At 46.1% G+C, this 143596-nt stretch overlaps 2 protein-coding genes across 3 annotated transcripts; both read left to right on the forward strand.

Annotated features, from left to right (window-relative positions):
- Positions 1-28449: 28449 nt before the first annotated feature.
- Positions 28450-54813, forward strand: KCNJ16 (potassium inwardly rectifying channel subfamily J member 16). 2 transcript variants are annotated; one of them, XR_008508720.1, is made up of 4 exons: positions 28450-28541; positions 48600-49070; positions 51041-54165; positions 54243-54813. XR_008508720.1 is itself a non-coding variant. In XM_036394674.1 (3 exons), exons 2-3 carry the CDS (start codon positions 48655-48657, stop codon positions 51903-51905), a joined length of 1281 nt encoding a protein of 426 aa, XP_036250567.1. In that variant the 5' UTR covers positions 28450-28541; positions 48600-48654; the 3' UTR covers positions 51906-54813. The 2 variants fall into 2 exon arrangements, 1 of the variants encoding a protein (XP_036250567.1); XM_036394674.1 differs by having other exon boundaries at positions 51041-54813.
- An 18237-nt stretch (positions 54814-73050) lies between these two features.
- KCNJ2 (potassium inwardly rectifying channel subfamily J member 2) lies at positions 73051-83266 on the forward strand. Its single transcript, XM_036394673.2, has 2 exons — positions 73051-73156; positions 77874-83266. The coding sequence occupies exon 2, from the start codon at positions 78090-78092 to the stop codon at positions 79371-79373; it is 1284 nt and encodes a 427-aa protein (XP_036250566.1). The 5' UTR covers positions 73051-73156; positions 77874-78089; the 3' UTR covers positions 79374-83266.
- Positions 83267-143596: the final 60330 nt, after the last annotated feature.

Raw genomic sequence — 143596 nt, forward strand, 5'->3', positions numbered from 1 at the left:
GGCCCCAGTGTAGCTGCAGGCTACAGCACTGAGTCTGATCTGAATTTATCCACTGCAAAGTAAAGCCTGTGACCCTCACAGGCTTTTGGGAGCTGGAAACTTTTCTGTTTTCCAGAAAGGATTGCCTAGAAGAATAAAAGTACTCTTCTTTGCCCCAGGGAAGGCCCAGCAGGTAACACGACACACTGTAATCCATTTTCCTATTTGCAGCATGAATGAAGACACTGTCAAATGTCTGGCACCAAATTCCTAAAATATATGGGACAATGCAAGCCAGTGTTTGGATGAGTGGAAAAGTTCCCTGTGCAGAGGGACAGAAAGTGCAGAGCTGCTCGTGGTGAGCAGGGCAGGTGAGGCAGACTGAATTTGGCATTTCTTGGATCCTTTTTGTCCAATTGCTGCTCCCTGAGCTCCTGGTGGCATCATCCTGGAAACTGCTGCCCAGTGGAGCAGCAGGGATGGGCAGGGAAGGGACAGGAATGGAGGTGGGCACCCATGGCCAGTTGGAAAATTCACCTTCCATGGATCGAAGGAGGTGGATATTGCTCCTCACCTCCTCAGAAACGAGAGCACAGACCCTCCTCAGCCACGGCCTGACCCTGCTCCACCCCGAGGCTGGGATAACAGGGGGAATGTGCTGTCCATCTCCTGAGCCAGGGGAAATAAAACCCAGCCCCAGGGAGATTTATCCTCCACATTCTTCTTTCCTGCAAAGGCGTGGGGACAAAAATTAAATCTGTCAGCATTTGCACTTACTCAACAAATCTAAGCCTTTGAAGGTGGTTAGAAGTAATAAATCAAAATTGGTAAAAGTTAAAAGGAGAAAAATCCAAGGCACGGCTCTTAACTGAAAGAAGTTTTATCTTTAAATAGGTGTGAGGTAACAAATGAAGTAACCAGTCAGTGCAGGAAAGGAGAAAGGTAGAACAAAGGTTAAAACAACTCAGATTTCCTGGTTGTTTACTTGGGCCCAATCAAAGTGTATTGAAGGAAAGAGAAAGCCTCAGTGGGCTTTGGAATGGGCTGCTAAGACATTTGCACATCCTAAATGATCTCTGGATGTAAGCAGTGCCTGCAGTGGGGAAGGGAGAGTTCAAAATGAGCGGCAGCGGGAGCAGAACAGAGAGCTCACCAAGCCATTTTCCATGCACAGCCCTCAGCTCCCAAAAACAGCAACAGAAAAAAGGCCAGCCCCAAACAAAGCCCAGCCCTCACCAGCGATCCTCAAAACAATGCTTGGCGAGGAAGGAGAGCTCTGCTCCAAGCGCCACAGCTGCAGACACCAATCCAGAAATGTTCCCTGAGTGGGGGGACCAGGGGGAAACGGATTCCCTGGGGAACAGGGGGACCTTGGCAAAGGTGTGGCACAGGAACGTTCCCCTCTGGGGAGCAGTGAGGGCTGCTGGGGGTGCATTCCACACCAGGAGCTGTCCTCTGTTGGGGCAGTGTTGGATTTGCAGGGAGGAATGATGAGTCTGACTCCATGTTCAGAAGGCGAATTTATTATTTTATTATATTCTATTTTATTAAAGAACGCTATGCTAAACTAACTAAAGAATGCATAAAGGATACTCACAGAATGCTAAAAAGATAATAATGAAAATTCCTGACTCTCTCCAGAGTCCCAACACAGCTTGGCCCTGATTGGCCAAAGAGTCAAAACAACTCCCAGCAGAATGCAATGGAACAATCACCTGTGGGTAAACAATCTCCAAACACATTCCAAAGGAGCAAAACACAGGAGAAGCAAATGAAATAAGAATTGTTTTCCTTTTCTCTGAGGCTTCTCAGCTTCCCAGGAGAAAAATCCTGGGTGAGGGAATTTTTTCAGAGAATGTGAAAGCCACAGGGCAGTGTTGGTGCAACACTGAAGGTGGCCCAGGAAAAATGGCACTGAGATGAAAGGGCTCACTGGATCATGCTGAAAAGAATCCTTTCCTTGGGCTCCACTAACAAAAACCCCAAAGCTGAGGTTCTTGCTCCCACCACTCTGCTCAGTGTCTCAGTAAACCACAGCACACACTTTGCTGAACTTGTGCAATCAAGGAATGGTTTGGGAGGGAAGGGGCCTTAAAGCCCATCCCATCCCACCCCTGCCATGGCAGGGACACTTCCCCTGTCCCAAGGCTGCTCCCAGCCCTGTCCAGCCTGGCCTTGGGCACTGCCAGGGATCCAGGGCAGCCACAGCTGCTCCGGGCACCTGTGTCAGGGCCTGCCCACCCTCACAGCCAGGAATTCTTTCCCAAAATCCCGTCTAACCTGCTCTCCATCAGTTTGAAGCCATTCCCTGTGTCCTGTCCCTCCATCCCTTGTACAGAGCCTCTCTCCACTTTTCCCGTGGCTCCTTCAGGCCCTGCAAGGCCACAGTGAGGTCACCCCAAAGCTTCTCCTCTCCAGGCTGAGCAATCTCAATTCTTTCAGCCTTCCTCCACCCCTCTGATCATCCTGGTGCCTCCTCTGGAGTTTCTCCAACATCTCCATGTCCTTCCCATGCTGGGCACACCCAGGGGAGCCACTCAGAGCTCCCTCCTCTGCACCAGCCTGTCCAGAATTCCTCCCTTTCACCCAACCCCAGCACTGGGGACCCCCCACTCCACCTGACACCACGACCTGAGCTGGTTGTGGAGAGCCCAGCCCACCCCTGTGTGTGAATTTCCTGTGGTTGGAGTCCCTCAGGCCCAGGAAACCTCTCAGAGCAGCAAATCCCATCTGCCCAGTGGTGGTTTCACAGAATGGTCCTGCAGTGCCTCACTTACAAGGCTAATTTGTTTCTAAATATGTTCTTTTTATTTTTTTTAAATTTTATTTTATTAGAATCAGCTCAAGGGTTTGCCTGGTCTCAGTGCTGTTTAATGGGGATTAGTTTGAAGTGAAAAATGTGTTTTCCATTTGTCTGAGAAAGACACAACAGGGAGCAGAGCCCTGGAGATTATTGAGAGCTTTGGGTGGTTCTGGGAGGCCAAAGGCCAAGTGACTGCAGCTTTCAGTGCAATAATCCCCTGGAAAAGCAGGCCTGGGGTGTCTCCTTGTGCAATTATGGGATGGGAATGGCAGCACGTGGCTGAGCTGGGGATTATTGGCTGGCTGTCCCTAATGCAGCCGGGAATGCCCTGCGCTCTCCTGCTGCCCTGGGCTGCAGAGCCCCTCACTGCCCTCACCGTGGATCTGGTGATTCCCTCACTCCTGGTAATGAGCCCCTCGTCTCACCCAGCCCAGGGCATTTGAACAGCTCATCAGTGGCACACAGAACTCCCCTTTCCTCTCAGGGAGGTCACCCTGCACAGTGTTTGTCTGCTCAGCCCTGTCTGTGATGTGTGGGAGATTGAAATCATTGCATTAATTAAATGATTTGCCAAGAGAGGAACTCCCTGCCTATTTATCTGTATTTATTCACTTCTCTGTGGTTGCTAAACCTTTTCCCTGCTCTCTGCCTGGCTGAGGCACAGGAAGGATGCTGAGCAGCCCAGGGGTTCTGCCTGCAAACATTTCTAAAATCACACACACACACCATACAAGACAAATATGAATTTTTCTGGAGAACCTTCCCACCTCAGCATCCTGCAAGAAAGGGTTGGGATCTGCTGGGTCTGCAGCATCCCTGTGATCCTCAATCATCCCTTGGATGTTTGCAGTTGGAGACCCAGCCTGCTTTATCCACAGAATGAGAGACACAATACAATTATTCCTGCTGCTTCTTTCCTTGATCCCAGCTCTCTGTTGGCTGCGTTTCTTGGGACAGGTTTGAATGCTGTTGGTGACCTTGTGAAAACACTTCTTCATTATGAAAAGCAGGTCAGAAATCCCCCTGGGCACAGTGAAATGCCTCACCTGCAATTCCTCAAATAGTTTCCACTGCTGTTAATCCCTTTGGGTGTACGAGGTCCTGCACATGGCTGCTCACTAAATAGATATCATCTGGAGGCAGCTGGATACAACATTTTGGCACCAAACAGCCTGGATACAGAACACCTAGAAGAATTATTTGTGGGCTTATCAACACCCTGAGTGATTTCCTGGGATGGCTCCTCTGGAGGAGCAAACCCAGCTTTGAGCAGGACACGGAACTTTCACAGAATTCACAGAATCACAGAATCCACTGAACCACAGAGTCACAGAATTCACTGAATCACAGACTTACAGAAGCCACAGAGTCACAGAAACATAGAATTCACAGAATTCACAGAATCACAGAATTCACGGAATCACAGGACTCAGAGAATCACAGAATTCACAGAATAACAGAATCCACTCAATCACAGAGTCACAGAAACATAGAATTCACAGAATTCACAGAATTCACAGAATTCACAGAAACACAGAAACACAGAAACACAGAAACACAGAATTCACAGAATCACAGAATTCACAGAATCACAGAACTCAGAGAATCACAGAATTCATAGTATCACAGAATTCAGAGAAACACAGAATCCCAGAATACCAAAATGACAGAATTCACTGAATGACACAATCACAGAATTCACAGAATTCACAGAATCAGCAGAATCAATCACAGAATTCACAGAATCACAGATTCACACAATCATGGAATTCACAAAACTCACAGAATTCACAGAATCGCAGAATCCCAGAATTCACAGAATCCCCAGGTTGTCAGAGACCTCCAAGGCCATCGAGTCCAGCCCAGCCCCAGCCCCTCACCCAAACCCTGGCCCCCAGTGCCACATCCAGGCTTTGTTAAACACACCCAGGCATGGGGACTCCCCCACCTCCCCGGGCAGAACATTCCAGAACTTTATCACCCTTTGTGTCAAACACTTTTCCCTGCTCTCCAACCTGGATTTCCCTTGGTGCAGCTCGGGGCTGTGTGCTCTGGTTGTGTCAGAGCCCAGCCCCAGCTGAGCACAGGCGCCTTTCAGGGAGTTATGAGATCAACTTTCCCAAATTTCACCACTGGTGTGGAGGTCAGGCTTTGGCTCAGTGGAGACAGATGCTGAATTCCCATCAAGAACTGAATTTTGGGGAAGTTACAGAGGTTTTGGGATCTGTGGTTTTGGCCTAGCTCAGTCTCTAATCCACAAGAACAGCCCTGGGCAGAAACCCTCAGAGCTCAGGGTGGATGTGCAGGAGCTGCTCCGGGCCCCAGGGAAGCTCAGGTCACATTTATTCCCAGAATCCACGTGAATGATCCCCTCCAGTTCACAAGGAAACCGTTTTCCCCACCCCATGTCGGTTTTCACAGCCCTGTAGGTGTGTTTTGTTTTGATAAGGAGAACTGTTGGGTTGGGGTTGTTGAGACAAGCGTGGAGTTCCCAAGAAAAATTAAAATCGGGGCTTTGCCAGTTTGTCAGTCATGACCTCCACTAAAGCAGCAGCTACTGTAAATTAAATATTGCAAATCTGCTCTTCTGACAATATTTACTGTAGCTTTTCATTACTTCTATTAGAAATGCAATGATTAAATTAAAATTTAAAAAACAGCTTCAAGAAATCCTTGCACATTCATTCAGTGACACCAGTTTGGGGTTTTGTCTCCTTCTCTCAAAGGTCTAAAAAATTCCCAATGTGCCCAATGTGGGTATCAAGCCTAGCCTGGGGATAACTGTGTCAGATGAAAAATGTGAATTTATGTGTTATCCACTCCTAAAAAATTTGGATTTATGTGGTTTCACCCACTGGTCTTTTCTCCTGGGAAAGGTGTCTGAACTCCTTGCACAGAGCCAGGAATTCCCTATGGAGAAAGGCACCACAAAAGGAGATTGTTTAAAGAAAAACAACAAAAAAAAGCTTGTGAAGAGGTGGCAGCCTGGCCACAGGCACAGGAAAGTTGCTGCTCTGTGCTATTTTCTTGTTTAATAAAAACAAACCCTTTAGATAACAGCCAATTTACAAGATCCCATTACAGGCCCAAGTAAAAAAAATCAGATTACGGTGATGTGTTATGCAAACAGCATTTATGAATACTTATAAAAAGGAATTTGGCTACTCAGTGTTGCCTCTTCATGGCAGGTAAATATAATTTGCATTTTTATACGTGGGTGAGCACCAGGGCTGGCCACAGTGGTGTGAAACCTGGAGCTGACCCCAGGCTCCTTTTTCAGCTCCATACAGAAAAGGAATTTACTAATTTATAACATTTTCCACCCACCAGATATGCCAAAGAATTAGAAAAATTAAAAACAGGCAGGTGAAAGGGAAAGGAAACATCTCAGCAACTCTTTGTGAAGGAGTGAGGGGATGAAAAGAGAGGGTGAAAACTTTTTAAACGATTTCTTGGGCTGCAAGAGTCTGCAGAGAGAAACGAGAGGGGTGACAGGTGTCAGGATATCTGAAATTGTGACCAAAGCATCAGAGGCTGCAGCCCAGAGCCCAGGGCAGCAGGAGGGAGCTCCCCTGGCTGCCAAGGGTTTGGAATCCCACAAGTGATGGATGAACGATTTTTTCTTTCATTTTGCAGCTGTCGATGAAGGAGAAGAAAGAGTTTCCTGCAGAGTGAAATCTTCCTCGCAAGGTGAGGAATCCACTGGAGACGGTGCCAGTGTCACATTCCAGAGCTTCCCTGCTTGTTGTGCTTGGCCTGGGGCTTCCTCCATCCAGAGCTGCCCCTGGGCCAGCCCAGCACAGAACCAGCCTGCTCGGGCCAACAGAATTTATTCTGCTGCTTTCCAAAATAACAGTTCCTGCCCTGGCGCTTTGAGAGCCAGGAAGGCACACAGGCAGGAAAACACAGCCGACAACTATTTTATTTTTATTTTTATTTTTATTTTAATTTTTAGTTTTATTTTCATTTTTATTATTTTTTTCATTTTTATTTTTATTTTTATTTTTATTTTTATTTTTATTTTTATTTTTAGTTTTAGTTTTAGTTTTAGTTTTATTTTAGTTAATTTTTATTTTTATTTTTAGTTTTAGTTTTTATTTTTATTTTTACTTTTATTTTTTAGTTCTACTTTTTCTTTATTTTTAGTTTTATTTTTCTTTATTTTTACTTTTATTTTTACTTTTATTTTTTTTTACTTTTTTTTTAGTTCTACTTTTTTCTTTATTTTTAGTTTTATTTTTCTTTAATTTTACTTTTATTTTTATTTTTATTTTTACTTTTATTTTTTAGTTCTACTTTTTTCTTTATTTTTAGTTTTATTTTTCTTTAATTTTACTTTTATTTTTATTTTTATTTTTATTTTTTATTTTTATTTTTACTTTTATTTTTTAGTTCTACTTTTTTCTTTATTTTTACTTTTACTTTTATTTTTATTTTTATTTTTATTTTATTTACTTTTTATTTTTATTTTTATTTATTTTTATTTTTATTTTTATTTCTCTTTTATTTTATTTTTATTTTAATTTTAGGTGGTTATAATTATTATTATTATTATTAGTAGTAGTAGTAGTATTAAATTAGGGCTACTGGAAGAGCTGCATAAAAGGCTCTGACAATGCAGCACAGTTTGGCATTCCAGTTTAATTACATTAATTGTTCTTGGTTTTTTCATTATTATTTAATGAAGAACTCTCACCCCAAAATAAACTGTATCCATAAGAAAGCACAAAGATTAAACTGAAAATAAAAAATCATTGACTATTTCATGGAGATCTGTGGGACGAGTGAAAATATAACAGCAAAAGTGTAGATGAAGAGTATAAAAAGTATAAATAAAAGTACAAATATTCTCACTTCCCCAGAAAAATTGCATTATTTTAGAAGTGTGTTTTTCAGGCAGAGGGGCTGTTGTGTTATTTGCTCTGGGATGATCTTGGTGACATTTTTATGATTTTTATGTCCCCTCCTGCTTTGGAGTGCTCCAGACTTGCCACGAGCAGGAGGCTGCTCTGTGGTAATTAAGCTGTGTCAGAATAATCAATATTTTAATTATTTTATTATTTTATTTTATTTTATTTTATTTTATTTTATTTTATTTTATTTTATTTTATTTTATTTTATTTCATTGTATTGTATTGTATTTATTTAATTTAACTTATTTTATTTTATTTTATTTTATTTCATTGTATTTTATTTTATTTGAAATAAATTTTAAAACACATTTTATTTAATTATATTTTATTCAATTGTTTTATTGCCTGAGGCAGAGACGCAGCCTTGCATTCCATGTGGGACTTGACACATTCCTCCAGAACCCCGAATATTAATCAGACATTAATTTGGTTGGAGCTGTGCAAATTTCAGATGGACAAAAATCGAGATAGAAAATGATGAAAAAAAAAAAATTCCCTCAGTTTGTCAGGAAGTGGAACTGAGTGACAGAAAGTGCTGGCTGCAGGAGAAAATGCTTAAAGGGTTTATTTGGGGTTTCTGTGATGCTTGAATGCCCCTTGCCTGTGCTAAAACAGAGCCTTGATTGGTTTTCCACCAAAAAATTGTGAATTTCAGTCGGGTTCCCTGCTGGATTCTGGAGTTCTCAGGTTCCAGCTTACACAACAGCAAAGCCTCGATGCAGGGCAGATTTTCATGCCTGAAATGGAAGTTAAATAAGGCTTGCCTGGAGTAGACAAAACAAGAAGATCTGTAGACTAACTGGAAACGTTGAGATTTGAAAATTACCTGATAGGAAAAGGGAGGGGAGTGGGATCAAAGACGTCCCAGGGAATGAAAAATTCCTTCAGAGCGCTTCCTGTGCTCTCTGTTTTGTTAACCAAGGTAGGATTAGGTTTCAGCTGCCAAAAGAAATAACATTTGGAGATTTTTTTTGGTCTGGGGAAGTGGGATAGAAAGATTTAAGACAGCTTTTTCCGTACTATTTGCTTTTTGTCAAGCAGTCAAGTCGAGTTATTGTTATTAATTTGTATTGCAGAACCACCAAAGTGGGGCTGGGTTTCCAGTGTACCTGGGGCTGTGGAATGCCCAGGCAGGGACTGGTGCCACCTCACAGAACCCAGAGTGGCACCAGGGCAGGCAGAAAAGGGAATTTTGCCCTGAGCTGAGCTCCTCTCTCCTGGCTCAGGGCAGAGCTGGAGAGCTGAGCTGGCATCAAAGAGTCAAACCTGCCTTTTTTCAGCTAAATACAAACCCACCTTGGATTTAGACACATTTCACCTCAGACCAACTCATTCCTGTTCAATCCTTTAGATTTGGGTTTCTCTTCTTTCTTCCCCAAGCTTCAGACGTGGTCCCTATGCAGGGACTGCAGGAGCCATACCCAGAAATCCAAATGGTTTTAATTCATCTTCAGGTGCCTGAATTAATCCTCCATAAACAGCCTGAACATTATGGGAAAAGGGAGAATCAGGAGCTGGAACCATTCTGAATGGTTCAGAAACCATTCTCCAGTGCTGCAGAGCTCCTGGGTAGGGATGAAGGCTGTGCTCCACCCTCACCTTCCTCCAGGAATCTTTTCCTCCCCGTGGAGAGGAAGGACTCTGGGAGGTTGTGTATTTCCATCAGTCCTTTCACTGAACTCACCCAGTCCAGCCCTACCATTTACATTCATCCTGCACCTTGGATTTTTTCTCTCTGCTCTTGGGTAAAGTGAATTCTAGAGGAAAACTTCTTGCTCAGGCAAATTCCACCAGCACAGAAAAGGGCACGGCCTGTGACTTCAACAGAAAATGAGATTGCAATTCTTGTGAAGGCTGGAACTCCTTGCCTTAATCTCATGCTAATCTAGAAACAAAACATTTCTTACAGGAAAAAAAAAATAGACTACTATAAATCTGAACCTGTTTGTTCTAAAGTTGTCTATCAGTGGCTAATTCCAAATCCAATCTCATGGGTAAATATTTGCAGAACCATTTGAATGATGAAGGGTTTTTATTACCTGGGAGAATTTCCTGCTTCATGCCTTTGAAAGCCTCACCTGGATGTGCAGGGTGGCCCCAGCTGCCTGCCCTGTGTGTCCCAGCTGGGAGGAGGCTGCTGAGGACCAGGCTGGGTGTTCCTGATGCCTTCAGGTTTTGGCTTTTCTATGTTTCAGGTTCTGTGCTGCTTTAGTGTGTGGCTCTGGGCTCACATCAGGGGATGCTGAGCTCTGTGCACAGAGCAGGGACACAAAACAATTCCTGCTCCAGCTGGGCACCAAGGACAAATGATCCAAATCTCAGCCCAGGAGCACAAACCCCGTGGGCTGCAGAGAGAAAAACAAGCAGGGTGGGACTGCAGGGGCTAAAGCTGGAATGGGACAATGAACTGCAAGATGCAAATGGAGCAGAACTGATCCCAGGGAGAGACCCCGTGCCCGGCCGTGCATTTTGGGGCCATTTTGGTTCATCTTGGGTTCAATTTGGGACCATTTTGGTTCATCTTGGGTGCAGCCCTGGCTGGGCTCTGGTGCTGCCCAAGGTGGATCCATGGAGGAGATGCTTTGAATAAATCCCTGCTTTATTCTGGAACTCTGCCCAGCCTCTGCTCCAGCTCTGCCTTCTCAAGGCATCAGAACAACCCCAATTCTCTCGGCCTTTCCTCACAGGAGCAGAGTTCCACACCCCAAATCAACTCAGTGACCCTTCTCTGGACTCTCTCCAACAGATCAAAGCTGATCTTTAATATTCTCCACCAAAACACCAAACCTGAAGCTTAAATCAGCACTCACAGAATGACAGAATGACAGAATTGGGTTGGGAGGGACCTTAAAACTCATCTCATTCCAACCCCTGCCATGGGCAGGGACACCTTCCATCAGTTGTTGATATCAAATCCATATCAAACCATTTTTCATTTTGAGCTCACCCCAGGCCCCAGAAGTGCCTGCAGATGAAGTTCAAAGCCTTGCAGCCACTCTCAGGCTCCTGTCAGTAGATTTTGTGGTGGCACTCCAGGGCACTGCTTTATTCTGTAACCCTGTCCCCCTCTGCTCCAGCCCAGCCTTCCCAAGGCGCCTCAGCCCTCGCTCCCAAGGACCTGGGTCAATGTTTAACCTGAGTCTTTGGAGTTCACAGCTCCTGCCTTCCTTTATTATTAACCCAGCCCCTGTTTTTCTGCACAGCTGCTGGCAGGAGACACAGAGGAGGCTCCAGAGAACTCCCTGGTGGCAGCCTGAGCAAAGGTAAAGCTCCTTTCGTGTCCTTTCCATTCCGGCACGGGGCAAAGCGGCTGCACATTCCTGGGTCTGCTCTTCTCTTGGGGCAGAACAACCTGGCAGCAGCCAGCCGGGCTTCACTGAGTCTTTTAAATTAAATCACTGCATAAATCCAGCTGATTTCATCCTAATTTGGCCCAGCTTGAAGTGTCAGTATCCACAGCTAAAGAGTTTGCACTGTGAATTTATTTATTTATTCCCTGGTACGCTCTTTTCCATTTGTTGCCTTGTTCTTTTAAGTTCTTCTAAGCTTTCTGATGTTTATATTTTTGTAATGAAGTTTCTTACGCTCTTTTATGTAAATAATTATTGTTTTTACATTCCTCTCTAGAGAAGGAGAAGTTTAATAGACTGTAGTTTGTCCAGTGTCATTGGAGAGGTGGCACTGCCATCCTCCAATCCACTGTCACTTTTGAAAGTCTATAAATGTTCAAGTCAGAAAATAAGCTTCCCTTCTTCTTGCCTTAGAATTCCAGTGCCTGCATCATTTTATTTCATGTCCTTTTGCAACATCCATCGCTTTTTTCTCCACATCAACAGCCTTGTCTCTGTTACTGGTTCTTTCTCTCCTAAGAATTTTTATCTTTTCATGTTTTCTACTCAAATTTGTGTCTTTTTCTCCCTGTGGAGATGCAGGCCTGCACTAGGAAAAATCTCCATTTCCATCAGTCCTGTCACTGAGCTCACCCATCCAGCTGTACCACTTACATCCCGCCAGCACCTTTGATTTTTTCTCTCTGCTCTTGAGTAAAGTGAATTCTAGCAGGAAACTTCTTGCTGAGGCAAATTCCCTCAGCACAGCACAGAAAAGGAGAGAGACACTCATCTCACATTTGTTCTGGTTGCTGTGTCAATGTGCCGGGAATACTTGGTTTTAAATCACGAGGATTTGTTTTTAAATAATGAATATTTGTTTTTTAAATAATATTTCATGTGTGTGCTATGTGGGGGCTCAAAACTGGTCTGCAGAGGGAAGGATTCACTTGCTTAAATATATTTTTTTTTATTTGTTGTGACATAAATTGACATGGAAAATAACAGAATGGAACTTTAGCTGAAGTAGAGCAAGGAAGGAAATTGGAATGAGGATGGAAAGTTTAAACAGATACTTGCAGAAAGTTCATCCAGAAAGTAACTGATCATTGTGTTGTGCAACAGACAAATATTATGCATTTTTGAAACTATAATATTTTATATAGAATAAAACGACAAGATTTTATATAGAATATAATTTATATAGAATATGTAATATTATAAAATATTTTATATAGAATATATAGATATACATATTATATATACTATGTGTACTATTTTATCTACTATATTTATTACTATATCATATTTTATATTATATTCTATATTCTATATTATATATTCTATATCCTATATTCTATATTCTATATGTACAATATATATATATATATTATATATGTACTATATATATTATATAATATATATAACACCAACAAAAACAGGGTTTGAAAATTTAATAAAAGAACCAAATCCTTTGTGTCTCCAGCTGCTCTGAATTCCATTTTTCTCTGTGATCAAATCCTGTAGGATGTGTGTGATCCCCAGGAAGGCAGAGAAATCTCTGCCCCAATTCACCCTTTGGGGAGTCCTGGGTGCCTTCTCCTCTCTGTCCTCTGCCTGCTGAGGAAAACTCTGATTTTTTGAGTCCAGCCCCAGCTGTTTATTTAAGGATTCCCTTTTCAAGGGATGGTAATGTGGCCAATGGATATTTCCAAACCTCCCACCACATCTGCAGAGGTTCAGTCCCTGAAGAGCCCTGGAATGAATGGGAGCATTGGTGGTATTAATTAGTATTTATTGGTATATTGTCACTACAGGTCCAAGTGACCCTGAAAATCTAAATCATAACTCAGAAAAAATAAATGAAGAGTTGCCTGATTTGAGGAAATGGAAACCTTGGCTATGAATTAAGTGAGAAGCTTTGAACCCCTTTCTACAATGGCCAGATTCAGATGCTGCAATTTACCCAAAGATTAGGAGATAAACAAGAAAAAAAAAAAAAGAGAATAAAACACAAACCTGGCCTCTAAAAGAATGGGGGAATTGGCAAAGCGGTAAAGAACTTTGTGTCTGTTCAAAGGTGACCTGGGCCAGCAGAGAATGAATTTGTCATGGTTTTTTTTATCAGTAGTTTAATGTTTGTTAAGAGCCCAGAGATTTCTCCATTTCCTGAGCGTTTTTTTTTTTCCCCCTCCAATCTGGCAATTCTACAAAGCATAAATTGGACTTTAAAGGAATTTGCTTGCTCTGGGTGCCACGAAATGCAAATCCAGATGATGGCATCAAAAGGGCAAGGAGAGCTTTGATGATCCAGACCTTGTCAGGGAGCCAGGGAGCCGCCGGGCCGGGGAGAGCTGGGATCCTCAGGAGAGGACACTGCCTGCAGGGACAAGCCCAGGCCTTTCTCCTGGATCATCCCTCAGGCCAGCCCAGCTGCCTCAGCTCAGCTCCAGAGCTGAAGGGCTTCAGCAAAAAAAGTGAAAGAAGAGCTTCCCAGAGGGATCTCTGGAGAAAAATGAGGGAAGACAGAAGTGGTTTAATTCTATTTTGCTCATATTAAAAGCAGACAAACTCCTTGTGCCTGAGTTAACTTCTGGCCCTGCTGGTGTGAGTGCCAGCAGCGAAATTCCCCATCCAGCAGGACCTGGAGCTGTGGAGGGGTTTGGGTTCATTGCTTGGTTGGGGTTAGTTGGGTTTTGGGGATTTTTTGGGTTGGGTGTGAGATCCAGCAGCAAAATTCCCCATCCAGCAGGAGCTGGAGCTGTGGAGAGATTTGGGTTCATTGGTTGGTTGGGGTTTAGTTGGATTTTTTTGGATTTTTTGGGTTGTGTATGAGATCCAGCAGTAAAATTCCCCATCCAGCAGGACCTGGAGCTGTGGAGGGGTTTGGGTTCATTGCTTGGTTGAGGTTTGGTTGGGTTTTTTGGGAGTTTTTGGGTCAGGTGTGAGATCCAGCAGCAAAAATCCCCATCCAGCAGGACCTGGAGATGGGGAGGGATTTGGTTCATTGGTTGGTTGGGGTTTATTTGTTTTTTATTTTCATTTTTGGGTTGGGTGTGAGATCCAGCAGCAAAATTCCCACCCCAACAGGAGCTGGAGCTGTGGAGGGGTTTTGGTTATTTGCTTGGTAGTGATTTAGTTGGATTTTTTTGGATTTTTGGGTCAGGTGTGAGATCTAGCAGCAAAATTCCCCATCCAGCAGGAGCTGGAGCTGTGGAGGGGTTTTGGTTCATTGCTTGGTTGGGGTTTGGTTGGGTTTTTTGGGGACTTTTTGGGTTGGTTTTTGGGGAAGCCAGTCCCCAAACCATGCTGCTGATACTGAATGACAGGATATATCAGATTTGACTTTATTTTCCTTCATGGACACAGGAACAGAGAGCAGAAAAACCTCATTTTCCAGCAGCAATGCCCCATCCAAGCTCGGTGCCCTTATCCTGACAATAATTAACTTAGACTTTCTTGGGGAAAAAAATGCAAAGTAGGAACTGGTTTTTATTTTTTTTTTCCTCACTCCAGCTGATTTCCCACATAATTCCACGGCACAAAACTCCTTTTTGTCCCAGCAACCAAGCCTTAAAACACACAGATAACAACAGAAACACACCCCATGATATGATCAGGGTTTATTTTTCAGCATCTAATGATGTTAAAACAAATGGAATTATGTTGCTTTTCCTTTTTTTTTTTTTTTAAAGTCAGTAAATTCCCAAAGAGGATTTGCCCCATTTCTACAATGTGCTTAAGGACTTAGAACTCACGATCAAATGCAGATTTATTATGGGCATGAGGGCTGGCATGAGGCAGCCTCTGCTCGGAGCTGCTCAGGGCCCTTTTTGTTCTGCTCCAGGAGGGCTTTTTCCCACCCTCATTGTGATTCCTCAGGCCACATGTGGCCTTTTGCAGGTTTGGTTGTTTTTGGTTTTTTTTAATTGTTCAGAAAAAGTGATAAATGCTTTACAACAGAGAGCAAGGAGAGGTGGGGTTGTGGAGCTGGAAAACATCACTGGGAAGGTTTTCCTCCTTTTTTTTTTGAGGATATTCCCACTGAGTTGGGTGGGTGCTGGATGAAATCTCAGCTCTGTGTCTCTGGCTCTCCCCCTCTGATGGCAGAGCTGCACAGGAGCTCCAAAAAATTCCCGCAGGAATCCCAAAGCCAGGAACACTCCCTGCTCCATCCGAGGGTGAAGCACCCGAGGCACCTCTGGGGTGGTGGAAAAGCAGGAGAATTAAAATATTTAGGGAGGGATTGAGCAGCCTGAGCCGTGTCTGTGTCTGTTTGATTTTGTGGCTGTGGAACCAAGGACAGGCCGCCCTTGGTCCCAGAACACCTGGCCCAGGTGTTCTCAGAACGCCGGGGTGAGCAGAGAGTGATTGTTGGAGTGCTCAGGAAGGGCACCTGAGGCTTTCACAGCACTTCATCTGATAGCCCAAATCAGATCCCATCACCAAACCAACAAAGCATTAAATTATTCTTATGTTTTGAGACACAGAATAAATAAAATGCAGATTATTGATGCAGATAAGATTGTCTCACACCCTTTTGGAAGCCGCTGCAATGCACAGAATACACAACACTGAAATATCATTTAGAGATCTTAAAAATTAGGATTTTTAAAGTGCACCAAGATGGGATTGGAGCACATGAAATGTTGAGGTTTTGTGCTCATGATGTGAGGGTGCTTTGTGTGGCAAGAACATTTCCCTGCTCCTGTTTCTCAGCCCTTCTTGGTGGAGATTTTTTTTTTTTAAATTCTTAATCTACTCTGCACAATTCTTTGCTTTGTTCAGCACAAAGAAAGTTGCCAAAAGTAAATGACAAACTAGCAGAGGAAGAGAAATCCAGGTCTTTAAGCAAACATTTCTAACAGTGTTTAGAAATTCCCTCTCTCTTGGGATGAACTTTAAGGTCCCTTCCAACCCAAACCATTCCATGATTTTAAGAAATAGTCTCAGCCCAAAATTAATTATTAATGTTCAAGAGATATGTCTTGAACAAATTAATTCCAACCTTCATTAAACCAAATGAAGGTTTTATTGAAATACCAGATCAGATCCACAGATAAGTGGCTTCTAAGTTTTCTTCTGATATAATTCTATGAAAAGAAGCATTTTTTTAAGGAGAAAGCACAACCAATATTTTACTGAAAAGAATTTCCAGGTAATCTTTTCTGCAGCAAAAAAAGCACCTTTTCTACCTTTTCTCCGTATTCTTTTAGTGCTGATGAAAGGGCTTAGCGAGAGCATTCAGAGAAAGGATTTGCCAGTCGGGGCCTTGGGCACATTTTCAGAACTCAGACACTTCCACCTTGTCTTTTGTTGCCGGCTCGAATTCCCCAAATCCTCTTAGGTTAATTTGTTTTCCAGCACAAACCCACACGAAACCCGAACCGCGAGAAGGTTTTTTTTTTTTTCAATTATTTCGCTTGAGCTGCTCCCGCAGGGGCCGGGGGATGTCGGGGGTTTCCCTGCGGCGCTGCCGGAGCCGCTCCCGCTCGGGGCTGCGGAGCCGCCGTGGTGCTGAAGGGATAGCGCCGGAGCGCCCGTGCCCGTCCCGCGTCTGTCCGTGTCCGTCCGTGTCCGTCCGTGTCCATCTGGGTCCATCTCTGTCCATCCGTGTCCATCTCTGTCCATCCGTGTCCATCCCGTGTCCATCTGGGTCCATCTCTGTCCATCCGTGTCCATCTCTGTCCATCCTGTCCATCCCGTGTCCATCTGGGTCCATCTCTGTCCATCCGTGTCCATCTCTGTCCATCCGTGTCCATCCCGTGTCCATCTGGGTCCATCCAAGTCCGCCCCGAGTCCATCCCGCACCTTTCCCGTGTCCATCTGTGTCCATCCCATATCCATCCATGTCCATCTGTGTCCATCCCATATCCATCCATGTCCATCTGTGCCCATCCCGTGTCCATCTGTGTCCATCCCGTGTCCATCTGTGTCCATCCTGTATCCATCCATGTCCATCTGTGTCCATCCCGTGTCCATCTGTGCCCATCCCGTGTCCATCTGTGTCCATCCTGTATCCATCCATGTCCATCTGTGTCCATCCGTGTCCATCTGTGTCCATCCTGTATCCATCCATGTCCATCTGTGCCCATCCCGTGTCCATCTGTGTCCATCCCATATCCATCCATGTCCATCTGTGTCCATCCTGTGTCCATCCTGTATCCATCCCATATCCATCCCATGTCCATCCCATGTCCATCCTGTGTCCATCCCATGTCCATCCCATGTCCATCCCATGTCCATCTATGTCCATTCGTGTCCATCCCGTGTCCATCCATGTCAATCCCGTGTCCATCTATGCCCATCAATGTCCATTGAAATGATGTCACTGTGAATAATTCCAAAACCAAAAAAGGACCCAGGAACAAAAAGTTAAAAAAGGAACAAAAAAAGCAAAAAAGTTTAAAGAAACAAAAAGTGAAGTCAATGAGAACGAAGGTTTGTAAAGAAAATTATTGAGAAAATAAGAAGAGGAGGGATTGAAAGGAATGAGAAGGAGATGTCCTTACAAACAAGCTGTGATGGTAGATAAGGCCAGATACTGAGAGGTGAAAGGAGCAATGGGGGGAAAAATAAATTCCACAGGAATTCCACTGACTGGAATTCATAGGAATTGTCACAGACTGTTACTCACTCAAGACTGTGCCACATCTCTGGATTTAGGGAAAAAGAACAGAGACACAAAGAAAACAAGGGGGGTACACATTAGATGAGGGTATTGGGTGTTTTGGAAAGTCTGAACCTCTCAAGTACCTCAGAAATGGGGAAAGAGAGACGGAAGTGTGGCTGGGAAATCGGGATAAACAGGAGGCTGCATCCTCTAAAAATTTTGAGAGACCCCAGGGGAATGCCCCATGGCCTCTCCCTTTATTTGCATGAAGTTCCAGGACTCCTCTGTCCCCTTTTTGGACAGAACCCTCTGGTGTTTGTGGATTAATGCTGCTGACACTAAGATAAACCCCGTGTTTCCAAGGGGATCTGTGTTCCCTGGCTCCCTCCCTCAATGCCTGCACACATCCCTGGTCTGCACAGGTTCCTTGGGCTGCTCCAGCTGGGCAGGCACTGGAGCCATCTGTGTACTGCAAAGGGACAAAGGGGAGAAAACCACAATTCATTCCCCACATTTTATCCTTTAGAGCATGGATCCCTCAACCCACCCTGCAGTGGCCACTGATCCCCAGCCATCACCTCGAACCCCAGCAAACACCTGCAGAACCCTTTTTGTGACCTGGCTGAGGCTGCTGCTCTGAATTTCCACCCATTCCAAGCTCAAACTCCCTTTTAATCCCATAAAATCTGCAGGTGCTGAATGTTGGACTGGGCAGGGAGAGCTCCCTGCAGAGAACAGCAGCTCATGGGACATTCAGGGCTCACAGAGTGGTGGTCCCACAAAAATCAGCACAAAATCCCCTGATTAGGGGCGACAGAAAAGCCCTGGGGGTGTCACAGAGCCTCTGGCACATCTGAGAGGGGTTGGGAATGACAGGAGGGCTCCAGTCCTGTTCCATATGCACAGGGACTGAATAATTCACCAAGAAATCAGCTGGCCAGCATGGAAATAATGTGAAATTACCTGAACCCTTAGGTATTACATTAAGAGGATCTCTAGGGAAGGATGTGGATTACTGCAGCTGAATAGAGCCCTTATTTATCAGCTGGAAAAGGTTAATGCCATTTCCTTTCCTTTCCTCCACGCTTTTCCTCCCCACATCCCGGTTTCTGGCGAGCAGGAGGTGCAGACAGTGTAAGAACATGTGCTTGATTGTTTAAATCACCAGAGCTGTTACTTGGGGCAGGGAGGGGGGAGAAGAAATTAAGATTTCTGCTGGTTTCCTGGGGAGAATTACAGGGCTAGGAAACATAAAACACTGAGGAAAGGAAATGGGTTGTGGAGCACCTGGGCTTTGATTTGACATCCCAGAGTCCCAGCTCAGGGAGGGAATTTGTGCATTCTCATCTACTGTGGTGCCTAATAGGAACCAGGATCAAACTAATCTAATATTCTTATTCCATACTTTATAAAGCAAGACTGCATTAAGAAGGGTCATTTTTTTTTTTTTACTCCTAAATGAAGTTTGAATACTGTTAAATTAAGTTCTACTAATAAAGAGCCTTTGCTTTTTTTCTAATTTGCCTCTGGAGTCTCAAGGGCTGTTGACCTAAAGATAAATATCAGAGCAGTTCAGCTATCTGTTATGTGCTCTGCTAATGATGTCAACAAGTTAATTCTAATGGCAGCTGAGGAGAAAATTTCCATGTCAGGACTTAGCTTGGGCTAGGACGGGAGAAAAAAAAAGCTCTTTTTGTGGTAAAAAGCTCAAGACACCCAGGTGATTTTCCCTGTCTCTGGAAAAACCATGTAGGGATATTCCCCCTCTGCAGGAACTAAATGGACCTAAACCACACTGAATTCAGACCTGAAGAGAAGGAGAAATGTTCCTGACCATTTGGGAATGTCAGGGTAGATGGTTATATTTGGGAATGTCAGGATAAACGCTCCTGACCATTTGGGATGTCAGGATAAATGGTTATATTTGGGAATGTCAGGGTAAATTTTCCTGACCATTTGGGAACATCAGAATAAATGTTCCTGACCATTTGGGATGTCAGGATAAATGGTTATATTTGGGAATGTCAGGATAAATGTTCCTGACCATTTGGGAATGTCAGGATAAACGTTCCTGACCATTTGGGATGTCAGGGTAAATGGTTATATTTGGGAATGTCAGGATAAACGTTCCTGACCATTTGGGATGTCAGGATTCCCGGTGTCTGTCCCTGAGGAAGGGTGAGGGTGGCATTGGGCTTTGGGCTGCTGACCCCAGCTTTTCTCCCCCCAGGCTCTGCAGGTGCTCTCTGGGCACCTCCTGCACATTTCTGCCTGCCTTGCCAGAGGCCAGGGATGCTCTGAGCTCCTCACCACCCTCCCATTTCCAAAGCCTTTTAATTCCATTCCTTAATTCCAGCTAGGCCCCATCAAAAGGCACCTGAATGCGGCTGTTGTTCTCTGTGACTACACAAGATGTGAAATCACCTCCCAGTTTCCAGCTCCAGCTGCTTCCCTGCACCCAGCTCCAAGCTGGACCAACCCCAGGCAGGGTCCTTCCCCCTCTCCACATCCCACTACCCATGGAGACAAATCCAGACCGCAGGGACAGCAAGGACCAGGAGTTCTGGGTGATTCTGAGGTCACCTCCCCGCCTTTCCACCCCTGACCTGAGTCTGTGCCTTTACCTTGCCTTGCAGAGGTGCCTTGAGGACAAAAAAAATCCATATTTCAGAGCAGAGCAGTGGGGCTGGCTAATTCCAGCTCTGCAGGGAACAGGGACAGAGCTGCCCATTGACTCATGTGGGATTTACAATGAGCCCTTATCCATTTTAGGGATTTACAATGAGCCCTAATTCATTTTACATTGGCCCTGAGCAGCCATCTGAGGATAGCAGGGCCTGACTATTAATTCCTCAGTGGGTAAACAATCAGCATCCCTGTTAGAATGGGGTAAATTAATGGAGGTAGCCAAGGCAACCCCAGCGTGGCTCCTGGGGTGCCTTCATGGGCTATTTGCAGGCTATGAAAAGAGCTGAGTAGCTGAGTGCATTTGCTCTCATTTTTCTTTTTTTTTTTTTTTTTTTTTTTGCTCCTTCATAAAGGAAAAGCTTTCCTGGACAACCAGGCAGCGAGGATAAAGCAAACAGCCTTTCCCAGAAAGCCAACCTTGACTTTGTTATAATTGCTGTGTAAATATAATCCCACTCATCAATTAAATGCTGCTCTCCAGGGCTGGAACATTATCCATGTTCATGGGGATGGAATCCCTGTCAACTCTGGCTCCCTATTCATGGGCATTAGCCTTGGCAAGGAGAATGTGATTGCTTGAATAAATTCAGCTGCCACCTCCAGCACCCCTGGATCAGCTGACAAGCCTCAGCCTGGCTGGAAGAGGGGCTCAGAAATACGTTAGCACGCAAATCCTAAATATTCAGCCCTCAGTGGGGAGTTCAGATGGGTTCTTGATAAATAGAAATAGCCCAGCCCTTGCTGACCCCTTGGTCCTACAGGTTCTATGAAGAACAGAAAGTTGGGGTTTTTTTGAAAAGTGTTTGAGCAAGAAAAATTCTGAATTTTTGCCAACGAATATGTTACCACAGAAATCCTAAATGTTCAGCCCTCAACAGGTGGTTCAGATGGGTTATTTAATAAATAGAAACAGCCCAGCCCTTGCCAGTCCCACAGCTGAGCCCTTGGTCCTACAGGGGTTACTGAGGAATAGAAAGTTGAGGGTTTTTTGAAAAGTGTTTGAGCAAGAAAAATTCTGAATTTTTACCAACAAATATGTTGCCACAGAAATCCTAAATATTCAACAGGGGGTTGAGATGGGATATTGATAAATAGAAATAGCCCAGCCCTTGCCATCATCAGAGCTGAGCCCTTGGTCCTACACGTGTTAGAATCAGAAAGTTAGGTTTTTTCCAAAAGTATTTGAGTAAGAAAAATTCTGAATTTTCACCAACAAATATGTTGCCACGGAAATCCTAAATATTCAACAGGGGGTTGAGATGGGATATTGATAAATAGAAATAGCCCAGCTCTTGCCAACATCAGAGCTGACCCCTTGGTCCTACTGAACCCCTGGTCCCCATTCTCAGCTGTCACTGAGGAACAGAATGTTGGGTTTTTTTTCCAGAAGTATTTGAGTAAGAAAAATTCTGAATTTTCCCCAACATCCATAATTCCAGGTCCTGTATTCCTTGCAGATCTCTCCCAGAACCTCCCACTGCCTGTGCCCAGCCTCTGCAGGGGGTTACACGATTTTTGAGCTGTCTGGATGCAGGTGGCTGCACATGCCAGAGGGCAGTTGCTAATTAATAAAATGCTAATGAAGGTCCCAGCAGCAGCCCTTGCCCTGGGGGTGCCCTGTGCCCCTGTCCCTGCCCAGCCAGCACCTGACCCCTGCCTTTATGTCCTTGTTCTGTGTGACTGAACACTGTGAATAATTCAGAGCAGCTCCGCGGCTCTGCTGTTCCCCCAGCACCGTTGGGAACTTTACAACCCCAAACACAACCCGGGGGTGGATTTCCCTCTGGGGCAGCATCCAGCAGCTGTTCAACAACATCAAACACCCCCTGCAGCAGCTCAGCACCAGGGCTAACGTGTGCCCACCTCATTAACTGAGGCAGTTCAGGCTGGGGATGAATTCCCGGCCCTGTGCTGGCAAAGCAGCTCGAGAGCCCAGTGCTGGGGGCATGAGGAACCCCTGGTGTTTAAAATCTGTGTTTTTCACAAGGGAGGAGAAGCTGAGCTCCATGGAGTGTAGTGGATATTATCCATGGACATTGGGGTGCTGGGGTGACCCCAAAGAACTTTACAACCCCAAACACAACCTGGGGATGGATTTCCCTCTGGGGCAGCATCCAGCAGCTGTTCAACAACAGCCAACACCCCCCTGCAGCAGCTCAGCACCAGGGCTAACGTGTGCCCACCTCATTAACTGAGGCAGTTCAGGCTGGGGATGAATTCCCGGCCCTGTGCTGGCAAAGCAGCTCGAGAGCCCAGTGCTGGGGGCATGAGGAACCCCTGGTGTTTAAAATCTGTGTTTTTCACAAGGGAGGAGAAGCTGAGCTCCATGGAGCGTAGTGGATATTATCCATGGACACTGGGGTGCTGGGGTGACCCCAAAAAAGAATAATTGAGGTGGAGAAGGGTCTGGAGCCCCAGGAGAGGCTGAGGGAGCTGGGAAAGGGGCTCAGCCTGGAGGAAAGGTGTCACTGTCATATTTTATGAAAAATTCTTTTGTTAGGATCTTTCTCTTGAGAAGCTGAGAGGCTTCAGAAACAAAATGTAAACAATAATTTTTTATCTGCTGCTGTGGAATGCAACAGGTGCATCTTTGATTGGTCTCATGTGGTTGTTTTTAATTAATGGCCAATCGCAGTCCGGCTGTCTCAGACTCTCTGGTCAGCCACAAGATTTTATTATCATTCCATTCTTTTTCCTTGCTAGCCTTCTGATGAAACCCTTTCTTCTATTCTTTTGGTATAGATTTGGTGTGTCATTTTCTTTTAATATGATATATATCATAAAATAATAAATCAGCCTCCTGAAACATGGAGTCAAGATTCTGATCTCTCCCCTCATCCTGAGACCCCTGTGAACACCAGCACACATTGGGGTGCTGGAGTGACCCCAAAGAAGAACAACTGAGGTGGGGAAGGGTGATTCTGTAGCCATTTCTGGGTCTGCAGGCATGGCTACCACCTGCTCCCCTCGATCACATCTTGAATAAATTGCACTAAGCAAGGGATCATGCATGGTAAAAAGATGAGAATTGCTACAGCAAATATGAGAAAAAAACCTCATTTAACCCAGGTAACCACAAAAAAGTGCCCCATTCTCATCTCTTCCACATTCAGACTGGTACATGAGCTAACTTTTTATTCCCTGCGTTGAGGCTGTGGGCTCTGTAATGCAGTGATTATTTATTGGTATTTTCTGTATGTTTTTGTGTATTGTATTTATTGGTTATTACATCATCAACTACTCTGTGTGTAGGAAGAAGTTTTGTGGTTGTTGTGTTTTTAAGTGTAGAAGTGTTATGTAATCTTAGATTCACAGAGTCTCTGAGAAAGGGATTGAAAAGAGTCCTTGATATATATATATATATATATATATATATATATAAAATAGACTCACAGAATCTCAGAAAAGAGACTGAAAAGAGTCCTTGGCTCTGTATTTGGAAATTATTTATATATATATACACATATATATAAATAGATATAGACATATATATATCTGATATATATAATATATATCGATATGTATATATATATATACACATATATATGTTAAAAAAAATATATATATATATAAATCTTAGATTGAAAAGAATCCTTGGCTCTGTATTTGGAAATTCTTTATATATATGTGTATATATATATATATATATATATATATATATATATATATACACACATAGATATGTATAGATATATACATATATACATATATACATATATATATATGCATATATATAAAAATAAATAAATAAATAAAAATATATAAAAATAAATATACATAATATATAATAAATATATAATATATTTATAATATTGGGTTATATTATATATTATAAATATATATTATATATTATATATATTTATTTATATAAATATATTTATAAATAGATATAAATAAAAATATATATAAAATAATCTTAGATTCACAGAGGCTCAGAGAAAGGGATTGAAAAGAGTCTTTGGCTCTGTATTTGGGAATTGTTTGTGTACTTAGTGTAAAAGATTTTTTAGTTGGTCTTTTGGGACAGTCATGGGATATTCTTGATCACTGAGATCTAAGGTGTCTGTGGTCTGGATATTACATTTCTTATAACTATATTTGATTAACTCTGAAGTGTATTTGACTTTTGGTGTTGGTTTCTCTTCTTCAGTCCCTCTGTGACTGACTTGTAGTCACCAGTTTTGGTTTTAGTTTTACTAGTCTCTAAGGATTTTTGAGGGTTTTCTTTCTTTTCTTTTTCTTGTTTTTTTTCCCCACTCTGGGGATGTTTATAGTTTGTTTATCTCTGTTTCTTCAGGGAGGTCTCGACTCTGCCAGGTGCCTTCCTCACAAAGGAAGATTTGTTTCACCTCTTTTCCCCTGTCATCTATTTGCAGACAGCAGTCTGAGTCATTTAATTTCCCACACTTTAATATTGATCCACAGCCCTCTGAAACCATGGGAATCCTGTCACTGGCACCAAGGCATTTGGGATGAAATTCCTACATTTTGAGACATGTTCCTTCCTCTCTGATTTTTTTTTCCCTTTTGGGGAGTGTAGCTACCAGAACATTGTCACCATGATATTTTCTGAAAAATCCCTTCCACCAGGATTTTTCTCCTGAGAAGCCTCAGAAAAGAAATGTAAACAAGAATTATCTGATGGCTTGGAATGTGGTCTGGAGGTTGCTGACCAACAGGTGCATCTTTAACTAGTTCTATGTGAATTATTTTTAATTAATGACCAATCCCAGTCCAGCTGTGTCAGACTCTCTGAGTCTGTCATGGGTTTTTATTTTCTTCTTTTCTAGCCTTCAGATGTATCCTTTCTCTATAGTTTAGTATAGTTTTAGAATATAATATAATGTAATGTAATGTAATATAATATAATACAACACAATCTAACACAATATGATATGATATGATATGATATGATATGATATGATATGATATGATATGATATAATATAATATAATATAATATAATATAATATAATATAATATAATATAATATAATATAATATAATATAATATAATATAATATAATATAATATAATATAATATAATATAATATAATATAATATAATATAATATAATATAATATAATATAATATAATATAATATATCAGCCTTCTGAAAACTTGGAGTCAGATTCTCATCTCTGACCTCATCCTGGGAACCCAACAACACCAGGGAACATAACAACCCAAAGTTGGCTGCAATTTTGCAACTTTTCTGATGCTGTAACGAGCTGTGCTCCCAGGGTTCATTATGGGGCTGTCTCGAAACTTGCTGGTGAAACAGGAAAAACAAGAAATCCGACCTCAGTGCAGCACTTAATTGAAGTGCATTTATTGACTGCTTTGAAGCTCTTCTAGCAACTGTGTTTGCTGAGAAATGAGGGCCCTTGGCTTTAATTCACCCTTAGCAGAAAAAAACCTGTCACACTCGAGGGCTGGGCTGGGATTGGGATGGAAGCTGCAGCTGGAGATTGGAGATTTCCCTCTCCTTGTGGTGCTGTTCAGCTTCTCTCCCTCTCCAGGAGTCCCATGAGGGATGGAAATGCCAGAGGTAAAGCGAGAGCATCGTGCTGGGCGTGTTTTTGGTGATTTCTTGGTGCCAGGGCAATCAATAAAGAGAATAAACCCCTTTGCTAAAGATTCTTCGAGCTGCAAATCTTTTGAGGAGTCTGGAGCCCCAACCTCATAATGCTGAGGACGGAGGACTGAGAAAAACCTAAATCAGTGCCCAAGGGAGCTGCAGTTGGATCTCTGCTGGGAAATCTCCCTTTGATACAGCTCTGGCCTGTGCTGAATGCTGCTAAATCCTTATCCCCATCCATCTGCACTGGGAATTCAGGCTGGAGATGCAGAAAGCTGCAGCGTGTGACCGTGCTGTGACCTGAGGAGCAGCTCCTCACCTCCCTGCGCAGGCAGCGCTGCCTCCAGCCACCACCCATGAGCTCTGAACTTTGCCCGGTTTTGGTTTTGTCTGGGTTCCAGGAACTGGTTCCACTGGCAGGAGGGATTTCTGAGCTGTTTGTGTTATCTCTGTGTCCATCTGAAGAGGGGAGCTGAGAACAGTTTCCTGATTAAAGAGGCAGGGGGTGAATGCAGGAGGGATGGAAAGCAGGCCTGGAAGAGAAGGAATTGATGGAGTCCAGGGATGTGGCTCTCCCCTGGTGCAGGAGATGGAGCTGAGCTTACAGGAAGTGCAAGGAGACATTTTTGGATGTGATGTCACCCTGACTCCATGTAAATGATGCTTCAGGTTTGAGCTTTTCTATTTTTCAGGTTCTGTGCTGCTTTAGTGTGTGGGGCTGGGCTCACATCAGGGGATGCTGAGCTCTGTGCACAGAGCAGGGACACAAAACAATTCCTGCTCCAGCTGGGCACCAAGGACAAATGATCCAAATCTCAGCCCAGGAGCACAAACCCCGTGGGCTGGAGAGAGAAAAACAAGCAGGGTGGGACTGCAGGGGCTAAAGCTGGAATGGGACAATGAACTGCAAGATGCAAATGGAGCAGAACTGATCCCAGGGAGAGACCCCGTGCCCGGCCGTGCATTTTGGGGCCATTTTGGTTCACCTTGGGGTCATTTTGGGACCATTTTGGTTCACCTTGGGTGCAGCCCTGGCTGGGCTCTGGTGCTGCCCAAGGTGGATCCATGGAGGAGATGCTTTGAATAAATCCCTGCTTTATTCTGGAACTCTGCCCAGCCTCTGCCCCAGCTCAGCCTCCTCAAGGCATCATGAGATCTGCTGGTTTCACCTCTAATCTAGCTTGTTATAATGTTAAATTAAACTGACAGGGGATTTTTTCCAAGTTTTGGAACCCTTTGGCTCTGCCGAGCCGTGACACCAGCGAGGCAGGTAAAGGAAGCCTCTGAATCCTCATTGTTCCAACTCAGGTGCAAATCTGACCCAGAGGAGATGGGGCTCTATTCAAGGGGTCTGTGATGCAAATTTATGCAGATGACAGTCATTAGTCTACGTCCATTTGTTTTTCTGCTTGCTGGGGAAGGAAGAGCCAGCGACTCTGCAGAGAACAGGCCTGGAAATTGCAGATTTGTGCCCAAACTACCAACTTAAAAAAGATTTAGAGACTGAAGGAGACTGACTGTCAGCTCTTTTGGAGATTGCAGGGGAGTGGGAGTGTGGAAATTGTTTCACCAACCCCTTGGCTGCTCTGTGCTGGCATTTATTTATTTATTAGCAGAAAATCGTGCCATGGGTTGCCAGGAGCAAAGCTCCATGGCCAGGAGGACACAGGCACCAAGCCCTGAATTAGTTTGACACAGCCCTAATTAAGAATTTAATGATAAACCTGGGGGAAAATCAGTGTCTGCATCTTGTTTTTAAAAGAATCGTGGTAGAGCATTCCCAGGGATGAGTTTTGCCCACCTGAGGCAGGAACACCTGGAAAGGCCTGTGCCAGTGGAAGCTTTTCACACTGACCCCATCTCTGTGCTCACTGGGACCTGGTGAAATGCTCCCCCAGCTCTCTGGGACCCTCTCACCTCTCAGGGGACTGGGACGGAAGCTGAGCTGCTCTTTGTGCAACCAATACAGAGCAAAGCGGGAATTTAAAATAACCTGCAGTGAGGGCAGCTCAGCAGCACTGGCTTCTGAGGGAAAAAATCAGATTTTCAGGCACTTCTGGGTGACATTTATTCCCCAGAAATAATGGGGATCCCTTGCTGGGATGCAAGGATAAAATCCAAGGCCCGAGGATATCTGTGCTGCCTGCAAAAAGCCCTTTGCACTGCTCAACACCCTCTTGTCAGGGCTGCAACCACCTCTGGATCAGCTCTCAGGGAAATGGGGAAGGTTTGGGGTCAGGTCGGCTCCTGGTGTAAATCCTTTGGTTGCTTCACACTTCTTGCAAGGCAAACCTCGAGCCTTTTTGAGAAAAACACTTGGAAAACTGCTGGGCTCCCCAAAGCAGCGTTTTTCTCACCAGTTTGAATGTGCTGAAAGGACGGGATTTTCTGTGAACTTTTCCCAAGCAGTCTCGCCTTCTTTTTTTTTTTTTTTTTTTCTTCTTCTCCTTTTTTTTTTTTTTTTTTAGCTTTTCTTTGAGAGGGGGAGGAGTTGTGTCTAAAAAAACAAACCCAACCTGTCGTTCTCAGCTCTGCCAACCTGTCAGTCCAGCCATGCAAGGAGCCAGGGAGAGAGACACAGCAAGGGAAAGGAAGGAGTGAAGCAGAGATTCTTTGAAACCTCAGCAGGACGTTCAGGTAAAGCCCATTTCTCGCTTCCTTAATTACTCTTTTCCCTGTGTTTGTTCACATAAACAGAAATTCTGTTGCCTTAGAGAGCTCTGAACTAACTAAACACCCCGGGTGGGAATAACCAGCTTATGGTTCAGTTTTGAGCGTAACCTGGCAGCTCGATGGTTGCTGTTTGGAAACACGGTTTGAGTGGCTGGAATTCGCGTTAATTTGAATATTAAAGAGAGGCAGAGCTTGTTCGAGCCCATGTTTAGGGAGGGTGCTAAGCTGTGTAATTGCAGGGCTGAGCCAGGCTCTAAACACCGCGGGTCAGGGTGAGAACTTGTCAGGGAATGTGGGAAATGGAACTGTAGGGAGAATGTGGGAAATGGAATTGTAGGGAGAATGTGGGAAATGGAACTGTAGGGAGAATGTGGGAAATGGAACTGTAGGGAGAATGTGGGAAATGGAATTGTAAGGAGAATGTGGGAAATGGAACTGTAAGGGAGAATGTGGGAAATGGAATTGTAGGGAGAATGTGGGAAATGGAATTGTAAGGAGAATGTGGGAAATGGAACTGTAAGGGAGAATGTGGGAAATGGAACTGTAGGGAGAATGTGGGAAATGGAATTGTAGGGAGAATGTGGGAAATGGAATTGTAAGGAGAATGTGGGAAATGGAATTGTAGGGAGAATGTGGGAAATGGAATTGTAGGGAGAATGTGGGAAATGGAACTGTAAGGAGAATGTGGGAAATGGAACTGTAGGGAGAATGTGGGAAATGGAACTGTAAGGAGAATGTGGGAAATGGAATTGTAGGGAGAATGTGGGAAATAGAATTGTAGGGAGAATGTGGGAAATGGAACTGTAGGAAATTTATAAAGCTTGACAGAAGGTTCACACCGTGTGCGTCTGTACGTAAACTTTGAGATAAGAAATGCTGACTCAGAAATGCCATGGAATAGGACAAACGTTGGTGGGAGAGAAATGAAACCAGAAACAAGTTTCAGAGGATGGCCTTACAAAAAAGACTTGGATACTTTAGGGAAATAGAACTGTGAAAGATGCATTGTAGTAGGACCTGCATCAATCATTTTAGATTATTAGCTTTAAAGCATTTACAGCACGGGGTGGCTAAAGCTGATAGGCCAAGAAACACTTATAGTGTATTGTAATTAAGAAATAATTGGCTTCTGATTGTGATGTTGTGAATGATAACAGCTGTGTTGTCTCACCCTTCTCATGAGACTGAAAATGGAATAAAAGTTTTGAAAATTCTGCTCAGGGTTTGTGGGGGTGATTGGGTGAGTGTGGGCTGAGGAATAAACAGGAATATTCACAATTTGTTGGGTCTGAGTGTGCATGAGCACCTGTGTGACCCCTACCTGTGCAAGGAGCCTGCTGAGAGATTTCCCCCCCTCTTACACCATGAAAATCCACAAAAAAAGGTGAGAAAGCAAGAATCCTGCTCATCCCCCTTAGAAATCCCTCTATTCCTCTATTTCTAAACCCTGAACAAACATTTTAAGCTGGCCTGAAAACTCTGAGATCCCTTTCTGAGCAGGCTGAGGATCTGGAAATGTCACACCAGAGGCAGAGTGGGGGCAGGATTTCCTCTCCTTGCCGTCTCTGGGCTTTCACTGCTGCAGCAAGGTGCAGGTACCTGTGCAGAGCAGCTCACCTGGCAGGCAGGGCAAGCTGAGAGGTGGCAGGGACAATGCAGTGTCCCTGCAAGGCTTGGGATGCCTCTGCCAGGCTTTGCTTACACACTCCTGGCCTCTGCACCTTCCTTGCTGCCAAACTTCCCCAAATCCTTGTGCTGTGGTGGGATCGAAGCTCTTCTCCAGGCAGGGGCCACCACAAGGCTGGAAACCCAGAGGGGATCCAGGATGGAGGGCTGGAAATGCTGAGGGGATCCAGGATGGAGGGCTGGAAATGCTGAGGGGATCCAGGCAGGGAGGGCTGGAAATGCAGAGAGGATCCAGGATGGGAGAGGCTGAAATACAGAGAGGATCCAGGGTGGGAGAGCTGGAATCCAGAGGGGATCCAGGATGGGAGAGCTGGAAATTCAGAGAGGATCCAGGATGGGAGAGCTGGAAATTCAGAGAGGATCCAGACTGGGAGGGTTGAAATGCAAAGGAGATCCAGGTTGGGAGGGTTGAAGTCCAGAGGGGACCCAGGATGGGAGGGCTGGAAATGCAAAGGGGATCCAGGCTGGGAGAGCCTGAAATCCAGAGAGGATCCAGGCTGGGAAGGCTGGAAACCCAGAGAGGATCCAGGTTGTGAGAGCTGCTCTGTCTGGATAAAAACCTTTGGTGGGAGGGCTGAAATCCAGAGGGGATCCAGGCTGTGAAAGCCTGAAACCAAGGGAGGATCCAGGCTGGGAGAGCTGAAATGCAGAGAGGATCCAAGATGGGAGAGCCTGGAATCCAGAGGGGATCCAAGATGGGAGAGCTGAAATGCAGAGTGGATCCAGGCGGCTGGAAGGGCTGAAACCCAGAGGGGATCCAGGCTGTGAGAGCTGCTCTGTCTGGGTAAAAACTTTTGCAAAGTCCTGGTGTTACATCATTTTCCTTCCTTCTGGGATCGTGTTCTCCTGGGGGCCCTGACTCATTCTCTGGGGATGGTGATGCAGAGTGTGGTTATAAACATTTAATTGACAGAAAAACCTTTTTTTAGAGTGTTTTCTGTAATATCGTTGTGAGCTTTCTCGCCGGAGCTGGAATGGAGAGGGAAGTGCTTTATCAAGTGAACACAGTGGGTGGAGAAGAGGAAGTGAATATTTAAGTTTTGGTGGAGATCAACTTTTTTACTCCTTGTTACAGTAACAGAAATTAGTCACTGAAAGAAGGAAAGGAGGAAAATGAACTTTCCTGATCTGCAAAGACTAATGAACTTCACAGCAGTTTTGCATCTTTTTGGCTCTTCTCTCTTCTCTTCTCTTCTCTTCTCTTCTCTTCTCTTCTCTTCTCTTCTCTTCTCTTCTCTTCTCTTCTCTTCTCTTCTCTTCTCTTCTCTTCTCTTCTCTTCTCTTCTCTTCTCTTCTCTTCTCTTCTCTTCTCTTCTCTTCTCTTCTCTTCTCTTCTCTTCTCTTCTCTTCTCTTCTCTTCTCTTCTCTTCTCTTCTCTTCTCTTCTCTTCTCTTCTCTTCCCTTCCCTTCCCTTCCCTTCCCTTCCCTTCCCTTCCCTTCCCTTCCCTTCCCTTCCCTTCCCTTCCCTTCCCTTCCCTTCCCTTCCCTTCCCTTCCCTTCCCTTCCCTTCCCTTCCCTTCCCTTCCCTTCCCTTCCCTTCCCTTCCCTTCCCTTCCCTTCCCTTCCCTTCCCTTCCCTTCCCTTCCCTTCCCTTCCCTTCCCTTCCCTTCCCTTCCCTTCCCTTCCCTTCCCTTCCCTTCCCTTCCCTTCCCTTCCCTTCCCTTCCCTTCCCTTCCCTTCCCTTCCCTTCCCTTCCCTTCCCTTCCCTTCCCTTCCCTTCCCTTCCCTTCCCTTCCCTTCCCTTCCCTTCCCTTCCCTTCCCTTCCCTTCCCTTCCCTTCCCTCCCACCTCCATGCCAAACTCCAGGATGTTTTTCTGGACTCACATTCTGCTGCTCTCTCCCAATTCCTGCTCTGATAAGGTGTGAATGCAGTGAGATAAGGGGATGGGTGCTGCTAAATCAGCCAAGCCCCGCAGAGCTGGGGCACTTGAGCCACTTCTGACAAAACCAGAATTATTCAGCTCTTGCTGATGGATGGTTTGGCAGCACCGAGCAAATGTCAGCTGATCAGAGTTAACCAGCTGCAAATTCTCTAAATTCAGGTGATACCCAGGCGATCTATATTTTAGATGGGCTCCAAAAGTACAGCAACAGCTCTGCTGGAAGTGTTGGAATGAGCAGCCAAGTCCTCGCCAGGATTTCTGTACCTGTCACTCAGGGACTGATGGATGGGTCATTAGCTCAGGGAAATTCTCCCAAAAAAACCGAAAACTTCAGCGAAGGATGGGTTCTCAGACAAAAAGGTTGAAATCTGAGCAGCCCCTCTGCCAGCAGAGGCTCTGAGCAGCTCCTGGAAAGGTCAGGTGGGAAACACTCCACACGGAGGAAGTTTCTGCTGCTCCCTCACCTCAGTTTGAAAATTAACATCTGGCCACAGTGAAGGGATAAAGGGCTTTTATTTCAGTGTTTGATAAGGAATTTTATGGTTCAACAATTGGTTGCAGTTTCAAAATTAACATCTAGACACAGTTAAGGGATAAAGAGGTTTCATTTCAGTTCTTGATAAGGATTTTTATGGTGCAACAATTTGTTACGGTGGAATACGCTGAAATGCACATGTAGGTAGATTGCATATATGATTTTGTAGACCTTGCAAATTAGCATATTTAACAAAGGTGCTCTAATGAGAGGCTTGAATAATGGTGTGACACCTTTTTATCTTAAAGTATTTTCCCTTAGATGGGTTTATGGGATGTGTTTTAGAGGTGGTTTTGGTTTTTTGAGATAGCACAAGCCTTTCACCAGGATGCTGCTCCTTCACCCCAGTGTTCCCTGGCCTGACTGAAATTCTGGAGACTGATTCTCTGCCCCTTTTTCTGCTATTAGTCACCTTTCTTGCCCAATATTCTCACCCTGAGCTTCTGGTGAGAAAGTTTGGTAAGAGAACACCACTTCCCAGTAATTCATTGTGCAATTAAACCACTGCGCGATAAATGCAAACGAGCCCAACGTGCAAACACCACCTCCCATTTCTGTTTGCTTTCAAACCAGGGGATGAGGCCTTGATTTGATTCTTCATTTTTCATCTTCAGTTGTAAAAGAGAGCTTGTCTGTCCTGCCTGGCAGGAGGCAAAGCTGGAACTCAAGAAGTGGCCGGGCTGCATTTCACAAGGAACTGTTTCAATTCTTGGGTTTTCCAGTCAGGATCCCGTCGTTGGTTCCTCTTTTTAAAGCAGACAGATTCATGTTCTGAGGGTGCATCCAGGAGAGGATAATCTCCAACTTCTCAGCTTTGTGGTGACATGATGGGCTGGAGAATTGGGAGAATTGGGAGAATTGGAACCCGTGGAAAGACTCAGCAGTAGAACCATTGAAATCTGGGGTTCTCCTTGCTAGGAGAGTGGGTCAGCACGTCCCACAGAAGATCTGAGGGCTGACATTTCAGTTTGTCTGGCAAACAAACTGAAAAAGAAAGGTAATTTTGGTGAAAAACCATCTTTTCAGACTAGTTTTCTTCAAGAGAACACCAAGATGGGCTCACAGAGCTGTGCGAAAGGACTCACCTGGATCAAAGAGTAAAATTTTACCGGAAAACAGCTGGAAAATTCCCATGTTTAATAAAGGCATCTCCATCCACTTCTTTTTAAAATATTCTCTCCCAAACTGGTCTGAAATTGGCACCAAATGTTGTGCAGCAGGGCAGAACCTGCAGCACCTGGCCCTGCTCACTCCTGACCCCCCAGACCCCATTTTGGATGGCCGGGTTGCCCCTTTTGCTCTCCAGGAAATGCTGATCCCCAGCAGCCCTGGGGGAAAGAGCAATTTCCCACCTGGCTTCGTCCCTCTCAAGTATAGATTAGGACGAATCTGAGCCACAGGGATGATATTCACTTCATGAAAGCAGAGGCCATAAAGCACAGGTCGCTTTCCACCAGAAATCTCAACGGGGAAATTCGAATATTTTTTATTTTCCACTCACAAGCCTTCAGCAGCTGTTTGACTATTCATGAAAATCCTTTCAGTTTTCCACAGCTGAGTGAGGACTCTTTGCAGGAGCGGCCTGTGGTGAGATTTCCAGTGCACTCCTGCTCTGGATAGACTTAGAATATTAATCTTTTCATGGTGTTTTGTCACCACAACCAGTTATTCCACAAAGAAATGAGGCAAAAAAAAAAAACCAAAAAAAAAAAAAACCAACAACCCAAGTGACCCTCCAAGAGCTCTTTTGAGTTTCTGGTATTCAGGCCTCAAAAAAAAAAAAGGTTTGATTTGGACTTTTTCAGCGGGAATAAGTAATTACAGAAAGGCTTGATTTGGATTCTTTTTTCAATGGGAATAAGCAATTAGTGCTTTGCTTTATCTCCAGCCCGTTCAAACGGAGTTCAGTGATTGGTGAGGCAGTTTTGGATGGAGGTGCAGTTGCCCTGGCAACAATCGGGAGTGAAATCAGAACCTTTGGAGCAGGCAGTGGAATGTGGTTCCACTTGGATGACAATAGGTCACAGCGTTTTAATGGGCAGAGTGCAATCCAGCACAATAGGATTTATTGCCGCTGTGACATCAGATTAACACTATTCCTGCAAATTCTTCACCTTGTCACAGACCTCGCTGAAATCAGTGGAAAAACTCGGGAAACGCCGTTAAATCGTTTTGTTTTCCAAATCAGGCCGAGCCTGTGTGTGCCAGGGGTCGGGAGGAATAGAGGGAAACCCAAGCTCCCTGCACGGAGCCCTAAGGAGAGGCTGAGCTGGGCACCAGGAATGGTTCCGAGAACCAAAGGCTCCAGTTAGGAAAATTAATCCACAAACAGCAGAGGTTTCTGTCCAAAAATGAGACAGAGCAGTCCTGGAACTTTGTTCCAATCAAGGGAGAGGCCATGGGGCATTTCCCTGGGGTCTCTCCAGTTTTTGGAGGATGCAGCCTCCTTTTTATCCCAATTTCCAGCCACATTTCCCTTCTCTCTTTCCCCATTTCTGAGGTACTTGAGAGGTTCAGACTTCCCAGAACACCTGATACCAGAGATTCCCCTCTAATGTACAACCCTCCCTTTTCATTTTTAATTCTTACAGAACTTATGGGCTTTTCTTCCTCATTGTTTCTTTCATCTTTCAATACCTGATTTCATTTATCAGGAAACCTAGTTTATTATAAACCAAAGTTTATTTGTAAAAGCAAATATCTTCTTTTCCATTCATCAGTCAGTGGAATCCTTCCCATTGTTTATCTCTCAGTGCTGGTTTTATCCACCAGCAGACCCACAGCTGGTTTGGAAACACAAATCTGCCATTCCTCTCAAATGCAAGCGGGTCTGCTGATGAGGATGGTGATGATGATGATGATGATGATGATCACCTCCTTTTTATCTCAGTTTTCCTCTCTCTTTCCCCATTTCTGAGGTACTTGAGCGGTACAGACTTCCCAAAACACCTGATACCAGAGACTCCCCTCTAATGTACAACCCTCCCTTTAAATTTTTCTTATGGAATTTATGAGTTTTCCCCATTGTATCTTTTGTCTTTCAATATCCAATTTCATTTATCAGCCAACCTACAGTTTGTTTGTAAAGGCAAATCTCTTTTCCCATCCATCAATCAGTGGAATCCTTCCCATTGTTTATTTATCTCCCGGTGCTGGTTTTATCTCCCAGCAGACCCACAGCAGGTTTGGAAACACAAATCTGCCGTTCCCTCACTCCTTTCTGCAGGGTGCTGGCCCAAATCTGCCGGAGAACTTCCGCCCTGGCTGGGTTTTGTGTCACCAAAACAATTCCCAGTGATTTCCAGGATGGCAATTCAGGCTCTTAGAGCTGATTGCAGCTGCTGACAGATGAGACCTTGCAGGAGCAAGTCCTGGAGCAGCACAGGAAGAAAAGTTTCCCTGTTCAGTGTGGAGGGGCAGTATTTCATCCCTCCTCCTGGATATTTTTCCAGCTCCTGCGATAAGGATCCTTTTATTCTGGAAGATGCCAGAGTTCTGTCTAAACAGATAAAATGCCCAAGACTGGGACAGGAGGATGTGCTGCCTGCAGCTCTAAGGAAATGCAGATTAGGGTGCCAAAATCTGCCCAGAACCTAAAGCACAGGTTTTAAATAATTCAATTTTCAATTATTAAATGGAGATTATTTGAAAATTTCAATTTTAAATAATTCAGTCTTCAAAAATAAACATACTGAAAGGTTGGCATCCCTTGGGATGTCCCTACTGACCTCTGTCACACACAGAAATCCAGAGCCACCTGTTTTGGTGGCATCAGAAATGGCCTTTAGAACTGGAATATTCATGGACAAGGGACACAGGAATATTGGAATATCCCTGGATAAGGGGCACAGGAATGCTGGAATATCCCTGAATAGGAGGCACAGAATATTGGAATATTTCTGGATAAGGGGCACAGGAATGCTGGAATATCCCTGGATAGGAGGCACAGGAATATTGGAATATCCATGGATAAGGGGCACAGAAATATTGGAATATTTATGGATAAGGGGCACAGGAATTTTGGAATATCCCTGGATAAGGGGCACAGGAATGTTGGAATATTTATGGATAAGAGGCACAGGAATATTGGAATATCCCTGGATAAGGGGCACAGGAATGCTGGAATATCCCTGGATAGGAGGCACAGAATATTGGAATATTTATGGATAAGGGACACAGGAATTTTGGAATATCCATGGATAAAGGACACAGGAATATTGGAATATTCATGTATAAGGAACACAGGAATATTGGAATATCCCTGGATAAGGGACACAGGAATATTGGAATATTCATGTATAAGGAACACAGGAATATTGGAATATCCCTGGATAAGGGACACAGGAATATTGGAATATTTATGGATAAGGGACACAGGAATTTTGGAATGATAATGGATAAAGGGGTACAGGAATATTGGAATATTCCTGGATAAAGAGCTCAGGAATTATGGAATACTCATGGATATGAGGCACACTCATTTTAAGCAGGTGACCCTGAACCTTTAGCCAGTTTTCCTTTTGAATCAATGGAGGTGGTTCCCATTCATGCTTTAACACAAAAAGCAGATTTTTTTCCTCAGCCCCACGCCTGGTACCCTGCACGTCCTTTCATCGTTGATAGGAGGCTTTCAGCCCGATAAAGCCCCGGGCTGGCGAGCTGCTCCTCTCCTTGGAATTGGAGAACAACTGGGGCAGACAATGGCACGACCTGTTTGGTGTCCTCCCCAGCGGGAAACGGGCCCGGAGCTCTGTCCATAAACAGCCAAAAGGGTGTGGAGGGTGAGCAGTGACCTCAGAGCCGGGTTTCACACGGCAGAACAAAGAGATCTCCGAGCCTGATAGGAAAAACACCCCCAGAGCAAACCCATGGCACAAGATCATCATTATCAACACACGTCATGGTGGGGCTGAGCCCCTGGCTGACCCAGGAACAGAGTCCTGGGTGAGTGCAGGACAGCAGCGGGGACATCCCTGCATCCCTGCAGCTCGGGGATGGGCTGGAGGCTCTGATGCCTCAGGATTTTGGCTTTTATATATTTAATATATTTTATGTATTTTATATATTTTATATATTTATATATAAAATATATTTTATACATTTCATGTATTGTATAGATAAAATATATAAAATATATTTTTATATAAAATATATTTTATATATTTCATGTATTTTATATATAAATTTTATATATTTTATCTATTTTATATATAAAATATATTTTATATATTTGTAACACTGCAGTTCTTCAGTGTGTAACTCTAAACTCCATGGACAGTGGGAGCTGCTGCTTTCCCATTTTGGGGCAGACACAACAATTCCTGTCCAGGCCTGGCAATCAAGGACACCTCACTGCCTCAGGCCCTGAGATGGAAACAAAAGGGACTTGGGGGCAGCAGACTTGGGGTGAATGACTTCATTAGCTGGAGCTGTAATTGGAAGATGAGCCCCCAATATGCAAATGGAACAAACTGATAAAAGTGTCAAAACCCGTGACCCCCTGTCCATTTTGGGTGGGCTTTGTTTGCCCTAAATGTACCTGAAGGCCCTTCAACAAATATAACCACTTTTTATTCCCTTAATTTTGTCTGGCCTCTGTTTTAGGTAGTCCCAAACAGGCATCAGCCCATCCTCAGGGCTTTTTTGGGGCCATTGTTGAGTTCAGATCACTTTCCCTTTGTTCCAGAACTCCTGGTATTGTTCCAGCGCCTCCGTGATCACTTTTTCATTCTTCTTATTCCAAACTTTCTTTCCCTCCTGTGATCAGCCTTGAGGTTGCTCCCAAATTAAGACACCCGAGTGATGTTTTGGGCTTTTTCCTTTTTTTTCCCTTTTTTTTTTCTTTTTTCTTTTTTTTTTTCCCTGTGGGAAACACCACTTTGTGTTCTTCAAAGACTTCACTTCTCAAAGTTCCTCTCATCCCGAGGTGATGGAGCTTAGCAGCACAGGGAATTTTCCAGAAGAGGAATGCCACCAGCCTGAGCTCACGATTTGGGGCTGGGCAGGCCTTGGGAGTGATTTGGGGTTTGGTTAATCACCTTTGGATTTGTGTTTGAATTTGCAAGGACTCTGGCTCCGAGCAAGTGATGCTGTAATTCCATTTTATTCAGTGAGAACAGGAGTAAAAACGACCCATGAAAAATACAGGATACAAAACAGGATAAGATAAATCTCCCACTGAGGCCGTGTACATCACTCTTGAATTTAATTTAATTTTGATGGTTTGGATCATTTATCCAACTCCCAGCTAATCTGGAGTGAATCGGGGCAGTAAATTTCAAGCCAGAGGGTGAAATTCTGTTTGGCCACGCTCTTCCCTCTGGTGACAGCACCCCTGTGGAATAAATAAGAGAGAGATTTATTTCACAGGCCCGCAGCACCTGTGAGGCCAAACAGAGAAGTTGTCTCTCAAAACAATCTTTGGGAATTGCTTTGGCAATAAAATCAACCCGAGTGCAGTTTAGATATCATTTTTGTGTGTGTGTGTGTGTGTGTGTGTGTGGAGTGTTGACACTTGCAGTGTAGCAGGTTTGTATTTGATGTATTTTTGTTAACATGGGCTCTGATAAGATCTGCTCCCTCTTTCACACTGTTTGCCTGGAGAGGTAGAACAGGAAAAACACGGCTGGGCTGGCTGAGCAGCCTGTGGCAAACAGCTCGGAATTCCCATCCAGGAGCTCCTTCCCTCAGCAGGGCTGGGGAAATCTTCCACACCAAGAATTCCAGTAAGAGTTCCACACTCAGAGCTCTGTCCTGGGCCCTGAGGGGCACAAATCAGCCTCTGTGTGAGTCTCAGGGAGGGAAAATCCTGTTTAAAACAATCCCTACGTTTAATTTTTTTATTAGAGGCAACTTCTAGACATATACATTGCTCACATCTATAGACCTGAATAAGGGACACAGGAGTGTTGGAATATCCCTGGACAAAGGGCACAGGAATATTGGAATATCCCTGGATAAGGGGCACAGGAATATCCCTGGATAAGGGGCAGAGCAATATTGGAATTTCCCTGGATAAGGGGCACAGAAATATTGGAAAACTCCTGGATGAGGGGCACAGGGATGCTGGAATATTCCTGGATAAAAGGCACATGAATGTTGGAATATTCCTGGATAAGGGGCCCAGGAATGTTGGAATATGCATGAATAAGGGGCACAGGAATTTTGCAATATCCCTGAATAAAGGGCACAGGAATATTGGAATATCCCTGAATAAGTGGCACAGGAATATTGGAATATTCAAGGAAGGAATGCTGGAATATCCCTGGATAAGGGGCACAGGATTATTGGAATATTCATGTATAAGGAACACGGGAATAATGGAATATCCATGGATAAGTGGCCCAAGAATGTTGGAATATCCCTGGATAAAATGCATGGATAAAGTTTTCTAATATTCCCATGCACTTGGATAAAGCGCATGGGAATATTAGAATATTCATGGATAAGGGCACAGGGATGTCAGAATATCCCTGGATAAGGGACACAGGAATATTGGAATATTCATGGATAAAGGGCCCAGGAATATTGGAATATTGCTGGATAAGGGGCACAGGAATGTTGGAATATCCCTGGATAAAATGCATGGAAATATTAGAATATTCATGGTTAAAGGCACAGGGATGTCAGAATATCCCTGGATAAAGGGCACAGGAATGTTGGAATATTCCTGGAAGGAATGCTGGAGTATCCCTGGATAAGGGGCACAGGAATGTTGGAATATCCCTGGATAAAATGCGTGGAAATATTAGAATATTCATGGTTAAAGGCACAGGGATGTCAGAATATCCCTGGATAAGGGACACAGGAATATTGGAATACCCTGGGATAAGGGGCACAGGGATGCTGGAATACCCCTTGATAAGGGGCACAGGAATATCTCAGTATAAGGGACACAGGAATATTGGAATATTCATGGATAAAGGACACGGGAATATTGGAATATTGGAATATTCATGGATAAGGGTCACGGGAATATTGGAATACCCCTGGATAAGGGACAATGGAATATTGGAATATTGGAATATTCATGGATAAGGGGCACAGGAATTTTGGAATACCACTGGATAAGGGACACAGGAATATTGGAATATTCATGGACAAGGGGCACAGGAATTGAACACCCCTGGATAAGGGGCCCGGAGATGCTGAAATATACCTGGATATGGGACACGGGAATATTGGAATATCCCAGGATAAGGGGCACAGGAATATCCCTAGATAAAGAGCATGGGAATATTGGAACATTGCTGGACAAGGTGCCCAGGGATGCCGGAACTCCCCTGACAGAGGGCCCAGCTGGCAATGCCATGGCTCCAGGCCGTGCTGTCCCCTGTGTGTCCCCCGTGCCCGGTGTGCAGCAAACAGGACGGGGAGGAGCTGGCTGTGGGAGCTCAGGAAGCAGAGCTGCTCGCTGACGCCAGGGAAGCTGTCCCTGGAAGATCCCTCCTGGAATATCAGCTCCTGCCCGCCCCCACGTTCCTGGATAATTCATAAATAACCTGCGGTGCCTTGGGAAGGGACACAACAGCAACAGCAGAGCTGGGGCCCTGTGAAATGAGTGCTCAGCACTCTCTGATCTCACCCTCTCATTGTTCCTGGCCTGCCACTCACCCACTGCTGATTACATTAATTCATTAATTACATCATGGCTATTCACAGCTGCAACAAACTGTTCTCCTGCTCCTGGGCCAGCCAGGGCAGGGCCGGGGGGAAAGTTCCTCGAGGAATTTTCTGGGGCTGAAGGGAAATCCCTGAGGGGCAGTGTGGGGTGGAACCTGCAGAAGGATGGGCATGGAGCTTCCCTGGGCATCAGGACGGACACCCTGAGCCAGGAGAGGAGGAATTGCTAATTAGGCTGGCACCGGTGTTTGATTGCCTCACAGCTCATTTGCATTAAAGCCCAGGGGCCTGCTGAGTTAAGGGATAGGTTGGTTACTGATTTCTGAAGGGAGAAGTGGGATGTTAAATGTATTTCTTCAGCTGTCCCATCTCTGGCAGTGAGGTTGGATGGGGCTGGAGCTCCCTGGTCCATGGGAAATGTCCCTGCCCATGGCAGGGCTGGAAGAAAATGATCTTGAAGGTCCTTTCCAACCCAACCCATTCCATGATCTTCAGCTTCAGGATGTGGCCCAGCTGAGCGGCTTTAGGAATTGAAACTGCAGAAGGGGAGACTCTTCTGTCCTGCTGAACATCAAAATGCAAAGGGCTCTGAGCTGGTGGGGACAGAACCTGCACCAGGAATTTCCAGGCAGGAGGAGGGGATGGCAGTGGCCCAGCTGCCCCATTCCAGTGTGGGATGATGCTACTTCTGTCTTATTTAATAGTTTATTAACCAATGTAAAAAATATAAAACATACAACTCTACAAAAATAACAAAACTCGAATAAAAAAAGCATATATAAATAATATATAACATATAAATAATATATAATATAATATAATATAATATAATATAATATAATATAATATAATATAATATAATATAATATAATATAATATAATATATAAATATAATATATAAATATAATATAAATAATATATAACATATAAAAATATAATATAACATATTTAAAACCACATATAAATAATAACTCTACAAAAAACAACAATAAATTTTCTTTTACTAATACATAAACATAAATTTTTAATAAAATATATTATGTAAATTATCGAATAATTCAAAATCCATTGAAACAAATTAAAACATAAATTTAAAACATAAATTAAAACAAATAAAAATAATTCAAACAAATAAGAATAATTAAAATTATTTTAAAATAATTTTTATTTAAAAATAAATTCCTGGATAAGGGACACAGGAATATTGGAATATCCCTGAATAAAGTGCACAGGAATTTTGGAATATCCTCAATAAGTGGGACAGGAATTTTGGAGTATCCCTGGATAAAGTGCACAGGAATTTTGGAATATCCTGGTATAACAGGCACAGGAATATTGGAATATCCCTGGATAAGAGACACAGGATTATTGGAATATCCCTTGATATGGGGCACAGGAATGTTGGAATATCCCTGGATAAGTGGCACAAGATTATTGGATTATTCCTGGATAAGGGGTACAGGAATTTTGGAATATCCCTGGATAAGTGGCACAGGAATATTGAAGTATCCTTGGATAAAGTGCACGGGAATATTGGAATATTCCTGGATAAATGACACAGGAATGTTGGACTATCCCTGGGTAAGGGGCACAGGAATGTTGGAATATCCCTGGGTAAGGGACATAGGAATATTGGAATATTCCTGGATAAGGGACACAGGAATTTTGGAATATCCTTGGATAAGGGGCACAGGAATGTTGGAATATCCTGGGATAATCAGTTGGCTCAAAGTGACCAAGAGCAGGGTTGGATGGGATATGGGGAAGGAATTCCTGGCTGTGGGGTGGGCAGGCCCTGGCACAGGTGCCCAGAGCAGCCCCTGGATCCCTGGAGTGCCCAAGGCCAGCACTTGGAGCAGCCTGGGACAGTGGGAGGACAGATCAGAAGCAGAAGGATTGGCTGTGAGCAGCAGGAAAAGTCCCTTTGCAACCAAAAGAGTGAGAGGAAGGAAGGAAGGAAAGAAGGAAGAGCCTTAATGCTGTCCTACAATGGATTTATTTATGTTTTGTGGGTGGTGGATTTTTTTTTAAGGAACAAGCCTTGGAGCCAATCCCAAAGCAGCCCTGAAGGTTCTGACTTGTCACATTTGTGGTCTCGGAGCTGAAACCCTTCCAGGGTTACACAACAATGACTAAAACTGGAAACCTTTCAGATCATTTCCAAAATGAAGCAGAAAACTGAGGTGATTGCTAAAGCAACACTGCAGAGAGAGAGAGAGAGAGAGAGGGACACCACTTTGAGTGTGGGGGCGAGAGGGATTATTACCAATTTAAGAGAAACCCAATTTAATTTGGAGGTTTGGGGTTGTTTTCTTTTTGATTTGATCTCAGAACAGAATTAGCCTGGAAGCCAGATCTTCACATTGTTTTGCTTAATGTTTTACAAACAGGCTGTTGAGTGAAGTTGTCACCGAACAAAAATTCACCCCTATTGTTTACACAATGGGAAAAGGGAGTCATAAAAGGGGTGTAGCAGCAATTTGTTAGGTATTAGGTTATGGTGCAAGAGGGATTATGCTCACAAAACACTGAGCCCTGAACTCCAAATATCGGGATTAAATTGACAATTACATCCAGTGAAAGTCTTTGAAAGGCTCAGCTTGATGCTCGAGGCCTTGGATTGACTGTTCTGACAATCAGGAGCTGGAGTTGTTCTGGCACAGCTCAAGAGGAACTACATGAAAACAGAAATGTGATAAGAAAATCTGCTCCTGCTGGTGTTTGCTTTGTGGCAGCTCTTCAATGGGTAAAAGTCGGTGCTGGGTTTGTTCCTGGTCATGCCACTGCACTTCTTTATGACCTTTGAAATACAGGAGTTTCCTCCTGTATCTGATTAGGGTGAAATTTTTAAAGAATACCAGTTTGGGGGTTCAGTGTGGAGGCCCCTGAACACAGATCTCTGGAGCACTTCTCTATCTCCCTGGGCATTTCAGGATCCAGCACAGAAAAATCCTGGCCTTGGCTTAGATAATTAACAATTATTCTGGTTTCAAAACTCTGGTACATTTATTCTTTAGAACAACTCTCTGCCATTTAAATAAATCTTCTGAGATTTCTCTGTTTCTGCCTTCCTACCACCCTGCCTGGCTTGGCTGCTTTATTTTTATCTCTGACAAACCTTCATTTGAAGGGGGGAAATAAATTTATAAGAGCAGAGAGCAAAAAAAAAACTTCAGCTGTGCTGCAATGCAAGGGGAGGCTCATGATGTGCACAAACATGCCCAGAAATCCAGGAAAAACCCACAGAAAGTAAAAGCAAGACAGAAAAGGGGGAGGGTTTATGTGTCAGTGTTAGAGGAAGGTGAAAACGCTTCCTGGCAACATCTGAGAGTCATTTGCAACAACAGATCCTTGAGCTTTAGTGAGTGGAGAATGCTTTTAAATCCTCCCCCACCCCCTTTGTTAACCTTTACCAGGTAACAGGGCCTCTCATGGAATCGTGGGGCTTTCTTAGGGATGTGTCAAATATTTCCAGTTTGGAAAATCAGGCTTTTGAGATGACCCTGAGGCTGAAGGTCATCAGCCTGGTTGGGACTCTGTGGCCCTTGGTAGCAATTTGGGGATGATCAGGTTCTGCTGGGTGCTCTGCAGCAGAGGGAGGCAGGGACAAACAGCCGGGTTCCCAACCTCCCTGGGCTGGTCCGGGACAGGGGAATCATGTTTCTGCTCCATGGTGTCCTCAGGAATGAGGGACAGACCCTAAAACTGATTTACATCATCCAGGAACATAATTTGATTTACATCATCCAGCAGCACCCAAGGGTGGGCCTGGACCTGAATGTTCTGAGCAACATCAGTGTCAGAGTTATTAATTATGATACATGATTATTAATTATTATTATTGTTATTATTATTGCACTTGAAAGACTTGAAGAGATGGCCTTGAAAAGTGCAGGTTTGGATTATGTTTAAGCACACCCAAAATACTGGGCAGGAGTGGCTGAGGAGGTTCTTTCCAGAGATTTTAGGTCACCTGAGGCAGTGTTCACTGTGTAATTTGGGGTTTTAGGTCATCTGGGTCAGTCTCCACTGTGTAATTTGGAGTTTTAGGTGATGTGGGGCAGTGTCCACTGTGCAGTTTGGGGTTTTAGGTCATCTGGGACAGTGTCCACTGTGTAATTTGGGGTTCTAAGTCACCTGGGGCAGTTCCCACTGTGCAATGTCAAATGCTTCTGAGAAATCCAAGTTTTAAGCAAAAACCAAGAAAGCTTAACTCAGGTCCAAGGATTGCTCCTTGTCTCAGCCGTGCTCTGCACTGGTTCTTTTTTTGCTCCATCCATCTCTAGGGCTGGATTTTTGGTTTTGGTTTAGGGAGCTCTACATCACATTCCCTTTCTTGTTGCAAACTTATTTTGGATGGTTTTGGGAAGTCCCAGCCTGTTCCATGGCTTCCTGTACCAGCCAAAAACCCATCTCAGACACCCACTGGAGTATTTCTGTACATGCAGCCTAGGAGAAACCCTGGGAAGAGTCAGAGTTCCCCAAACAAGTCACCTCCATGTCAAAATTGTCTCCTGGCTGTGGCAGATGACCAGAAAATCAGAGTGGCCTTTACCCCGTTGCTGTGCGTGCCAGCCTCCAAGGTTCTCCCCACCAGAATCCAAAGGTGGTGCCAGAGAAACACAATCTTGGAAATGTGAAGATTTTCTGACGGTGGCAGCAGAGAGTGGGATCCACTCAGGAGCCTTTGACTCACAAGTTTGAGTCCCTTGTAGAGTCTGGGGTGTTTGGGAGTATTTTCAGTGAACCCTGGTTTGGAGCAGTCAATAAGAAAAGCAGTAAAATTAAGGGATATTGAGTTGGGAGGGATGAAGGATCATCCAGTGAGGCTCCTGGCCCTGACACGCCAAAATCCCACCCTGGGCATCCCTGGGAGTGCTGTCCAAACATTCCTGGAGCTCTGTCAGCCTCAGGGCTGTGCCCATTCCCTGGGCATCCTTGGCAGAGCTGTCCAAACCCTCCTGGAGCTCCAGTACCCTCGGGGCTGTGCCCATTCCCTGGGGAGCCTGGGCAGAGCTGTCCAAACCCTCCTGGAGCTCTGGTACCCTCGGGGCTGTGCCCATTCCCTGGGGAGCCTGGGCAGTGCCCAGCACCCTCTGGGGGAAGAACCTGTTCCTAAAATCCAACAAAACCTCCCAGCTCCAGCATTCCCTGGGTCCTGCCCCTGTCAGAGAAGAGAGGCTGGAGCTGCCCCTCACCCTAAATAAACAATTTAGTGCAATACAACGCCTCAACACAAAGCCCTACAAATGTTTTTATTTAAAGTCACATCGGCTCCTGATTGCAGTTCCCTTCATTTTCACACCTGACATTATGAGGTCCTTAAAAAAAAAAAAAATGAAAAACCAACCCTCAACAGTTTCCAGTTTTTGTTTGTTGTTAAATACAACTTTGAAAATGTTGGGTCAAGCGTCTTCAACGGAGCAGGCTGCAGTGTTTGTTTAAAACTCTGAGCAAAGCAAGTCATATGAATGTTTCCAAAGACCCTATTCCAAGAAGTATTTTTGGAAACATTAATGTTGTGTTTTTTAATGAAGGCCACATTCTGAGGCTACGACACCATATGTCACATTCATTTCTGGACTGGAAAAAAAAAAAAAAAAGGGAAAAAAAAGAGAAAAAAAAAAAAAGAAATGGAAACTATGTTTGGCTTTTAAGTGTTTTTGGATGAATATCTCAGCATGCTTGTCATTGTTCCTTGGATGAGGGGAGAGTTCTTGGGCTGTTAATCCAGTCCATCCAATATATTTTACACTCCTGGGCCTGACTCTCCTCTGCCTGGAAGTGTGTGCAGTCATTTCTGCTCAGGCAAAGGGAGTGAAGACCTGAGGGAAAGAATTCCCGAGGAAAGTTGGTTTTTCTGAAATTCGCTTTTCTTAAATTCATTTTCCATGGATTTCTTGGCTCCACTGAAAACCTACATCTGAACTCTGAAACCAGCTTAAAGATGGGAAAAGAGCTTGTCATTTTTCCATCAAAAACTTGCAGTTTCTGGAAGAATAATGACAGGTTTCCCACAAAAATATTAGGTTTGGTTTTTCTTTTTTTTTTTTTCCCTTTAAGAATATGAGTTAGAAGCATGAAATTAGCAAAAAATTGGAATTTTTCTGCTGTGTCCCCATCACTTGTGACTGGTTTGTGTGTTAATGGCTGGGATGTCATTAAATGAGCTGGAGACCTGCAGGAAAAGGATTTGCCTTTTTAAATGTCATGGTTTTTATTGGATTCCAGGTGATGAGGTCTCAATTTCTTACATAATTCTTGTTCTTGGTCACTAAATATGGCCCAGGACTGGCACTGCTCAGTTCTTCTCTGCTCTGACAGAGGAATCTCCTAATCCACATCACTTCCTAAATCTGTGTCACCCACAACTTCCATTAACACCCTCCCTGTTTGTTCCAAACTCATTAATCAAGATTTAAATATTTTTGGCAGCCGGATATTTTTTTTGCTTGCTTTAAGGAAGGATTTCAGAGGCTTTCCAGGACATCAGAGGGGTTTCTTTTTTTCATTTGAAATGTAAATAATTTTCGCCGAATTGAACAAACATGTCACTGTAGCACCAGCTCAGTCAAGTTCACTTCACAAGAGCAGGTTTTTCTGGGCAATGCTGGAACATAAATAATGATGGATGATGGTGTGTTTGATACATATTTTGGTTTAAACACACCAGCACTGAATTTCCCTGCCCATGTGACTGAAGTTTTACCTCTAAATAAGAGGATTTTCCCTTTTTATTTTTTTCTAATGAAGGAAAACAAGGAAAATTGGAAAAAGCGATTAATTACCTCCAATATTTGGCCAAATTTAAGTGTTTGGTGCCATTTGTGACTTCTTAAGGGAGCTCATCCTGCTTTTAATATTGCTTCATGGGATCATTAAAGGAGTTACTCACAAGAGGGTCACCACAAGGGTTTGGATTTCTCTTTTCCTCTACAGACCAAATTTTAGGGTTGATAAGGCCATTTCTAACTGGTGAATTTGGAGCTGTGCCATATTTCCAGGCCTGGTTCTGAGCAAAGTTGTGTAGTGGATGTCACAGCCTGTACCCTTCCAAAAATTACCCGTGATGGTAATTTTTAAGTCACCTGGGGCAGTCCCCACTGTGCAATGCCAAATGCCTCTGAGAAATCCAAGTTTTAACAAAACCAAGCAAGCTCAGGTCCAAGGATTGCTCCTTGTGTCTTAGCCCTGCTCTGCACTGGTTCTTTTTTGCTCCATCCACCACCTCCAGGGGTAAATGGGATCAGATTTGGAAATCCAAATAAAAACAGACTTTCTCCTTTATTTCACAGGCTTCCAATGAACAAAGAAAACAACTCCTGGGACCTTCTATAAGCCGAGGCAGAGATGAGGAAGATGAATGACCAAAGTGGCTGCTACAGACCTGTAAATATCCAGGGAAACAAAGTCAGCTACCGCGGCACCTGTGGGGACAGCCCCGAAAAGGAGGCAAAAAGGCTGCAGAAGAGATTCCTCCACAAGGACGGCAGCTGCAACGTCTACTTCAAGCACATCTTCGGGGAGTGGGAGAGCTACGTGGTGGACATTTTCACCACGCTGGTGGACATCAAGTGGCGCCACATGTTTGTGATTTTCTCCCTGTCCTACGTGCTCTCGTGGCTGTTCTTCGGCCTGGTGTTCTGGCTGATCGCTCTCCAGCACGGGGACCTGTTCAGCGATGAGGAGGTCACCCCCTGTGTGGCAAACGTGCACAGCTTCACAGGAGCCTTCCTGTTCTCCCTGGAGACCCAGACCACCATCGGGTACGAGCTGTTGTTCGTTTGAGGGTCCCCACGGAGTCCCCTAAGCTGTCTGTTCCCTGGTAGCAGCAGGCAGGCAAGGAGACTCCACACGGCTCCTGAGGGTGCTCGTTAGAGGAGGGTTCATTGGGGGTCCCATCCCCAATATTGGGGCTTCTGAGGGAGAAGGGGAGAAGGGGAGGGAGGAGGAGAGAGGGAGAGGAGGGCCAAGAGAGCCTGGTCTGCCTCCCACAGCTTAACAGGGAGATTCAAAGAGAGCGCGGAATAAGACTTGGGCCAATGGGATTGCAGATCCTTGATACTTCAGGGAAGGATCACAGGCTTGGAATAAACCTTGGAATACATTTTCGAGGGGCGAGACAGAGCATACTGTTTAAATAAAATGTAACACCACAATTCACCCTTTTTTGATTAGAAGGAAAGCATGAAGAGAAATAAGGGCCAAGAGAGCGCCTTTGCACTTATTTCTCTCTTGTGGTCTCCCCTGCACAGCTTGACAGGGAGATTCAAAGTGGGCATGGAATAAGACTTGGGCCAATGGGATTACAGATCCATGATACTTCAGGGGAGGATCACAGGCTTGGAATAAACCCTACATTTTCTATTACAACTCACTTTAAAAGTTTTTTGACCAATCACACAAAGCAAAAGCACATTGACAGTAGTTCCATCTAACCACCATAAGCACACATACCTTCAGTTAAAACAGTGCTTGCTTATTTCAAATGCAATACCTGCTTGTGAGCCTTCAAACACAATGCACAGAGCTCCATTATTAAGCTTAGAACTTCCTAATATCTAATATCTTCCTAATACCTCAAAATATGCTTTTCTGCAGCTTAGGGAGTTATTCTAGACAAGCATTAATGCACAGACCATTGTTCTATTTGTCCTTACTTTTCTACTTCTTACATAATTTTTCTGCTGACCAATCTCTGGCTCCTGCTTAGCTCCAATCACAGTTCTGCTGTCTCTGAGGCTGCCTTTTGCAGCTTTCCCAAACCTTCTGATTTATGGATTCCCACAATTCCCCCTCTTGGTTCACTTGTCTGGTTGTTCTAGACAAGCATTAATACACAGACTGTTTGTCCTTACTTTTCTACTTCTTACATAATTTTTTCTACCATTCTATTTGTCCTTTTCTACTTCTTACATCATTTTTCTGCTGACTTATCTCATGGCTGCTGCTTAGCTCTAATCACAGTTCTGCTGTCTCTGAGGCCTGCCTTTTGCAGCTTTCCCAAACCTGTGGTGGTGTTCACAGGGGTCTCAGGAAGAGGGAAGAGACGAGGATCTGACTCCATGTTTCAGAAGGCTGATTTATTATTTTATGATATATATTATATTAAAACTATACTAAAAGAATAGAAGAAAGGATTTCATCAGAAGGCTGGCTAAGAATAGAAAAGCAAAGAATGATAACAAAGGCTCTGTCTCAGACTCTCTGTCCAAGCTAGCTGGGCTGTGATTGGCCATTAATTAGAAACATCTAACATGGACTAATGACAGATGCACCTGTTGCATTCCACAGCAGCAGATAATCAATGTTTACATCTTGTTCTTGAAGCCTCTCAGCTTCTTAAGAGGAAACATCCTAAAGAAAGGATTTTCCATAAAAGATATCTGTGACATGAGCCAGCTGACTGTGATTGGCCATTAATTAGAAACAACCACATGAGACCAATCCCAGATGCACCTGTTGCATTCCACAGCAGCAGATAACCATTGGTTACATTTTGTTCCTGAGGCCTCTCAGCTTCTCAGGAGGAAAAAATCCTAAGGAAAGGATTTTTCATAAAACGTGTCTGTGACACAAACCCTTCTGATTTTATGGATTCCCACAATTCCCCCTCTCGGTTCACTTAAAAAGAAACCTTTACAAAGGTTTCCATTGGTTTCCAAAGGTTACAGAGGTTTCCATTGGTTTCCAAAGGTTACAGAAGTTTCCATTTAACTCAAATGTGCCGCCACAGGTACGGCTACCGCTGCGTGACCGAGGAGTGCTCGCTCGCCATCCTCATGGTGATCCTGCAGTCGGTGCTGAGCTGCATCATCGACACCTTCATCATCGGGGCGGCCTTGGCCAAGATGGCCACGGCCCGCAAGAGGGCCCAGACCATCCGTTTCAGCTACTACGCCGTGGTTGGGCTGAGGGATGACAAATTCTGCCTGATGTGGCGCATCGGGGACTTCCGGCCCAACCACATGGTGGAGGGCTCGGTGCGTGCGCAGCTGCTGCGCTACAAGGAGGACAAGGAGGGCAGGATGACCATGGAGTACCGTGACCTGAAGCTCCTCAACGACCAGATCATCCTGGTCACACCCGTCACAGTCGTCCACGAGATCGACAGCGACAGCCCCTTGTACGGCCTGGACCGCAAAGCTCTGGCCAAGGACAACTTTGAGATCTTGGTGACGTTTGTCTACACGGGCGACTCCACGGGGACCTCCCACCAGTCGCGCAGCTCCTACGTGCCCAGAGAGATCCTGTGGGGCCACAGGTTCAACGACGTGCTGCACGTCAAGAAGAAGTACTACAAGGTGGACTGCTTGCAGTTCGAGGAGACCACGGAGGTGTACGCCCCTCACTGCAGCGCCATGCAGCTGGAGCAGAAGGAGCGGGAGTGGAACCGCGCCGAGAAGACGCGGGAGAAACAAGCGGAGAAGTCAGCCCTGGAAATCAAGTACAGCCAAAAGTCCCTCAGCGCTGTTGCCCTCGTCACCAGCTGTGAGGAGCCTGAAGAGCCGGTGACAGCTTCCAGCCAGCCTCCCGCAGAGGTTTCCTACAGGAAAGCAGCTGTGACCTTGAGCAGGCTCTCCATAGAGTCCCAGATCTGACTTTTCCTGCCACTGGAACCCCTCCCAACAAATTGTCCCCTCGTAGCTCCTCGGATGCAAACAAGGAACTCGTGTGCAGCAGTATTTGTATCCCAGACCTCGCTGACAGCGTGCCCGCGCTGTCACACGCTCTAGCACACCCTGGCACACCCTGCTGGGCTGCCAGGGACAGCTGTGGGCACAAGGGAGCAGCTTCCACTTGGGATGCCCAGAGAGCCCCTTGAGCAAACCCTCTGTGAACCTTCTTCCCCTGCAGGGACCAGGCTTGGCCATGCCCAGAATGACCTCGGCAGGGCACACAAACCATGCCCTGGGCCCTCTGTGTTTCAAAGCTGCCTCATTGGTTTGGAAGGTCCATTCCCAGTCCCTCCAGGAGGCTCTGAAGCTCCGTTATCCTAACAAATGATTCCTCAGGTGTAGGAATCCCAGAGCTCCCCTGTGGAATCTACAGGGCTGTTCTTTGTGGGACAAGGGAATGAGTGACCCCAATATTCCTGAGTGGCTTTGGACACGTGTTCACACCCTGCCCAGCCCTGTGGGATCCACAGTGAGATCCTGGAGAGCTTTCATTCCCTAATCATGAGCTGATTAGCACCCTGAGGTGCTGCTCCCTCAGCAGCTGGAGGGATGCAGGAGGTCAAAAAAAAAAAAAAATCAAAACAAGACCTCCAGTTTTAAAAATCAGCAAAATCAGGTTGAGCCTTGAGGAGAAGATCATGTCTGGAGTGAGCTGTGCAATATTTTATATCAAATCCTCTTTAATTTAATTTCATTTCATTTCGCTTTTCTTCTTAGCATGTTGCACTTCCTTGCACACATCAAGATCAATCTGGAGAACAAACAGGGTGATTTTGTCAAAATGAAAAGTGCTTGTCTCAGTTGGCTGTGTAAAAATGATCCTTCACAGAGAAATCCAACAACTCCTCTGTGGGCTCAAACTGGGAAAAAAAGGAAAACGTTCTGAAGGTGTCTGTGACGTGGAAGTTCCTGCTCTGCACATCTCTGTAATTATCTAGTGAGCAATGCCTCATCATGCTTTTTGCCCCTGATGATTGCAGTTCATTTGCATTGTGTTTAATTATCCTGCAAACGTAAAATAATCGTATTGGAGTTTGGGGGGTTGGTCTCACCTGCTCTAAACAGCCAAGAAATTCAGTGTTTGGCTGCTCTCTGTGGTTCCTGGAGCTCTTTGGTCTCCACTCCACCTTCCTCGGGTTTTTGGGGAGCTGAGGGCAGCAGGATGAGTTTTTCCTGGAAGTGTTCATCCCTCTCCATTCATTGCTGAAGGAGATGAAACGGCTGCTGTGGAAATGCTGGCTAACTTTAGGCTGCTAAAATTAGCTCTGACGAGTCATTCACATCATTCTGACTAATTAATTGGGTTTTTATGAGCTCATCACGTTTAACGAAGAAAAAATAGCCTGCTAAGTGTTTTGTTGGGTTTTTTTTTTTCCCTGCAATTTACTCCATGTAGTAGTAGGATTGCTGGATTATTTTAATGTATTTCTCTTTTGCTAGCACTTGTCTCTGGATAAATATGATCCCTTTAGGTAAAACTGAAGCCTGGGGGGTGTTAGTTATTCCAAAAGTCATTAATTAGCCTCTTTTATGTGCTGATTCATCAGCAGCAACCACTTATAAGTGCAGTAAAAACCATCTTCTTGTATCCTGGATTTAAACACTGGCAGACATGGGGGAAATAGTCTAGAAAAAAAAATGGAAAGGAATGTAGGAAAATGTAGGAAAATGTGGAAGGGTCTCAGTACTTTTCTGTGGTGTTGGAAAAAAACACCATTGGGATTGAATAAAATAGAATATCACCTTCCAGACATGGGAATTAACCCTTCCACTCCCCTCAGATCCTGCCTGGGATGCTTTCATTTAATGCTTTCCCCTTTTTGGGAAAGATGAGGAGCAATTTGGAGGTGTGGAAAAGCTGCCAGTGAGGAAGGAGGGAAATGGCTCATGGTGTTTCAGTCCTAAAAAGGGTTGGGAGGCAAAGAGCTCTCAAACACAGAAATTGCATTTGGAAGGGGGGGAAATCTGGGGCTGGGAGAGGATGGGACTGGAAAAGATGGGATTAATGCCCCCATTTCTTCCCAAGGTATCAACTGTGACCAAAATGCCCCCGTTCCTTCCCAAGGAGCCAACTGTGACCAAAATGCCCCCGTTCCTTCCCAAAGTATCAATTGTGACCAAAACGCCCCCATTCCTTCCCAAAGTATCAACTGTGACCAAAATGCCCCCGTTCCTTCCCAAAGTATCAACTGTGACCAAAATGCCCCCGTTCCTTCCCAAGATATCAATTGTGACCAAAATGCCCCCGTTTCTTCCAAGGTATCAACTGTGACCAAAATGCCCCCGTTCCTTCCCAAGGTGCCAATTCCAGGTGCAGCTCCCCCTGTGAAGCTGGGAGCTCGGCTGCCTTCCCCTCCCCAAGTTCTCTTCCCTGTGAGCCTCTGGAAAAAAAATTCTTCCTTTGGAATGGCTTTGCTGGAAGTGAAAGCACCAGGAGCCTGATTTAGGGATTTGTCCTGTGGGTTTTGGCACGGAGAAATACAAATAATAAATACAAGCACATGAGTGTGGCTGGTAAGGTGTGCCTGGGTCAGGAAGAAACTTCTCTCCCAGGCATGTTAATTCATAAAAAGCCACTTTATATTTTCTTCTACTTTCATCTCCTTTTTATCTCTCTTTAGCCTCTGATCCCAGCCCATGCTGGAGACAGGATGCTGGGGAACCACTGCTCTCAACCAGCTTGCCTTTTTCTCCTGTTTGTTACTTTAATTTCATTTATCCCACTACAAACACTGTGTACAATAATGACGAGTAGCAACGCATGCAGTTCTTCCTTTTACTTTTTTATGAATAAAGGCATCCAAAATAAAGAACATTCCTCTGCCACGCACCTTGTGAGAGCACATTGGGCTTTTCTTCTCTTCAGCTACAAGTTTTAAGCTTCCATATCCAGTTTCTCTGGGCACCCTGTGCCAGGAGCTCACCGCCTTCACAGGGAATAATTTCTTCCTAACTCCTCATCCATCCCTGCCCTCTGGCAGTGGGAGCCATTCCCTGTGTCCTTCCCTCCATCCCTGGTCCCAAATCCCTCTCCAGCCCTCCTGGTGCCCCTCTGGGCCCTGGAAGGGGCTCTGAGCTCTCCCTGGGACCTTTTCTTCTCCAGGTTTATTTTCAGGTGGGCCCTGTGTTCTGGTAGAGCCGGTTCTTAATCCTTCCTCCCAAGGAAAGGCCCCTGCAGGACACTGGAAACAGAGGAAAAATAGAATAAAGAGATAAATAGGATAAACAGATAAATGGGATAAATGAGAGGGAAGCTCTTCCTCCCCCATCTGCTCTTTCTCAATGAGGATTTCCCAGGGATTTTTTTTCCATGCCCATTGTAGGGCTGAGCAATAAAAAATGGAAAGAAGACTCCCAGAAACCCAACCAAAGGAACAACACATGCGTCCCCAGCAGGAGCACAGCCCTGAGCCTCCGTCATTCCCAATTAATTGCAGGGAAAGGAAAGAACCTGGATGTATTTTGGGCAGTTCCATGGTGAAACAACAGGACCTTCCTGCTCTTCCAGAGCCTTGAACATCTCCCTGGAGCTTCCAAAAGCCAATTCCTGAAGCTGAGGTTCAGCAGCTCCTTCCCAGCCACCGCTGAGAGGCAGGAATTGGAATTTCTGTGTGAAAGTTGCTCACCCCATCCCTGACTTTCCACAAAATTTACCAGCTGAAGCAAAATTCTAACAAACCACCCTGCACTGGCCTCCTGACTCATGATTAAAACTTCACCCTGGTTATTTTCCCTTGGAAAGCAGCACCGTTGTTCCGGGTCAAGATTGATTTATGTCAAAGGGGGTATAATAAGAGATTATAATATCATTTATTTTTCCAGCCTTGCTCACCACCATTCATTAGGGAAGCTGGCATCTCCTCCCCTGTTATCATGTGTCATTGAGTGCATAGTTTTTGTGAAGTTGGGTTTCAGATGTGGGACAGGAAATATCCCCTTGTTTATGCCTTGTTTCTCACACGCTGTGCAGGAGGTCTGAGCTCACTTCAGGGAAGAGCAGGTACCTTTCAGGGCAGCAGAAATGTCGTGTAGGAGGGGGAAAAATATCGCTTGTAAGCTTTTTTTGTCTCTTAAATCTTTGCTGGCTGGAGCTGGGAACCTGCAAACAGAAGGAATTGGTGGCTGTGGTGGGCAGGAGAGGCCCAAAGCAGGGAAAAGGAAGAAGCATCTGACAACAGAGTCACTTCTAGGCAGACAAGGGGAAGTGTGACAGAACCAGGCTGAAGCAAGAAGCTGAAAGTTTTCATCTGGGCTGGAAAATGTGGATCAGTGTTTTTGATGCCTCAGGTTTTGGTTTTTCTATTTTTCAGGTTCTGTGCTGCTTTAGTGTGTGGGGCTGGGCTCACATCAGGGGATGCTGAGCTCTGTGCACAGAGCAGGGACACAAAACAATTCCTGCTCCAGCTGGGCACCAAGGACAAATGATCCAAATCTCAGCCCAGGAGCACAAACCCCGTGGGCTGGAGAGAGAAAAACAAGCAGGGTGGGACTGCAGGGGCTAAAGCTGGAATGGGACAATGAACTGCAAGATGCAAATGGAGCAGAACTGATCCCAGGGAGAGACCCCGTGCTCGGCCGTGCATTTTGGGACCATTTTGGTTCATCTTGGGTTCATTTTGTGACCATTTTGGTTCATTTTGGGTTCATTTTGGGGCCATTTTGGTTCATCTTGGGTGCAGCCCTGGCTGGGCTCTGGTGCTGCCCAAGGTGGATCCATGGAGGAGATGCTTTGAATAAATCTCTGCTTTGTTCTGTAGCTCTGCCCAGCCTCTGCTCCAGCTCAGCCTCCTCAAGGCATCATTTTCACAGGGTTTAAAAATCCCAGCACAGGAGCTGCTCCCAGGATTTCCAGGTTTTTCTGAGTCCTGGTGGCTGAGGAGCTGCTGGGGATGGACACTGAGCCAAGGCAGTGTGAGGCTGGGCAGTTCTGCTTTGGGCTCCTGCTGCTCCCTGGAAAGCCAGGAGGGTTTGGATCCCTGATGTCGACACCTCTCAGTGTTTTCTTCAGGCCAAGCAACCAAAGTTACCTTGGGCTGTCAAAAATGCACTAGAATTCCCCACCCAGGTGTGTCATGGACTCAATGAATGGTTTGGGATGGAAGGGAGCTCAAAGCTCATCCAGGGCCACCCCTGACAGGGGCAGGGACACCTTCCACAGACCTGGCTGCTCCAGCCTGGCCTTGGGCACTTCCAGGGATGGGGCAGCTGCAGCTCATGGGGGGTTTGTCCCAAATATCTCATCTAAATCTCCCCTCTTTCAGTTTTAAACAATTACCTCTTTTCCTATCACTGTCTTCCCATGTTACAAGCAACTCTCCCTATTTTTTGCCATCTCCCTTTAGAGTCTGGACCAACCCCAATCCCAAATACCATCCTGATCCCTGTCCCAATCCCAATCCTGGTCCCTATCTCTGTGCTGTTCTGGATCCCCATCTCTATCCCAATCCTGATCCCGATCCTGATCCCTGTGCTGATTCCGATCCTGATCAATTTGATCCTGATCCCAACCAATCCAATCCCGATCCCAATCCCTGTCCTGATCCCAGTCCTGATCCTGATCCCAATCCTGATCCTGATTCCAATCTCAATCCCAATTCTGATCCCAGTCCCAATCCCAATCCTGATTCCAATCCTGATCCCAATCCCAATATCAATCTTGATCCCAGCGCTGATCCCAATCCCTATCCTGATCCCAATCAGTCCAATCCCGATCCCATCCTAATCCTAATCCCAATCCCGATCCCGATCCCATCCCGATCCCGGGCCCGGTCCCTCGGCCGCCACCTGGCGGCAGCGCCCGGAGCTGCGGCAGCGCCGAGCGGTCACCGGAGCATCCGCGGGACAGCGGCGACAGCGGCGACAGCGGCGACAGCGGCTCCGGGACGCGCCAGGCTCAGCCCCCGCCGCCTCCCCTCGGCTCTGCAGCCCCTCGGGGGCCGCTCTGCACCTCCCGGGGCCCGTCCCGAAGTGTCACCCCAAAACCACTAACCCTATAACCTATTATAACACCTGTTGCCAGTGAACTCCCAGCATTGCCAGTGAGCTCCCAGTATTGCCAGTGAATTCCCAGTGTTCCCAGTTTATTTCCTGACCATGCCCAGGAAACCTGGGCACAGATCTCACACTCAGCACCGTCAGGCAGTGCAGAACGCATTTTGTTTTTGAATTGATTGGGAGTTTGCTGGTTTATTTTGTTTCGTTCCCCTTTATATATAGCAGCAGAGCCGGGAGGGCCAATTTGCCAGCTTAGGTAAATATAGCCGGGCAAACCTGGCTGCACTCCACCAGGAACCTTTCAAATAGGGCAATGAGCTATTTGTGGCCAAAGGGACAGACTTGGGGACATATCAGTGACCAAGAGCCAGGGAACGTGTGTGCGTGTAGAAAGGCAAGGCCAGCATTTATTATCGTGTAAAACTCCACACAGAAAGGCTCCAGAATAGAAATGCCTTAATAATTATCTCATCTCCAGTGCCATGTCCACTTCTGGATGCACATTTTCCGTGGAGCGGCTCCGTGCGTTCTCTCACGCATGGGAGCAGCTCCAATGAAACATCTGCTGAGCCCTCCATATCATCCTCCTCCTCCTCCTCCTCCTCCTCCTCCTCCTCCTCCTCCTCCTCCTCCTTCACATCCTTTCTCCGGGCTCTAGGAAGCTCCACAAGTGTCAGGCAGCTGCTCTGCTGCGACTACTGGGCAGTGCTTTGGTTGCTCGTGCTTCCCCATCTTTGATCACAGGGTGTCTCCCCGCCTCGCCTGACAGGGCAGGAGGGGCTATTTTTGGTCTGTCACGATCCCGGCTTGGCCCAGGTGCCAAAAGGAGCTGCTGGTGGCCTCTGTGTGACCGCGGTGCAGAGCAGCAGCAGCAGCAGGGGGGAGGCTGCCCCAGGCCCTCCCCAGGCACAGAATTCACAGAGTCACAGAATCCACAGAATCAATCACAGAATCACAGAATCAATCACAGAATCAATCACAGAATCAATCACAGAATCACAGAATCACAGAATCACAGAATCAATCACAGAATCAATCACAGAATTCACAGAATTCACAGAATTCACAGAATTCCAGAATCCACAGAATCCACAGAATCAATCACGGAATCAATCACAGAATCAATCACAGAATCACAGAATCACAGAATCACAGAATCAATCACAGAATCAATCACAGAATTCACAGAATTCACAGAATTCACAGAATTCACAGAATTCCAGAATCCACAGAATCCACAGAATCAATCACAGAATCAATCACAGAATTCACAGAATCACAGAATCAATCACAGAATCCCAGAATCCACAGAATCAATCACAGAATTCACAGAATCACAGAATCAATCACAGAATCCACAGAATCCACAGAATCACAGAATCGCAGAATTCACAGAATTCACAGAATCCCAGAATCACAGAATTCACCGAATTCCAGAATCCCAGAATCCACAGAATCCACAGAATCAATCACAGAATCCACAGAATCAATCACAGAATTAATCACAGACTCAATCACAGAATTCATAGAATTCATAGAATCACAAAATTTACAGAATTCCCAGAATTCACAGAATCCCCAGGTTGTCAGAGACCTCCAAGGCCATCGAGTCCAGCCCAGCCCCAGCCCCTCACCCAAACCCTGGCCCCCAGTGCCACATCCAGGCTTTGTTAAACACACCCAGGGACAGGGACTCCACCACCTCCCTGGGCAGAACATTCCAGAACTTTATCACCCTTTGTGTCAAACACTTTTCCCTGCTCTCCAAGCTGTATTTCCCTTGGTGCAGCTCGGGGCTGTGTGCTCTGGTTGTGTCAGAGCCCAGGGCCAGCTGAGCACAGGCACCTTTCAGGAGCTGTGAGGGTGATGGGGCACCCCTGAGTCTCCTTTGCTCCAGGCTGAGCACCCCCAGTCCTGCTGCTCTGCTCTGAGTGGCTGTGCTGGGTGTCTCCAGCAGGAATTTTGGCTGGGAAATGCCTCCTTGGGGTAGCCATGCTCTGAGTGGGGCAGAAAAAGTAGGAATTCTGCATCCACGCTTTCAGAATTCCAAGTGGAAATCAGAAAGAGGCCAGGGAGTGCCTCCAAGGGGAAACCTTCCCTGCCCTTACTCATGGGAAGCAAATGTGACCTCAGCAATTCCATGGGAAGCTTTCCAGAGTGACCTGTGGTAGGATATGAAGTGGGAAATGAAATTTGGGAAGTGTTTTATGGCAGTTCCTGCAATTGCTCACTGCCCTGATTAAACTCCTCTCCCCTTTTCCACAGGGAGCCACTCTGTTAGAAGGTGCTTTTTGTCTTTCCTCCCATTTTATCCTTCTTTTTGGAGAAGTCCCAGGTAAAGCAGTGGTTCTTTACAGCCCCCAGCAAACCCTGCTAGTTCAGAAGCCCCAAACCCACAGAATTCCTTCACTATGGACCAAAAAAGAGGGAGAATGGTTTGGCAAAGCTCTGGTGGTAGCAATCCTCAGGATTTGGGGTGAGCAGCTCCAGCAGGGAGGCCTCTGTGTGACCATGGTCCAGCTCCAGTCTCACCCCTCTGAAACAGCTGGGGTAATTAGCACAGTGCTGATTTTACCTGAGATGATGATGATGATGAAAGCAGCCTCTCCACATCAAGGGAGGATCCGCACCCTGCCCCAGCCTCCTGGGCCTGGTTTGAGCAGAGGAAATCAGGGTTTTTCCTCAGGGATCTGCTCCCTGGGGAGGTTTCTCCTTCCCAGAGTTCTCTGAAGCACAGCTGAGGGCAGGGCAGAGCCAGCTCAGGGATGTTTTGTGCTGGGAACCAAAAGCTTTGAGGGCTGAGGTGCTGCCCCACAGAAAATTACCTGCTGCAGATTGAATTACTCACCCAGATCTGCTTCTTCTCTCTGCTCCCCCCTGAGAGGAGCCACTTCCAGACACCAAACAGCACAAAGATGCTTGGAAACCTCTCATTCCTTTCTGGGCCTTCCAAAAAAGATTCAAAGCCAATTGCCATTTCAGATGAAGATTCAGAACAGACACTTCAGCTTGAAAAAATTACAGTGGAGAAGGGTCAGAGGGGAAGCAATCTGCCAGGGCTTGGGGAGTGTGAATAATGCAAAGCAAACAGCTCTGGGCAGGGTAAAACCTGCCCTGAGCACCCACCCTGCCCTCCCTGGAGCCCAGCACAGCTGGGGATGAGGGAAAGCTGAGCTGGGAAGGTTCTGGAAAGCTGGAGGGTAGATTTGTGGGTTGGTTTGCTGTCGTGGATTTTGGTTTTGGGGGTTTTTTTTGGGGTTTTTTTTGGGGTATTTTTCTTGGTTTTTTTATTTGTTTAGATTTTGTTTGGGGTTTTTTTGGGGTTTTTTTTGGGTGTGTTTTTTTTGTTATTTGGGTTTTGTTTGTTTGTTTGTTTGTTTTGGGGTTTTTTTTGTGGTTTTTTTTTCTTGTTTTGTGTTTTTTTTTATTATTTTTTTGTTGTTGTTTGGTTGATTGGATTTTTTTTTTTTTTTTTTTTTACAAAAAGAGCCAGAATGGATTGGCACTGCTGGCACTCAATCCCCAGCTCTGGGGTCGCCCCAGCAGGCCAGAGGCACAAAGCCAGCCCGTTGTTCCCTGCTCTGGTCTGTTCTGCACAGGGTTTTTGTGTCACCCTTGGTGGCAGAGAGCACAGGCACCTTCCAGTGCTGTCACAGGTGACGTGGTGAGCCCCTGCTCATTCTCTTTCTCTCTTTGTCTGCCCCTCTGATTGTCCCTCCATGTGATCCCTGCCCTTTGTCACATCCAGACAGTCCCGGGCTGGGCGCTGGGTGTCCCCTCTGCTGCCACAGGTGACCTCAGGGGGCGCTTGAAAATGAAAATGAAATGAAATCCAAATGAGTTGTCTACCAAAGCACGGCTCTGAGCAGAGGTTTGTGCTCTGAGGAGGGACAGGGACCTCTGGGATCAGCCTTGGCTTCCTTGGAGCCACAGGGCTGCAGGGGGATCCTGGAGAGTGCCCAAAATTGGGGATGGGGAGGGACCCAGGGAGGGGATCCAGGGGAGGGGAACAGGGAGGGATCCAGGGAGGGATCAGGGAAGGGATTTAGGGAGGAGATCCAGGGAAGGGATCCAGGGAAAGGATCCAGGGAGGGATCAGGGAAGGAATCAGAGAAGGGACCCAAGGAGGGATCCAGAGAGGGGATCCAGGGAGTGATCAGGGAGGGATCCAAGGAAGGGAAACAGGGAAGGGATTCAGGAAAAGGACCCAGGGAGGGATCAGGGAGGGGATCCAGGGAAAAGGCTCAGGGAAAAAATCCAGGGAGGGAACCAGGGAGGGAATCAGGAAAGGGACCCAGGGAAAGGATCCAGAGAAGGGACCCAGGGAGGGGATCCAGGAAGGGGATCCAGGAAGGGGATCCAGGGAAGGGATCCAGTGAAGAGATTCAAGGAAAGGATCAGGGAAAGGATCCAGGGAGGGAACCAGGGAAGGGACGCAGAGAGGGGATCCAGGGAAGGACTCAAGGAAAGGATCCAGGAAGGCAAGCAGGGAAGGGATCAGGGAAGGGGCCCAGGATGCTCCTGCAGCTCCCATCCCACCTGTGGGGAGCAACCCCAGCCCTGTGGACCCACAGGAGCCCCGGGACCTGTGCTGCCACCACAGCACCACGGTGTCCCCAGGCCTCAGTGCCCCCAGCCGTGACACTGATCAGCTTTCCAGGCTGATTGCCCAACATCTGATGGGAAAAAGCACAACCTTTCCCCCTCCAGCCCCTGTCACAAGGCTGTTTAATAGGGTTTGGGCATCAGCTCAAATAAAACCAGGGGATCAATGCCAACTCCTGAAGAATTAGGGAGATTACCAAGGAACTCATGGCTCACGCTGAGGCACAGCATTTCCCAGTGTGAAAAACCAGGAGAGAGCCTCCTCCTGCCACCATCCTTCCCCTCCTGGCACCAGGTCAGGCTGGGACAGAGCACAGGACATTCAGTCTGGCCCCAGTTCCAGCTCAGGATGCCCGGGGTGGGTGGGGAATCCTTCCCCTGTGCGTAAGTGAAGGGCAGAGCTGGGCCTGGAGGCACAAAATGGCACCAGAAAAGCAAATAAGCAGCACAAGATGGTGATAGCAGAGGAAAGGAAGCTGTGGCCTTTACTGGCTGAGGATAATTTCCCCTCTGACGACAGATTTTTCAAGTGGCAGAGGTGTTTTAACGGGTGGGCCTTGGAGGGCTGGTCCAAGTAATCAGCCCAAAACAATCTCAGGAAGTTTAAGCAACACTCCTGAGCTTGGGTTGGTTGTACTCATCTGTTCAGTTTTATTTTGGAGGGACATTCTGAGAGGTGCCAGCTGATTTAATTCGCGCTCCTCTTTCCCAGCCCTGCGGGAGTTCTGGGAAGGGCTGAGCCCCACGTGTGCCAGGATCTCCTTGGCTTCCTGAGCAGGGAAAAGATGCTGTGAAGGCTCCCAAAAAAAAGCTGGGACTGCTCCCCACCAGCTCCAGCATCTCCAGGACCATCCCTGGTGCATCTGGTGGAGAAATCCAGCGGTGGTTGATGGGAGAATGCAGCACAAACACACCCAAACCCAGCCAGGGTCTCTGCAGTGCCGTGGGCATGGAAGTTCCCAGTGGGTGTAAAAAGCCCAGAGCTGCCTCCTCAGGAAACTCCAGCCTGTTTGCTGCTGTGGTTTTCCTTCCACAATGGCCAGTGATCTAATTCTCTGGTTTTAGCACAGTTTATTTGCTTTCCAGGAGAGAAAATAAACTCTGATATTGTCATTTATGTTGTGGCCACAGACTCCAGGCGGATTCTGAGGCTCTGGTACAAAGTGATGGAAAACACTGAGGACATTTGATCTCAGCTAATCTAGTGGGAGAAAAAGTGTGAGAAAGAGAGGAGAGCAGTCATTTATGTGGTGTTAGCAGAAATCAGATGCTTTCAGGTTTATAAATGCAGTTTTCACTGGAGTGGGTGCCCGGATAGGGAATAAATTACAGTGGTAATAAATGCTCAGCAGCAGAAATGCAGCAGGGAAACCACTCAGGGTGCTGGGTGTCCCCTCTGCCTGCCACAGGTGACCTCAGGAGGTGTTTGGCCTCCAAAATGAAATTAAAAATGAAATTAAACTGCAGTATCTACCAAAGCACAACTCCGAGCAGAGGTTTGTGCTCTGAGGAGGGGTGGGAATCTCTGGGATCAGCCTTGGCTTCCTTGGAGCCACAGGGCTGCAGTGGGATTCTGGATTCCTGCCCAAAACTGTGGGTGCCAGCCCAGAGGGAAGGGAAAATCCACTCAGGGTCTGCCAGAGGCTCCATCCTGTGCCCACAAATCCCACAGCAAATCCCTCAGGAGCCACCAAACCCCTCCTGGGGTTGAAGGGGAAGGTGAAGCTGCCCCGTTCATGGAGCCCGAGGTGTGGCTGCAAACAGCTCGGGAGGAGAGGTGCAGAAAAGGCAGGAGATTTGCAATCATTTTGCTGAGGACAGAAACCTTCCAGAACCTTCCAGAAACCTTCCAGAAACCTTCCAGAACCTTCCAGAAGCATTCCAGAAACCTTCCACAACCTTCCACAAGCCTTCCAGAAACCTTCCAGAAACCTTCCAGAACCTTCCAGAACCTTCCAGAAACCTTCCAGAAGCCTTCCAGAAACCTTCCAGAAACCTTCCAGAAACCTTCCAGAACCTTCCAGAAGCCTTCCAGAAACCTTCCAGAAACCTTCCAGAACCTTCCAGCTCTTTCTGCTGCCACCAAGTTCTTGTTCTCTCCTGCCCCTCCCTTTCCCATTGGAAGATTTCCACGGCTCTGCCCGTGGTGCCACTCTCAGGTCTCTGCTTTATCCCTGCCTGCTGCAGCCAGAAAAACACAAAACACAGCCCAGCCCCTCTCTCTGAGCCTCCTGGGCTCTGCAGGGGAAAGCTGGAAGTTTTCTGAGCCCCACGAGGGCTTTGGGGCGAGCAGGTGACTTGAATTGGCCGAGCAATCCCAATTTTCTTTGCCTTTTCTCTTAAAATTGGCTGAACAATCCCAATTCCCTTTGCCTTTTCTCCTAAAATTGGCTCAACAATCCCAAATCTTGTTGCCTTTTCTCCTGAAATTGGCTGAACAATCCCAATTCTCGTTGCCTTTTCTCTTAAAATGGCTGAACAATCCCAATTTTCTTTGCCTTTTCTCCTGAAATGGCTGAAAAATCCCAATTCTCGTTGCCTTTTCTCTTAAAATTGGCTGAACAATCCCAATTCCTCTTCCCTTTTCTCCCAAAATGGCTGAAAAATCTCAATTCTTGTTGCCTTTTCTCCTAAAATTGGCTGAACAATCCCAATTCTCGTTGCCTTTTCTCCTAAAATTAGCTGGAAAATCCCAATTCTCATTGCCTTTTCTCCCAAAAGAGAAGAATTGGGGTTGGAAAAGATGAGAGAGTTGGGGTTGTTCAGGCTGGAGAAGTGAAGCTTCGTGGTGACCTCGTTGTGGCCTTGCAGGGCCTGAGGGAGGTGACAGGAGAGATGGAGAGAGATTTTGGACAGGGGATGGAGGGACAGGACAAAGGGAATGGAATAAAACTGATTTTATTCAGGGATTTTTCCCAATATCCCATCTTCTTTGCCTTTGCCATCCCATTTTCTTTGCCTTTTCTCCTAAAAATGGCTGAATAATCCCAATTCTCGTTGCCTTTTCTCCTAAAATTAGCTGGAAAATCCCAATTCTCATTGCCTTTTCTCCTGAAATTAGCTGAACAATCCCAATTCTCGTTGCCTTTTCTCTTAAAATTAGCTGAACAATCCCAAATCTCGTTGCCTTTTCTCCTGAAAGAGAAGAATTGGGGTTGGAAAAGATGAGGGAATTGGGGTTGTTCAGGCTGGAGAAGTGAAGCTTCGTGGTGACCTCGTTGTGGCCTTGCAGGGCCTGAGGGAGGTGACAGGAGAGATGGAGAGAGATTTTGGACAAGGGATGGAGATTTTGAACAAGGGGAATGGAATAAAACTGATAGAGGGCAGAGATAAATGGAATATTGGGAAAAAATCCTTCCCTGTGAGGGTGGGGAGGGGCTGGAATGGAATTCCCAGAGCAGCTGTGGCTGCCCCTGGATCCCTGGAATGTGCAAGGCCAGGCTGGGCAGGGCTGGGAGCAGCCTGGGAATGTGGAAGGTGTCCCATGGCAGGGCTGGGATGGGGCTTTAAGGTCCCTTTCAACCCAAATTCTGGGGTTTTATCACTCTGATCTGAACTGCCCACTAAAAAACCAAAGGACATCCTTGAGAGCCTCCTGCTCATGCGCAAGATCCATAACCAGAGGTTTTAAAACCAGAAAAGGTTTTAAAACCAGAAAAGGTTTTAAACTAGGTTTAAAAAAAAAACCCCAGAGGTTTTAAACCTGGTTTAAAAAAAACCCAGATGTTTTAAACCTGGTTTAAAACCACCAAGATCTCCTCACCCTGCTGTGTTCATCCCGATTTTGGGAAATTTGGCACTGAAGAGCTGGAGCTGGAAGGGAGAGAATGAAAGTGCAGCCCCACACTTGTGTGTGTGTGTGAGAGCTGCTGGCTCTTAACCCTTTTCCTTCCAGGAATTGTCAACATCCCCATGGCAGCTCCAGAAGTTCTCACACCTCTGGCAACTTTTATTAACCATGAACTCCTTTTCCCTGGAGACAGCCAAAGAACGGGAGCTGTGGGCGAGCAGCAGATAACTGGGAGATGAATAGGAAAATCTCAGCTTTGGGAAAATGTCCTTGCTTGGTCACTTTGATCACTCACACTAATTCCTTCTCGTTAATCTGAAAAGTTCCTCCTCGTTAATTTGAAAATTCCTCCTCATTAATTTGAAAATTTCTCTTTGTTAAGATGAAAATTCCTCCCCATGAATTTGAAAATTCCTCTTTGTTAAGATGAAAATTTCTTCCCATTAATATGAAAATTCCTTCTCATTAATATGAAAATTCCTCCTCATTAATTTGAAAATTCGTCCTTGTAATCTGAAAATTTCTTCCCATTAATCTGAACATTCCTACTCATTAATATGAAAATTCCTTCCCACTAATCTGAAAATTCCTCCTCAATAATCTACAAATTCCTTCCCATTAATCTGAAACCACCTCCTCATTAATCTGAAAATTCCTCTTTATTAATCTGAAAATTCCTCCTCGTTAATCTGGAAATTCCTCATTAATTTGAAAATTCCTCCTTGTTAATCTGAAAATTTCTTCCCATTAATCTGAACATTCCTCCTCATTAATATGAAAATTCCTTCCCACTAATCTGAAAATTCCTCCTCAATAATTTGAAAATTCATCCTCATTAGTCTGAATATTCCTTCCCATTACTCTGAACATTCCTCCTCAATAATCTGCAAATTCCTTCCCATTAATCTGACACCACCTCCCCATTAATCTAAAAATTCCTCTTTTTTAATCTGAAAATTCCTCCTCATTAATCTGAAAATTCCTTCCCATTAATCTGAAAAGTCCTTCCCATTAATCTGAACATTCCTCCTCATTAATCTGCAAATTCCTCATTAATTTGAAAATTCCTCCTTGATAATCTGAAAATTTCTTCCCATTAATCTGAACATTCCTCCTCATTAATATAAAAATTCCTTCCCATTAATCTGAAAATTCCTCCTCAATAATCTGAAAATTCCTTCCCATTAATCTGAAACCACCTCCCCATTAATCTAAAAATTCCTCGTTATTAATCTGAAAATTCCTCTTTATTAATCTGCAAATTCCTCCTCGTTAATCTGGAAATTCCTCCTCATTAATCTGGAGCCACCTCCCCACTGCTGTCTTTGAGCTCGAAGCTGACTGATGGCTTGAGAAGGAAACCCATGGAACATTGCTGTGTCACAGACGATGCCAGATCGATGTCCCTGACATTTCTGGAGGATTATCCCCAGTCCTGGGTCCCTGCATGGTGCTGGACCTGCCTGCTTGGAGGAAGTCGGGAATGTGCCAGGTGTACATTAAATATCAGAGGAACATTTCCTGAACATTCGAAGGCCTTTGACCCTGCTCGGAGAGCTCAGAGCTCCCTTTTTACCAACACCACATTTTATTGGGTCTGAAAGTTCAGCTGGGAGCTAAAGATGCTTTAAATTAGGCACCTTAATTTGGTGAGAAGCGAGCCACATGGAATCCAGCCTTGGAAAGGAGTTTTCCTTGGCAGAATCTGTGGGTTGCTGTTGGATTGGGAGTTTGATACAGCTCCTGCTAGAAGTGGATTTCTGTTTGGAATTCAGTAATTCGGGATTTCTTCACCTTTCTCCCCATATCCCCCTCCTGCAGCAGCAAGCATTTCATGTATATATGAAAATATATTTGTTTTTTTCCAAAATACAGTGACTGGCTGGTGATTTGCCTTCAGGATAAACCCAGCTAAAACAGCCTGAAATCTTAAATGAAGATTTTGGACACAAAATATACACTTACAACTGTGGTTGGGGAGTGTGAATTCCACTCTTCTCAGGTACATAAAGCCTAAATTCAATTTCCTCTGTCCAATTTATCCCTCCCATGGACAAACTCTTTTATTTTTGGAGCAGAACTGCACATCTGTAGATCCCATTTGCTTGCAAATCTATTTATTTGCTCTCTCAAGCCTTATCAAACGTGCAGGCTTCTCTCTGTGGAATTTCCCCTGGATTTGCCCATTCCCTCTGTTCCCAAGGTGGGTTCATTTTCCCTCGGAGATCCCAGCATTAAACCTATAAAGCTCCAGTTCATGCCCAAACCCCAGGAGGTTACTGGGAATGGGGAAACCACCTTTTCCTGAGGAATTTTTTCCAGTTGACTTCATGGTTAGGGAAGAAAGGCAAACTCATGCCAGTTTACATGCATGGAAATGGTGAGACCCAAAAAAATAAAAGCCCAGCGTGTTATTTATGGCATTTCTTCTCCTCTTGTGGAAAGCTTTGGTTCCCCCAGCCCGTGTTTTCTTTGCAAGCACAATACAATTAAGCCATTTTCAGCTGGCAATAAAATCCTTGAGAACCAAAGCAGATTTGGCCACTTGAAGAGATGAGGACTAATGCAATCTGATAATTAGGTCCTTTCAGCGCCAAGACAGAAAAAGCAATTTAATAACGTCTCCCCTGGAGTGAGACAGGGGCTGAAGCCTCTGCTCCAAGGTCTGGGCCTGCAGCACAACTCCCAAATTTCCTTCCAGGAGGAATCTGCAGGCTGAGGGACAGGGGTGGCCGTGGTGACAAACGAGGGGAGAACCGTGACAGAAAAAGGGGAGAAAAATTCTCGAATGTTCTTCCTTTCCAAACCCCTTCCTCTCCCTCAGTACCATTTTTCCCTGCAGATAAAGGGTCTTGCCTTGAAAATCTCTCAGCCCATGACCATTTCACGTGGCTTTTCTAATGTTTCGGTGAGAGATTTCTGAGGCAAGGCTGGGTCAGACTGAAAAACCAATCAAGGAGAGAAATAAAAGGAACTCCTTGCTGTGGTGACAAGTGAGGGGAGAACTGTGACAGAAAAAGGGGAGAAAAATTCTCGAATGTCCCTCCCAAACCCCTTCCTCTCCCTCAGTACCATTTTTCCCTGCAGATTTTCAAGGTCTTGCCTTGAAAATCTCTCAGCCCACGACCACTTCACTTGGCTTTTCTAATATTTCAGTGAGAGATTTCTGAGGCAAGGCTGGGTCAGACTGGAAAACCATTCATGGAGAGAAGGAAAAGGAACCCCTCGCTCAGCGCTGAGGGTTAAATTTTCGGCTGTCTCACCCTCTTTGTCCTGGCTTGTTACAACAGGAAAGGGTTTTTTAGAAACTTCTCTTGTAACTTCAGCTTCCCTGTTTGGAAGTTTGGAAGGCAGGCAGCTCCGTTATGGTTTTCATTATCTGTGCAATAGGTTTTAAATCGATATTTCATTCAAAGAAGAGCTCTCTGGGCAGAGCTGCCCCGACTCTGAGAAAGCTGTGAAACTGCGGTGATGGATCTGCTCTGCCCTGCCTGGTGTGAAATGCTGAATGGCTGAGTAAGCCTTACTCATCTGGGCAGATAAATCTGTAGTAGGGCTGGGTTTTTTATCATGAGTAAAGGCTGAGTAAGAGGCTCCAAAGCCGTGCTGCAATCTGGAATATCTCGGAGGTTTTGCACAGGGAATTGCTGCACCCACCCCCCAGCAGAGCATCTCTTAGCAGGAGTGCATCACAGCTCTTTATTTCACTGACACGTAGATGGGCAAATGTTGGAACTCTAGTTCCAGCTCCTGGTATTCCAACAGGCAAATACTTCACATTGTTGCTGTTTTAGCAGTTCATGGGAAGTACACAAAGAGAAACATGAGGGATATTTTTTCTCTGATACAGGTACATGAACTGTGACTGTGCCTTTCAAATCCTGTGGATTTAATTCTCTTCCTCTGCCAAATGGATAAATTAATTGCAGTTATCCCTCTTATAGATTTCACTTCCCATACCTGTGACCGTGTCCACAGGGGTCTGAGGATGAGGGAAGAGACGAGGATCTGACTCCATGTTTCAGAAGGCTTGGTTTATTATTTTATTATATATATTATATTAAAACTATACTAAAAGAATAGAAGAAAGGATTTCATCAGAAGGCTGGCTAAGAATAGAAAAGGAATGATAACAAAGGTTTGTATCTCCGACAGAGTCCGAGCCAGCTGGGCTGTGATTGGCCATTAATTAGAAACAACCACATGAGCCCAATCCCAGATGCACCTGTTGCATTCCACAGCAGCAGATAACCATTGGTTACATTTTGTTCCTGAGGCCTCTCAGCTTCTCAGGAGGAAAAAATCCTCCATAAAAGATGTCTGTGACACATACCCATCACCCATAAGTTTTGGACTTCTCTTCCCCCTTCAGACGAACAGAACCACCCAAGAACAGCTCACAACCAGTGATTGCCCAACTCCCCGGATTGCCCAAGGAGCAGAAGCGCTTGTCCCTGCTTCCCCCTCCCCAGCTCGCCAATTCTGCTCCTCCTGCGCTCACAAAAGTGGCTCTGGTGAACCAGCTGCCCTCGGCCGTTGTGTTTATTGCTGCAACAATGCGGCACTTCCTCACCGGGGCTGCGGGAACCCGGCAAACACCGGCGCTGCCAGGAGCGGCACTCGCTGGGATGGAGCAGCAGCAGCGCGGGGAGGCTGTTCTGGAGCCTCTGCCAGGCCAGGAGAGAGCATTTGGGCAAAGCTTTCCCACCCAGAGCTCATGGCAGACTTGGAAACTTAGCAAACAAATGAGGACGAGGAGGAGGAGGAGGAGAGTTTAAGCAACGAGGAGTGACTGCAGGGCGCTGGCATTGCTGTGGGAAGCAAGGAATCGTATTTACAGCCTGCTCTGGACATTGTGAGGAGCTCTCCGGAGCAGTCCATCCCTCAGCAGCTCCAGCTGACCTGCTGCTGGTGCCGCTGCCTTTCCCAGGAGCATCCCCAGCTCTCGTTTTGTTTTTTTTTTTTGGGTGTTTCAGGGGTTGCTGCAGCAGCGCTGGGTGCAATTCAAGGCGTTTGTGGCAATTCCTAAAGCCTGGGGGGCTCTGCCCCGCTGCATTCAGCGGTCACCTTGTTTTTCCAGCACAGCACGGGCTCCCCCGTGGATTTCAGCTGTTGTCCCTCCCCAGGGCAGGGACAGCGTCCTGCTGCGGACACCTGCCCTGGAACCCAACACCCCTGCACTGTCCAGCAGAGCCGGGGCTTGCCAAACTTCAGGCTGTGCTTACAAGGCTGTTTTTGTTCCTGCGAGGCTGCCGGCCAGGCATTTCATCCTTATTTTCTTTGTCTTAGGCCACGTCCACCGTAGGGAGGACAAGCTGTTAAAAACCATTTGGATTTCTGCATATTTCAACCCTGGCCAGCCTGACCGAGCTGCCACAGGTGACTCGGGGAGCAAAGCCGTGGATCCCATGCACTGCAGCCAGGCTCGTCCTTCCCTTGCTTCCAGCCTTGCTCCAAAAGATCTTAGTCCGGGGATCAAAGCTCTTGTTTTGGAAGGGATGTTTCATTTGGTTAAAGAGAAGGATTTTCGGTTTAGGAGCGGTGCTGTGCTGTGCTTGCCCGGCTTCTGCCTGCTAGGGTCGGGAGTTTGGGATGGGAACCCTGCACCGTAGCATTTTATTTCCCTTCACTAAAATAAAGAAAGGGACAAAAGGAACGAAACTTTTCCGTCTCCGCTATTTTTTCTCATTGCCCGGGGCCTCGGCCATCAGCCGGGAACGGGAGCGAGCGGGCAGCCGGCTCCGGCACGGGACCATCCCAAACTCCCGGTGAAGTCCCCCAAAGCCTTTATCCCTGCCGGGGGAGGGTGAGGGCACGCCGGCGGCAGGTGCCGGCTGCCCGGGAGCGCAAGCGGAGCGTCCCGGAGCCGCGGAACGAACCCGCAGCGGCGCTGCCTCCCCGCAGCGCGGCCGTGCCCGTTCTGCACCGCGGCTTCTCCGGGAGTCTCCGTACCGGGAACTCGCGGACCTGGCGCTTTCTCCTGTCCCCTCTGCACCGGGGAACGCGCTGCCTTCTCCCGGGACCCTTTACACCGGACACCGGGGGTCCCGGGTGTAGGGTGCCAGCAGGGGACCCGGCGGAGACCCTCTACATGGGGATCCAGGGACCCGGCGCCTTCTCCCGGGACCCTCCGCAGCGGGGGCCCGGTGCCTTCTCCTGGCACCCTCTGCACCGGGCACCCGGGGAGCCAGTGCCTTCTCCCGGGACCCTCCGCAGAGGGGACCCAGGGACCCTCCGCACCGGGGATCCCGGGATTCAGGGATCCAGCGCCTTCTCCTGGCACCCTTTGCACAGAGGATCCGGGGATCTGTTGCCTTCTCCCCGGGACCCTCCGCAGAGAGGACTCGGGAACCCAGTGCCTTCTCCCCGGGACCCTCCGCACCGGGGATCCCGGGAATCCAGGGACCCGGTGCCTTCTCCCGGGAGCCCGAGGAGCCTCCTCAGCGGGCACCGGGGGACCCAGCGCATTCTCCCGAGCCCCTCCTGGCAGCAGGAACCCCAGCTCCGTGCGCCGCTCCGGAGCATCCCGGCTCCGCTCCCGGTCCCGCTGCCCGGTCCGGCTGCGAGGCCCCGCCCCCCAGAGCCCCGCCCCGTATCGTGATTGGCTGCGGCCGCGCGGGGGGCGTGTCCGGCGGGGCCGTATTAAACGTGCCATGGCCGCCCGCAAAAAGGGGCCGCGGGCGGGCGGGAGCGCAGTGCGAGCGGAGCGGGCACCGGGCACGGCCTCGCCACGGATCTTTCTTACCCCTTCTCCGCACCGGCACCTCCCTCGCGGCCGCCGCAGGTAAGGATCGCCTCCTTCCCCGCGTCTCTCCCCGAGCAGCGGAGGCGATGCGCGGCGCGCGCGCTGTCGCGATACCCCCGCGATAAAAGCGTCGGCTTGGAGAAGAGGGGGGAACTCCTCTGCGTTTCTCACGGAGCTATTCTCAGCGCCTAAAATAATTCGATAGGTATGGCTGGAGCGCCCGAGCATCTGCTTGCAGCATCTGTTTGTGCTCATAACTTTCCATGCACCAGCTGCTTCCCCCCCCTTTTTTTCGCCCCCCTCGGGATATTTTATCCTGGGGAAGGGCTGGAAGTTCGCATGACAACTCCGCGTCGCACAAAGCGCACCGCTCCATCCCTTCGCCTTCTTCTCGCCTGTTGTTTCCTGCAGAAGCGGCGAGTCTCGGCTCGGGTGTGTGGGTTTGAGCGCCCGGGATGGTTTGGAGGGGTGTGAAATGAACCTGTAGCTTCATTCATCGGCACGGTGCAAACGGGAGGGCTTCTTTCTTTTTGACCGTCCTGCCAAAAAAATGGCAAGCAGGACAAAAAAAACCCCAAAAAAAAGCAATTGGAAAGGCAGCGAAGAGCTGTATTGTTTCAGCTTAGCTCATGATAGTGAAAGGAAAAAATACTGATAAGAGAATGCAGATGGATTTGGGGGGTCAGTGACCGGGGCGGGGCCGCTGGGGACCCGCAGGTGCCGCTGGCCCGGCTTGAGCCGCAGCTCTGTCCCCGCAGCCCTGTCCCCACCCCGCGCTTGTCTCCGTGGCTCAGCCTTACCTTTACACTTGTTTGCTTTTCCATCCTCGCAGCCGGTGCTCCGCGTACACCCCCTGGTGATGGCTGCTCCGCTCGGAGCTCTTCTGTCCCCACTCCAAACGCCCCGCGCCCGTCTCCTTGGCAGGACAGCAGATGCGAGCGCCACTTGTCCTTCCCTTTCTCCTATTTCTTCGCACCCATTTCCCCGCATCATGTGCTCTTTTTTAATTTTTTTCTCCCCCCCCCTCACCCCCCTCTGCCTGTCGCTGAAGGTCAGATCCTTCTCCCCAAGGCAGCTCCGCGTAACTTGAGTCGCGGCCGGAGGAGCCCTGGGGAATGACTTTTAAGGAGAAAGGTTACGGAGGGGCTGCGAGGGAGCAGGAATGTGGGAGCAGGCTTGGCCGCTGCTTTGTTCTGCTTTCCGAGGGCAGCAGGGCGGGTGCGCTTGGCCGAGGTGCTGCTGGTGCTCTCTTGGCAACGTGTGCCCGCCTGGCTCCGCAGGGCTCGGTGGCGTCAGCCGGGGAATAAGCGCTCCGAGCGCTGCCTGCTGCTCCTCTCGACCCCGTCCCCCGCTCCTCTGCGCTCCGGAGTTATCCCTCCGAAGGTCTTTAACCTTTTCCCGAATTCCCCTCCTGCTGTGCCTTGCGATGTGAGCGTCCTTCCCCCGGGATGCTCAGGGGAAGGTTTGGGCTCCTCATGGTGGCATTTCCCCAAATGCTGGCTCAGAAGTGCTGCAGATGCAGCCCAGCCCCGTTTTCTCCCTCCTGCAAGCATCCCCTCGCAGCAGAGCCAGCCAGGTTCTCCGGTCCCATCTCATCCCTGCCCAGTAATCCCGTGTCCCTGCCGCTGCTGGTAATTCCAAGCTGAGTTGCTTATCTTCCCTTCCAGGAGGAAAGGTCACCTGGACTAATAATAATAATAAATATAATGAATATAATAATAACCATGACAACACACCTGGTGATGATTGAATTTACAGCTCTGTGTCTGGCTGCACTGCACTGGGCCCAGTTAGGCAAATACTGGGAATCCTGGGCTGGTGCTGGCTTGGCTCCCTCTGCCCAGTGAGGGTTGCAGGGCTGCTCCCACACCAGCCTGGAATTTTTGGTGCCACCAGCAGCTGATGCTGGGGTGGAATGAGGAGCAGCAGCCTTTGAGCAGCAGGTGGATTGGCACAAGAAGAAATAGCATTTGGTTTTCCTGCTGCTTTGTTCCTGAGTTTTTTGGGGAACTTCTGGTGGAAGTGGTGGTGAGGGTCAGGGTGAGCATGGAGCAGGTGCTGGGGCAGCCAGTGGATGCACAGGGCATTTCACAGGACCTGCATTTCCACGAGCAGGAGTGAGATCAACCCCTCTGTGGCTGATCCGTGTGTGTGGTGCTGCTCCTGCTCCCATCCCACCCATCCCATCCTCCCTGCCCCAGCACTCCCAGGAAGAGAGGCAGTTTGGGTTGGAATAGCAGGCAGACAGCTCTGCTGCCCTGCACTGTGCCAGAACTTTGTGCTGTGAATGAACTTCCAGCAGGCTCCAGAGCTGCCCCCAGGCTCACCCCCAGCTTTTGGGGTCCTGGGAACCAAAGGGGTGCAGCTGCACTCCCACAGCACAGCCAGTGAGGAGGGATCCAGGCAAGGGACAGGAGGGAAGAGGTGCTCAGTCCTGCAGGGGAGGAATATGACAAATTTAGGTCCCAAACTTCTAAATGCAGCCACAGGACGCTGGTGTTAGGATTTCAGGGATTTGTGGGCTCCAAACAAGTGTCCTCAGGTTGAGACTTTCGTGGGAGAAGCTGTGTAATCAGACACTTTAAATGTTGCAGCTTATCCTTCCTTCCACCAAAAGTTTTCATCTATATCCAGGAAAGAAAAGGGGAAAAAAAGCAAACTCCAGAATAAACTGTTTCCTAGGCTGTGTGTTTCCATCAGTTTGGAGCAAACTCCAGGCTTTGACTGTGGCAGTCGAATATAACTGTGATTATAGGATGTGGTTTGCGAAAGTGATCGATTTGCAGAGCAGTGCAATGGCTTTTCAAGAAGTTTTTTTATGTGGGATGTATTAACAGTAATTTCACTTCCCTGCTGTGTTCAGGTTTCTAATAAAAGTGGGGTCTTGGCCAAAACAAATCATTTAAGTGAGCGTTTAAAGAATTCTTTTGTATTTTTGAGCACGATATCCTGGCGGGAATGAGAAACCCTGGGAACAAAAAAGGTGTAAGGGGGGGGAAAAAGTGGATCCTTACACAGTGGAGGCGAGACAGTTGTAAAAGTAAGAACAAGTGCCCAGAATAAGCACGAGGGCAGCTCCACCAGAAGTGTTCAGTGCTGAGAGCTGCACTCAAAGGGGCATTACAGAACCCAGGAGCTGCCAAAATGTCTTGTCTGAGCTGAAGTCACAGATGACTAATCTTTGGCAAGGAGGCAGCGGGACACATTCTTGCATAACAAACAGGAGCGAGGGGAAAAGAGGAGGTGAAAGTAAACCCTGAGGAGATCCTGGAGGGAAAAGCAGCCTGCACACACAGCTGATGATGTTGCTGTTTGTCACCTGCTCTTTTCCTAACAAGTGTTTGCTGAGTTCAAGCCTCTGTAATGTGGCTGAAGGATGTGGGAGGGCTTGAGGAGTTGTTTGAAATCGCTCGAGTGTTTGGAGCACATCAGCTGGGCTTTAGGGGCTGCTGTTGTTGGGAAAGGAGATAACATCTCCAGCTGTTGAGAGATTCCAGTCAGAGAAGAGCAGAGGTCCTGCCGGGCAGGGGTTGTGCTCCGCAGTGGCTGCAGTTTTGTTGGCTTTTGGACAGACTCAGATGAGTTTTGATAACATTAATTTAGGAAGAGCGCCGTGATTTCATCTCCTGCTACTGTAAATGGTTCTGGAGCCTCCCGTGCCGTGCCAAAGGGACAGCAGACATTCCTCTCCACCCGGGTTCAGCTCTATTCCCTCCGTGGGCCATGTGTGGCTGGAGCAGTTGCTTTAATGCATCTCCTCTCCTCTGCAGTATTTCAATTCCATTTCCTGATATGCAGTACATGACTTAATGGATGACGCACTTGTTAAAAGCTAGACCTGGGCCTAAGCCAGACCTCCCTGAAACAAGTTTTTGGTGCCTTCTCCCCGCAGGAAGGAGATTTTGTAGCTTTTCTGCTGAGTCTTGGTTGGTGGCATTTCAGACTCATGGGACCCTCAGGGCTGTGGCCCAGTGGAGATGGAAGGGGCTGCCTCGGGCTCCGGAGGGGAAGGTGCTGGGACTTGCTCCTAAAGGTGTTAGGGAGGCACTCAGCTGATCCTGCTGCGTTTTACTGGTGGCTTTAGCAGGAGCAGATGAGAGGTTTGAAAGGTTTAATTGTTTTTGTCAACTCAGGCCAAACTTGACCATGAAAATTACAGAGATCCCGATGGGTTTATGGAGCTAGAGAGAAGCTACTGCAGCCCTTGTTCTTGAAATTTGCTGAGAATGCACAGCTCATTCTGTTAGCTTAATTAAAACAATTGTATGTGCTTTAATTTCATGTAATCACCGCTATCTGTGCTTCCCAAGTTTATTCCCTGCCTCCACCTTCCCTTTTGCTCGCTCCCTGCTTTGTCACGGGTCAGACAGTCCACGAGACACATCATTAGTCGCTATAAACCACTTCAGCATTTGTGTTTGAACAGCAGAAGGATGTTCAAGGGAGTTGTTTGTTTCAAAATAAGCAGAAATCACAGTTATAAATAGCAGAGAGATCCTTTGCGTGCCCAGCTTTAAAGTGAATATTGCTCAGGCTGGTGTGACACGTTCCCTTCAGTGCTTTCCTTCGGGAAGGGCAATTCCTTCCTTGCAGTAACCACGTGTGACCCCTGTCCATGCACAGCTGTGAATGTTGAGCATCGCTGAAAATGTCATTAAGAAAGAGGAAACTTCCTGCAGGCCCACAGGTGCCATTCTCCTTGATCCCCCATGCTTTTCCTCCAGGATCTAAAGTGCAATTTCTCTTTCTCTTGCAGACCATGTCCTCTCTATGACGGTGGCTTGCTGAGCCCACCCTGCATGCCAGAAGAGCGTCCTTGGTTGATCCGAGGGCTTCTGGGGACTCCGGCCTCCGCCCGGTTTTTCCGCGTGTGTGTGTTCCTGTAGAACTTTCAAAACTGTTTCTCCAAAGGGTTTTGCAGAAACTCAGACTGTTTTCTAAAGCAGAAGCACCTCAGTCCCCGGCAGTAGTGATGGGCAGCGTGCGAACCAACCGCTACAGCATCGTGTCCTCGGAGGAGGACGGCATGAAGCTGTCCACCATGGCCGTGGCCAACGGCTTCGGCAACGGCAAGGGCAAGGTCCACACCCGGCAGCAGTGCCGGAGCCGCTTCGTCAAGAAGGACGGGCACTGCAACGTCCAGTTCATCAACGTGGGCGAGAAGGGGCAGCGCTACCTGGCCGACATCTTCACCACGTGCGTGGACATCCGCTGGAGGTGGATGCTGGTGATCTTCTGCCTGACTTTCATCCTCTCCTGGCTTTTTTTTGGCTGTGTGTTTTGGTTGATCGCGCTGTTGCATGGGGATCTGGAGAACCAAGAGAACAGCAAGCCTTGCGTGTCTCAGGTGAGCAGCTTCACCGCAGCCTTCCTGTTCTCCATCGAGACCCAGACCACGATCGGCTACGGCTTCAGGTGCGTCACTGACGAGTGTCCCATCGCCGTGTTCATGGTGGTTTTCCAGTCCATCGTGGGCTGCATCATTGATGCCTTCATCATTGGCGCCGTCATGGCAAAGATGGCTAAGCCAAAAAAGAGGAACGAAACTCTGGTCTTCAGCCACAACGCCGTGGTGGCCATGAGGGACGGGAAGCTGTGCCTGATGTGGCGCGTGGGGAACCTGAGGAAAAGCCACCTGGTGGAGGCGCACGTGCGGGCGCAGCTCCTGAAATCCAGGATCACGTCGGAAGGGGAGTACATCCCCCTGGATCAGATCGACATCAACGTGGGCTTTGACAGCGGCATCGACCGCATCTTCCTGGTCTCCCCCATTACCATAGTGCACGAGATCGATGAGGACAGTCCCCTGTACGACCTGAGCAAACAGGACATGGACAATGCTGACTTCGAGATCGTGGTCATCTTGGAGGGCATGGTGGAGGCCACCGCCATGACCACGCAGTGCCGTAGCTCATATCTGGCCAACGAGATCCTCTGGGGCCACCGCTACGAGCCCGTGCTCTTCGAGGAGAAGAACTACTACAAGGTGGACTACTCGAGGTTCCACAAAACGTACGAAGTGCCCAACACACCCATCTGCAGTGCCAGGGACTTAGCGGAGAAGAAATACATCCTCTCCAATGCCAACTCCTTCTGCTACGAGAACGAGGTGGCCCTCAGCAGCAAGGAGGAGGACGAGATCGACACGGGCGTGCCCGAGAGCATGAGCACGGACACCCACCCGGACATGGAGCACCACAACCAGGCGGGGGTGCCCCTGGAGCCACGGCCGCTGCGGCGGGAGTCGGAGATATGACTGGCCAGGCTCTGCCTCTGCCGCGGGGCTGGCAGGACAAATGCCCACCGTGTCCGTCGGGCGAGGGCTCCTTGGCCTGAGAAGTTGGCCCAGAAGAGGTTGCAGACAACGGTACTGTGGAAGAGTGGTGTGAAGGCAGCAGACCCGAGGAACCCAGGCTGGTTTTAGGGCTGTCCTCAGAGGAGGGACGACAGGAAATGAACTCTAAACACAAAGCACTAAACATGTCTAAGTATGAACAGAAGGCACATATGTTGTAGAATAAATTATGTATATATTTTTTTACAAAACTTGAACTTGCAGGCAAGCTTTGGTTGGGTTATTATTATTTTTTGTTTTCAACTTTTTCCAGAATGCTTCTCTCTAGGGAACAAGAATGTTTTTAATGGCATAACAAAGGCAAGAATCTGCCTTATTATTATTATTATAATTATTTTTTAAAAAGCTGCTGCTAACTACATGAACACAAATGGTTATTTTTGTTGCAGTGTAGTTTTTATTTTCTCTTGTGTAATTTAAAAAGAAAAAAAAAAAAAGTCAGTGTTGAACTTTTTGGGTTGAAAAGCTCATGATCAGTTCAGAGAGGCCAATGTTGCCAGAAAGTTTAAACTCCTTTTGAGGCCAGTAGTTGATAGCTAGAATCAATTTCTCTCTTTCCAATTACATAAGGGGCATTATGTAATATCAGGCCAATCAGTAGCCTCCAGCAAAATTATGATTTTTTTGGGGGGAGAATTTAATTCTCTGTCTAAAGGAAAAAATGAGACAAAAGTTATGTATACATAGGAAAAAGTACTAAGTTCAAACTACCTAAGTGGATACCAAAGAAAATGCACAGTTTTGCACAGTGGAGTTTATTTTAAAAAAAGAAAAAAAAAAAAGGAAAAAAAAAGGAACAGGCTGCTTTAAACAACAACAACAAAAAATCAAACCTCAGACACTTTTTTGGTTTTTGACTTTTTTCTTTTTTTTTTTTTTTCCTTTTCTTTTTAAGACCTTGATTTTGCACCTTATTCTAAAGGCTTAAGGCTCGGATCTAAAGCAAGCTGGGCCTCCTCCTCTTTCCCCCTGTTCTTCTGTGGGGGGAATAAAATCCCCCTTTTCTTGTAGGAGAAAAAACTCAGCTGGGGGAAGCAAACCAGCGTCATCTGCGTGTCCTCCCCGGCCTCCCCAGCTCTGAGCAGAGGAGCTTTCCCTGAAATTGTGCCACGGACACGTTGTGGAGCTGCTGGCTGATGCCAGAGGCTGCTGGAGCTTGGCCACGGATGAGCCAAGCAGCAGAGAAGCCCCCAGAAGAGTTTTTTGAGGAGGAAGGAAGAGGAGGAAAGGGCCTTGGCAGCACAGCACTCAGGAGTGGCAGAGGGATGTTTTGTGCAAAATGCTTCTCTTCAGCAGGGCAGGGGTGTGAGGGAGCTGGGTTTCCATCTGGTGGAGAGAGAGGGATTCTGTGGGGAGCACGAGGCTGCTCCATCTCCTGCCTCCCTCCCCAGCAAACCCCAGCTCAGCGGGTGACACTCACCCATCGCTCGTCACCGAGCAGATTTTGTCACCTTCAGCAAAGCTCTGGCGGTGTTTTGGCTCCTTCACCCAGAAGGCTTTAAATTCTCTGTGCCTCTAAGCTCAAGGAGACAGCAAAGCTGTGCTTGGCCCCTGCTCGTGGGGGCGGTGGGGATGGCAATCCCAGATGACTCTTGCAGTATTGGATCACTGTATGCCATTAAAAAACAGCTTGTTCTAGGTCTGGTGTCTTCTGCACGTGGATATCTGTGAAGGCCTCTGGCCCCTGGCAGCCCTGCCTGGAAGAAATGCCTGCAATGAACTGGTTTCTGATAAGATGCTGTCTACAGGGTTGGAAACTGGGGGAATTCCATGGTGTAAACACAGATTTGGGCTCCTGGAGAGGGCAGAGGACGAAGTGCAAGTCCTGAGGCTGTTTCTGGGGTGGGAGGATGGACGAGGAAGGGAAGGGTGGACATTCAAAGATGGTCTGGTTGCAGTTTCTGGGTCAACAGCGGTGGAGACAACAGGGTGCTGCTAGTGCTGCTAAGGGTGACGTTCCTGCAAAAGGAGAGAAACCAAACCAAAGAGTATTCAGTGACACAGAGAGGGCATGGAAACACAACGGGGAAAGGGAGGCTGGGCAGCAGGAAGGGGACCTGGTGTCAGATCAGCATCCCCCAGCTGCACAGCGCTCCCACTCAATGATACTTGAGATATTTGAGAGAGGGGTGAGAGATGGGGGGGATGGAAAATGCAGGATTTGTCTCATTTCTTTGACACACAAGAAATCCAGAGAGTTAAAAAGAAAAAAAAAAAAAAATCCCCTCCCCTTTAACATTTCTGGTGCAGAGGTTTTGGGTTTGTTTTCTTTTTTCTTTTTTTTTTTTCTTTCTTGTTCGTTTGTTTTGTTTTGTTTTTCAAGTCGGTTTTTCAGAAATATTTTTAAAAAATTGTACATTTTATAAAGTTTATCAAGTATTTTCATATTTAAAGCCAAATGTAAATAGAAGTCTGTAAGGGAGGACAAGGAGAAGACAACGAAAAGGCCACAAAAAAAAAAAAGTATCAATTCAGCTCAGCAGTCTCGGCTCTCTAGGACTAGATGCTACAGGTTAGCATGATTTTTAGCAAATTACTTGCAAGCCTTATAGGATTCCTAATGCTCTGAACTTCTCTTTATTTATTTTTTAAGCATGGACTTTTCCTTTGAGAACACGTTCTGGTTCCTGGCGTTTTTGCAGAGCTCCCAGAGCCGTGTGGAGGGGGGTGTGCAGGTGTAATCCACTGCTAATCTCTGCTTGTTCTTGCTTTCCCAACCCTTTGTCTTTGCCCAGGGAATCCCACATTTCAGCCCTGGCTCTGGGAAGCTGCTGGGAAGAGCCCTGCAAGTGGTCCCTTTCCTCTTTTTCCTGTCAATTTTGGCTTTCTCACCAGCAAATTGGAGTAATAATTAAAAAAAAAATATTATTATTAAGGACTGGACAATGACTGACAGCTTTCCTTCAGCTCCCGTTGATCGTGGGCCAAGCTCAGGCTGACTTTAAACCTTGGACTTTAAACTTTAAACCTTGAAATTTAAACCTTTCCACTTAAACTTCGCATTTTCAACTTTACATTTTAAACCTTAACATTTGAAACTTTAAACTGCCGGAGCTCTACCCAGAGCCTCCCCCAGGCCTTGGTTCAGCCTCTTTATCCAGGATAAATTGGCTGACCCAGCTCACACGGAAGCTTTTATCCTGTCTTTTGCTTAGGGGCTGGGGGGGAATATGTTATTTCTGCCCTTCCCTGAAAATACTTGAATGAGACACATTGTCTGACCCATAATTCTGTGTACAGTGACAGGAGCAGAGGTGGTTGGGGATGTTTCCCTCCCTCCCTCCCTCCGTCTCTTCCGTGCGAGTTCTCCTGGGTTAAGTGGCCAGGGTAGGGATCCTCCCTCATTAGCTGGCTTTAATTAATTGAATTTCACGGCTCTCCCAGCCGTGAAAACACTCCTGTGTTAGGGGAAGCCCTCGGAAAAAGACAAAGGGTTCAGATATTTAATTTGTTCTCGAAGTTTTTCTTTGTCATGATGGATTACACAAGGTAAAACTGAGAAGTACTGTAATGTCTTTAATTCTGGCTGCTCACCACATTGTGGAGTAGAAGGTGCTGCATAGTTACCACCCCACAGCCCATCAGAAGCTGATTTTGTAAGGACTTTTTTTGGCCTGCAGCTCTTGTGAGACGAACAATCTCGGCATCTGACAGTTGTCCATGACTATTTTCCTGTTTTGCAGCCTTTTTGTATCGAAGTCTTCCTAATGTACTGCACAAATTGTGGATTGTACAGATTTTTATATATTATGTCTTATTTTATTATTTCTAAATAAATAATTAAAAAAATGAAAAAAAAAAAAAAATGAGGATGAGCTCGGTGTGTGCAGCCCGTGTGTAAAGGAGGAGGGAGATGGGTCTGGAGGGGGATATTGAGCTGTGTTTATGGTTGTCTGAGCACAGGCATTGTCTGGAGCTCTTGAGGAACAGACAGCTCCTTCTCTGCCTCCACAAAAGGCAGGAGGAAAGGTGATCCCATCGTTATTTCCCAGGGGAGGACACAAACGAGACTTGGACAGGGAAAATCTGCCCCAGGAGCTTTCTTGAGGTCACACCTGGGACTGCAGAGCCCCAGGTCATTCCTTGCTCCGAGTGGAAATGGAAGAAAAGCTCCAAAGCAGGGAAGGGGGGAGGGCTGAAAGCACCCAGAGAATCAGGAAGGGATTAAAAAATTAAGCAGGAAAATCATCTTGAAATCCCCGTGTTTCGTGTCTGCCTGGAACATCTCCTTATTGAAACGCTCCATTCCAACGAGGCTGGGTGTAATCTGCATCCCTCATTTCCCTGAGCCCTGTGTCACCAGGACAGGGGAGTGCAGCCTCCAGCAGCCTCAAGGAGCTGTGAAATCCTGATTTATGTGGCCTCCAGGGCAGATATTGAGGCTGCACTGATGCCTTGAGAAGGCTGAGCTGGAGCAGAGGCTGGGCAGAGTTCCAGAATAAAGCAGGGATTTATTCAAAGCATCTCCTCCATGGATCCACCTTGGGCAGCACCAGAGCCCAGCCAGGGCTGCACCCCAGGTGAACCCAAAATGGTCACAAAATGAACCAAAGATGGACCCAAAATGAACCCAAGATGAACTCAAAATGGTTCCAAAATGCACAACTGGGCACGGGGTTCTCTCACTTTGATCAGTTCTGCTCCATTTCACAGAATTCACAGAATCCCCAGGTTGTCAGAGACCTCCAAGGCCATCGAGTCCAGCCCAGCCCCAGCCCCTCACCCAAACCCTGGCCCCCAGTGCCACATCCAGGCTTTGTTAAACACACCCAGGGATGGGGACTCCACCACCTCCCCGGGCAGAACATTCCAGAACTTTATCCCCCTTTGTGTCAAACACTTTTCCCTGCTCTCCAACCTGTATTTCCCTTGGTGTAGCTCGGGGCTGTGTGCTCTGGTTGTGTCAGAGCCCAGCCCCAGCTGAGCACAGGCACCTTTCAGGAGCTGTGAGGGTGATGGGGGCACATCTTGCAGTTCATTGTCCCATCCCAGCTTTAGCCCCTGCAGTCCCACCCTGCTTGTTTTTCTCTCTCCAGCCCACGGGGTTTGTGCTCCTGGGCTGAGATTTGGATCATTTGTCCTTGGTGCCCAGCTGGAGCAGGAATTGTTTTGTGTCCCTGCTCTGTGCACAGAGCTCAGCATCCCCTGATGTGAGCCCAGAGCCACACACAAAAGCAGCACAGAACCTGAAAAATAGAAAAGCTCAAACCTGAGGCATCAGCACAACCATGACTCAGCTGCCAAGCTTGATCCAGCTGGGATCAGACACTGCTGCCCCAGCTGAGGGGAACATTTCAGTGCAGCTCTGACCCCTCTGCTGATTTCCAACCCTTTTATCAGTCTCTAATGCCATTTATCCACGCCTGGGCTGGAGCCCTGACCCTGCTGAGCAGGACTCTATTTATACATTCAAATTTACTTTTTGAATCCAATGGAAAGCTTATCATCATAATTACAGGCTGGATTTAGAGGCACAGATTAGCTGCCACTGCCTGCATCTGCCTCTTCTCCCTGCTGCTAAAGGCATCCTGGGGCACAGCTGCTCAGTGCCCTGCCCTGGATTCCCTCAGGGACAGGCTGGGGACCACTCCCTGCCCTTCCCTAAATCATGAGCACCCTCTCCTGTCACTATAGGACACAAAGATGTGCACACACCGCTGTTCTCAAGGTGGAAAAAAAAGGGAATTATTTATTTGCTGACTCCAACGCTCATAGATTTCCAAAAGTGACAGTGGATTGGAGGGTGACAGTGCCACCTCTCCAGTGACACTGGACAAACCAGAATTAGGCCAGGTTTATTAAACCTGGTTATTCCTGCACCAAGGAATAACCAGAATTAGGCCAGGTTTATTAAATCTGGTTATTCCTACTCCAAGGAATAACCAGAATTAGGCTGGTTTATTAAATCTGGTTATTCCTGCACCAAAGAATAACCAGAATTAGGCTGGTTTATTAAATATGAATTAGGCTGTTTTATTAAACCTGGTTATTCCTGCACCAAGGAATAACCAGAATTAGGCCAGGTTTATTAAATCTGGTTATTCCTGCACCAAGGAATAACCAGAATTAGGCTGGTTTATTAAATCTGGTTGGTCTTGCTCCAAAGAATAACCAGAATTAGGCTGGTTTATTAAATCTGGTTATTCCTGCACCAAAGAATAACCAGAATTAGGCTGGTTTATTAAATATGAATTAGGCTGTTTTATTAAACCTGGTTTTTCCTGCACCAAGGAATAACCAGAATTAGGCCAGGTTTATTAAATCTGGTTATTCCTGCTCCAAGGAATAACCAGAATTAGGCCAGGTTTATTAAATCTGGTTGTTCCTGCTCCAAAGAATAACCAGAATTAGGCTGGTTTATTAAATATGAATTAGGCTGTTTTATTAAACCTGGTTATTCCTGCTCCAAGAAATAACCAGAATTAGGCCAGGTTTGGTCAGATGAGACCTAAAATTTCATTTAGACCTCAGTTCCTGAGGTATCCTGAAATCTGTTGCAGCTGGGAGGTGGAAGGAGGAGGGGATCCAACCCCATCCTGACACAGCTTTCCAAGCAGAGGGATTCAGCAGGGATGTCTCAATTTAATGAATATATCATTTGTACAATGATATATTCAATATATCCAATGATATATCAATTTCCACAAGCCTCAGTGGAGATTTTTTAAAATAAAACCTGTTGTGGGTTGAAATCCAAGCCAGTAGGGAAGGGAAAGGCAAGGACAGCATTTTTATTTTTAAAGGATAATGTAAAATGCATAAATTGCTGAAACAGGTGTTTTTGTCCTGCCCACCCAAAACTCCAAGCTGCATTTGTTTTTATGTGACACCCTGGATTTACATACCCTAACAAGCTGAAAACGTGGTGTTGGATTATAATCTGTGTTTTAGTGAAAAGTTTGGAAGGAAGAAAAAATACATATTTTCAAGACTTGTAAAGAATTTTTTAAAAAATAATTTTTATACTATTTTCTACCATTTTATTCTTGACTTTTCTATAATTTTAGTCTAGACTTCCATTTAATTTTAGTCTTGACCTTTCTACAATTTTATTCCTGACTTTTCTATAATTTTCACTGCTTTCCCTTTTCTGCCCTGTTTGACAGAACTGGCAGAAGAGGCACTAAATATAGAGCACACCAAACCAGAGCCCCTTGAGGTCACCACCTCAGAAACCTCCTGATTATTGAGATTTGAGACAAACCTGGCTGCTGCTGCTGCCCAGGACTCACCAGCTCCACAATCCTGCTTGCCCTCAGCTAATTAGCAGAATTTAATTGATGTGCGATAGGAAAGGATGGATTTCTGTGGCTGAGCAGCACGGGATCTTTATGGCAGGGCTGCATCTCACCCCAGGGCACAGAGGTTACTTGGAGAAATAACTCTGGGTTATTTCTCTGCTCTTTTTTGAAGCCTTTTAATATTGTGAAAGGGGGCAGTGGCTGTTGGATCTGGGAGGGTGAATGTCACCTCTGAGAAAAGTTCCCTGAATTTCTGTGGGATCCTTCCCATGCGCTCACAGAATTCAAGACAGCCCAGAAATCCCTTTTTTCCCCCTTTTCCCATTTTTGATACTTGCACTGCCTTCACTTCAGCTGGAAAGGTGGAAGCAGATCAAAAGTTGTTATTTGTCTCTGTTTACGCCTAAAGCAAGACAGCTTTGGTTGCTGCAGGTGATTCAGGATTCCTCTGGGATGGAAACAGAGGGAATTCCATCCTGCCTTCTGCAGGAGAGTCTGGCAAGAGATGCCTCTGCTTTAATAAAAACCCCTCAGCTGACTGAAAAAAAAAAAAAAAAGAGAAGGAAAGCTTTAAAGGAAAAATAAAGTGAACAGAAGCATGGAGCAGCTCAAATTCACATTCTGCATTTCAAAATTATAATTTGAAGGGCCCCTGTCTGCAGGATTTGGGGAAAGCAGTGGCACAGCTGGAGCAGGGAAGCAAATAATTCCATGGGAGAGGGAAGAATGCCCCAACTTTTGCCTTCAGAGGCTGTGCTGGTGAAGATTTGGGCTCCTGGGGCTCCTTTTTCCCTCTGTTCTGGCCCATCCCAGCTCTGAACCAGGTGGGAATTGGGCTCTGGGAGCAGCAGTGGGACACAGAGGATGTGGATCCCCCCATGGATCCTCTTCTCCACATTCTGACCATGGTCACTCCTGTCAGCAAGACACACCAAAGGATGAAAAGCAATTAGGGAAGCCCTGATTTATCCTGGATCCAATACTGGAGCTTTATTAGAGCATTTATCTCCAATTCTCCAAGGCTTTCTCCCAGTGCTCTCTGGAGTTCATTTGTGCCCTCCTCACCCTCCCTGCTGGCAGGGACAGCAGGCTGTGATCTCAGGACCCTGCTGGCTCTGCTGTTTACCTGCAGAGTTGTAACATTTCCACACAGTTGGAGCGTGCTGGCATTTATTGCTGCCTCATTAAGCACTGGGATGAAATCCTGCTGCAGCCCCTGCCCTGGGTGTTTAACAGGTCAGGGCTGCCAGGATTGCAGGGCCTGTGATGCCTTAGAATTTGAATTTTATATTTTTCATTTATTTGTAACCCTGCAGTTCTTCAGTGTGTAACTCTAAACTCCATGGACAGTGGGAGCTGCTGCTTTCCCATTTGGGGCAGACACAACAATTCCTCTCCCGGCCTGGCAATCAAGGACACCTCAGAGCCTCAGGCCCTGAGATGGAAACAAAAGGGAGTTGGGGGCAGCAAACTTGGGGTGAATGACTTCATTAGCTGGAGCTGTAATTGGAAGATGAGCCCCCAATATGTCCTGCAGAGCTTCCCCTGCACCTCCTCAGGAACCGTGGCCTTGCTGGCACTGCTGTCACCCCTGGGCCCTGCAGGGACAGGGGCAGCTCAGTGCCATTGGCCAGGTCATCCCTGGTGCCTCAGGGTTCTGCTTTTTATATTTTCATCTATTTGTAACCCTGTAATTCTTCAGTGTATAACTAAACTCCATGTACAGTGGGACCTGCTGCTTCCCCATTTGGGGCAGACACAACAATTCCTCTCCAGGCCTGGCAATCAAGGGCACCTCACTGCCTCAGGCCCTGAGATGGAAACAAAAGTGAATTTGGGGCAGCAAACTTGGGGTGAATGACTTCATTAGCTGGAGCTGTAATTGGAAGATGAACCCCCAATATGTCCTGCAGAGCTTCCCCTGCACCTCCTCAGGAACCGTGGCCTTGCTGGCACTGCTGTCACCCCTGGGCCCTGCAGGGACAGGGGCAGCTCAGTGCCATTGGCCAGGTCATCCCTGGTGCCTCAGGGTTCTGCTTTTTATATTTTCATCTATTTGTAATCCTGCAATTCTTCAGTGTGTAACTCTAAACTCCATGGACAGTGGGAGCTGCTGCTTCCCCATTTGGGGCAGACACAACAATTCCTCTCCAGGCCTGGCAATCAAGGACACCTCACTGCCTCAGGCCCTGAAATGGAAACAAAAGTAAATTTGGGGCAGCAAACTTGGGGTGAATGACTTCATTAGCTGGAGCTGTAATTGGAAGATGAGCCCCCAATATGCAAATGGAACAAACTGATAAAAGTGTCAAAACCCGTGACCCCCTGTACATTTTGGGTGGGCTTTGTCTGCCCTAAATGTACCTGAAGGCCCTTCAATAAACAAAACTGCTTTTTATTCCCTTAATTCTGCCTGGCCTCTGTTTTTAGGTAGCCCAAAAGGCATCACCTGTCCCCTGCAATTGTCCCTGACAGATTTTCTGTTGAATTATCTCCAGGTATGCACTGATTAAACATCTTCAGAACCTCTGGACAAAAAGACTGTGTGAGATTCATGAATCCATGCAAATCAGAAGGAGCTGTGTCAGCCCAGCTCCCCCGGGAATCCCTGGAGCTCAGCATGTTGTGACAGCTCTGGCTGAGGCAGAGGCGCAGCTTTGTGGGGATAATGAGAGCTCTTTCATCCCCAGTGGCCTTCCCTGGGAGCCACCCTCCTGCTCAGGGCTGTGCTCTCATCAGGCAGGAATGGAACCACTGGGAGAGAGCAGGGAAAAGGAGATGGGAGCAGCATTGGCATGTCTGGTCCCTCCTTTTTGTCCTCTGCAGGAATCGTGCCATGCTGCTGCTGTGCCACCCCATTGATGCCTTAGAGGGGCACCTCGAACAGAGGCTGGGCAGAGTTAGAGAATAAAATGGGTTTTTATTAAAGGCCTTCAGTAGCTACACCTTGGGCAGTGCAAAGCCTTGCAGAGGTGAGAATTTGAGGGGCTTTGAGAATTTTCTATAAATTCGTTTCCCACACAGAGGCTACACCCAAGATGGACGATGGTCACCAGTTTTTGGGGCAGAAGTAAGTTTGATCTATTTGCATAAATAAATTAATATAAATGTTCTATAAATTCATTTCCCTCACAGAGGCTACATCCAAGATGGACGATGGTTGTGTGTTTTTGGGGCAGATATCAGTTTGGTCTATTTGCACAGACCAGATCTGTAATTGTCCAATACACCCAAGATGGACAATGGTCACCAGTTTTTGGTCTGTTTGCATATCAAGGGTTAATTGTCCAATTAACCCAAAATGGACAATGGTCACCAGTTATTGGGGCAGATATAAGTTTGGTCTATTTGCATATCAGGGGTTAATTGTCCAATTAACCCAAGATGGACAATGGTCATGAGTTTTTGGGGCAGATATAAATTTGGTCTGTTTGCATATCAGGGGTTAATTGTCCAATTACAGCTTCAGGTAATGAAGTCACATTCCCCCAGTTTGCTCCGCTCAAATTCATTTTTGTTTATATTTTTGGGGTCTGAGGTCCTTGGGTCTCAGGCCTGGATTGTTCTGCCTGCCCAAACTGTGAGGAGAGCTTGCTGACCCTCTGTGTGGAGCTCAGAGTCCTGCACTGATGCAGCACAGGAGCTGAAAAATACAAAAGCTAAACTAAAGTTTTAGCAAAAAAGTTTTAGCTAAAAAGTTTTAGCTAAAGAGCTAAAACTTAAGGCATCACCATATGTGACAATGTCACTGCTCCAGAAAGAATAAAACAGTCCTGTTATGTCCTGTGTTGGACAGGACACAACTTGGACACACTTGGATGTTTTGCTACACATTAAAACCATTTGCATGTGCTTGAGGTATTTAATTAATTAATTAATTAACTAATTAATTAGGTGGTGCTTGAAAGCCTCACACGCTCCGAGTCTGGCATGTTTCCTCCCATGGATATTTTCATGTCACTGGATTGGTTTGGATGGTTTGGATGGTGCTGGGTGCTTAAGAGGAACCTGCCCAGCATTTTCACAGCTGACTTTATCTACTCTGAAGGCTGGTGGAGTTTTGCTGACGCCCAGCTCATCATCCAAGGGAAAGTCTGTGACCTGAGCATTTGGGATCTGCCTCCTGCTGCTCTGCCCCCAGCTCAGGAGGGACATGGAGAGAGTCCAGAGCAGGCACAAAGGTGATCAGAGGGATGGAGAACCTCTCCTGTGAGGAAGGGCTGAGAGTTGGCTCCTGGGTGATTTTATTGCAGCATTCCAGGGCCTAAAGGGGATCCAGGAGAGCTGGAGAGGAACTGGGGACAAAGGATGGAGTGACGGGACACAGGGAATGGCTTTAAATTGCCAGAGGGCAGGGTTGGATGGGATATTGGGAAGGAATTGTTCCCTGGGAGGGTGGGCAGGCCTTGGCATAGGGTGCCCACCCTGGATCCCTGGCAGTGCCCAAGGCCAGGCTGGACAGTGGAAGTGTCCCTGCCATGGCAGGAGGTGAAACAAGATCACCTTTAACGTCCCTTCCAACCCAAACCATTCTGTGACTATTTCCAGCAGTGCTGTGAGAGCCCAGGAGCTGCCCAGAAAGGAGCCCTGAGCTGTGAGATTTGTGCCAAAAACCACCCACACTCCACCCCGAGCCCTGCCTGCCCCCAGCACGAGACACACGCAGTTCCAGCAGGGGAGATCCTGTCTCTGATAGGAGATGACCACATTCCTTCCTTGAAATTTGTCTCCTGCACGTATCAAACCCCATTAACAAACAGCCACAATCTGTGCCCTGGGGAGCAGAGCAGGCTGCTTTTCTTTTTCTTGGCTGGCTCAGCTCGTGCTGGAGTTGTGGGACTTTTCATCTGTGCACTCAGAGGAGCGGAGGAAAAGTAGGATGATAAATTGTGGAAAAAAAAGAACTCGCTGGCTTTGCTCAGAACCTCTGGCCCGCAGCTCCTCCTCTCGCTGTACTCCTTCCAGCACCCCAGAATTCCCTGCCTCCCTGCATGTTATGGCACCTTTGGGATGTGTTAGTCATAAGAATGAAGCTACTGGTGCTTTGCAGGGATATTTTCACTCTGGCTCTGACAGGAGAGCTCTGACACAGCCCTGCTGTCGGCAGCACTCGCTCGCCGATGCCTCCTGAGATCCCAGCCCGCTCCAAAACTCCAAAAAAAAAGGGGAGAAACGGCCAATTTTTATTTCCTCAGGTATGCTGGAGGTCCTTCTGCTGTTCTGGGGTGGTGTGGGGTGGAGGTGGGGTGGAAGCAGGAGTGGTGGCTCAGAGGGGAGCTTTGTGCTGTCCTGTCCAGCCCCGGCTCTGTCCTTTCTCCTCTGAGCAGAGGCTGGGGGGACTTTGCTTCTCTCTCTTGAGCCCCTGAGGGTTCTTTTGTGCCCTGCGAAAACCCACATTCATCCTCTCAGCCTGGGGATCCTCCTTGGCGCTGTGGATGCTCCATGGGATTCCTTTCCTTGGGACCCAGAGCCCTCCAGGGGCTGAGCAAAGGCAGCTCCAGGAGTTGGCACCAAATCTCCTCCAATGGTGCCCCTAAAACCCGACCTGGGCTTGGGCTGAGCCTAAATTCGCCTTCTTTGAGCTCATTTGGATCTGTAATTGCAGATAATTAACTTCTCCTGGCAGGGCAGCTGATAAGTGAGAGCTTCCCTGACTTTCTGGACATTTGCCCCTGAGGGCAAGAGTCCTGTCAGGCTCTTTCCATCTCAAAGGGGCCAATCTGGAGCCATTTCAGCAAATATTCCAAAAAGTGAGGGCAATCCCAACCCTCTGACTGTCTGCTTTTGCATACAAGTGTAGAATTCCTGGTCTATCCCAGCAGGTTTAGTGGCGGCCCTGGTTTGGAAAACTTTTCCTGGGCATTTTAGGCCCAGTTCAGTAAAAAGCAATGATTGGTCAAAAATGATCGGATATTTTTATCAAATATTTTCCACCTGGCTTTTTATCAAGCAGTGCATCAGCAGAAGGTGAGGAAGACTTAAAATCCCAAAGGATTTAAATTAAAATATTCAGGTATTATAGGTGTATTCAGACCTTTCATGCTCAGAGTGATTTCCTAATGTTTTTCACATAACCTCACAATTTTTGTCCCCTTGTTTCCATCCTAAATAATATGATAATATTATAATGATATTGTAATATCATAATAATATCATAATATATAATGATAATATCATAATAATGTGCATATTATGGATATGATGGAAAAAAGGGGACAAAAATGGTATTAAGCAAAACTTTTCCAGCCTCTCCACATTAAATATTCTCACACTGAAGAGGCTGTGGCATAGAGAACAAGCTTTTAAATATTTCTCTCCTTCAGACAGAGAACTGGGGGACAAAAATACATTAAAACAGCAAAGTGCAGTGGTTAGAAAAGGTTTTGTTGAATGAAATGTCATTTTTTTTGGTTTTGCCCTTAGGGAACAATGAGAAAATTTCTCTTTCTGAGCCTATCTCCTTCTGAAATGAGCTCCAGGAGTGGTCACAACCTGCCATAAAAATGCCATGTGCAAGAGAATATATTTAATACGGGGCAGGCAGAATGGAACGATACAATCTGTTTGGGCTTTGAAGGTAAATGTTTAGACTTTTTTCCCCTTTGAAATAATCTGGGAGAGATGCTGGTTGGCTCAGTTGGGAAATGAAATCACGGAGGATTTATGCCATTAATGACAGGCTATGATGTCAAAGACATTTGGCCCGTGGCCATAACCTTTTGTGTGGCTCTGCTTGACTCTTATAAATAAACAGCCCCGCTCAGCTGCTGCCTGCAGAGGAGTCCCCAGCACTTGGGAGCCCTGAAAAGCAGCATTAAAAAAAAAATTGAGGTAAAAGATCAAGGGGAAGGAGCTTTCTGCCCTCAGCATCTCTGGGTTCTGCAGCAGGGCCTGGGTAATGTTTAAAGCAACAGCACCAAAACTGATTTGGTTTTATGAAACTCTGCTGGCTCCTGTTGATTTGTAATTAATCAAAAGCCCATGCACGTGGTCAGTAGTGTCCATCTCTATGGGCTTTGCTCCTTCTGTCCCGTTTGTGGTACAAAAAAGCAGATTTTGCTTGGGTTTTAGAGCCACTTCAGTGGCACCTCAGCTTAGCCCAGGTGGGAGAGGTGCCAGGGCAGTGCCCAGGCAGGAGAGGTGCAAATCCCACTGAGGGGGGACGGGCGTGGGGGCATCGGGGGGTGGGAGGGTCAGCGCGGATGGACACGAGAGATCTCTGCAGCCAGGGCTTGGAACTTGGGGTTTATTGCAAAGGGCCTGGGGGCAGGGCCCTGCTGGGAGCTGCCAGCACAGCTCAGAGCAGGCTGAGAGAAGAGAGGGGAGAGAGGATGAGAGAGAGAGAGGATGAGAGGGTAAGGGAGTGAGGTTCCCGTTACAATACCATAAATCTTCTTCTGTGTTGAATATTCCAATTCTCACTAACCAATCTAGTCCAAGATACAAATCCTACAGCATTTACATACAGCCTATAAGAATCATTACATTACCGGACTGTGTTACATTTTAAACCCTAAAATTTCCTCTTTGGGCCCCTTCTGCCAAGCTGTAGGGTCTGCTCTGAGCCTTGGGCCTGTCTGCAAGCAGAGGGTGTTGTTCCATCAAAAGGGGATCACCTTCAGCTGGCCACACCATTGTTTTCCAGTTGTTCAGTAACTGAGGGATCTCAAAGCTTGCTTTCATTTCAATTTCACTTAGAGTTTCCATATTCTCAAAATCTTTTGCCAGGCAATCATATTGATAAGGCTTTCCTGTTTCACCTTTCCCAACAGACAGGGAATTCCTGACCCCTGTGCCCCTCTCCTGTGCTCCAAACCTGTCCCCTGGAGGCACCCACAGCCACAATTCCCATCACACCTGGGCAGGTCAGGCCCAGGACTCACCTGCAGCCATCTCAGCTCCCTGCTGTCATCATTGGGGTGATTTTTCTCTTCCCACAGAGCTGTTTTCCTTCGGGGTTTGTCCCTGGGGCTTTTGTTACTGATGGTTCTCCAGGGGCCACTCCCTCAGCTGGGTCACTGACTGATTGCCACCGCTTTGAATGCCACCCTGGAGGGATGCAGGGCCTTTGGTGACCACAATCAGCAGCACCCTGGTGGCCAAGGGGTCTGGGAAGGTCTGAGCTGAGCTCTGTGCCCTGCAGGGTTTTGGTTCCTAAACCCCTGGTGGTGCCAGCAGGTCCCACCTGCGCTGTGGGACCCAGCTCCAGTCCAGCCCTGGGGTTTGGGGGAGCACCTGGCAGGACTGAGCAGCTCCCAGGGCCACAGGGGTGGCCTGAAGGTGGCTCAGGACTGCTGGGACGGCTCTGCACAAAGCCAGAGGGGCAAGGACGGCCTGAAGGGTTGTGCCAGAGCTCAGCCACAGCCACCAGGACTTCAAATATTTTCCCTTCTCCCCTTTCTTCCACTGAACAAAGCAAAGAAAAACATCAAGAAGGCAGAAAATGCTTTTTTGGGGGGGTCTGTGCATCCCAAATTCAATCACTTCTGTCACCTGCAGGCTGCAAACCTCCCCAGGGAAACCCACAGAACCATGGAGTGGTTTGAGGTGGCAGGGACGTTAAAGTTCATCCATTCAAGTGCATCCCCCTGATTTAGGATCTGGTTTTCCCTTTGGGGTGGAAGGGACCCTCAAGCTCATCCATTTAAGTGCATCCCCCAGATTTAGGATCTCGTTTTTTCCCTTTGTGTTGAAATGGACCTTAAAGTTCATTCATTCAAGTGCATCCCCCTGGTTTAGGATCTGGTTTTCCCTTTGGAAAAAGAGAAAGGACCTTAAAGTTGGAAGGGACCTTAAAGCTCATCCATTCAAGCGCATCCCCTGATTTGGGATCTGTTTTTTTCCCTTTGGGGTGGAAGGGACCTTAAATTTCATCCATTCAAGTGCATCCCCCTGGTTTAGGATCTGGTTTTTCCCTTTGGGTTGAAATGGACTTTAAAGCTCATCCATTCAAGTGCATCCCCCTGATTTAGGGTCACGTTTTTTCCTTTTGGGGTGGAAGGGACCTTAAAGCTCATCCATTCAAGTGCATCCTCTTGGTTTAGGATCTGGTTTTTCCCTTTGGAAAAAGAGAAAGGACCTTAAAGTTGGAAGGGACCTTAAAGCTCATCCATTCAAGTGCATCCCCCTGGTTTAGGATCTGGTTTTTCCCTTTCCCTTCTCTCCTGGTACCTCTTTTCCACCCTTTTCTTGTCTCTGACCACAGACAGTTGGGCGTTGAGTCCTGGATGTCACGGAGTGACTTTGGCACAACTCCCAGGCCCTGTCTGGGGCTCAGAGGGTTCCAAACCAAGAGCCTGGACCAGGAATGGGTCAGGTCCCTTTGTCCTGGCCAGGAGCACACTGCCCTGCCAGGTGTCCTATTAACATTCTGCTCTTAATTAGCCGACACCACTAATTAGCACCAATGTGCAAAACGCAGCGGACTATTGAGCAGAAAACATCTAAATTTGGGCAGATTTGTACCCTGTGGATACTGTTTATTTTTAATTTCAAGTCCCTTCAACAGAAACATCTTCTCCCCCAGGAGTGGAGCCTCCTGGGCAGGGTTGCAGGGCAGAATAAGAAAAGAACTTTAACCCGTGCTGTAAACCATTTATTAATATTGAATAAGCCCCTGCCTTCTTTCAACACAAATAAAATATTACTGCTCTCCAAGATGAAATATGCTGAAATGGAGCAAAGATTTCTATTTTTCCAAAACAAACAGTCTTCAAGTGAGGTCTTTTTGCAATTCTTTTAGAGATCTTTTTGTGGATTGGACGGGGGCCTAAAAATAATGTAGATTTGAAGCTCTGACAGCACCAATAATTACAGTGCTGTAAGTCAGCTCAAGAACCCCACTTTCCTCTGGGTACCAGGGCTCCCTTTTTCTCCTGGATGTTTAGAGCATTTTAATGTATTCTGGTTGAACATTTAAACCTCAATCACCAGCTCCTCTGGAGAAAAAACACTCTTGTATTTTTAGGACTGGGAAAAGGACAGAGGGAACTTGTTTCTCCCTATTAAAGCCGTAATAATTGTCTCTACCAATCAAGGGGGGAGGGAGGGGAAGAAAGGGAATAATGTGGCACTTTTAGTGATCCAATTGTGTCACAAAACAAGAATGTGAAGGGTGAAACACAACCACCAAATATCAGACAGAATGACAGCACTGCGGGTGCCAGAGCTGCTCTGGCCTGGGCCAGGTGGATGCAAGGTCCCAGCTCAACCCAGCCACAACCCCCAGCCTGGCAGAGCCACTCCTGGGCCTTTTTTGGAGCCCTCAGCAGCGTCCATGCCCAACACTGGTGCTCTCTGCAGCAGAACTTCCAGAGAAGCTGCGGCTGCCCCATCCCTGCAATGTCCAGGCCAGGTTTGGAGCATCCTGAGATCGTGGGAGGTGTCCCAGGAGTGGGACTGGACGGGCTTTAAAGTCCTTTCCAACCCAAGCTCTCCGTGATTCTGTGGTTTCCAGCTGTGATTTTATCTCCCATCCCTCCCTGCAGTGGGAGATGGAATCCCACGTGCCAGGGAAGCAGCAGAGAGGAGCCAGGGCTGTTTGCTGCACCTCTGCAGCTCAGCGTTGCTCCAGAAGAAATGAAAATGTAATCTTGGTCGTTTGATTAATTCTGGATTAATTCTGGAGGGTGTTTTGAGGCTCATCTCATCCTGGGACAGCAGGGACGAGGCGCTGGTGAATGCAAGGGAACGTTGGATTATTTCCACTGCTCTGTGCCACAGATTGGAAGGGGAAAATAAATACCCTGGTAGCTGAGATAATCCTGGTGGAACAATCCTGTAATATCTGCTGAAAGCTGCCTGCACGACTGGATTGGGAACTTCCAAATGGGAACATTTCCAGTGTGTGCAGTGCCTGGCCCCTGATTTAAATTCCCTTAATTCTACCCTTGAAGCTTCTAGTCCTTTACACTTAAAAAGGCAGAAATGCTTATTATTTGTGCTTGGGAAAGGAGACAAGACGTTTGAGTCTCAAAATGTGCTTTTTTTTTGTTTTCCTTTTTCTTTTCTTCAGAAAATTGCACACAAACCCCTCTAAACAATTCTCCTCGGCCGCCTGAAGAGTCCCTTGGCTGAATTGTAAATCACTATAAAGTGCACCAAAAAAAAAAAAAAAAAAAAAAAAAGCAAGATCAGGGCATAAATGAGGTTTGGAGCTGTCTAGTCTGGGGTTCTGTGAGGTAATTAAATCAAGGAGAGTTTCTGATCTATAGAAGGGTCAATGTGGCAGGGCAGTGCTTTGAACCATGGGCTCATTAAGGCACAATTGCCTCCTTTGCTGCCCGCATTGTTTATGACAGAGGCTTATTCTGGAGCAGTCAATAACTGGAGAGCATAAATCCAGGGCAGAAAGAGTTATTCCCACTTCATGGGCCAGATCCTCAGCTGGTATAAATCCCTGCTGCCCCAGTGATGCCACCTCAGTGATTTATTTACACAATCCCAAATTCTGCCTCACGCTGTTCCCGTTGGATTTGGTTTATTTTCATTCTGTGGGCACAGATTTTCATGGATGCAGTGATGGTGGGGCTCATTGGGGTGGGTAAAAATTAATTTGGTCAAGTCTGAATGGTTCTCTTCCTGCCCCCTTCATTTTATTAAATAAAGGAGTTGCCCTGTGAATTCTTGTCAGCTCAGAACCATTTCCCTGAATCCACTGAGGTCACTTGGAACATTCCCTTTTCCTGAATATTTCTGTTGGGCTTTGGGTGATTTAATGGTGGTGGTTCTGGATTTAAATCAAATTCAGAAAGGACATCCAGGGGCTCAGCACTGGCAGGGCAGTGATGGCAGCACACCCCACGTCCATCATTCTTCAGAGGGACATGCCCAGCAATTTTGGGAATGTCCAAGTCTGGCTTTCCATGTGATTTCAGCCGAGCTCTGCTCCTTGAGAACCTTCCTATTCCCCTGTGTAAGGCTGGGTTCATCCAGGTCACAGTCAGGTGGATTTCCAAAATCCCCTTCAAAGCTGCAGATAAATCTCTGTAAATGTTCTCTAAAACTGAAAAAGGATCTCCAAAACCCTCCCCAAAAATGGAAGATAAACTCCAGAGCTGAAGATTTTGGTTCATCACTGGAGCCATGGGCTGGTGTTGGACATGCCCAGCAATTTTGGGAATGTTTAAGTCTGGTTTTCCTTGTGATTGCAGCATGAAGGTTCTGACTCTGCTCCTTGGGAACCTTCCTCATCCAGTTCACACAGATTTCCAAAATCACAGAGATTTCCAAAAATCTCCCTCAAAGCCAAAAATAAATCTCTTTGAAAACTGAAGAAGAATCTCCAAAAACCTCCTCCAAAGCTGGTGATCACCACCTGAGTGATGGGCTGCTGTCGGAAGTGCCTGGAAAACCTCCTCCCACAGCCAAGGTGAGCCCAAAATCTGCTTCAAACCCTGCTTTAAACCCCTGCACCACCTCTGTCAAACATGCCCTGCCCCGAGCACTGAGCCAGTCCCACCTCACCCTTTCAGCAGAGCTCATCACCAATAATTAATTAAACAAAAGCTCCTTCCCAGCCTTGTTCCCGTGCTGGCTGGGAGCAGAGCTGGCAGTGTGAAGTCATTTTTGTGCCCTGTGTCATCATGCTGATGTCAGGGCTGCTGTCAGCACTGTCAGGGTGGTGTTTATGAAGCTGGAGATCAATTTTAAATAGTGGATTTAGGATCCATTGGCACAGCTGCAGCTCGGGCTGCCTTTGACCTTCTTTGGCTGACAGGGAGCCAGAGGGGTTTTTCCATGGCATTAAGTTAAAGGAGTTTCCACTGCCCAGCTTTCTGCTCTCCCTTCACCATATCACAGTCCCAGCTCTCACTGGGAATCATAAAAAAAAGATTTCTCGGAGGAAATAATAAAAATTTATGGAAGAAATCTCCAGAGGACAAAACATCAAACCAGCAAAGAGACAGAACACGAGGAAACAGCCAAGGAATAATGTGAAAAATTGATGAGCAGAGCTGCAGATACTGGAAAACAATAAACAAGCAGAATCTGCTTAACCAGGGATGATTGTAATGTTATTTCTCCGGGTTGAAAACACTGAGTTTTATATCCATCCAGGATTCTGGCACTCACACAATGGTGTGTCCAGGCATTTCAGCTCTCTGCTGTTCTCTTTGAGACACACAAAAATTATGTCCACTGGTTTTTCCATGAAAAATTGCTGGGGTTTTATTCCAAGCTGTTTCACAAATCAAAGCTGTCACTGCAGCGAGGGTGAAACATTCGCCGGCTCTCATCGCTGTCCTCCTCCCCCTGCTCTCAGGGGAGGGAAGAACATATGTGTTTGAGAACAAATAATCAGCACTGCTTGTATTTAAATACCATTCTCTGGCACAATAAACCTGTACCTGTGAGGGAAAGCAGAGGGGAGAGGAGCTGCAGGAGCAGGGAATTGCAGATCAGGACAAATATTTGCATCCCAGCCCCAGGAGGCTTCTCCTCCTTTCCCTCTGCTTCTCCTCCAGCCCTCTGCCCATCCTCAAAACTCAGCTCCTGGGCTGGGCAGGACAGATTTTACTGCCCACTGTGTTTGAGATGGCACCTGAACTTCATCTCAAGTGATGCTCCACATCATAAAACCCCCAGAAATGCTGATTTGCTTCTCTAAGCAAATTGAACCTGGAAATTTCCCTGCTGATGATTTACACACACCCCCACCTCATCCCCGTAAATTAGGCTGTCTTTAAATCCACTACCTTCACTGAGCTATCCTTTTCCCAACATCTCCCTCCAACTCTCCCAAGCAATTTGGAAGCCGCAGACCCTCAGCATTTCCTCCTGAACCCACGATGGCACTTTCCTCTTAGCCTGGAGATCTTCCTTACTCTCCTAATCTTCCCCAAACCATCATTTCTTATCCAAAGCTGCTTAAGCACTTTGGGGAGGAACGTTCATTTCCAGGCAATATGTGCCCAACCTTGGCCCAGGGCTGCTCTGCAAGTGGAGCTGCCCATAATCCGGAATAAAATTAAACCTTAATCACCGTGTTCTGAGGGAAAGATTTGTCACTGCCCAGCAAACAGGGATCTTAATGAAGATGTTGGTCCTTGCAGGGCACAAATCCATTCCTATCCTCTGGCTTAAAGGGATGTGCAGCTGGGTGCAGGAATGGGGGATTTTCCCCCTCTGAAGCAGCATGGTGCTGTTAAAGAGAGGTTTACATGTTGATATATAAGCACCAGAAACCCTAAAAAATGGATGTGTAATTATATATATCTGCCTGAATTCCATTAAATCAGCAGGACATGGAGGGTTCACCTCAGTGCCAGGAGCTGCTGCTGCAGGGCAGCCTCATCCCTGCTTGTACAAATCGACCTGCAGATGAATTAAATCTCTTTTTTTTCCCTGCTGTGACAACGTGACAGGGGTTAGAAATCAACCCAGGTCTCCCGAGCCGCCGCCCCCGAGCACGAACCACAAGGATTCTTTCACCCTCTCCATTTCTCAACTGCTGGTAATTACACTTAGAAAAGTTCTGGGAGCCAAAACAAACGAGGGAGATGTTTCCAGTGAGCTCTCAGTTTGTTGTCAGCCCTTCCAAGAGGGTTTGTGTGCACGAGGCAGAGCAGAAAGCTCTCAAGTTGCTGAGCCCTCTCCTCACGTCTCCGCTTGCGTCCGAGCTGACATCGCCCTCCTTGGACGGGACGTTTCCTCCCTCTCACATGATGGAAAAAACAAATTCCACGCTGAATCGGGACCCAGCCAACGTGACCTGGATTGGTTTCAAAGGACAGGGAATTTGGTCACTCAGGACCTGCCTCAGAACCGACTGGAAGCGATTTTATTCATTTTTTTTTTTAAATTTCCCGTCCCACTACGAACTATGATCTCATGGGCAGAGCACTCTTGGGTAATGTACAGTCCGTGTCCACAGATTTCCTATTGATTATATTTAGTTTTAAATACAAGCAGTGGACAAAAGAAAAAAAAAAAAAGGCATTATTGGATTTTTCGAAGCTACGTGATTTTTTTCATGGATGTGAAGAATCCAGCACCGCCTTGCTCGCACTGAGTCACCAGAATGTGCTTATCACAGGGAATCTGTTGGAGAAAATCATCTGTAGTGCCTTTTATTTTCCTTGGAGCCCGTTCATCCATGACCTCATGGAGCTTCCCAAGAGCTGGCAGAAGCCTGGGCACCTGTAATTAGTGATAAAATCTCACCTGGCTCCGCATTTCACCATCAGCACAAGTTATCCAGGAGATCTCGTTCAAGAGAAACCTATGGGAATGTTTCAATCCTGTTATTGACTTTTCTTCCCAAGCTTTGTAATGAATTCCCTCTGCCCCAGGCGAGCTGGATTAGCGGGGACAGCTGTGCTGGGCTCTGGCACAAACCCCTGTGTCCATCTGGGTGTCCCTGTCCCACCACTGGGGACCCTCCCAGGGTCTGATGGAACCATGGAGATGTCACAGTGACACGTGGTGATGTTTTCCAATGAACATCATTGCTTTCCTATATATATATATGCATATAAAAATAAATAAATATATATATGAAATATGATATAAAATATATATATTACTATATATAATAATTTTTATATAAGTATAATATATATATTAACATATAAATATATATAATATTTATTTATATTTAAATAAGTATATAAATAAATATATAATAAATATATATTATTATATATAAATACATATATATTATTATATATAAATACATATATATAATATACATATATCTCTCAAAATATATATATCATCACATTTCCACGTTTTTCCACATTTTCCACATATATATATATAATACATATATCATATATATATATATAATATGATATGTATTTCCACATATATCATATATATAATATATATAATTATATGGAAAAAAATGTGGAAAAAAAATCCAGTGTTCACTGGATGTTTCCCAATGAACATCATTTAAGCTTCCTTAAAAATTAAGGAAGCTCCAGCCCACAGTGAGCACAGTGGGAGACACCCATCTGCCTTTCAATTCCTTGTCTTCAAACCTCACAGATTTCTAGGAATAAAGGATCTAATCTAGGAATAAAGCATTCCCTGTCACTCTCCAAACTGGAACTCTGCAGGGTTAAAGGCACGACAGTCCCTGCAGAATTCCTTGGATCATCATCAACTCCCAAGGAAGTGATTTTTTATGAGTTTGGGCCCACCTCACAGGTAAAAGTGGTGGAGTTTTTGCTTGGCTTTGAGACCAGCAAGTCCATTCAGGTAATTGGGATTCAAGCCTAGAATTCCCTGTGGAAAGGAGCAGTGGCTTTTGGGACATCCTTTCAGGAAAATCTGACTGTGGGATTTGTGCTCAGTGTCAACGCCCACTCACCAGGGTGCTGGAACTGCAGAGCACATGAAGTGGCAGAAAGTCCCGGTGAAACTGGGTTGGGGATCAATTCACCCTTCTGGGACAAAATCTGGACTCCAGATATCTGTGCAGCCACCTCAGCCCAGGCTGCAGATCGTGTTTTACCTCAGAAATTCCAACCTGGAGAAGCACGGAGGTGACTCAAAGCCCAGGATGTGCAAACCTGAGCACACCCTGACCCACCCAGCCCCTGTGGGGAGCAGGTAGAGCAGGACCTCAGCCGAAGCCTGGGGACACACACGTCAAAATTCCAGGCTCCCTCTGCTGAAGTCAGCTGGCAAATGGTGGCTTAGTGCTGGCCAAACCTGGTTTTAGCTGCCTCTCTGGATGGATGAGGTAGAGCTGCTATAAAATGAACGCTGATCCACTCAAATTTATGTTCTGAAGCTAAATTGAGCAGATGATTTTATTATCTGACTACAGAGCAGCCCAACCCACATGAAGAGAAGGCTGGAGCACCAATCAAACATGGCACTGCTATCAGGGGAGATTTCCAGCAACCTCTGCCACGAGTTGCAAGATGTTTATGAGAAACATAGACAGTTTGAAATGACATGACATTTAATTTTTTAAGGCAGTAATTGCCTATTTCCTTACCAAAATTAGAAACAGCAAATGCTGTGTAAAGCCCTCCCTCCAGCAACCTCTGTTGTGATGCAGATTCTTTTCTTTACAGCTGAGGCATCGATCCCTCTTCCAAGAGAAGCCTGGGATGGGCTGGAACCCCCTGAGCTGAGCTCGGATTGAGCCCAGGCAGTGCCAGGGGGGCAGTGCCAGCCCTGGGCTGCTGCAGGGGCCTGCAAGGGAGTGACTGGGGCAGCTGCAAGGGATAAGTTTCACCTCCTCACTCCTCAAGGAGAAAACAACCTTGATTGCCCTCTGAGTCCTCCTGGAAGCTGCTCTGCTTCAAAATTAAAGGGTGGAAAGGAGTTTTCTTGTGGGGTTTGTTGGTGTTCGCCACTCAAGCTGAAAGTGAGGAGCAGTTGGTTCAAATTTGTGGGGATATAGGAAGAACTGTGGAATTGTTTAGGTGGGAAGGGGCTTTAAAGATTGTCCAGTTGCACAGGGACACTTTCCACCATCCCAGGTGGCTCCAAACCCCGTCCAGCCTGGCCTTGGACACTTGGGACGGGGCCTCCATCTGTGGGATGGACATGACTTGTGGCTAAAGTTTCAATTAGCCCAATTACCCTTTGATGAATGAGTTTTACTGAGCTGACATCAATTATGTCTCCCTTCAACCCTTTCTTGCCACATGCCCCAGCTGCAAGTATTTGCAAAACGCCTCAGAAACTCCTAGAAATGGTTGTACCCCAGTTAATGAGAAATTCCAGAGTCCTGCATAAAGTCATGCTTGGAATGCAAACTAAAACTGCTGGGCAGGGCAAAGGAGGGATCATGGCTGTCACCAGTGGTTCAGGGAGTGCTCTGGGCTCCAGGGATCCTCCTGTGCCTTCTGGGGCTTCAGGAGGCCATGAAATTATCTGGCCCCAAGCAGGGATTGTGGAACCTTCCAGCGCCTGCAGCACGAACCGGGGTAAACACCAGGAGACAAAATTAATTGGGACAAAGACAGGAGCTGCAGATGCCACTGACAGCAGTGAACGCTGGAATAAATCTTCTGTCTTCCTCTGAATGGGATCAGCAGAGCAGCTCTTGGAGGACTTCATTTCAGAGGAAAGTGTTTCTGCTACCGAAAATCCCACAACAGAGTTAATTCCAGGGTATTTCTGGGGGATGGTGACTGAAACCAGAGGCAGCTTTAAGATGAGGGGAAAATTAAAGTATTACACTGAGTGTGACAATGTGGTTACATCCTTTTATCCTGCTGTTGGACCACCAGTGTCCCACCCTTTTAACAACTTTCCTTTAAACATTACTTTTCCTTTAAACATTATTTTTCCTTTAAACATTATTTTTCCTTTAAACATTGTTTTTCCTTTAAACATTATTTTGCCTTTAAGCATTAATTTTCCTTTAAATATTATTTTTCTTTTAAACATTTTTTCTCTCACACTTCTGTACCCTTCTGATCTCTCTTCTCCAGGTCATTTTAAAGTTTGTGTCTTTCTCTTTTTGCCTTTTGTGGCCACTCCGAATTTGGAAAATTGTGATTAGGGCTGAATTTACCACAAGGAAAATTATCCCTGTGGTCTCACAGCTTTGCTAAGAAGAATTCCTACAATTCTGAGATCTGGCATCACTCCAGGAGGTGAATCCCCTATGGTGGCTGTCAGATATTGCTGAAATATCCAATTTTGAATCCAATTTTGATCTGTTTCAAGCAGAATACAGGGGAAAATGAGCAAATACCTCCCCGAGGAGCACCTGGAATTCTGACTGCCCCATGTCCCCTCTTTAGCAGACACCTGTTTATTCAAACCAGGACACCCTGGTGGATGCCAGAGCAAAGGGAGAGCCATCCAGCAGTGGTGCTGGAGCAGGGAGCACTGCTTGGATGAAGATTTCCCAGGATGAGATCATCCGTGCTCCTTGGGGAACGCCTCGTCGTGCCCACAGGAGTTCTGTGGCAAGGAGAAAAAAAATTAAAAATCATCCCTCTTCAAGGAAAAGTGCTAAAGGATTTTTACCAATTGCCTGCTGACAAACCAGTGGAACATGTGAGTATTTGTCTCTTGGTTTTGCAGCTCTATCAAGACCAGCAAAACCACAGCAAGGGTTGGACTTGCTCTGCCCCCGCTGCCTTTTTGAGCCATTTGGTGTTTTGTGAATTCCTCCCTCTCTCATTTGTCATTCCTGCTGTGACTTCCCAGCAGGCAGCAGACACAAGGTACACGCTGAGTGATCATCCTGTTGGGTTTTCCACATCTGACACTCAAAAATAAAAATACATGGAGGGGAAAGAACCGTTTGGTGGGAGTGATAAGGGCTCTGCCTGTGGTTCCATGAGGATGCCACTGACGTGGGGACACAGGGGAACAGGAGGTGGGGTGGCCATGGAGGCAAAAGGATGGGGTGTGGAAAAGCAGTGGCAGGGCAGGAGCAGGGCACAAGGCTCTGTGAATCACTCTGGGGCTGCCAGGCTGCCCTGGCAAACCTGGGCTGCGTTTAAAGTTCCCCTCCAGTGATTTATGGGCTGGGGGCAGAGCTGTAAATCCTGCCCTGATTCTGCTTTGGGGCTCTCAGGGAAACCCAGCTGAGCTTTGTCCTGCTTTTTCACAGAAATACAAAAGCCTCAGCCCAAATTCTGCCAAATCAGGGGGAATGTGCCAAAGCAGAGTATTTTTAACTGTCTTCCCCTGTTTTGTGGCTTATGGGGTGGGCATAAGCAATAAATAAAGGAACACAGACAGTGTTTTGTGAACTCTGGGCATGACCTTTTCCACGAGGTGAAGTTATTGTGTGAGGCTTTCCTGTCTGAATGGGAAGGGACAGCACAATAAATGATCCCTCAGCAGATGCTGACAACTCAATCACGAGGGCAGGGACTAATTTCAAGGTCCAGCCAAACTGAAATTGCTGCCGAGCCCCAGCTGGGTGTGAGGCATGCCTTGGACTGGGAGGGCAGCAGCAGCCCAGAACAAGGCAGTCACTGGAAAAGGCAAAAAACCTCATTTATTTACCACCAGGGGATAACCAACCTCTAGATAGAAAGACATCGAGTGATTTACTGCCCTTAAAATCTGTTTTGTCTTAAAAGTACCTTTTTTTTTTTTTTTTCCTAAATAAAAGTGTGTCATAAATAAACACAGCTTGGAGAAGGCCCTTTACTGTCCAGCAGCATCAGAAAGCAGAGCACCACGGGCAAGGAAAAAAGCTGAGGCTCGCTGAGGTGATGGGGATAATCATCTGTAAATGGTCAAACAGGGTGATTTCTCCCCAAAACTCGGGATGCAGAGCCTGGATGATGTTGGAGAAGCCTGGGCAGTGCTGGGGCTGGTGGCAGCTGGAACATCTGCACTGTGCAGTGGTTGGGTGGAGAGGGAGGATGGCAATCAGCTCCTCCTGGGAGGGGAAGAGCAAGAAAAGTGTTGGAACCCAGGAATTCCTCTGGCTGCCCTGGAAGACTCAAACCCCTGCCCAGAGGGCTCAGAGACCCTGGCACAGAGCCCCAGACCCCCGTGCCTTTGATTCAGCCCTTGGAAAAAGCAATCACCAACCTGACATGAAGAATGACAAGCCACGACAGTTTAAGCAGAATGACAGTGAATTTATCATGGGGTGAAAAATGGATTTTTTGGGGTTTTTAGAGTGGGGGTTCAGGGGGCAAGATGGAGGAATCTGGGCGTGTCCAGCCTTTCTCCTTCTTCTTCTTCTTGGCCTCCATCTCCTGCTGTGATGGTGGCACTTTGGGATTGGTTTAGAGTAGAAGCTCAGTGTCTAACACGGGTGATGGGTATTGGGAAGTTATGGTAAATATTGTACAGGTAGTTTTTAGTATAAAAAGATAACACCAGAGTGCCTCTGTCTGTCCTGCTGAACGGACCTCGGCTGGGCAGGAGAAAGAATTTTATAGATAAGGAACAATAAACAACCTTGAGAACGAGAACTGAAGGGCTCTGACTCCTCTTCAACCACTGGGCTGGGAAAAGAGACTTCCCAACCCATCTCGGGGTCACTGTGAGCAGCAGAGACCCCGAGAGAAAAGCAATGTTTGTCAATGGGAAAAATGAAGAGAAAATCAGTGTTTTTCAATGGGAAAAGTGAAAAGCAATGTTTGTCAAAGGGAAAAGTTAAGAGCAGTGTTTGTCAAAGGGAAAAGTGAAAAGCAATGTTTGTCAATGGGAAAAGTGAAGAGAAAACCAGTGTTTGTTAATGGGAAAAGTGAAAATCAGTGTTTTTCAATGGGAAAAGTGGAAATCAGTGTTTGTCAATGGGAAAAGCGAAGAGCAAAGCCCAGTTCCAGCTGTCAGATGAGCGAAGGGAGCGCTAACGCTTCTGTCTCACCCTTCCTGCCCTGCCCTCTGCCCATGGAACATCAGCATCGCCCCTGCTGCCCGCCCTGCCCCGCTCTTATCTCTGCCATCACAGCCCAGCACGGAGCAGCTCCTGTTGTTAAATTGTCACCCAGACGGGGATGGTGAGGGGACAGCAGCGCTCTCCATCCCGGGCACGGTGGGACCTGTCCCTTCCCAGGAGCAGGGATTGTGTCCAGGGAGCTTTGGAAGGGTTTGGTGATGGGGAAAAGGGGCCAGGGTGTTGGATTATGGGGTTTTTTTGACTTAGAGATGTTAAAAACTCTCAGACTGAGGGGTGTTTTAAAAAGTTTTATTCTATTTTCAGTCTCATGTGAAAGGTGAGACAATGCAGGTGGTATAATTCACACCATCACAATCAGAAGCCAATTATTTCTTAATTACAATACACTATAAGCATTTCTTGGCTTATTAGTTTTTGTTACACCATGTTGTAAATGCTTTAAAGCCAATCATCTAAAATTACCCCTCATGGGTCTCACTACAATGCATCTTTCACAGTTCTATTTCTCTAAAGTATCCAGTCTTATTTGCAAGGCCATCCTTTGAAACCTGTCTCCAGCTCCACTTCTCTCTCACCAATGTTTGTCTTATTCTATGTATTTTTAAGTTAGTATTTCTTAACTCAAGGTTTGCATACAGATGCACAATGTGTGAGCCTTCTGTCAGACTTTGAGAATTCTCTACAAATTCATTTCCCACATTTCCCCCTATCTCTTGAACGGAAAAAATTTCTTTGGTGGTCTTGTTCATGGTTTGTTGTGTACAGTGAATACACAGGGTGCTGTTACTAACAGGGAATCTTCTCCCCCATTGGGGTTAGAGCCCACATCCTTTCCCTTTTCCCTGCAGGATAAATTCCAGGTAAAGCAGCACCTCCTGCCCTGCAGGGTGTTGGCAGAACCACAGGGGTGAAGACCCCTGGCTGCCCCTTTTCACTGGAAATAAATATTGGGGCAATGCCACACCCACCCTGCAGTGCAGCCAGGTCTGTAAAATTATCATCGAGCTTGCTCATTCCAAGGAATAATTCCCTATTCCTGAGTCAGGAAAGTTCAAGGTGAGGTGAAGTTCACTTAGTTTGGTCCCTTTGCTCCATTCACAGCTCATGGAGTCCAGGCTTTGAGCCCGGAATATCCTCTGGAAATGCATCCAGCCTTGCTCTGAGGTGATAAAAGGGTCCCCTCACTCCTGCAGGAATTTCTCTCTGCTATTTAACGGGTCCATCTAATTTCTTGCTATAATTTTATAATCAATCACTTCCAGCTGCTGGTTCTGGCTGCAGCCATCAGGACAGAGCACAGCATTCCAGCACCAGCCTCTCCTCCCATTTCTGTCCCACTCTGCTCCCCTGTTTGTGCATTATTCTACACTTGACTTTGGTGATTTACTTTTTTAACACAGAATGCACTGGATAAATAAAAATTGAAACAAAATGATTGTGTATTAATGCTGGTTCTGAATTGCCCCTTTGTGTCAGGAATATCAGAAGGTGATGGGAACAGGCTCTAAAAATCCCCTTCATGTGTGAAGAATATCAAATGGGAATATCAGTGAGAATATCAATGGGAATATCAATGGGAATATCAATGGGAATATCAGTGAGAATATCAATGAGAATATCAGTGAGAATATCAATGAGAATATCAATGGGAATATCAATGAGAATATCAGTGAGAATATCAATGAGAATATCAATGAGAATATCAATGGGAATATCAATGGGAAGATCAGTGATGGGAACAAACCCAGCAAAGCCCTGATGGATTCTGCCCCAGTCACTGGTGCTGGGCACGGGATTCTCTTATAACAAACCCTCAATCTTCAGCTCAGAAACACAACAAATGTAAAGAAAAGGCCCCAAGTGTGGCTGGAAGAGGAGTGCTTTAAAGTTTTAAAGACAGGGAGCTTTGTCCTTCTCCTCTCTGCTCCAGACACACACCAGAGCGGGACAGGCTGCCAACATTAATATTATTGTTGGAAAGAGACTGATCCTGGAAAGTGAGTACATGTAAGAGGAAGAGAAACAAGGGATTGTTAGCTCAGGTCACTTTGAGGTCTGGCACACATGACCTGAAAAAGCCCAAAAGCTTTGGATGCAATTCCCCCAAAAAGGAACTGACGGTGATGACGCAGCTCCAAGAGTGCGCGGGGGGAGCGGAACGGTCGGAAATGGGATAAAAGAAGGGTTGGGGATCCACAAACGAGGCTCTCTGCATGTTGGGAAGGCTTTGACAGAGGCCAGAAGCACTTTTGGGTGAGCCCACAGCAAGCAGCAGCCTGCCAAGGGTCTGAGCACCCTGGGAATGCTGTGAGCGGCCGGGCACCGACTCCGCTCTCCCACCGCTTCCTTCCCTCGCCGCCAATGGAACAGCAAAACAAAACAAAACAAAAACAAATCAAAAGGGGGATGTCTGGCTAGGCCAAAGCCACATGCAGCTCCCCAAAGGCCTGTGCTAGAAAGGCTGGAGCACGTGGGGCTGGGGCTATCGGGGAATCAAGGACATCGCCACCGCTTTCCATGACGCCGCTGGGACACCAGGAGCTGTGGCTGGCTCCAGCCCTGCCCACGTTCCCCGGGGACTGGGGAACTTGCTGTGCTCTCTTATTGTTTTAGAGTGCTCTAATAAAGCAGTTATCAGGTCCAGGATGGAAGTTTTCCTCGGCTGAGCCAAGTTAACAAAAAAAAAAACAAAACTGGGGGGGGTTAAACATTGCTCTGTCCTCCCTCTGCTTTGGGGTTGTTAAAGACGGCTCTGGATAGGGAATGTGGAAATTCAGCCGGCTAAAATATCCACTCAATCGGCAGCAGGTACTTCTGTTAATAAGTGCAGAGTCTATCCCCGGAGGAAGCACAAAATGGGAATAAATTCCACAGACTGCTGCAGGGCTGAGCTCTGCACAGTGGGCAAGAAACCAATCTCCACTGAAATCTTTTCCTGCACTTTGTCCCTTTGTACCAGGTCCCGAGGCTAATTAGCACCTGGCAACACCTCGAGAAAGATGAAACCTCACTCATCACGCTGCTGTGACACGCAGTTAAAGGATCAGGGCCACAGGAGGCTTTTTTTGGTGTCTTATATCCCACAGACACCGAGTGCCTGTAAATTGAGAATGGGCTCAGCTTTAAGCAGCTCGCTAGGCTGGCAGGCAGGCTTAACGAGGCAAACCCAGCCTATCTGGGCTGGGATCAGGCTGCTCCCAATGGCTCCTCTCTGGCTTTGCTGGAACCCCCTCAGATTTTGGGGGGGTGTGGGAAAGAAACCACAATTAAAATTCACACGAGGGCGTGAAGAAAGAGGGGGAGAGATGAAACACTGATAAAGCTTTATTAGTGTTTTATTTTCTGTAATTAAAAATAGCTTTAACAATGAATTTGCTTGAAAGGTGCTTTCACCGAGGGGATGAGTGGTGGTCTTTGCTTTGCCTCCACTTACTTATTTATCTTTTGCTTATTTATTATCTTTGCTTTGCCTCCACTTATTTGTTTACTCAACATTCCTGTTTTCTCCTGAAGAAATGCCAGCTGCTGATGGCCCTCACAGGGACAGACCCAAAAGGACACCAAGGTGCACAAAGAGAACCAGCAGAGTCTTGGATCAGGGTTCTGCTGGTGGCTTTGGTGTCACTTCCACTCTCACCAGCCCTGCCATGTGTCCACAGTCAATTAAGAAATCCAGGTGGACAAATTTTGGGTGCACATTCCTGGGAGAGGCAGGACCAATTGGAGCTGGCATAAACCAGCCCTTAGATATGTGGTTTTTTTCCTTTTGTTCTTCCTCTTTCTCCCGTGGAAGATGGAATTGTGGCGTCAACAAATGCGTAGCAAAATAATCAATCAGAACAATCAAACACTGAAACATTTGCAGAGGAAATTAAAGAGCCTCTCTATTAATTAGCTCCTGCTGTGTGTTTGACAGCTAAGAAGTTGTCAGGCTGCTGAAGCAGACCTTGTGTTTCAGGTTGAGGGGAATCACCTCCAACCTGAAAGCAAAACATCCAGTGCAGGATGCTTCAAATTCCCTGGAAGAAAGTTCCTCCTTATCTCCTCTGGCACTGACTCATGAGGCATTTCCTAATCCCAGACAATCTGGAAACGCAGGGTTTTGAGACAGGGAATGGGAAAATGCTCAAAGAGAGAAAGAAAAAAGGCTTTTTCCATTTTCTCCCTCAAACTTCATTCGCTGAACCAAGCTGACAACGAGATGGATTTTATTTACTCCCCAAATATAAGTAGAAAGAAACCCAGGCACACAAACCAGCTTCTACAATTGGTATTTTTGGGGGTTCATCTGCCATGAGGATCTCTGTGACTGTTTTCCCAATTCCTGTTAACACAACCTCCTAATGCTGATTATTTTCGCACTTGTGCAGGCAGCAGCTCCCAGAACCAATAATCACAAATCCACCCCTCAACACAGTGCTGGACTTCCCAGCCTGGCACTGCTTTTCAAACCCTAAACAATCAGCTGAGCTCATTTGCACATTTTACCAACCTAATTAGCCCTGGCTATGATGAAGATCAGGAAGATTTTTTGTTCTGGCTAATAATAGTTGTACTTTATCTTGCTTTTTTGCCTTTTAACTAAGCATGTCCTAATTGTGTATTTACATTTGCTGGCATGTGCAAAACATTTTAAGTAGCTGGGCAAAGCAGCTAATTAGGATTGTACATTCTGTGCTTGCATGGCTTGGTGGAGGCAGCTTATCAAACACTGTGCACATTATTCATTAATTCAAAAATAGGAATTGTTCATGAGGGCCCTGGGTTAGTGAAACAACAGACAGGATTCCTTATCAAATCTTTTTTATCAAATCCTAGAGAGTTTTGCTGATTTAAAAACTACATCTGGGATGTATTTCTACAGAAGGTTTTGTTTTCTGCTTGCTCAGCTCCCATTCCCAAGCAGAATCAGGAATTCTCCCCTCAGACTTGATGTTTTATTTTTCCTTTTCTCTTCCTCTTTCCCCCATGGAGATGGAATCGTGGCATCAACAAATGAGTAGTAAATAATCAATAAACAAATGTTCTGTGTAGAAAATATTGGGTTTCTTCTTCAAGCACATTAAGTGAGATTTCTGCATAAAATACTGGCAACAATTGTGGATTTTAATGCAAATACTGGCCAGGAGCAAGCTCAGATTGCAGGTGTCTCCCTGGAGGCCTCAGCAGATCGTTCTCAATTAGTCAGGAGTGTGCTGGGGGTAAGAGGAGCTCTATTTCCTTGCGGTGAGGATGAGGAGGATGCAGTTAAACCCACAGCCTGTCCCCTCCAGCCGCTGGCTGTGGCTCCACAGGAAGGGCCGGCTCTGGAGCAGGAGCCTTCTGAGGGCTCTGGAAGGTTTTCTGGAAGCAGAGATGCTGGGAGATGTGGCTGCTGCTGCACAGACCGATATTTTAGGGAGAAATTCATCCCTGCGAGGGTGGGCAGGCCCTGGAACAGATTCCCAGAGCAGCTGTGGCTGCCCCTGGGTCCCTGGAAGTGCCCGAGGCCAGGCTGGACACTGGGGCTTGGAGCCCCTGGCACAGCTGAAGGTGTCCCTGCCCATGGTCTCCTCAGCAATTTTATAACTCTCTGTTATTCTTTTGTCTCCTTTTCTTTTTAATTTTCTCTTTTCCCTTCCCACATTCTGTATTAAATTGGTGAAACTTGTGTCCAACAGACAGGATTCCTTATCAAATCCTTTTTAATCAGAGTTCCGGAGGTTCCATCCTGACTGCAGCCTTTATTGCATTAAATTCACCTTGTCCCTCTGATGAGCACCAACCCTCAGAGCATAGCAAGAAGCAAAACCAGGCCCTGGCTTGCTGCAGGCCTGGCAACTCCACCACTAATAAAATCTAGCAGGCCCATTAATAAAAATGCAATTAGCTCCTCTAATTAACCTGCCAAAGAACCCTCTGTCTTTTCCTGGAAAACACGGAGCCAGGTGTTCCCTAGGCAGGAAGTGATGAACTCTGTTATCAGTGCCACATTTGACTTTTTTTTTTTTCTTTTTCTTTGCTGGTGGATCTAAAATTAACCAATCTACAAGAAATCAAGAAGTGCTGCTCCTCGGTAATTTGCAAGAAATTCCTGATATAATTAGAGAGGACATAAATATATCTTTATATCTAGAAATAAGTATAAGAGTTTTCAAATTTATCTCCCATTGCACAGACTGGGGGCCTGAACTACCCACCACAGTGGCAGGAAGGAAAGAAATAAAATTGCCTCAAAGCATCAAATTGCCTTAAAAAAGAATTAATATTTTTTTGCCACCTGAGGTTGAAACTGGTGCCACAAACATTAAAAAGAAACCTGTGAAATGGCGCCTTCCAGGCCCAGATTTTGCCAGATAAGTGTTCTTGATAAGCCCCAAACCTCTGGGGCAGTGAAATGTGTTTACTGAGGATCCCACTTTTAGTGCTGCCACGTTTTAAATTTATTGCAGGGCCTTGCAGGAGCAGCAATTACCTCTGCAATATCTTCATTTGCAGGTGCTGATCAATAACCAGCGTGTAAATAAAGCCCTCCTGACCATGCCAAGTGGATGCAGAAGGGTTTGTGATAGGCCCCACTATCAGAGGAGCTCTAATCAACTCTTTTCCTCTCTTAATTGATCAGGCACAGCCAAGCCCGAGTTCAGAGCAGCCTTTCCTAGAAGGGATTACTGTAAATCAAATAAAGCAGAAATAAAAGCTGGGTTTCACCAAAGAGCCCTGGCAGGTGATGGGAGGTTCAGCTGAGAGAGGTCAGGAGTCAGGCCTCGATTCAAATTGAGATTAAATCTGAGATAAGGCTCAAGTTCAGAGGTTGAACAGGTTTTTGTTCTCGTTTTTATGAGATTTTTTACTGAAAGTGTCATTAAGAGCAAAGCTAGACGTGTTTTCTGCAAAATAAACCAGCCATTAAGTGCAAGAAAGCAAAGCCAATAAATAAATGTGGTGTCTCTCCAAGCAAGGGTTCCTTCAGTGCTTCCAACCCAAAAAAAAAAAAAAAACCAACCAGAAATAAAGCCTGAGAAGATAAATTTTCCCCTCAGCAAAAATTATCTCCAACAACCTGGCAGCTTCTGGGAGCTATAAAATTCAATTAACATCTTTTGCTTTGTGTGTCACACTTCAATTAAACAGAAAGCAGAGGGATTCTAGGAGTGTATTTAATATGAGATAATGTGCTGGATTTCAGGACTTTGGTTGGGATTCCATCCCAGCGTGGTCTGTGACTTGTTTATGTCCTTGGAAATGGGAGGGGTGGGACTTATCCAGTGCATTTATCAATTGGAAAATTGATTAGAGCTGCACTTGAGGACAAAAAGGAAAAACTTGGAACAGTTTTCCCCTGCAAACTGCTCAGCCCATGCCTGGCACTGGAAGCATTTTAGCAACAGGGTGAAGTCAATCTTTGAGAATTTATCTTTTTATTTAGAATTTATCTTGGAATTTAATCTTTGAAAGCTTCACGGGACCACAAAATGCTCCATGAGGAGCAAAGGTTTTTGTGATGGAGAAGGGCTTGTTGGGAAAACCTGCTGGAGGTGCCACAAGAGAACATTTTTAAAAAATCCCAGCCCTGGAAAATCTGCCCCAGGAGAGGTGAGCCAGGAGCTTTTCCTCACAAAGGGCAGGAATGAGGTGGTTGAGGCACTCAGGAGGAGTCCAGAGCTCTGTGCCTTCACCTGGACTTTGCCGAGGTTTGTAATGAATTATTCCCGCTTTTCAAATTTGATTTCCTCTTCAAAACCTGCCCCAGGAGAGGTGAGCCAAGAGTTTTTCCTCACAAGGGTCAGGAACGAGGTGGTTGAGGCACTCGGGAGGAGTCCAGAGCTCTGTGCCTTCACCTGGACTTTGCCAATGTTTTTAAGGAATTGTTCCCACTTTTCAAATCTGATTTCCTCTTCACCTGGATTTTCCCAATGTTTTTAAGGCATCACTCCCACTTCTCAACTTTGATTTCCCACCTTTCAACCTGGACCCAACCTCACAGAACCATTGATGGTGGAGAACACCTCCAAGATCACCAAATCCAAGCTGTGCCCCATCCCCACCGTGCCCAGCCACCCTTCCCTAGCTGGCAGGAGGAATTTGTGAAAACCAGAGGATCTCTAATTAAAAAAAAAAAAAACAACCAAAAAAAAGGATTTGCTCCTTCACCACCTGTGCAGCTGCTGGCAGGGTCAGCTCCCAAAGACACCAAAGGAATTTTCCACCCCAAAAACCCCCCAGGCAAAGCCTTTCTGAAGGAGAGAGCTTCACAGCCCATCCCACTGATGGATGACAGAGGCATGAAAAGATTAATTTAGGGACCTTCCCTAAATAGCTCCAGCTTAGGTTTCCCCAGGCTGCCAAAATTTGAGTGGAAATCTCATGGGGGTTAAAAAGCTCACTCCTTCTGCCAGTTCAGCACTTCCAGCTTGAGCTGAGAATGGAAATTTAGTGTGGAAAAGGGAAAAAAAAAAGATGGGATCTGCCAGGAACTTCAAGGAAGTTTGGGTTTGGAAGTAAAAAGGATCCAGGATTAAATATATTTATATATATATATGTATATATGTATGTATGTATGTATATATATATAGATGTATATGTATTTTTCTTTATTATATTTATTATCTAGTTCTATTTATATTTATATCTATATTGATTTTTACAATTATATTAATACTTATATATTTATATTTATATTTATATTTATTTCTATATTTATATTTATATTTATATTTATATTTATATTTATATTTATATTTATTTCTATATTTATATTTATTTCTATATTTATTTCTATATTTATTTCTATATTTACTTCTATATTTATTTGTTACACATAATTTATATTTATTTAGATTTACATTTAAATTTGCATTTACATTTACATGTATTTTTATAGGTATTTTAATATATTTATATTTATAATTATAGTTATAGTTATATGTATGCTTATATTTGTGTTTATGTTTATATTTATTCTCTCATTCAAGCAGTTTCTTGATTACAAACCAAACAGAAAGTAAAAAAGAAGCCCAAACCTTTAATGTGCCTGATGGTCAGGAGGAGCTGGAAAGAAAAAACAAAACTTTCCTTCCCGTGTTTCAACTGCAAGTTTTTTATTTATTAGAGATTATTTAAACCCTGAAAGTTTGGAAAGATGAGAATAGAAAACAATAGTGGCTGCATGTGTCGACTTTTCAGAAGAGACCAAAAAATAAAAAAGCAGCTGAACAAAAAGAATGAAAAAATGCTTTGAGCATAAAGCAAAGGCCACAGTAAATCATTGGATGTGCTAAATAAATCAGAGTGATGCTGATAAAGCTGCTTTGGCTGCTTCCAGACCCTTTTTGTAAGGTTTTTAAACTGCTGGTTACATCCCCTCTGTGAAATGTGGTTGTGTAACTCATCAGGTGGGCCAAAAAAGGATCAATAAATAAATCTTTAAGAAACAGAAAAATGGGATTTGGCTCAAGGGATGAAGGAACCTGTGCAAGAAATTTCCACATTAAAAAACCATTGCTCTTTCTGGAGCCTGGGGTGAAGAAAGAGCTTGAAATGAAACAGACAATTCCATAATTTTAGGGGGAAAATATTTATTATAAAACAGACAAGTTCACCAAAACATCCAGCCCAAGATGAATTTAGGACAAAAGCCTCTCCTACCCAGCTCTGCTCTCAGCTCTGAGGTGGAGCGGGAAGGGCTCAGGGGGTTTTTGGGAGAGATTTGGGCTTTTTGGTGCTGTGATCGTGGACGTTGTGATCCAGAGTTGGTTTTGGGTGGAATTCTTCTCCAGGAGATCCAAAATTCTCCCTCTGAGCATGGAACCTCCTACTTTAAAGAGGCAAGATGTCATTGTCCCCAAAGTCTTTGTGATGCCATTGGAAACTCAGGGAGCAGAGAGGATTTTCCTAAAATCAGTTACAAGGAGAAACTTCCCAAAAGGGTAGCAGGGCCCTGGTGTTGGACCTGCCTGGTCCGGGATGGAGTCTGCCCAAAACTGGGAGCCAAAGCATCCTCTGGAGAGCAAAAATACTCAAAAAATACTCAAAGTATCCTCTGGAGAGCAAAAAACCTTACCCTGGGCTAAGTTTATTTATCTTTTTAGTCCTGTTACCCCATTGGAATTAAAAAAAATCCTTCAATTTTGGTGTTGAAATTTCCTTCAATTTTCAACAAAAAGAAGGGAATAGCAAAGCTGGAACACGACCACAAAAACACAAACCCTGAATTTGCGTGCAGGTGTAACCTGGCAGAATTTGGGTTGGTTTGTTGGCTGATCACAGTCACTAAATGACAAAAAGCTGATTTTTTTTTCCCACATTTCCCCACTCCCATCCCATTGGTGCCTGGAGCATGGCTGTTTTTCCTATGGATTAAATTACTGGGGAAAAAAAGAACAAAAAGCACATGAAAGGCAGTGCTGGATAAATGGATTTTCCTGTGCCTGAAAAATTGTGCAGGTGAGGTCATTGGGTCTTGGAAAAATTCCAAGCTTGGAACTGGGAGAGGGGGGAGAAGGAATCTCCAGTTCTGTTGGATTTTGGTCATCCCACCAGCCCAGCACATCTTTTGGGTTTGGGTTTTGGAAAAATTCCAAGCTTGGAATTGGAGAGAGGAGAGAAGGAATCTCCAGTTCTGTTGGATTTTTTTCTTCCTCACCTCCTGTTTTGATGCCCCTGGTGATCAGAGTGAAGTTGGGGCCTGTAAGATCAGTTGGGGCCTGTAAGATCAGTATCAGACCAAACCATCAGGCCATGGATGCAGTCTGGGGATTCTCCAGGGTGGGAATCACAGAATTCCAGAATCACTGGGGTTGGAAAAGCCCTCCAAGGCCATCAAATCCAAGCTGTGCCCAATTCCCACCTTGTCCCTAGCCCAGAGCACTGAGTGCCACCTCCAGGCCTTGGACACCTCCAGGCCTTGGACACCTCTAGGCCTTGGACACCTCCAGTCACGAGGACTCCAAACCTCCCCAAGCCCAAAGCTGTTCACAGACCTTGCTGAAATGTTCTATTTTTTGAGATTTTAGATGAAAATTCAACCTTCAAGACACAAAATAATGAACAGCCTGGAAAAATATCCGGCACAAGTTGCACGTTTTGTCCCCGTTTCCCTCTGTGAGAGATCCCCATGACCAACAATCCTCATTTGATATCACTGGCCCTCTAATTTTGTGCTGAACTGGAATTCTAAATACATGTTGAGGGCTGCAAGAGATCCCAGAGCACGAGATAGCCCTTGAGGGAAAAACATTCCCACTGTTTCTGCTCTTGGAGATTAGGGCAAAGTTGCTGGGAAAGAGTCATGGGATGGGTCAGAGACAGAAAATGGTGGCTGAAGGTGTCATGTCCATCTTCCTGGTGCTAAATCCATCTTCCTGGGGCTGTATCCCCCTTCCTGTGCCTGTTCCTGGCTAATTTATACCACTTTGGTCATAAAAACTGCCTTGGTTGCACAACTCTGGAAAAAAGATTGTGGAGGAGCAGCCAGATCTTTATATCTGTGCTTTATCTCCTTCTGAGTTAGAGGCTGGGAGTCTTAGTAATTAAAAATAGATCAAAACCTGATGGAAATGTTCCTAAAATTTGGATGTGGGTCATTCAAAAGGGAAAACAGGTAAAAGGTCTGGCTGCAGCTCTGAACTTCCTCTGGTTTGGGTTTGTTTGGGTTCTGGGTTTGGTCCATCTCAATAAACAGAGCTGACAAGCAGAACTTGCTTAATTCATCATCATCTGAAAGGGGAATAAAGAAAAGGGCAGATCTACTTCTGTTTGTTCAGAGGGTGCAGGTCTGAGATGAAGGAGAATAAAATACCTACAAGGGTGACTTTAAAAATAACAGGAGGTTCATCCTCTGCCTTTTATCCAGCCCCAAAAGTGACCTGGGCTGGGGAGAGCACAAAGCTGTGTCAGAGTTTCTATGAGCTCATGAGGCTTTGTGTAATGTGAATTACGTGTGAAATTGTTTTGCAGTGACCTAGGGAAGGCTCAGGATCCAGCAGCTCCCTGGGGACTCTTTCAAAGTCTCTCAATTAGGATAATTTCCCTTTGCACTGAGCAGGGCAGGGCTTTCTAAAGCAGTTCAGAGGCACCAGGGCGAGCAGCCAGACCTTTCTCAGGAGCTCAGAGCTGGATTTTGTGTTTTATTGCCCATGCTGGAGATACTGACAGTGGTGGAGTCACCAAACTCTGCTCTCTGTGGCTGCAAACTCCCCTGGAGCTGTCCCAGGCCGTGCAGGATCAGCTGGAATGGCTGGGAAGGCTTTGCAGGAATCACAAGGCAGCAAGTTCAGCCTTGCAAAGCTGCTCTGCAACATCCAGGCAGCTGGAGCAGAGGGGTGTGGGAACCCAGAGCATCCCTCTGCCTGTCCAGGATGGCCAGGGCCCTGCCAGGGGGCTCAGAGACCCTGGCACAGAGCCCAAAACACCTGGGGGCACCTGGGGGTTTGATTGTGACCCATGGAGCAAGTTACCAACCTTGGATGAAGATCAGCAAGCCACGACAGTTTAGGCAGAACAATAGTGAAGTTATCACGGGGTGGGAAAGTAGACTTTGGGGTTTTTGGTATGGGGGTTCAGGAGGCAAGATGGAGGAATCTGGGTGTGCCCAGCCTTTCTCCTTCTTCTTCTTGGCCTCCACCTTCTGCTGTGATGGTGGCACTCACAGATTGGTTTAGAGCAGAAGCTCAGTGTCTGACACAGGTGATGGGTATTGGCAATAGTTGTAAACATTGTACAGGTAGTTTTTAGAATAAAGACACAGCACTGCCCTGAGGGCAGTGCCTGGAGTGCCTGGAACTGTCCTGCTGGACAGACCTCAGCAGGACAGGAGAAAATTTTTTATAGATAAGACAAAATAAACAACCTTGAGACCAAAAACTGAAGAACTTCAACTCATTCTTCAAGCGCCCGGGCTGGGAAAAGAGACTTTTAACAATCTCAGGGTCGCAGCAACCCAGAAAGGCCCCAAGAGAGGGGCCCTCCCAAGCTGTGAGGACAGGGAAGCTCAGAGACACCCCCCTGTCCACTGAAAAATGGGGAGCACAGGGATGCTCCATGGCCAGGACGTCCTTTCCTGGTTCACTCCTCAATTTTCTTGCAATAATTGGGAATTGCCAAGAGTTTATCCTTGCAATCCCATCACCTTCATTAATCTGTGTAATATTTGTAGTGCCAGGGAGAATCAAGTTTGTGCATCATTCCCAAGGGCAAAGTTCCAGGTTTTTGTGGGATTTCAACAACTCTGTGAATGGTTTTCCCCCAGCATCTTTTAGCTTCATACACCACTTTCCTTGGTGCCCCCTGGCCCTCAGCAAAGAGTTTGCTCAGCCACACTGAGCCTCATACCTCTCCCTCTCTGGGAATATTTGTCTTTTACTCCTTGCAGGGAGGATCTGCAGCCTTAGAGGAACGATATAAACACAGATGGATCCCTTGGGGTGGCACTGACTGCCTTGGTGACACCATCTGAATTACATTTCTGCTTACATCAGACTCCTGGCACCACAAAAAGAATCTCTGTAAGGAAAAAAAAAAAACCCAAAAACTGGTTGATACCTTTTTTTATATTGATGTTATTACCACACACACTAAAGCAGCACAGAATCTGAAAAATAGAAAAGCTCAGACCTGAGGCATCATTTCTATAAAAGCGAAAACCTGAGGCATCAGGGCAGGGCTGGGGAAGAATTGGCATTATTGAAATGCCAGCTGACACTGGAGCCCAAAAATTCCTCCAGAAGCCAAACTCAAAGCAAGCAGTGAGCCCTTCCACTCTGACAGTCTGATCAAAGCAGGAATTCCACCAAGTCCCTGATTCCCCCTCCTTGGCAGGGCCAGCCCTGCCCAGCTGCACAGCTGAGATGTCCCAAACCTGATGCCTCAGGTTTGAGCTTTTCTATTTTTCAGGTTCTGTGCTGCTTTAGTGTGAGGGGCTGGGCTCACATCAGGGGATGCTGAGCTCTGTGCACAGAGCAGGGACACAAAACAATTCCTGCTCCAGCTGGGCACCAAGGACAAATGATCCAAATCTCAGCCCAGGAGCACAAACCCCGTGGGCTGGAGAGAGAAAAACAAGCAGGGTGGGACTGCAGGGGCTAAAGCTGGAATGGGACAATGAACTGCAAGATGCAAATGGAGCAGAACTGATCCCAGGGAGAGACCCCGTGCCCGGCCGTGCGTTTTGGGACCATTTTGGTTCATCTTGGGTGCGGCCCTGGCTGGGCTCTGGTGCTGCCCAAGGTGGATCTGTCACAGACACATTTTATGAAAAATCCTTTTGCTAGGATTTTTTCTCCTGAGAAGCTGAGAAGCCTCAGAGGAAAAGAAAAACAACAATTATCTGCTGCTGTGGAATGCAACAGGTGCCTCTTTGATTGGTCTCATGTGGTTGTTTTTAATTCATGGCCAATCACAGTCCAGTTGTCTCAGACTCTCTGGTCAGTCACAAGATTTTATTATCACTCCTTTCTATTCCTTTCAAGCCTTCTGATGAAATCCTTTCTTCTATTTTTCAGTATAGTTTTAATATATCATTTCCTTTTAATATAACATATATCATAAAATAATAAATCAGCCTTCTGAAACATGGAGTCAAGATTCTCATCTCTTCCCTCATCCTGGGACCGCTGCAAACACCAACCACATGGATCCTTGGAGGAGATGCTTTGAATAAATCCCTGCTTTATTCTCTAACTCTGCCCAGCCTCTGCTCCAGCTCAGCCTTCTCAAGGCATCAAACCAAGCTCACAAACTTCTCCTTCCTGCTCCTGGCCATGGGTGGAAGCTCTGCTGTCCGTGAGTGCCAGGAGGGCCCTCGGTGCCGGCTCTTCCCGCTAATCCCGGGCGGCACAAGGGATAAATCCTCTCACTCTCGCAGCACCGAGCAGCAAAAGCTTCAGGATTTGGGCAGGGAAAGCTTTTCTATTAGCTCAGGCAGTAAACACAGAGAGGAGAATGGATTTGCTCTGCCAGAGGACAGGAGAGGTGACCTGCCCTGGCTTTTCCCTCTCTGCTCTCGTGGGCATGTGGAACGTGGGGAATTTTCCCTCTTTTTCTCCCTCCAGCCCTCCCAGGCAGGCTCCAGGAGGAGAGGAATAAATGGAATTAGTGGTTTGTAGGGCTTTAGTCTGTGATGCTGTTTAAGTGCTTTCATTGCAGGAACCCAACCCTTGGCCATGTTTTCCAGAATAGAAGAATTTTGGAAATGTTTTGAGGGTCTGGGTGCAGATTTTTTTGTGCATTTGGGATGTGCAAGTATCAGGGGAGCCCAGGTGGAAGCTTCTCCTGCACTGGGAGATGCTGGAATTGTGTCAGAGCACAGGGTTTGCCCTGACATCCATAAAATACATTTTCAAAATGCTGAGAAAATGTTGATTTTGAAGGCAACTTTCAGTTCTTGGAGCAGAGATTTTTCTTTGGATACAGGACCACAAGGGAGCCACGTGCAGGTTTTTCTCCCACCTTTTCCAAACTAATTTATTGGCTGCTCTTCACTCCAGAGTTTAAACCCCAGCTCAAGCCCTGGGTCCTTTCATTCAGGTGAATCCAGTGGGGCACTGGAATTCCAGACTCCCAGAGCAGCTGTGGCTGCCCCAGTCCTGGAAGTGTCCAAGGCCAGCTTGGAGCACCCTGGGACAATGGAAAGTGTCCCTGCCCATGGATTTAAGGATGGGCTTCGTGGTCCCTTCCAGCCCAAACCATTCCATGATTTTCAGATCATTTTGGTGCCTTTTTTCCCCCTCAGTGCCCTGTGGTTCCAGAGGCGAACCTGATTTAGAAACCCAGCAGCAACACCAAGGTGAAAACTCTCCCTGAAATCCCAATTTCCCTTTGGATTTCCTCTGAAATTTAAGAATTTGGGTAAAAGGACAGAGAGGGGGGAAAAGAAAAAGGAATATTTAGATGACCTGAAAAGCATCACTGCCAGTTTGTAATGTGAACCTGAAGCTGTAAAATGATGACAAGTATGTGAAATTGGGAGATGCTGGCTGACATTTCAGAGTACAAACATCCCCAGCTTCATCCAGATTGCAAAATATCGATGATTTCAAATGGAAAAATCCAATGGGCCAAACACTGGTTCCACTTTTCTATTTTAGGAACACCTAAAATGTGGTTTTTGTTGTTTTCTAAGAGGATCTGAGCAGATCCTGGAAGTGAAATGACTCAAGTTTAATCTGGAGTATGAGAAGAAACAAAGCAAAATAAACCAAAACAATAATATTCACACACACTGTCAGCTTTAAGGTGAAAATAAAATCAAGGTTCTCATTGGATTGAAATTGTCTTTTTAAATTAAAAATGTGCTTCCAAATGCTTTTCATCTCACTACTTTGATACTTTCCTGGCACTTTGGATTATTAATTACCCTGCAGTAATTTAAAATTTATGCTTTTTCCTCCATGTTTCTGTTTCACTTCTGGTTCTTGAAGCAATTCCAGAACTCTGAGGTTGGGTTTGACACCACCAAGTGCAAAAATGACATTTCATAATCCTTAAACCCAACTTTTCTGGACTTCCTTAAGTCCTAACTTCCAAATTATTTCCCAAACAAATCAGGATGCTCTGCATTCTCCTTTCCTTCACATCCACATGGATATTAGAATTTCTCTGAGTTTTTTAAATAAATCTTCTCTTCCCAAACCACCTCAGGCAGGGGGCCAATCTCCAGCTCAGGTGCAGTAACCCAATGAGCTCCTAATTTTCAATTGCACGCTCCCAAATTAAAGTGCAGCTGCTGCCCACGGTTCACCTGATCTGCTCATTGAGACATCATTAAGGAAAATCAATTAATTTTTCCACTCTCCCAAACGCTGCTGGAGTTGAATGGGAGGAGAAGGAAGAGAAAAGAGGAGGGAAAAAAAAAAAAGAAAAAAGAACTTTTGTGTTGGAAAGATGAAACCGAAGGTATTGAGTGGCCGGGTGAATGCAGGGCACTTAAAGCAGGGAGGAAAAGAGAGACAAGAAGTTTGTGTTTCATTTTAGGGATGAAAATGAGAGCTGCTCATCCATGAAATAAACCTTCCTTGCTCTTCCACCAGCTCCTTTTTCCATGTCCTTCTGCATTGTGATCTGGGGTGGAGATTATTTAAAAGTGAAAGGGAAATGTTCTGTTAAAACCTAGAGGGAAGCCCTGAAAAACTTGGCACTGAAATTCCTGAAAATTCCTAGATTTTTGTATAATTCCTTGAATTTTTGCGCTGAGATCAGACTTTGGAAAATGGATTTTGTAAGGTTTATTTATTTTTGGTTTTCATTGTGAGCCAGGCTTTTTAAAAACCAAGGTAAGGTTTAATTGAAGCTCACAGGGCAAAAGAAGCCCAGATAAAAACCCATCCTTTAGTTTGGCTCCTATGAAACGAAAGGGAGCTGAGTGAATTCTTGCTTTTAATGGAAATGAAAAAAATAAAAAAATCCTTTTAAAGGACAGACATTTAAATTTGAGCCTGTGAGTCAATTTCTAGAAGTGGTGTAGTTGATATTCATGACAAAAAAAATCCTTTTATTTGGTTAAGAAGATTAAATGCTCAACTCAAACCACAATTTTTGTAAATTTTTGCTTCAAAATGGGCAGGTTCTGTTGCTACTCTGAAATGAATCATCAAAATCTGAGCTGCTCAGAGGGAAGGAAACCTATTCAAAACCCAACCTGAAACTTCAACGAGCCAAATGTTTATTATAATGACATTTTTCCTATGGAAATGTTGGCAAGAAGCAAAATCAACCCAAATAATTTTTAGGAAAAAATGCCTTAATACCTGTAATTTTTCTAAGAAATGTTGCACAAGAATTTGAATTAATTAGGTGCTACAATGAACTATTTTTTATTTAGACAGCACAAAAAAACATCTAGATGGAGCACAGTTATTCATGAAAACTTTCAAGCATCAATTAATTAATTAATTCCTTCACAGAATTTCCAGAGCTTAAATTTCCCTGGAGGAGGAGCTGTCCTGATGGAGCCACAGGGAAGGAAGGAAATGCTGGAAAACCTGCAAAACTCACCTGTTTTACCCAATATACATATACATATATATATATATATATATATATATATATATATATTATTCATCACCAAAAAAATGCAAAATAAAATTGCTGGCTAAAAGAAGGATCAGACTGAGGTGAGGGAAATTCCAAATAAATGACCTGACCTAAATCCCTGCTTGGAGCAGGGATTCCAGCAGCTCCGAACACTCCATGAGATCCTTGTCAACCCCACCAATCCCATAAAACACCTGAGTGGCCACGTCACCGAGTAATTAACTAAGTAATCAATCAATTAATTATAAGGGAAAGTTACACATCAGTTTGGGAGCTCTGGTTTCAGGAATAAAGTATTTATCCCGAGATCTGCAGGAACAGGGCCCCCATTGTCTGCAGGAGATTCTCTTGTCCTTAATTAACTGTGCTGATCACCCAAGGGAGCAAAGCCCAGCTCCCAGTTGGAGCCTGGCACTGGGAACACTGGGGAACACCAGCAACACCCGTCCTGCTTCTGGTTTGCAGCAGCAGCAGCAGGATAATCCCAGAAAAAAAGCAAATTTTCCTTCTCTTTTTTTTTTTAATAAAAATTATTAAAATTTTCCTTATCCTTTTTTTTTTACATAAAAAAATAAAAATTAAAAAATATTTTTTGGATAAAAATAATTTATAATTATTATTATTATAAAGGGATTTTATTTCCCCCATTAGAATTTTTGTGTAGCCCCGGGTCTGCTCCCACAAAGAGCAGGATGTGAGTAAAGCATCAGCACCTTCCAGAAATTCCAGCAATGTTTTGGGGAAAGATCCATGAATCGATGAGCTAAATGGGAAATGGGTGCAGAAAATGTGGAAAACTCCCATTTTCTACCTGAAGAACTCCAAGGATTTTGTAATTCGGGGAGGCAGAAAAGACCACGAGGGTCTCCCACATCCTGAACGTCCCTGGATCCTCAGGAGAGCCTGGGGAGTTTTACCCACAAAGAAGAATGGGGACATGGTGGGACTTGGGAATGGGAACGTGGTGGAACTCGGGAATGGAAACGTGGTGGAACCTGGGAATGGGAACGTGGTGGGACTTGGGAATGGTGGAACTTGGGAATGGGATCATGGTGGGACTTGGGAATAGGAACGTGGTGGAATTTGGGAATGGGAACCTGGTGGAATTTGGGAATGGGAACCTGGTGGAACTCGGGAGTGGGAACCTGGTGGAACTTGGAAGTGGGAACATGGTGGAACTTGGGAATGGTGGAACCTGGGAATGGACACATGTTGGAACTTCTGGGAGTGGGAACATGTTGGAACTTCTGGGAATGGGAACGTGGTGGAACTCGGGAATGGGAATGTGGTGGAACTCAGGAATGGTGGAACTTGGGAATGGGACCATGGTGGGACTTGGGAATAGGAACGTGGTGGAATTTGGGAATGGGAACCTGGTGGAACTTGGGAGTGGGAACCTGGTGGAACTTGGGAATGGGAACATGATGGAACTTAGGAATGGTGGAACCTGAGAATGGAAACATGGCAGAACTTTGGAGTAGGAACATGGTGGAACCTGGGAGTGGGAATATGGTAGAACTTGGGAATAGGAACCATGGTGAAACCTGGGAGTGGGAACATGTTGGAACTTCTGGGAGTGGGAACATGGTGGAAGTTGGGAATAGGAACATGGTGGAAGTTGGGAATAGGAACATGGTGGAACTCGGGAATTGATTCCTTTTGGACAAATCAAGAGTGGAATCTGCAGAAAATCCCCATTTCTTCAACATTCTTGCCCCACTGGAGGATCCTACACTGGGGTGTTCTCCCTAACCCTGTGATTTTCACAGAGCACAGCCTTCCTTCCCCTTTGGAGTTCTGCACACCTCATTCCCTGCGTCCCTGGAATAAATGCTGGGAATTCTCTATTTGGAAATGCAAACACTTGGATTTAACGGGACTGAGCACGTAAACAGAGAAAGGAAAAAAAGGAAAATGAACAGAATTTTGGGTTATAAATCCGTGTCTGAGGCCCTGCGTGTGACCTCCCTTTGAGGACATCCATGAAGGTTTTGTTAAATATTAAATATTCAAGAGTTGGATGTTGTGTCCAAGGTGGTTCCAGCCTCTTTCTGGAGTGAGTTAGGAGACAAAGGGATGTTTAATTCAGGTAGGGGGGATAAATCACCCTCTGAAGAGGCTTTTAGCTCTCAAGTGGCCAAAGAAGCTCCCTGGACCACCCAAACCCAACCTCCAGCTGGGAAGGTAAAGGCTGAGGAGCATTGCCCTGAATTCCAGGCTCAGGTTTTCCTTGGAGGAATATCCATCAGGTTGTGGATTACACCAACAATTCACCTTCCCGACTTCAGCAAAAATTCCTTCTGAGCCTTGGGGGTGGCACAGCTCCTCAGTGCCACCAGGAAGGTGCTTTCTGCAGCAGGGAATAATTTCAAATCAAAATATCTGCAATAATTTCAACTTGAAATACCTGCAACAATTTCAAATCAAAATATCTGCAATAATTTACAAATCAAAATACCTGCAATAATTTTAAATTACAATATCTGCAACATTTAAATTTCATATTACAATATCTGCAATAATTTCAAATAAAATTATCTGCACTAATTACAAATTCAAATATCTGCAATAATTTCCAATTACAATATCTGCAATAATTTAAAATCCAAGTATCTGCACTAATTACAAATTCAACTATCTGCAATAATTTTTGAATTACAATATCTGCAATAATTTCAAATTGAGGGCTCAGCAGATCCAAGGGAACAATGAGGGTCTAATTCCCTTTCTGGGAAGATCTTACAGAGAAAAAGATTTGATAAATATCATTATTTTTTTCCCTTATGATGGAAGAGAAGCCTTAATTCCTCAAATATGCCAAGATGATGTTTGCAGTGAGCAGTGCTCTAAGTTTCCTAGGAAACATGAATATTACCTTCCTCGGGAATGAGAAATTCAGAGGAGCAAATTGTTCTGAGATGGGAAGGCTGTGTCCTTTTATCTAATGAAATCCAACTCCAGAGCAAGGAGGAAAACTGAAGCAGTGGAGAACTGGAATTTGGTGCAGGGAAAAGTGGGAGCTCTCCTGGGGGAAAATCTAGATGGGAATGTGAAAATGGTGTCAGATGGATAAAGGTTTTCTTTTAAAGACCTTCCTTTACCAGGGAGGGGGTGGAATGGCACTGTTCCTAAACTGAGTGACTGGAGATGCAAAAACCTCTTGAAAAATCAGCTTTTCCACCCAAAAAAATCCTAATCAGGAGGTGCAGAGCCCAGGGTGGAACAGAAAGAAATTCAACATGCCATGGAGGGATGAAGCAGGAAAATTCCCTCCTCCCTTGGAACTGGTTGGGGTTTGTGCACCTGGGACTTCTCCACAAAGAGTTTGGATTTCTCAGAGCTGGCTCAGGCCCCGTTTCCAGGAGATTTTCCTGGATGTTCCCCTGATTTCACAATCCCTGGGTGCCTGTCCTTGTCAGGGTGTGTTTCACCCCATGTTTGACTGGTGCCTTTTCACACTTCCAGTAGGAAAATCCATCCTTCCAGCCCTGATCCACAACAAAATTGCTCTTCCAACAGCAGCAGAGGAGAGCTGTGAAAATTCCTTTACATGGACCCGAGCAGAAGCACAGAGAAAGCAGACGTCAGTGGTTTAATTGGCTCAGCCTTTTGTTCTCTGCTGAGTCAGGCAAAAAGCTCAGAAATCTGTGGTGGTGCAGCTCTCCTTATCTGTGGAGCTGGAATCTGTGGGATTGAAGGAGCGTGGCTTTAATCCACTCCACTGGGAATGACCTCATGGCTGGGAGATTGCACTGGGATGCAGGAATTCTTCATTGGAGGGGTTTCATCTGGGCATTGGGGGATTAAACCTGATGGATTCCAAGGACTGGCCTCAGATTTTGCTCTGTTTGTAGGGACAGGACACTTAACACAGAACATGGCACCCACAGCTCCTGATTTATCCTGTACTGAACCTAATCCTGGTGCAGGGAATGGATTTTTTCACTTTTTTTTTTTTTTGATCTCTCATCAATCTTTGCAGAGATTCCAAAGTTTGCCATTCAGATCTATTTCTCTCAGCTGATCAGTTATTATGAACCAGCAAAGCTTTGCTCTGATAATCTTTCCCCTAAAAGCCAAATTTCTGAAATTCCTTCCTTCTTTAGCTTTCCTGAGAGGGGTAAGGGATGATGTAGCTCAAATGATACCCTGGTGACATAACAAAGAACAGTAAAGGTCAGAGCAGATTAATTTGCTCCAGGATCAGCTGGAGAATATTAAACCTCTTAACTGTAATCCTTTGATAACCAGTTCTATAATGTAATCATCAGTGTACATCCAATAACACACGTTAATTACTTTGGAATTCTATTTTTCATTTTTAATCACAAGACATATTTTAAAGGATGCCCCAGCCGCCTCCAGCAGCTCCCACCAGTTCAAAAAACTCGTTTCAAATGAGGGAAAAAAAAAACAAAAAAAACCCCCTACTTTTATGAGGAGGCTGGGAAAAAGTCAGCCTGGAAAATATCCTTGTGAAGGAAGCATCTGTCACAAGTCAAAACGTTCTTGCTGCTCCCTGGGGAGAGACAGCCCGGGCACAAAGAGCAGGGAAATGCTCAGTGCTGAAATTCGGTGGGCAAAACATCTGGGGAGGGGGTTCCAGAGCTGGGGCTGAGCAATTCACCTCCCTCAGCCCTGAAAGCCTGGGAAATCCAAGCGTGGAGAGGAGGAGGAGGAGGAGGAGGAGGAGGAGGAGCGGGTTTTCTTTTTACACAGAGGATTTAATATTTTGAACAGAGGATATCATATTCATGGGAAGGGGCAGTTTTTACGTGAGATTCACAGGAGCTTTTTCACCCAAAACCAAGGTCCCAAATAATTTCTGTCTGAAGTCTCAATCCCAACCCTTGTCCCAGCTCCCACTGCCCTCCTGCCCCAGCAAAACCTCCTGTCCCCACCCTTGGAGAAGCAGAATTTTGTGCCAGCTGTGCTGAAGTTCAGCAAACACATCAAAGCTCATCTGTGACCCACACATTTCTGTCACCGCTTCGGAAATCATCAACCACCCTCTGAAAATGAGAATTTGTGGGTGTGCTGCACAGCCTGAGCACGCTCACAGCTTCCAGAGAGGGGAAAAAATACTCCAGGGCTGAAAAATTAGGGAAAAATACATCCATGGATTGCTCAGGACTTTGCTCTGAGCCAAAACATGGTTATGCTGAAACAGTGAATGCTGGTTTGAAGTCTGTTCACTCCCGGGATGGGTAAATGGGAATTTGCAGGTGTAATCTGAAGGGGTTTTTTAACAATTGGTGAAGCTGTAGCAGACAAAGGGGTCAATCCCTCCCTCCTCCTTCCCAAAGAGCAGAGTTCAAGCTGGGCTCAGCCTGGGTGGCTTGGACCAGTTTGTAGCAGAAAGGGCAAATTCTGTTTTCATTAAAGAGCTTGCAAAGCGTTGGAAAAAAAAAAAACAGTCCCAGGAGACTCTGAGAAAGGGAATTTATACAGGACTTCACTTCCAAATGCTCTGCAAAATCTGGAGGTACCCAATCATGCCAAGTTCTTTTTGATACTTCCAATGCCATCATTTCCCTGGATCATTTCAGATCTCCAAACTCACTCCTTGCTTTCAACGCCCTTTCCAGTGAAATTCCCCAGCTGGAGATGGATGAATGAGTGCAACAATTCCTGGGTTCAGCTGTGATGTCCTGTGTCACATTCACATTCTCTGGAAAAGTCTCTTTGCCCAGGATTTTTCTCCTGGGAAGCTGAGAAGCCTCAGAGAAAAAGGAAAACAATTCTGATCTCATTTGCTTCTCCTGTGTTTTGCTGCTTTGGAATGTGTTTGGAGATTGTTTACCCACAGGTGATTGTTCCATTGGATTCATGAGAATTATTTTGACTTATTGACCAATCAGGGCCAAGCTGTGTCAGGACTCTGAAGGAGTCACAATTTTTCATTTTTATCTTTTTAACCTTCTGTCTGTATCCTTTCTGTATTCCTTAGTATAGTTTAGTACAATATAGTATCATAAAATAATAAATTGGCCTTCTGAGCACATGGAGTCATATTCATCATTCCTGCCTTCATCTGGGAACCCCACAAATACAACAATGTCCCTCCAGAACAGAACAAACCCTGAAATTCCTTCAGATGAGGGTTTGGAGAGAGCCCAGCAGCAGTGTCTGGATGAGTGCTGTATTTTGGGTATTTTGGCATTCTGGGTTCAGCCTCTCTCAGGTGAGCTGTCTGAAGTGCATTTCTACTGGAAGAACTGAGCCAGGGTGACAGCGAGCCTGGGACATCTCCCCAAACCAACTCACAGCTTGTGCTTTAATTTTAGGCCCTACCCCCTTCAACAAATACCCAAAAAAAATTCCTCCATCAGCACCAAAATCCCTCGGACAAACCCCTGAACAAGCAGCATGTCCACTTTCAACTGACAGCTGATCCCAGCTCGTTATTGTCCTCAGAAAACAAGAAAAGAGAAAGGAAAGCTGACCCAGGTCAGTCCCTGCTCCGGGTATGCTGTAATGCAAGAGGATTTATGAATCTTTAATTGCAGTTGCTCTGCCATAAATGCTTAATGAAAACACCATGTCCAAGTGGCTGTTGGAGGGTGTTGGTGACCAGGCAGGTTACAGGGCTGTAAATAACCTCCTTGGGCAGCAAGCACAAAGGATCCACGCTCATTCCTCCTGCTCCTGCTCTCCAAAGGGGGTGCCAGGGCTGTGATGAGTGAGTGTGACGAGTGTTTGATGTGAGTGTGATGTGAGTGAGTGTGATGAGTGTGCAGCAGCGACGGGAATTACACTGCCAGGCTCCCAGCAGCTCCCTGGGAAATCACAGCCCGTGTGGGAAGGTGATTGCATCACTCAGAGCCGCTTTAATTAAACCTTTAAAGGTTGCTGTAGTCAAAGGAAGGCTCAGGGCTCTCAGCTCAGCTGCCCTGCAGAACAGGCAGGACCTGTGACCCTGCTGGGGCTGGGACAGAGCTGGGCTGGGGGGCAGGACTGGGGAGGGGAGGTGGGGGTCCCTTATCAGCACCCCCAGGCCATGGGGGTCCCTTATCAGCACCCCCAGGCCCATGGGGGTCCCTTATCAGCACCCCCAGGCCCATGGGGGTCTCTTATCAGCATCTCCAGCCCTGTGATGGTCCCTTGTCTGCATCCCCAGCCCTGTTGGGGTTTCTCATCAGCATCCCCAACCTCACTGGGGTCTCTCATCAACTTCCTCAGCCCCATGGGAGACCCTCATGAGAATTCCCAGTCTGACAATGGTCTCTCATGAACATCCCCAGCCCCATGGGAGACCCTCATGAGAATTCCCAGTCTGACAATGGTCTCTCATGAACATCCCCAGCCCCGTGGGAGACCCTTGTCAGCACCTCCAGGCCTGTTGGGGTTTCTCATCAGCATCCCAAGCCTTGTTGGGGTCTCTCAGCAGCATCCCCAGCCCTGTGGGAGTCTCTCATGAGCATCCCCTACCCCATGGAGGACTCTTGTCACCATCCCCAGTGACACTGGGGGATCGGGGGTCTCTCAGCAGCATTGGGGTCTCTCGGCAGCATTGGGGTCTCTCAGCAGCATCCCCAGCCCCATGGGAGACCCTCATGAGAATCCCCAGTCTGACAATGGTCTCTCATGACCATCCCCAGCCCCATGGGAGACCCTCATGGGAGACTCTCATGAGCACCCCCACCCCATGAGGGACTCTTGTCACCACCCCAGCCCCACAGGGGTCCCCCATCAGCGCCCCCAGCCCCTGGTCCCTCACTGCCGAGCTCTGCTGAGCTGCCCCAGGTCTCTCCAGCCTCGCCCCGTGCAGGACAGGGATCTGCAGTTGCACTTTTGCAGCAAAGGCTTTTCTGTTTGATTTGTTCCCTCCCTTGTCCTGCTTCCCCACAGCTGGGAGAAGGGAGAAGAGGGAAGGGAGGGGAGGTGCCCCCACTGGGTGTGGGGTGTCCCTCCAGCCCAGCACTGACTGCTGGATGCAGAACAATTAAAAACAATCCCACATAACGATTTGTATCTTTTTTTTTTCCTGTGGAAGGAGGGAAGGGAAAGCAGGAGGAGACAAGCTCAGGGCTGCTCTCACTCATGTGGCTTCCCGAAGCTTTTACTCTGCACCATTTACCCTGCACAAATCAATTGCCAGAATATCAGTGCCCTGCTCCCTTGTTTACTCTGCAAGATTATGTCCCATTAGCAGATTTGTCTTGTAATTGAACTGAAGTGTAAAATGCCAATGTCCTGACAGCCCCAATGGCCGGGATTAACTGCTGCAGACATTTCTGTCCTCTTTTTGAGTCATTTTGATTGAGCACAATTAATCCAAGTGAACTGATAGGATGCTGGGTGCTCCCAGCCCCGGCGGGGTGCAGAGGGAAGCACGGCTGGACACACAAACATCATAACAAGATCAAGAGGGAGAGACAGGCAGCAGCTCCTGCTTTCCCAGGGCTTATTTCTCCTTCCTCCGACTAATTCTCAGTGGCAAAGCACAAACTGCACTGAGTGCCCGATTTCAGGTGGATGTGCTGGTGTCAATTTGTTTTCAGAGTGCCCTGAAAGCATCTGTGGAACTTTGATCCCCTGCCCAGGAGCTGCTCTGGGCTTTGGGCTTGCCAGGCTCTGCTCATGCCCAGCGCTGTGTGGGCTGAAGGTGATCAATACTGACCCCAAACAAGCAGGTTTGAGTCACAGGTGCTTTATCTGAGGGTTTTTACCCTCCGAGGCTCTGTTGGGGTCTCATAAAATCAGCGAACGGGCAGGAAAAAGTTCCCATAAAAGCAGAACACGTTTATACATTGCACTAATCCAGAAGCAAAAGGGTTTTGTGGTTTTGGTTTTTTTTGGTTTTTTTTTTTTTGGGGGGGGGGGGAGTTTTTTTGTTTTTTTGGTTTTTTTTGGGTTTTTTGGGGGTTTTTGGGGTTTTTTTTTGTTTTGTTTTGGTTTTTTTTTTTTCGTTTGTTTGTTTGGTTTTTTTGGGGTTTTTTTTGGTTTTTTTTTTTTTTTTTTTTGTCCCAGAAACTCTTGAATTCTTAATTTCTATTCAGAATTTCTGTCCCAGTCTGGATTCTCAAGCCTGCAAAAGGCTGAAGAATCCTCTAAGAGTGGATACAGGGGAAGTTCAGCTGATTTGCACTCACAGTCTGAAAGACAAAGAATCAAAGAGAAGAGGAATTGCCATTTTCAGGGCAGGACAAACCCAGGTTCCTGCTCCCCCCTGCCCAGCCATGGCTGCTCACTCACTATTTTCACAAAGCCTCCCTCCACATCTGCTCCACAGCTCGGGGCCAGGGCAGAGATTGAGGGTTTGTTATTGCTGGGGTGATGAGAAAGGAGGCACTGGGCTGGCAGGTGCTGAGACATGGGGTAAAACCACCAGGAATATGTGGCTTTGCACTTGGCCTAAACTATTTTGATGCCTTCATTGTTTTCTTTTGCTGCTTTTAACCCTTTTCTATAAAGAAGGAGGTTTGAGGATGCAAGGACAAAAAGATGCTTTGCAGCTCTTCAGAACTTTTGAGTTCAGTTCACAGAGCCTGCATTGTTCTTGTTTACCAGAAACATTTGAGTTTCTTGTTCCTGACCAAAATTAAGTTAAAATCTTGTAAAAAAACCCCGGTATTATTGTGGTTAGTTCCTCTCCTGGATGCTGGAATTAGAGAAGCAGAAACAATATAAAAAAAGAGGGGGTGAAAAAAAAATAAAAATAAATCAGATGAGCTGTGTTGCCACGTGCCTTTATTTTCAATTCCTCTGGAGAGAAATGAACCATTTACTGTCTCACGTGTGAAAACAACACCCCCAGCCTGACTCAGCTGCTGCCAGCGCCTGCACACCTCACAAAGGCAGAGAGAAGGGAAAACCCTCACACACCTCACAAAGGCAGAGAGAAGGGAAAACCCTCACACACCTCACAAAGGCAGAGAGAAGGGAAAACCCTCACACACCTCACAAAGGCAGAGAGAAGGGAAAACCCTCACACACCTCACAAAGGCAGAGAGAAGGGAAAACCCTCACACACCTCACAAAGGCAGAGAGAAGGGAAAACCCTCACACACCTCACAAAGGCAGAGAGAAAGGAAAACCCTCGCACACCTCACAGAGCCATAGAGAAAGGAAAACCCTCACACACCTCACAAAGGCAGAGAGAAAGGGAAACCCTCACACACCTCACAAAGGCAGAGAGAAAGGAAAACCCTCACACACCTCACAAAGGCAGAGAGAAGGGAAAACCTTCACACACCTCACAAAGGCAGAGAGAAGGGAAAACCCTCACACACCTCACAGAGACAGAGAGAAAAACCCTCACAGACCTCACAGGGCCAGAGAGAAAGGAAAACCCTCACACACCTCACAGAGCCAGAGAGAAAGGAAGATCCTCACACACCTCACAGAACCAGAGAGAAAGGGAAAACCCTCACACACCTCACAAAGGCAGAGAGAAAGGAAAACCCTCACACACCTCACAGAGACAGAGAGGAAAACCCTCACACACCTCACAGGGCCAGAGAGAATGGAAAACCCTCACACACCTCACAAAGGCAGAGAGAAAGGAAAACCCTCACACACCTCACAGAGACAGAGAGGAAAACCCTCACACACCTCACAGAACCAGAGAGAAGGGAAAACCCTCACACACCTCACAAAGCCAGAAAGGAAAACCCTCACACACCCCACAGAGCCAGAGAGAACGGAAGATCCTCACACACCCCACAGAGCCAGAGAGAAAGGAAAACCCTCACACACCTCACAGGGCCAGAGAGGAAGGAAAACCCTCACACACCTCACAAAGGCAGAGAGAAGGGAAAACCCTCACACACCTCACAAGGCAGAGAGAAGGGAAAACCCTCGCACACCTCACAAGGCCAGAGGCAGAGTGAATTCTCCCTGAGGAAAGGGAGGAGTTTGCTCAGGTTGGGTTTCTGGGAGCAGGCCCGGAAGGTCAGGCCCCTGCAGCCCTGGGGACTCGTATTCTGCTTTATTACATAACTCCTGTCTCAGGAATTAAAGCTTTTTAATCCCAAACTGTGCCTGGGAGCTCAGAGCAGCAAGGACTGGCCTCCCACTCTGGGTGTCACAGCCCCCCTGTTTTCCAAGGGGACAGCAACACCAGCAGGGATTTTTAATCAAGGAAATGAAGCAGCTGTCCAGAAATCAGAGGGGTTTTTTTTTGCCAGGGCTTTGATGAAACAGCAGAGTTTTGTGCGGCACTGGGTGCCAAACACGCTGCTGATAGAAGCAATAAATCCCCATCCAAACCCTAAAAATAATATTGGGCTTGTTTTAAATTAAGGTTATGGAGTATGGCTTTCATTAGCCCCTGCATGGATCCTGAATAGCAATTATTACATATTTGTTCAGGTTTAAGTATTTTTATAGGATTTTTTTTAAATTTTTTTCAGATCCTCTTAGAATATTTTTTCCTATGGGATGGGGATCATCTTTGTGAGAGGAAGAATGGTTTTGTGGTTAAGCCTGGCCTGGGATTTTGAAGGTCTGGGCTCGACTTCTGGCTCTGCCACAGACACCCTGGGTGAGCTGGGGCAAGGCACGGAACAGCCACTTGAATTTGGCTTAAAATAAATCTTCAAGGCCCATTGAAGCATCTGAAAGATGTGACTGCTGAGGGCTCAGCATCCAACACGCAGAAGGAGAACTGAAGCAGAGGAAGGAGGAGAAGAAAGCTGGCTGCCCCTCTAAGAGCCGTCCCTTGTGGTGCCTTGGGAGCCTGCTGGGAGCCTGTGGAGCTCCAGCCCTTCACTCTCTGCTCTTCAGCTGTGCAGCAGAAGCTCCCCTCACACAGGGACTCTGGAAAAGCTGCAAACAGGGTGTGAGGTTGGGATGGAGTTTAAATGGGGATTTTTGGGATTTTATGACAAAACCTGAGGAATGTCATCTCTGCAGATGGGTCAGGCACCTGCTGGAGGCCACCATGGAAGGGGATCTGGGGGAAGAGTTCTGGTGATGCCTCAGGTTTTTTATTTTTATATTTCTATTTTTTAATGCTCTTCTATTTTTCAGGTTCTGTGCTGCTTTAGTGTGTGGCTCTGGGCTCACATCAGGGGATGCTGAGCTCTGTGCACAGAGCAGGGACACAAAACAATTCCTGCTCCAGCTGGGCACCAAGGACAAATGATCCAAATCTCAGCCCAGGAGCACAAACCCCGTGGGCTGGAGAGAGAAAAACAAGCAGGGTGGGACTGCAGGGGCTAAAGCTGGAATGGGACAATGAACTGCAAGGTGCAAATGGAGCAGAACTGATCCCAGGGAGAGACCCCGTGCCCGGCCGTGCATTTTGGGGCCATTTTGGTACCTCTTGGGTTTATTTTGGGACCATTTTGGTTTCATTTTGTGACAATTTTAGTTTCATTTTATGACCATTTTGGTTCATCTTGGGTTCCTTTTGTGACCATTTTGGTTCATCTTGGGTGCAGCCCTGGCTGGGCTCTTGTGCTGCCCAAGGTGGATCCATGGAGGAGATGCTTTGAATAAATCCCTGCTTTATTCTGGAACTCTGCCCAGCCTCTGCTCCAGCTCAGCCTCCTCAAGGCATCCCTGGGCTGAGCTTGGGGAGCTCTGCACTTGCTCATTGATCCCTCCAGCAGCCCAATTTCCATTTAAAATTGAGTTCTCATTTGCCCTGTTGGCTCATTCTTTGCTTTGTACCAAAGGATGCCTCAGGACCTGGCTGGGTTGGGGCAGGATTTACACTTTTCCCAAGGTTTTTCCTGCCCCACTTTGGCTGCCAAACCCACACAGAGCCTCTCCCTCATCAATTCCCACTTTTCTATACATCTCTGAACCAAAAATTTTGGTTGGGACATCCCCAGTGCTGCAGCATCCCTCAGCAGTTTGGTGAAATGTGACAGGGCTGCTGGTGAAACTCAGACAGAAATTGTTTGGTTATTTAAGACAACAGAGAATAGATAAGATCAGCCCCCATGGAACTTTTTTACAGGAGCTGCCGATTAAAAATGTTTTTCCTGTCACATCTTTCCGTGCCCTCCAAAACAATGAATGAATTTGTAGTCACATGAGGAAACGTGACCTTGGTTCTCTGTTTTCATTGATTAAATTAAAAAAAAAAAAAAAAAAAAGTGTTTTGACAACTCTTTCTGCACCTGCAGGTACACAATGAGAATTCAATGTGGAATTTAATAAATGTCATCTGGTTAACCCAGGGGTGAGGGAGGGACAGGGATGGGACCCTGATCTATGAATAAAATGTACAGGGAGAATTCCAGGGGAGAATTGCTGCCATGTTCTGGTGACCCCAAAATTGTTCAATTAAATGAAGCCATCAGGGACTGAAATCACAGGAGAGATCAGTGATAACATGGGCAGTGCATTCCTTCAGGCTGCAGAGACTGATTCTGAATAAAATTCTCTTTTTGAAGCTGTCATGGCACTGGGGAAGGCTCCTCTGGAGAAAGAATTGTGAACACAGGAAGGTTTTGGCTCTGTGAATTCCCAGCTCACGATGTGGATTCATCAGGTGAAAGCACAGCTTTGGTTGCAGGGGAGCAAAAAGCAGAGGGAGCTCCAAAGCCAGCCCATGATGCTCAGGCCCTCAGCTGATTGAATTTTGGATGTCTTTACCAATGAAGGTTTCATGTCCTCATGGTGAATTTTTCCCTGGATCTAACTGGAATTTCCCTGGCTCCAACCTGTTCTCCTCAACCACAGAGGGTCCAGCTCTGTTTCTCTGCCACCCCTTGAAGGAGCTGAAGAGGGAATTAAAGCCCAGTAATTAAAACACAAAATTAAATTAAATTAAATTTTTAAATTAAAAAAACAATTAAAACTCCTCCTGAACTGACAAATTTACCTTCTAAACCCTCCTGGTGCTCCTCTTCACTGGCTGTGGATAAACAGCTCAGCATTTCTTTAAAATAATAAATTTAATTAAAAATATGAATTCAAATGAATAGATTAAAATGAAAATTAATTTAAAATAATCAATTTATTTTAAATAATATTGAAAAAAAATCAATACTGGCAGTGGGCTCTGGCAGCCACCTGACCCAAAAATTCCAGGGGGTAGTGGATGGACCACAAAGAGCACCTGGATCTGTCCAGCACTCCCTGGGATGGGATCCCTCTGGAAAAGGGCTCTGGGTGGTCTGGTTCTCCAAATTCAAATTAGGGGATGACCATGACCTAAAAAATTTAAGGCATCCAAGACTCCAACATCAACCTTCTCTAAATTCCCCATATTCCAGCCAGGTGAGAGAAATCCAACTTCTCCTGGCACTGCAATATTCCCAATTCCAGCAGCTCTGGCGCACTGGGGCAGCCGGGCAGGGAAAGTTTGCAGTGGAAAGTTTTGCGTTGTTTTATTTTATTTTATTTTATTTTCCAGGGAGCAGCACGTGCTCTGGAATGTGAGGAATGTCCCTGTGTGGATTTCCACCCAGTGTCACTCTGGAGCACGGCCAGGGTGGAACAGATTTGGAATAAATCCCTCAGGGCCTTGGGTGAGGTCCCCTCCAAGAATCAGAAGATAAAATCAGAGCCCTGGGCTGGAGGGGATGCACAGAACTCCCCATCCAGGTGGGTTTTCACTGCCTGCAGCCAAGAAATGGAAATTCCTCCTCATTGTGGAAGGGGTTACAACTGACACTGGTCAAGACTGAAATTGTTAGAGCGGGTTCCCCCAGAGAAAGGAAAAATCAGGCTCTAAAAACCCAGAGAGAACCAGGAAATGCTCACTATTTCTGTACTTTGCATCCACTCTGAGGTGGGGCTTTTATTTTCCTTGATGGAAGTCCAAGTCCCATTTCTAAGAGTTCTGCACATGATGGAGAGTTCATTCAGGACACTGAGAACAATCAAAGACCTGGGGAACACTTTAAAACTTCCCACCACCCCTGCTGTCAATTTATTTTGCAAATAAAGCAAATTTGCTACATTTCCTGATGGTTTCATCATTATAAACCCCTCGCTTGATAAAATTTAGACATTTTGGAGGGCCTCATCTGAAGAAATGTCATGTTTTCATCAACTTTGGAGCTGAAGGAACAGAAAGAAACCTGGAATGTCCCAGAGCACTCAGCACCCTCCAGGGCTGGAGCTTTAATTGGGATTTTAGAGGGCAGAGGGGGTATTTTAGGTACCACTCAGTGCCCAGTGAATCATCTGCCCCCAAACAACCTTGCAAGGGCAGTGGTGGATCAAAGATATTCCAAAATGAGGAAAATTCTGTGAGAGCATTGCCATGGTTGTGGGTGAGAGGAGAGTTGTCTCTCAAACATGGAATTAATGAAGCTCTGGGGTGGGAGTGCTCTGCTCCAGAGCTGCCCAAAACCAGTCAGAGAAACTGGGGGAAAAAAGCTCTGGATGCCTGCCTGGCCATGGCCAAAATGCTGTTTGACTTCTTTAATCTTGTGGAGTTGAAGGAAGAGAGATTTATTTGAAATATTAACTAATGCAAGAAAGAATAGTGGAATAATAATCAAATAATTGGGGAATAATCATCAAATAATAGTGGAATGATAATCGAATAATTGTGGAATAATAATCAAATAATAGTGGAATAATCATCAAATAATTGGGGAATAATCATCAAATAATAGTGGAATAATCACCAAATAATAGTGGAATAATAATCAAATAATTGGGGAATAATCATCAAATAATTGGGAAATAATAATTAAATAATTGGGGAATAATCATCAAATAATAGCAGAATAATCACCAAATTCAAATAATAATGGAATAATCATCAAATAATAGCGGAATAATAATCAAATAATAGCAGAATAATAATCAAGTAATAGTGGAATAATAAATAATTGGGGAATAATCATCAAATAATAGCAAAATAATCATCAAATAATAGTGGAATAATCATCAAATAATGGTGGAATAATCATCAAATAATTGGGAATAATCATCAAATAATAGTGCAATAATCATCAAATAATAGTGCAATAATCACCAAATAATAGTGGAATAATCATCAAGCCTCCTGGCTGCTGAAGGTTCCCTGATCAGGGGTTAAAATTCCTCCTTTTCATCCCTGGTTCTTGGCCTTTGGAGAACAAAAGTGGCAAACCAGAGGGGACACAAGTGCAACACCATCACTGGGCACTGCAGAGCCCATCAGCAGAATATTGCAAAGTAATTATTGATAGGAATGCATGAATTAATTAATGCATTAATTCCTGGAGAGAGGAAATGAATGCACAAAGAATTGGGTGATGCCTCACCAGACCCTTCACAGTGATGGAGAAAGGCAGAAATTCAAGCCAGAAATGAATTCCCCACGTTCCTGTCCTTGCTTTGTCACATCACTTGCAGCTGCACCAGCCTGGGGAATTGCTGGGTGAGGGGCCCTGGGATCTCTGTACCCATTACACTCTTTAGGCACCCTAAAATCAGCCAGAATTTCCCAAGTTGAGCTCTAAAAACCCAAACGCCAACAGAAAACTTTTTTTTTTTTTCTTTAAATCCCTTAATATTTGGATCCTCCTTCCTTGTGAGGACACTTGTTTTTTGGAGGGTTCAGTTTCCAAATATCCAGAAAAGCTCTGCCTGCAGGTGGGATTCCATCCCCTGCCCTGCTTTCTTCCTGCGTGGAATTCAATTCCAACCGACAATTCCAATTCTGTTGGAGTTGTCTCCAGCAATTTCAGCATTTGCTGACAGAGGAGAGGGGTTTGATCCCAGACACAAAAGCATTTCAGGCTCCCCAGGAGCTCGTAAAGTTCCACTGCAGCTCCATTGACTCAGAGCCCGTGAGTTCCCACAGAGAAAACACAAAGCAGCAGCAAATTTGTGCATCCCAAAAAAAGGAGCCGGCCCCTGGACTGGAATATTGTGAATAAATGGTCTCAGCTCTGCTCTGCTGGCTGGGTTCTAGCAGGAGTTGAAACTTTATCCTTCCTGCATCTGAAGAGGGATTAATTATTTTGAATATTTTAAGAAAACAAATTTAAAAAGTCTCCGGCGGGTTCTGGAAAAAAATGAAGGAAAAACTGTTGGAAGTTGGACTCTTTGGGATGTGCAGTGCAGAGGGCAGAGACACTGAGTTTTATTTCCTGACTTCTTGTGACATTTTCTGTCAGGCTGGACCCAGCATTGACTCTGCCTTTGTTACATCCATAAACCTTGAAAATAGGTAATTTTAGTGGGGTTTTGTCACAGTCATATTTTTTGGAAAAATCCCTTTGCCCAGGATTCTTCTCCTGGGAAGCTGAGAAGCCTCAGAGAAAAAGGGAAACAATTCTGATCTCATTTGCTTCTCCTGTGTTTTGCTGCTTTGGAATGTGTTTGGAGATTGTTTACCCACAGGTGATTGTTCCATTGGTTTCATGTGAATTATTTTGACTAAATGACCAGTCAAGGTCAAGCTGTGTCGGGACTCTGGAGAGAGTAATGAGTTTTCATTATTATCTTTTTAGCATTCTGTCTGTATCCTTTCTGTATTCTTTAGTATAGTTTAGTACAGCATTCTTTAATATAATAGAGTATAATGAAATAATAAACAAACAAACAAATAAATAAATTCTTCTAAGAACATGGAGTCAGGTTCATCATTCCTCCCTGCTATGGGGCACCCCACAAATACAAGAGGGTTTTGTTCATAAAACTTTGGGAGTGTCACAATTGGGGGATCT

The sequence above is a fragment of the Molothrus ater genome, chromosome 19, assembly GCF_012460135.2.
Source record: "Molothrus ater isolate BHLD 08-10-18 breed brown headed cowbird chromosome 19, BPBGC_Mater_1.1, whole genome shotgun sequence".
Classification (NCBI taxonomy): domain Eukaryota; kingdom Metazoa; phylum Chordata; class Aves; order Passeriformes; family Icteridae; genus Molothrus; species Molothrus ater.

What these genes read in the sequence shown, in the direction of transcription:
- KCNJ16 (XM_036394674.1), top strand. Translation starts at nt 48,655, where the DNA reads ATGAGGAAGATGAATGACCAAAGTGGCTGCTACAGACCTGTAAATATC. An exon ending in GAGACCCAGACCACCATCGG is followed by an intron (nt 49,071 to 51,040) that starts GTACGAGCTGTT and finishes GTGCCGCCACAG; the next exon opens with GTACGGCTACCGCTGCGTGA.
- KCNJ2 (XM_036394673.2), top strand. Translation starts at nt 78,090, where the DNA reads ATGGGCAGCGTGCGAACCAACCGCTACAGCATCGTGTCCTCGGAGGAG.